Here is a 144179-nt window from a genome sequence, read left to right as displayed (position 1 = left end):
TTTTTGATGTTTCTCTCCCGTGTAAATCATTAATGGCCGAACTATATGGGCTCGGTCCAAATGTGAATTGCAATTTTCTACCATTCACAATTGGGAGTGATTCCTACAAGACAGGAAATATTTGAATATTGATGGAAATACCACATCGTATATGTGTAAATGGAGAAATCTGTCGATTTGTGAGTTTATTCCCTCAGAAAGTGCATCTCAGCGAGATCCATTGAGTGAATCTTACCTGATGACTGAGTGTGTCTTTCTGGTAGATTTTCTGGCATTTCGTCTGTCTATCTCTCTGGTCACAAATAGGTAAAGCAAATAGACAATTCTCATGTGATAAAGAAAAGTTAATCAAGAAAGAGATAGAGGTCAGAATAACGTATATGTAAAGTCTACACAGTGTCATAAATAAAGAATATTGTCATGATCCACTTGTGATACTTTCGAAGCAGGTAGAATTGTCTGGAAGATGCTCGTGACGAGAGAGTCTCAGCAGATAAAAAGGAAAGATAGATCTCGCGCATGATGTGATCACTGCAGAATTTTCAAAGAAAAAAATCTCCTCTGTGACCAAGTGATGATTTCTCAGTTTCGTAATTAATGTCAACCGGAGAGGAAAAAAATATCTCTCTCATTGTTGTATTTAATTGAGAGAAGATGAGATGTGAGCATACTAAGGAAGTGTGGAGGGACGAGGAAGAGAAAACCGGCCAACCTTTACAAATATTTAAAGAAAAAACAACACGCAAAGTATAACGCGACAAAACTGATAAGACATTTTTCTCTCACTTTTTATTGTTATTATTATTAATGGCCGTGTTTTCTAAGTTCACCAGACACGATGTGAAGAGTGTGAGCGAGAAAAAATTATGGACGAATAAGAATTATTGCTATATAGGTGGAGAAGGAGAAAAAAAAACGTGCAAAGTGGGTCGATAATTGACGTAAATTGAACTTTAAGGTGCGCGTTGTATTATATCTCTTTTTCTGCAGCGCTTTATGAAAAAATTCATTGAGAATTCACGATGGAAGCAAGCAGATTGGTTGGAAGGTGTGTGATAGATTAACATTTAATAATCTCCATTGAACAGCGCTTAGAGATCAAACTGATCACGAATTTAAAATTTGACCAAATTTTTTGTCCCAATCGCGCCCATCTCTGATCCATCACAAAGATTTTCATACTCTCCATCGTGTTACATTGATTAAATACCATCTTTTTTCGCAATAATTAATAAGTTCTCTGTTTTAGAGTCAAGACTCTTAATAGTGATGACTAAAAGCACACTGCGAAGTTCTCCATGTCTGGTTAAATGCCTTTACGATGGTGAAAAATTCCACAGGCGATAACGATTGTGAACTGTAGTGACATTTTCCCAAAGAATGGTATTTTCCTCAGAATGACCGTTTCATGGAATTTCATAAAACAAATACATTCTCCGAGTTTATTTTCTTCAGCTAAAAATCTCACAAATCTCTTTATCCAGTAGGAAATAATTTTTGCAGAGATAAAACAATAATTCACTTGATTAATTTCAATGAAATTCACAGTGGTGAGCGAATGAAATAGGCTCATATGATATTGTTTTAGTATTATTAGTTGAAAATTCTCAAGAGGGGCTCGAAAGATCACGATTATCTTCGTATTGCCAGTCAATAGACAATGTTACAAGATCTCCCTTGCTGTTCTCTCAACTCTTCTTGTCTCCTTATTGATCGCTCCCTTTCGCAAAGGTGCACTATTGCGAAGAAGAATGTCGATTCAGTGTTAAATAATTCAAACTCAATTGTTATTAAATGTCACTTTTTTATATAATCGAACTCTCTCATGTACGTATTTTAATATCTAATGATGACATCATGGATTGGTGCTGATGAGGGAAGGGCGCGGAGAAGACAGTGGGAAAAGTGGCGGGATTGTGAGAAAAGTCTGTGCTGAAAAGTGTTCAGTCTTGAAGATGATGATGATGGTGAAAGTGATGCTCTGTGTAGGTTGGACAGAATCGCGCCAAAAATTCCATGCCATTCGAATGGATGAATCTGAAGAGGAGAAACAATAAGTCTTCGTTCAATTATTCTTCCCAATTAGACAATTAAATTGTACGGCAAATGCGGGTTTTTTTTTTCGTCATTGTTTTGGCGTTTCTTTCTCGCCTTCGATCTGTTCACCATCAAGAAAAGGTGGGAGTCAGGTCACTGAGTCACACAATTATCGAATCACGTCTCACATTTCAAATAAAATCCATTTTCTATTTATACTCATCAAGTCTGCTAACGAGCTTTCAATTGCCTCTCTGTCTATCACTGAACAAATCATCTGCTGCTTAATTCTCAAGTTATTCACTCAAAAAGTTATATACGAATGGCGCAAATCTGTCTCTGAACTTACAAACAGACTACAGTATAATCTATCACTATAAATGTGGTCCATTTCAATATCCTTCTCAATCATGTTATTTAAGACAGAGCAAAAACCGACAAAAATTGCACAATTTGAAGCTTATCGTGCGATATCCTCCATTTGTCCTGTTTCATGAAGTGCCTAACAATTTGAAAGGACTTTTGGTGTATTTCTGTGTCACAAATTCCATCTAATCCTCAACATTTTTCACTCAAAGTTGTTAAACATTTCTCCTAAAATGCCATTATGTTAATCTTCGTGATCTTCCTTGTCGGCTCTTTTGACCCAGCTTTTTTATATCAGGATATCACTTTCAAAGACTTTGGGCGCATTTTCTTCAATTGATCCTCGAGAGTAAGTCTTTTTTTGCCCTCCTTGCATACACTTGTATTCAAAGCAATTGGCAAATTGTTTGGGACACATTTCATGTGAGATGGACTTTGTGAAAAGGCCAGTTTCTTGTCACATTGAGTGCATTCTGACCCTTCACATGTCTTTGATTGTTGTCCCAGTGTTTAGGTAAAAGATTACAATTTCTCTCCACTTCACGATCTTCGACGGAGCCGAATTAAATGATGGAAGATACAGAGGAATGACTAATCTTAAAACTTGCAACGTTTGTGTGCTGGTTTGCAGAGAATTTTCCAATTTTTCGCGCGAATTGTGTTGATGAAAAGAATTTGTGAAAGAATAAAACCGCAAGATAAATTGTCGCATTGCTCATCATCATATGCATTTGTATGGGCCAAAGATGAAGAATCATCGAGGATGGAAGTGCTCAAGAAAGACAATTTAATAGAGCTGCTTTGCCATGGTGTGGAGAACACACACAAAATCGTAATATCAACATATGGAAATCTCTAACATTTCGCCATGGTGTCACTGCTTCTCCCTTCATCATCCGAAGGAGTTATTCAACTTTGCTCATCTGACCGCATAATTGTCAACTGCGCGTGCATTTCCATGGGATGAAGATGGCGATGATGATTGCTGTGCCTCCTAATTCATGAAATCACTCCTTCAAATCACTCGCGCCAACACTTGTGGCATGAAAATGGTAACAAAGTTCTTTCGCTGTATAAGAAGAGCAAGAAAAAAAAATAAAGAGACAGAGATTAGGTGAAATAATTGAAGATGAAGACGGAGAAAAAAGAATCTTCTCTTCCGGGTTTGTGGTCTCTTTAATTGAACATGCGATCATTTTGCCGTTTCTCCCGCGTGCCAAGCGTCTCTCTCTCTCTCTCTGTGAGGAAATTGACAATTGAGAAAGTTGTGCACAATTTTTTGGGTGGCATGTTTTTCCCGAAAAGCAGAGCATGTTCTAAAGTGTGACAAACGCACACCTCAACGGAGCCACAAAGTGTCCGGGTATTTTCGCGTGTAATTTGAAAATTAAAGTACCTTTTTTGTGCCTCTTGTCGCCACTCGGTGTGTAGGTGAGTTTCTGAGGATGAATCTTAAAGACGTCGCGTCATTACAGTGCCCACAATCACTTTTACGGTTTGTTAGACGCAAACACAACAGACTTTTCCTCTGTCCCGCGGAGTCGCGTCGAAAAATGCCTCTTCTCCGCCTCTTTTTTCGCCTGTACTTTTCGTCTTATTAGGTGCAATCAAATGGACGAAGTGTGACAACGACATCATCATCATCATAGAAGTTACTTCCCTAATGAGCCTTGTCCACTTAGTCATCAAGCACCCACAGACTCTTCACCGTTGCCTTCCACCTTCGCCACATTCGTGATAATGATTTAACACTCTCACTCACTCAATTCACTGGATCCACTGACTCACGGAAGAGTTGTGTATGAAAGTGCAAAATGCCCATCGGAAATATGGCGACAATTGAAATGTGGCGAAGGGACGGTGTGCAGTCGTTTCATCAGCTTTCACACACACACAATAATTTTATCTGCACTATTGCCAGTGAATGCTCTGCACATACGGGCTCATTTCCGAGTTTCATGAAAACTCTACGACATTATTTTGCAGTATTTGAGTGTTTTGTGAGTTCCAGGAATTTATTTTTCAGTAAATATACTATAAAATCATTCAAAAATCAATTTAAAAAAATAAGGGGTCATTGCAACTTTACAGATTTTGTATTCCAGTTCGTAAAAGCTATGAATTTGGGTTGCAACTTTACACTCTTCATAGCTTATATTGACGATCGTCCGGTGGCGTACAAAGTGACTACCGAGGAATATTATTAATGCAAAGCTAATTAGTTTTCTTAGAAAGTGTCGAAGAATGTCCGGAAACACATAACCTCAATCTGGTGTATTGAGATTTGCACAAAAGGACAGATAAATTCAATCAATTTGTATTAATTAACCAGAAAACATCAAAAAATCGTCTATTTCCTTGGTTTTCACGTAAATTTTCCGGCTTCTGTTGGGAAATAAATTCCCATCTTTCGTAAATGTTATGAATCGTAATCTCACAACGACTTCATAACTTTGACAGCTTATTTAAAAAGCATGAAATTATATTTGCAACGACTCCTAAGTTTGAAACAGGTTTACAATTTTCTTCTCTCTGAGAGAAAAGTATGTTGGACTGGACACAGTGTAATGTTGAAAAATTTATATGTTTTGAAAGACATAGCGAACCAGAGGAAATTCACCTTAACAGAAGATACCATAAATCGAGAAGCTAGAAGTTCAGAGAAGTGTAATAGACAATTCCTCTGGATGGACACGAATTTTGCGGAAACCCTAGTCACGATCGCGGTAGGAGAACACACCATCATCAAGTGCGATTCCCTCTCGGCGAACCTCCAGCGACAACTCCAGAGGATTTATTTCAAATGGAACGGTATGAAATGGGTATGGAATTGCATGCATTGTAAGAAATCTAATAAACAAAATTGCATTTTCGTAAGAAAATTTCTGATTGTTTGATTCTTTTGCACTCTTCAACGGGGATTTATCACAAATTTGTGCTACATTCGACGCTGTGCGCAAAATTACGTTTGACTTTTTTACTCACAGAGCATCTTAATTGAAAGTTTATCTATATAAGTCTGTGTCTTCGTCCAAGTCATGCCTTGTACCGAAGAGAAGAGCAGCAATTCACACTCTGGCAAGAGAAAGATTTCCAGTGGAGAGCAACAACAATTACCCACGAAATGACCCATCCGAGTCTCCCACTATTTGTTACTCCTCGGCCTAATCTCAAGTAGCCATAAAATCGTCTAATAGATCGCCGTTCACGGTGTTTAGCGGTCCCCGCGGGCAATGCGAAAGAAGGAGAAGAACTTATATTCTAAGCATGGAAACTCTAAACGGTGAATTGTTAAACTCGTATTGTAATTTTGTTTTATTTGCGCGAATTGCATTACCGCGTTACAATTATTTCGTGATTCACAAAAACCTCATACACCACTGCCTTTCGCCTTCCCTTTTCCCTTCCAGTTCTGGACTTCCACGTGAGATACGAACAACAGCCCATGGGAGATCGTCTTCACACAATGTCTCTCGATCATTAGCCTAGAAATTGAAAGAAAATTGCTTTAAGTTTTCATACAGCGTCAAATTCTTTAAAACAAAGTGTTCTTTTTAGTAATCTCATTCTATGTAACACACAAAAGTAATACCGAAGGAGAATTTTTCACTTGTCACCCCCGATTTTATTGCGATCAGGAAGAAAAGGAGCGCGAATCGCGTAGAATTTTCCTACAGCGGCGGAGGTGTGAGAAAGACCGAGAGCATGTGGAGAATATTCAGCAAAAGCGCGAAAAAACAAATACCAGAGGAACAACATAATAAAATTGTATTTTCCCTCTCACTGACTAATTTGCATAGAACAAGCGCAACAAATAATGTTTCAAGCGATGTTACCGAACCAAATGGTGTGAGCAGCACTTTAGGAGATGGAGACAAGCCGTGGCGGAAAAATTCAATGATGCAGTGTTTGCTAGTCTCACAAGAAGAAGGGATTCTCAATCGAACAAATGCACAATGCCTTCTAGCTAATATAATAGAATTGATTAAACGAAATTTATGTCTAAAATTGGAGTAAAAGCAATCAATAATCACCCAATGAATATCAACTTAAATTGTCCGCCATTTTTGGTCCATCAATTTCAAGAATTCGCAGAGAAAATACACTCAAGAAAGTTTTGTCTCCATTACAATAACCATGACTTCACGCGAGGCGGTGAGTGTGGAATTTATGGCAAAAGGATGGAGGCAAGAAGATGGGAAAATTGAAAGGAAATCTCACACTACTGCGGTGGATGGATATAAAATGGGAGAAAAGTGCAACTATTTGCACGACTATATTGTTTAGCACCGAGAAAATAAGTCAATTCGCAAAATTTCCAAGTACTTTTTCGCTGATGGAGTATAAAAAAAATATTCATCTTTTGCGGAATTTTCGCAATTCACTACACTGAATTTCCGTGGACGATTTATACTGTGTCTCAAGAAATGATACACGATCGATAAATTCCCTCCCATTTTTCTCTCATTCTCTCTTGCCCTCTCTTTGATCTGCCCAGATCTCCGGAGGATCTTCAATCAAATTCCAACTCTATTAACATAGGCATTGCATCATGGGTTGATATAGAAGGATAATAAAAGACGATGATCAAACAAGCGCACGGAAATCGGAAGTAAAAGATGAAATTTCAGTAGGAAAGTGCAAACAACGACATTTTTCTCCGGTTCAGCTGGAGGATGTCACGGTGAGAAAAATTATGCGAGGAAAAAACAGGACCACATCTAACCCCTTTTTTTTCAACTCATTCAGGACCCAAATGAATGCATTTCGTGACCCTCTCGCCTTTTTCCTTGCGCCTTTTGTTGTTGTCGCCATTATTTTTTCCATTTTACAGAACACTTTCACAGTTTTTTTTTATTTCTTTAAATTCTGAGGGTCCCTCAATGGACGCTTTTTCCGACCACCGCATGAGGGATATGGACGAGCATACATCTGTTTTGCATAGCTTCTGGAATATGATAAGGGTTAAGCGAGGAGGAAAAAAATTATTTATTAAAATGATCACGAATGTGTGGCATTATAGACATAAATTTCCATTCTCCCAATATTAGAGGGTTAATAATTCATAAATCAACAATTTCATCCATTCACGTTTTACCATCAAAGTGGGACACATTTAATCTGTGTGCATCGACAAACTGATATGCGTCGCGAATAAATTTGTAAGAAAGATTCGATGCGAGAAGAGGCCTGACCATCTGTTGCTTGATCCACAATAGAAAGCAGTTCACCTTCTTGTGCTCATCGGAGATCTTTTGTGATCATGAAAGAAAACACCCTCGATGATGCACAGTTATTCAATTTCAGTGAATTCAGTAAGGTCCGACACACAATCGATGGGGTTTATCAAGACGCTGCAAAAGGGGGTGCGCAATGAAAAGGCATGATACATTTTTAAGAAGAAATATTAAGAAATAGTTTAAATATTGGAGATAATTATTGGCGCTTATCAGCACGAGATATCTTCAATGTGTGTCTGCCGAAAGGTCTTCAGCGCCGAAAGTACTTCGGCCAGCGATTGCAATCCCTCCACACTTCACATGGCATCACTTGGGAATCTGAGATTTTATTCATCATCGAAGAATTGAACTAAGGACAATAACAGTTGGATTTTTTCCTTGATAGAGCACGCACAAAAAATGTGATGAAGGAAGCCAGAAAGAAATCATAGGGAGAGAGAGAGAGGTGAACGCAGAACTGGATATAGTAAAAAATACGCGAACCTCTGGGCCACCAGGTAAATCTGCCAGAGAGATGCTTCGAGGGTAGAGAAAAAAATGAAAGAAAATAGACCCCTTCGTATGGAAAAAATTCCTTTGGGGTGGGATTGCCTTGTGTTGCAATGATGGTAAAAAAAAGCTGCGTCTTATCCGGAGATCGTTGGACCCTTCACTCTCCCTCGGCGATTCCCATATGTGGTCCCGACGAAATCTCGCTCAGCGAGTCTGCATGGGTACACTTTTTTATGCTCCATGATATTTTATTTCACATGCAGAAAGTGCCTAACTAGAAAAAGGGGGTATATGAATGATGAGTGAATGGCTCCGGGTCCCTCGCGTGAGTAAAAAAACGCTTCACCGAGATATTAGCGTAGCTGCGAGGACACATGGATTGTTTGAGATTCTCAAGGGGGAAGAAAAAATCCGTGTGTCCTCTCCGAAGTGCCAACCATCAGGGGACAATGGTAAAACACGCATCTTCCTCAATCATCAGTCTCTCATTCAGCGCGCTCTCGTACTTTTTTTCAGTGGCGGTGATCTTGTGGGAACTTCAGGAGATCGCTGAAAAAACTCTCACGACCGAGTCCAGCGTCAACCCCTCAATTCATGATCATCCCTTGTTTTTTTCGCTCTCTCAGTGACCAAAATATGCATTTGTATAAAAAAAACAGCAGCGAGGGTCTATCATTGGCAAAGATTAAGGTAGCGTGAGAATGTGAAAAAAAGAAGACGCTTTGAGAATTATAGCGAGATCCGAGAGATCAAAACAACGGCAAAGAATAAAGGACTCCCAGTTTCTATCTCGATCGAATTAGGGCACAAATCACAGGAGCAACGTGAAATTTGTCAAGGAATCGAATGTGACACGACAGGACGAAGATTGCGGTCGCCCAAAAATGGCTTGCAATGGTGAAGAAAAAAAATAGCCTCCACTAGCCACTAAATTACGTGATTTGTTACAAATTTAGGACTTCCGGGGTGTGATGAGATTACGAGGCTCTCCTTCCTGCAGTTGCCCAGCCAAGCATCCCGCCAAAGATGACCGACAGGCTGAAAAAACAACCTTAAGACGGATGGTGGAACTAATGAAGCTAACGGTACACAGAGTCCTGAATAGCAGTAAAAGAAGCTCCAGAAGGAGAATTGAAAAAATAACATGGTCGAAAAGGGATGCTCGGAGGAAAGTCTGAGGATCTTGCGGGAAGAAAACATGCGATTCAATTTCACGCAACAAAACCACAGACATCTTTTATGCCTTTCACATTGGGCACTTTTTTCATCCAGAAAATCATCTTTCCTGGACCTTTTTCAGGGGGATGAAAAATAAAAGATTCCTCGGACCTCAAGGGGCTCAAGGGTTAATTGGGAATGGCGTTAGTGCGTCTTGAGTGAAGTCCTTTCCGCCGAGACATTCATCGTTGTACATTTCTGTGCATCTTGGACGGAGAGCGCAAGAGGCAAACATTTCCATGCGTGAGTATTTTCACACCTTCTGGGGCTGATGCAAGGAAAAATGCGGCGTGCGTTCCATTTTCACCTTTTGCAATCGTACGCCAGAAAGCCCAGTGCTGAGCACGTGAGAGAGAAATAAATAATAGCCGCTTTGCAATTAATTAATAGTCACTTCCATGTTGCTGATGATGATGGAAATGGATGGAATTCCGTTAGAGCACGAGCCGATCTCCACAATTTCTTCAATCACTGCAGCGCGGCTCCCCGTCATCTCCCGCACAACCTCATCAGTCGCCATAATTCATTCCCATGGGCACTTTGCAACTTATTACGTCATTTGTTGTTAAACTCTCCTTCATATTTGAATGCAAAGTACGCGATGGTGGCTGCTGGAGAGCGTCTATTTGGCTTCCTCAGCGATGCACCCAAGAGAATGTTTGTGGTGTAGAAGAAGTCGTGGAAGGTGGATGTGGAGTCCCAGAGGCGCAACGTGACCAGAGATGCCAACAATTCAATAATAGCACTGACCGCAATGGATTACCAGGTCGATTGGACTTCGCGAGGCGCAGAGGAATCGCCGCGAAAGAGTCGCATTCACTTCAATCGCAATAATCTCACTCAATTGACAAAGCCAAGAGAAGCATTTTGAGGCGAATTGAGGTGTTTCTTGAATTGAATTCAAGTGAAGTTGCAATATAGCGGAGAAAATGTTGAATTTTCACATCCCTTTCATCACCCATTTTGTACATTAAACTAATAATTGTCGGGTGATGGAATTCGCGGGATAGGGGGATGTTAAACACGCCAGATAATTCACCATTTATCCCTCCGTAAAAGTACCACAAACAGACATTTCGTGTTTATTTTTCTCAAAACGGCGGAAAATTACCTTTTCGCGCCGCCAAGTGAATGTTCAACTTATTGAGTTAGAAAGGCATGGAGAGGCAAAAGAAAACCTCAAAGGCTCCCACAATGAGTAATAATGATTCTCAATTGTGGAACAGCAAATGCTGCTCCGCCGAAAAGAGACTCTATGCTTTGGTACCAACGTGTGACTCCCGTATATGGTAGAAAACATCACAGAAACGACCTGAGGGCAATTTACCACAATGCGCCAGAGTAGGATGCAAAGAGCGCGAAGAAGAAAAATTTACAGGTGTTTAAACATTTATTTACTCAATGTTACAAACGAAAAATTCACCGCAGCGGAAGACTATACGATTTTCTCTCCACTATTCTTCAATCTGTTGCCATAGAGAGACAATTGATTTCTCAATTATTTATATTCTTTCTCTCTCACCTTCACTGGTCTACCTTTGAATCATGCTAAGAAACCGACCTCAGGTTCTGCTTTTTACCAAACACACTTTTTTTTGTATTTGTCATTGAGAATAGAAAAGTTTTCTACATTAAAATCAACCGTAAAATTTTTACACTTTCATCCTGACACACAAGAAAACATTCAGGCGAAAATTCTCTCTTGATATGGTAATTTCATAGAGTGTCTTTCAATGATTCTCTGTATAAAAAGGCAATTATAAAAAAGAGGGCATTGAAATCCTGTTGCATGTTAGTGGGAAAAAAGGATATAAAAAATACATCCTCAATACATTCTAACAATAAGTAGCAGGATAGTTGTCCTCATACCCAAACAACTGACAGACCAATTAATTATATTCAAGATTTATACCGCATCTTGATGGCTTGAGCAGCTTTACTTCACATCCTTTTTTGCATCTTCGAGCGAGCAACTGAAGGGATGCGCGAGAGAGAGAGAGAGTTGGAAAAACTGAAGGCTAAAGAACGAATTATAGAGAAAAAAAGAGGACCAAAATGTCCTCAAAACCATTCACAGAATCTCGGTATACCGAGATAAAACTACACAGGATGAAAGAAATGCACCTGGATTGCGTAATGATATGGTTTTTCAGTTGAAATAGGGTTGAAGATTTCTCCTTTTTTCTCCAAAGTGCATTTCACAGGGAGTGCTTTTTTACGACAATCGCTCCTTTTATTCACCCTGGGCTTCTTGCAATATCGAATCCCTACCAAGAAATTCAGTTGAGATTTACTTTCCTCAGAAAACGTCCAAAGAAGACTCGGCAGAAGCGCCCTGAAAGTGCTAATCTAAGGAGTATTTTTAAATTTCACGTACATTTTTGACTATAAAATGATAACATTTCAAATAAAACATCCGTACATTGCAATGGACAAAGAAATTCCTTCAGTGGCAATATTCGAAGGTGTATTTAATCCTTCCACATTCTTCGTCTCTCCCATCTTCGCTCCGCCTTTGCTTTTGAAGCCGCGTGACACGCGACAACTTGCAAGAATTATTGAACAAATATTTTCCTTTTGGATTCTTTATTGTTGTGTTATTTCTTGGCTGCTGGTTGTACGCCCTGAAAAAGAGCCGGGTGGTGTGAGTGTTCACAAAAGAGACCATGAAATTTCATGAAAATTCAATCCGTCACTCTAATTAAAATATCGTCGCAGAAAATTCACCAAAAATTGCCGTATGGGCGAAATTCATTAAAATGTGAGGGCAAATTCGGAAATTCAATTAACCCTCCGTCTCAGCATTCGCCAAGATCGTCAATTGAAATGTAAACGGGTGCATATGGACCACCGGAATTGAATTCTTTTGATCTCCAGGCGAGGACTCATCATCCTTCAACAGGATTACCATTTTTTACAACATCTCCGACGCTCCTTTCGTCTTGAAGAGGTCGCACTGGAGATGAAAAGGTGCGATAATCTTGTAAATTCTACTATGAGCATGCATGAATGTCCAATTTTTGGAGATTCTCCTTTTTATTCCACTTTCCGTCCAGCTGTGATTTGGACCTTTTTCGACCGACAGTTTTCCTGTCCCTCCGTTGTTTGACTATTTGCATACAATTCAGTCGAAATTCTGGTGTATGCAATGAGGGTGATTCAATGTGATTTTTCCTGCTTTTGGCGTCAAAATGTGCATTTCTGCGTTGCATTTTTACCCCCTCGTGGTAACCTCGTGACCTCAGCAACAGTGAAATTTTTTGTCTTCCCAGTCAATGCCAAAATGACCAAACGTGTGTCAATTGTCACCGGAATAATGTTTGCCTGGGGGTGAAATATATTCATATTTCTTGCCCAAAATTGACCCTCTTTCCACGTCCAAAAACTCTGTGCAGCATTTTTGCATAATACGTATACCGAAAAAGTTTTTACCATACAAAAACCATTAGCAGTCACACTGGAAATTAAGAGGACACACTCACACATGAAATCATCGTGATTTCCCCCTCATAATCAATTGAAATTCAATAATATTTCACTGCGATCGACGGAGACAAAAATGTAGGACAGTGGCGAGCTGTGTTGAGAAGCAAAATTGATTTTTCGAATGGTGAAAAGACACACCATTGCCCAAACAATCGACTATGGGACGTAATGTTTGCTATTTTCTGCAAAAATCGATGACATTGCGTCTTTTGCCGATATTCCTGCCAAACAATGCTTCAATGATTTTTCGTTCTTTGTCTTCCTCCATCCTGTCGTCGGGACAATGTAATTTTATTAATGATCCTGGGCCCATCGGACAACCCATGAAGATAATGCACAATTTTCCGTCTTCCATATCGCTCCGAGGAAAAGTCCTGAGCAAATTCCACCCTGATGCCTATCAAAAGCCAACACAACAAGGAAACTCCATGCCAGAAAAAAAATCCATCCTAATCCAAATGTTAAAACCACAGAATAAACACGAGTAAATCGACCATAAACAGGCAGGAAAAAAAGGAGGATTTGTGACCATTTAAATGCAACAATTTCTATTTATTTCTCCACAGCGAATCATGTCAGTCTTTTTCCGGCCCATGAAATTTCAAAATAGGAAAAAGGAACATGCAGAAAAAATGCTGGCAGGATCGAAATATTCTGACAATGAACTCAATGTCCAATTGCATAAAAGAAGGTGTCAATCATAAGTTCTTCATTGTGGACTCGCTTTTCAATGTTATAACTTTCCTCCTCAACATTCACGCACAGTCCATGGCTTTGATTTCGCGATTGCTCATGTGAATTGACCTGCAAAATTTTTGCCTAAAGCCCCCTTAAAAAATCCTCCGTCACTTGGCCGAATTGTAGTCAGACGACGTCAGAAATGCCAAAATGAAAGTTAGTGGATTTTCCCGCTCTAGGATTTAAGAGTGTGAGTCTGATCTTAATTAATTTAAGAAATTTATTCAATTTATTCCTCATACCTTTTATCTTTTATCTAAAAATACTTTTAAGATTAATGTATTGACAAAATTTATCACATTAAGACATTCCCTGATGCATTCGAAACATTCGTATCGATCTAACAGCCACCTCGACTCCCACATCATTTAACTCTACTGGTAATCTTGATCACAATAAATTTATACTCGCTGTATTTGTTGCTTTTTTTCTTACTAATAAAGTGTAGAAAAAAAACTCGCCCGCAATATTTTTTATATCCATTTGAGATATCTTTTGAAGATCTACGCAAAAAGAAGCAGGAGGAAAAACAAGGGACCCGTACATTTTTTCGTGGTGCCCAATTTCAATTTAATCCTTGATCCTGCCTGAGTCTGCAGAGGACAAACAGAAATACAAAGCTCAATTCAATTAAAAAGTGGATAAAAGGAAAAGGGTCCATATTGTCCGAATATCAAATTCTGTGTGAAGATTTTTTCTGCACTCTCACGATGCTGAAATGGTTGAAAAACCATTGGGCTTTTTTATTTATTTCCTCGGGACATGGCTGGTTTTTGCCTTACACCTTGAGAAACTACCCCCGAGAGAGAGTTTATTTGATAGGCCATTAAATAAGAGACGCCTTGCTGGATTTGCCGATTTTTTGTCCGATGATCCTTTTATAAAATATCACGTAATTCTCGGTGATTTTTTTTTTCATCCTTATACAGTTGGTTTTGTGTATTATTTGGGCCTTCGTTGAATCTGAGAGACTTGAAGTGAGGCAAAAATCACCCCTTTTAGAGGGAGGAGAAACTTTTTTATGCCATCACACACACGAAGAGGTCCTAAGCCCTTGCATACTTTCTCAAGGAACCTCTCTCAATAATCTTTATTGAGTCCGAACGTTTCATCTTCGTGTTTCCCATTCAGCTTTCTTGGAGAAGAGAAAAAGAAAAATTGACCTCATTTTTTTCCCACTACTTTTACGTCTCTTCGTATAAATTCTGGGCTTTTGTTTGGGTCACCACCATCCTTTTTTCACCGTAAACTTTGTATGTTGGCCATGATATATACACAAAAGGCGACTCCCTCATGTCTGGAGTTCGCTAGGATCATTTGGATGATCTCACAGCTACTGTGATCAACTGTGTGAAAAGGACGAAATAGAGATAAGTGAAGAATTGATTAAACTTTACCGCAGAATCTCAGAAGCTTTCTGACAAAGTAAATTCTACATTTGACAAAAATTTTTTAAGAAATTTTCGCCCTATTTAACAATATTAAGAAATCTGACTTGATGAATATGGTAAATCAATTTCAATAAGGGTGTGACTTAACCTAAGCTTCCCTCAATAGTTCAACACTCTCGAACCTCTTTATCCCTAAAAAGGGTTTGTGGAGAGCATTGTTGAAAAAAAACGATCAAAAATCTACGTTGTTGCATCAAATTTGAAGATCAAAATCCAGATGGACAATGAATTTTGCTCTCAATTTCAATTCCTATTCATTCTCCTCTTTTTGCTCTTTTCCCCAAATGTAAAAAAGGGAAGATTAAAGGAGTGCTGGTTTCTTCTACAAAGAAATGTGAGAAATCGCCAGTAGAATTTTAGAGACGAAGGAGATTGTTGTGATAATATTAAACGGTTTTTTTTGCCGTCAGGTTCCTTAAACTCCATAAATTATCTGCTCTGGAGTTTGCCATGGATTGAAAGTGTGTTGAGCACCCACAAGACAGGATATTGTGTCTGGACGTCAGAGACACATGGGCTTGTTCGGAGACCCTTATTCCGCCAGACGAGCATTTTTCACTTGGCTCGAGGGTGAAACAGGATGTTTCAGTTTTCAGTATGGATCACGTCTCGGTGGGACTCAGTGCTTCCCTGTCCCACGCACTGGGAGAAGGGACCCAGTGATCTCCCTGATCATGTGTCAAAGGATTTGTTTAGAAGATATTCCGTAAGAGATGAAGAGGGTGACGAGATGTTTCTTCACACATTACACAAAATGCCCTCCTAACGTCTCGCAGCCCTTCGACAACCCACAATTAAACCCCAAAATACTGTATATTTAGAGACCAAGAGAATTTGCTCTAATTTTAGCCACGATCTTCTCTTTCCGACCTCCTCGGTGTGACGAAGATGAAGAATCAACACGACGGGAAATGTGTGAGTCCCTTTTTCCAAGTCAAGTTCACCCAAGAGCATCATTTTTTCCACCCAAAATGTATAAAACTTTAATGTTTGTGCTGGATTTCTCTTCTTTCTCCGCGTACAATTTAGAGAGACATAAAATCTTTATTTTTAACCTTCTGAAAACAGAAAGAATTGCCATCGCGGCCAATGGAGAGAGATCATTAAAACCTTCAACGATGGAGGGGACAGCCTAAAGAAAAAAAATACTAACCTAGGGTGAAGATTTCACTTACACCAAATCCATATTGAGTTAATTATAGATGCCACTCCAGTGACTCTTCTGCCAGCAGAAGCATTACAGAAGCTTTGAGAAAATCTACGTTTTGTGCGTAGTACATTTTGAAAACGAAGGAAGGGAATAAGAAGAATCTAAAAAGACATTCGACTGAATAATCGACATGTAATATAAAGAATGTCTGATTACATTCTTGCAGTTTCTGTCATTTATTCAGAAAATCATATCTGAATTACCAACTGATTTATTTGCTCAGTAAGTCAAAGAAAATTTTCTGAGAGTCCAAAAAAAAGCCACGAAGAAATTCACGTCTCGGTAATTTATTGTCTCCAGACGAAAAGCATAGAAAGATAAGATAAGGGAGAAAGACAGGGTGGAAAATTTTTTCATCTATTCGCCTATTTGAATTAGTTAAAGAATTTGCCAATATCTTTTCACTTGAGCTCGTCTAATTTTAGCCACTTACAAGAGCACGAGAATTTCCAATTTTCCCTCCGAACGCAATAACAGTGAATCAAAATCATCCCATGCAAAGCGCCACAAACCACCCTCAGCTATTGCGATAGCATGGCAAATCAAATGTGGGATTGAGTTAAAAGACCATTCGACACGACATCCAATGGTCAATGCTTTTGCCCTGACTCACGCTCACGAGCATTTTTCCAGGGCGCGGGGCGCGGGAAATGTTTGGCGGGTTTGTTTGGGTGGAAGAAAGGGGGTGTGAGTGTTTCGGCTCTTGGCGTGTTTTCAGCCTCTTCCATGTCACCCCCTCACGAACCACTGCACAAACCACGAGGAGTTTTATCAATAATTTGACAAGTTGAGTTGGATCGATACTCAATTACAACCTTTTAACCTCTTGATTTATAAACCCCGATTGACTACTGACTTTTAGGAATTTTTCCCCAGTAATAGACTCGAGTCGTCCTCCTCAAGCTCTATATCAAAAGAAATTTTTATATGAAAAATATTCAAATCTAATCATTGTCGCGAAATTGTGTTGAGTCTTGAGTTCAAGAAGCGAATTAAATCACAGTCTCGAAGTGTAGAAATGTCCCCACTCTTCGCCATATGTTGTCCAGTGGAAATAAGTCAACCTATAGCGTTCAACTATTTCCCCTCCTCGGTACAATTGAGCTATGAAAGAGGACGGGAAATCTACTACAAGCAAAACCATGTCAACAACTTATCTACCTCTATCCAGGTGGCGCCACGCGGAATCATATAAGAACCACACATGATTAACCGCACGTGATGTATTCTCAATAGCAACCTGAAATATCCCGTTCAAAATCCCGTGAACTCATCGGCAAAATCCCCCCTGAAGAATTGCGCTCTCAAGACAACGTTAATTATGCTCAAGATTTCCGCGGAAATGAGTAAATTTCCCCGCGAGAGAGAGAGACTGGCTGAGAAAAAGACACAACAATAATCTCAAAAAGTCTCATAAATAAACCATGAAACGACAACAGATGCAACAAGTCTCATTTAATTTTCCATGAGAAAATCATTCACTCATTTAATTTCATGAAAAACGTACAGAAGTATTAAAGCATGAGGTGGGTTGAGATTTGTCTTTTCCCTCTGTCAGCCACCCTCACGGTGAAAATTCTCAAGTACCACGTCGGAGTCTCGCGAGTGGAAAGTTCACGAAGAAAGAGAGAAAAATGCCTCAACCCATCGGAAAAGTCTGCGCGCATTTAACACTTAAAAATCTCATTAGCCTCGTCGCGAACTTTTCTCCCGCGTGCCAACATCCATTGAGAAAGCATGAGAAAAGCTCGCGAGGAGAAAGTGGAGCATCGCGCGCGCGAGGGAGTTGAAGAATTTTTCCGCTTCTCTTCCATATTCAGTACTCATCTTCTCAAATAACAACAGGCGAAAAACATACAACGTGCGAAGAATTTTTCATTGGGGACTTTTTTTCGAGTCCTTAAACTTTCACTAATTCTATTTTTGCAGCCAAAGATCATACACAGGGAAGATTCTTATCAAATGAAAAGCGAGAGAAAGTGCTCAGTTTTACACCATGAAAAAGTGTCACTTGTCAAGAAGTTTTATCTGTTTGTTCACCTTGAACTCCATTAGAAATTCCATTACCACCTCAAATCAGGAGAAAGACTTTATTGAGAGAGGTTTTGAATGTTAATGATAAAAGCACAATATATAATGTTTAAGATGTCTGTTTCTGACGTCGTGACTTTGCAAAATGTCAAGAGTTTTAAAATATGACGCTCTTTTCAATCAGTTAAAATAATCAATCTGTTCCCGGGGATAAATTTATTATATTTTCTCTACTGAATTCCAGAAAATTGCCCGAATCAGAAGAAAATTACAGAAAATTAATATCTTTTGAGTAATAGATTATTCCCATCATTCTGTTTGATTTGAGAAATTAATTTGGTTAGTGAAAAGTAGATTTGGTCAGAAGAAAAAACATTTAGGCCAGTAAAAATTGCTTTTTGGGAAAGTTTTCGAAAAATTAATTTTGTCAGAATTTCTGTTGTTTGATCAATAGATTTAAAACGTCAAAATTAAAACATATATCGCATATAAAAATATGATTTTCTTACGTAGAAAAGAAATGTAGAAGTTAATTATTCTGAAAATTTTAGACAAAAAAAAAACAGTTTATCTAAAACAATAATTATTACGTTTTACTAGAACTACTTAAGCAATTTCATTTATTTCACTATCGGAGATTCCACTTGTTTCATTCTTTGAAACATGATAGAAGCTCTTTTAATAAGCGCCACGTGGAAATTGTGGAATCATCTGGCAAGAATGGATGACGTTGTGTGCCAAGGAGTAAAATAATCACTCACCCTCCATCCACGACGCCGTCTTTTTACACCACTTACTCACTTTACACTCATTCTTTTGCTCTCATTCACCCAATAAACGTCTAAATACACCCATAGATGGGTGTATAATGTATACAAAAGAAGTGAGGAAAAGAAAAACAAATTACGAAGAAAGAAAAGTGAAACGTTCTTTAATAATAGCCATAACCTACCGCAAGTCGCGACGAGTAAGTGAATCGCGATTTTTTTAATTAGCATTTCTCTCTCTCACACTCTTTTTCATAGCTCTGAGTGTTTTCTTTTAAACACCCCGGAAGCTTCATCTCTCGCTCTCCTTCTTTTTCCCGCCAGAACGATCAAGTTCTGGGAAAAGAGGGGTGAATGTTTAATGTGATACCACCCACAGACGCTCTTATTTATATACCCAGTATATTTCAAAATTAAATATTGGCTCTCGTAAAAGTTGAAAGAAAGTGGCGTCTGCTGTGGGGTGTGAGTCGGTGCAAAGGGGTGTGTTTTTCAAGGTGAGTCTCTGTTTGTTCTCTTTTTCTTCTACTTAAACTTTTATAACACTTTCCCTAATCCGTTAACCTGAGCGTAATGTGAAAGTAATTCATGTTTCACCCGTCGCCACTCCATTGCTATGCGTTTGGTTAGTCAGACGAGGGTTAATGTGGAATGAAAGCTGAACGCACCCAAATCGCCGATAAGTAGGCAAAACTGAGTTCATTTCATTTGAATCTTCTCAACGGTCAAGTTAGTCCAAATTAGCGAAAATTTGGCAAAGATAGGAAATCGCGCGAGTGTGGGTGAAGGCGACAGTGCCTATACAGTGTGATACGATGGTGAATTGAAGCTCGAAAATGGATGATGTACCTCCATACATAAGAACGAGAAAATGGATGGAAATGGGTGGAGATTCGAAGGACGACTCGCGCTCGTTTTGTGTATCAATCAATAAAGGTCGTTTCACATCCCCTATCTCACTCACTCTTCCCTCCACCATCTCACTCGCTCAATTCACTTGTTCTCATTTCGTCCGTGCCACTCCTGTGTATGTATTTAAATTCAGCGAGTATAGCTAAAACACAAAAGCCCGAGAAGAGAGAGAACCTATTTGGGGAACATATACGAGGGTGAATCTCGAATGATGGCGAGTTTAGAGTTCTATTTTATTAGTGAGATGCAGAATGCTTGACAATTCCTTGGGTGGAAGGGAGTTTGATTTAAACACTACATATAAACACACTGGGAGATTCATTTGCGAATAATGTACTTGGAATATAAATCATTCAATCTCAAGAATTTCTCTTACAAACATTGGTCAATGCTCGTGACAATTAGAGATTTATCTTAAAGCTCACAAACATTTGAATAATTAAGCAGTCTAGAATGGGAAATTAATGTTAAAGCTCTCTGTGAAGCACATAAAAATTTAGTTCATGTTGTAACGCCAGAAAACTCTAGAAGAGAACTTGGAAAGATCCAATAAGACGAGTGACGCAAGAATCTTTCACAGGTCGCTCCTCTTGATTTTCTCTAACTACGGGATTCTCCCTTCGATCCGAATTCTCCCGCAAGACATTGACAAGGGACTTTTCTTATATAGACTATCCCTTCTTGTAGCGTTTATGTGTGACCGGGCAGAGTTTGGTGTGAGGTGGAGAGAATGAATTTTCCTCCCCAAACATATAATATACAAAAACCAAATTGTGAATTTATACACATGGTGGATGGCAGAAAAGGATGGCGAAATATTGTGGGGAGGACAGAGAGATGAAAGTGGGCGAGAGTGAGACAATACTGTGTGAGGGTTGCTTATATCCTAAATGGGGGTGGCCTCAGAGTTAACATAGAAGGATCCTTATGTACAGCACAAAATTCAAATTGAACACAAGAGAGGGTGGCAAACAGTGCGGACACAAAATCTACCCTTGGCAGAGGAAAATCTCTTTTCATTTTCCCTCATTTTTTCGCCTCTTTCACCCACCACCCCTTCAGTAGCCCCATGAATTCTTCAATTTCTACATCTCAAGGAAGCAAAAGAAAAGCTCTTTCGCGTAAAAAAAAAACGCACAAGAGAAATATCGAGTTTTAGCATCATCTTCAGTGAGAAAAAAGAAGAAATGCGAATGGAAATATTGAAGTTTCTTCCACTCTTTTTTCCCACCCAGAATCCCATCTTTAGAATTATGCTCCCCTTCCATCTCCTCTGGACTCGAGAATAAATTTTATTATATCAATTTTATTACTGTCTCTCCTACACACGAGGACGGCGTTTTTTTTTTGATGGAATAGTAAAGGAAAAAGCATAAAGTATTCGCTTAGGGTGAAAACTAAAACGGGGAAATCATAAAATTCGCGCTGTGTTAAACAATTTCATTTCGTCACAGAAGATTCATACAAATGTGATGACATTGAGTGAATTTCATACAGTTGAAAAATTTCATAAACATTACGTATTTCTCTTAATTTAAACATTTCATGGTGATGCACGATAAAAAAATGCGAGTCTCTTATTTGATCAATCCCATCAAATTCTCATGCACCTCTTTGATTATGCACATTCACATGTCACTCTTCTTTAATGCCACCTCATTTATTTTCTCACGCGGAATTGCACAGGGGTTTCCCAGGAACCTGAGGAGGAACAAACAGAAACGGATTTCCTATTGATTCCTCACCTTCTCGAGCAGTTCCATTTGCAAATTGCATGCAAAAGACATCACAGGAGGAATAAATTTGGGGATTAAAAAAGGATAAATGTGCTCAGGTATAGAAATATCTCATAGAGTGGTGAAGGACTTTTGCCAGAAAGGGTGCAGGAAGAGAGAGAGAGAGAGAGATTCAATTTCACTTTCATAGCAAATTCACGGATGCCTGAGAAAATTAAGTGTTGAGAGATGCAGAAATGAAAGAAAAGAGGAAAAAGTATATACAGTAAACATTTTGAAGGAAAACTTTAATAATTTCTCTCACTCCCATTCTGGGCTATTTCAAGTGCTGTCTTATGTACGAAAAGTATACAAAAATATACTTAAACGGCGTTAACCTCCAGCAGAGAAATGATGAAAGTGAAAAGTTGTGTAATTTATTTCTCTTCTTTTAACCTTGTGAGATGCAAAAGTTAAAAAGTTCATTTTTCATTGTGCGCACACACGATTTCTTTCTCTCCCATCAGGACTTCTTTCTTCGCGCCTCGCCTTATTCACTATAAACATTATATACAATGTGAATCGTTCCTTGTGTCTTTTAAGTATCGCACAAGAATCATCTTAACTCGTATTGAAACTTTTCAAACATCCTTCAAAGGCTGATCGTGGCAAATGTTGTGAGACTTACAATAAAATGAAGAATAATTTTAAACACCAAGATCAATCCACCCAGTCTGCAAGCTGGGCGACCCTCAGTATCCCAGGAAAGCATTTTGTGAAAATTCGACAAAAAGTCTTGCATCATGGTGGGTTTTTTCCTCCTCACCAGGGAATGAAAAAATCAGGGTGAAAATAAGAAAAGAAGCAAATTCACTGGGATTGTTGAGAATTCAGCATGTTAGCGTGATTCGCTTAATAGAATTAAATCTTGTTAAAATAACCACGTTTCCCGACGCTGTCGACGAGAATGGGTGGAAAAGGCGCCAATTCACCGTGCAAAATAGAGTTGAGCTTTTGGTGAGAGTGAAAGAAAGCTTCTGCTGATGATGATGATGATGAGGTGAAAGAAAACGTCTTTCGGGATGGAAAAAGCAGCTGAGAAAAACGAGAATCATACAATAAAGAAACACCAACGACCTTTTTAGTATTCAACGCGGAGAGTTGAGAAGCGAACGCCATCCCCCATCCGAAGAAGTTCTTTTCTGGAGCAGAGCAACACCACCCAATTTGCCTTGCACTCCTCGGTGGAGTTTTATAAAATTTTCATCAGCACCACCCTCCGAGATGCCAAACACACACACCACCCAGTGCTGAATGCTCTGTATAAATTTAAAACTCGCGAAAGTCTCTCGGTGTCAAGGTCGTTCGTTGCCAATGTTAATTAGAATCGATTAGACGCGCCGAGCTTCTTATATACCCATCTCGTGAGAGAGAGAGCGAGGAAAACACACAGCAATTTTATATATAAAAGAAAATATTCTTTAAAGAGAGTGAAACTTTTCTCCCAAGCTTTTTTTCTTTCACTTCACTCCACCGACATCTTCTTTAATTTTAACGTAATTCGTTCAACGAGAAAATTAATGGGGTTAAGAGCGCTGTTCGAGGGTGCCAAGATGCCGTAAAAAAATGCCGCACAGCAAATTCACCCAATTTTTCCTTATCACATCTGCATTTTTAACACTTCCTCCAGTTCAAACCCTTCATTATGGTGCACAACCCCTTGACGAATCTGCATCTGGTGACCTAATTCTTCTCAAAGTGACTGAATATGTCATTCGAAATGCGCGACACAATAATTTCTCTATTCATTGATTGGCAACCAATGAATAAAGGATATGAAGGAAATTGAGATCATTACAAATTTGCGAACACCTTTAATCGTCTGATACTCGATATTTGTTGTGGGAACCTTTTTATCCTATCATTCTTACATCAATTAATTCAAAACTAAACGAGCAACGGAAACATATTGATTATATGCATCGAATTGCAATTTATACTCGGTAAATGATTTAAAAAGAGTGCTTGATTTTGCCGTTTGGCCGCCCTTTAAGTTTGAAACAACGTGCAAGGATAAAAATCTCCATTACTCTCGAGTGTTAATTCAATAGTGCGACCTCATGTGGCTCCTCAAGATCACAATCAACCCCCGAAAAATTCTTCAACACACTCTCAACTCTGCGAAGCTCTTAGCATAATTTTCAACATGCCGGAAAAATGGCAGGAGAGCGGCGAAGATTTTTGATTTCGGAGCATCTGTTGGAGAGACACAGGCAAATAAGTATGCGTAGCAATTTAAGAGGAAGTCTTTTTCACAACAGGGAATAATTGGAGTGTGAGTGAAAAACTCTTTTCATTTGCATATTTTTCCTAGCTTCTCTCACTCTTTTCACATGGTGAACAATAAAAATGGTTTCACTGTTATTTAAATTCACATCTGATCATCCCTTCCAACGACATCCCTTCATAAAAATACATTCTCTTCTCTTCCTGTGACGATGTAGAAACGGATCCTTGTTGCGACTCAGGCGATAAATGCAAAAAAGGAATTAATTTCGGAGGTTCACCCCGTTCGTCGAATCGACCCATGGCACAGTTTTGCATCACAGGTAATAGCTGACAGACAAAGTTTCAAATCACTCCAGATTCACAACATGTTCAATGTGAAAAAACGCGGGAAATCGTTGAGATTTCACAGAGATTGTGGTGGAAATTGTCTAGTGAGAGATGTGAGAATCATATTTCAAAATCAATGAAGAGAGAAATTTAAGCCGTGTGGTATCTAAATAACGCATAAATCAGGCAGCAATTTCCTTATTTGCTGAATGATTAAGTCTGTCGGACAACAGGGAAACCCCGTGGATGGTGAGCGTGACCATTCGGAGAGGGTTGCACACTTAGGTCACCTTATTTGAGGGTCAATTGACCAATGTTGTCGGCACACGATGACCTGAGCGCAATGCCCAATGGTCAGTCATTTGTTCGAGCATTTGCAGCCCTTCGGAGAATGGCCAGGGAGTGAGTATTCGCGTGTGTGTGTGTGTTGAAAATCCCAGCAAATATTTTACCCCTCAGATGGAAAATATGGTGGCAGCTTTTTGGATTGAGCCACACATAAACAGACCATTAATCAAATTTCCTCGTCCCTTCGGTCGCGAGAAAATTAATCAAGGATGAGCCCACGGGGGTGTCAATGCTATAAAAATATCTCTCAGCTCCCGCCCCACTGCCACCCTTGGCGTCTCTCAGCTTCGCGCCAAAGTGAAAATTCAATGTGGGAGAAAGCTCGGGCGAGAGACACCTTTTTCGCTCACTCGCGTTTTCGAAAGTGCGGCTATTTCACTGTCCAGCATTTGTCCTTCTCGAAAATTCAATAATTCTCACCATCTTCACTCCCTCGTCGCTTTCAACCTTCGTCGCCCCATCGGAGGAGCCGCTTTCAACCCACGGCAATACTTTGTCGCCTCGCAATTTTGCCTCTTCAACACCCAAGCGTCGGTGTCGCTTCACTCCGCAAGCGTCGTATTGGGAAAAGCGCTCAGGAGCATCTTAATCCGCGATTACGTTAGTCAATTAGAGTGTAACTTCAATTAAAGATGGTCGAAGAACCTTCTCAATTACTCAAATAACACCAAAACTATGATGAGAAATTCTTCTACATAATGAAAATCAATATTCTGATTCTGTCCTAATGCGAAACCATTTATAATTCTTACATTCGCCCTTCCGAAGCTCGCAACTTAAGTATACTCCTAATAGAATCACAATTTCCTTCACGTATGATTTTCTGGGCTCTCGCATGTGCAAAAGGAATTTTAAAAACGACTTTCGTTCGTTTTATTGTTAAATCACACATGGATATTCTGTATTCCGTCCCACTCCTTCCTGCCACCCCCGCAACGTGAGTTAAAAGGAAAAAAAACATCCCCAGGGTGAAGATGAAAAGGAGCAAAATATCCATGCGGAATATTGGGAGAAAACACATTAAATTTTCGCCATGACACTCCCTCTCGCTCTCACCCACTCGAGCACACACGAGAGTCTTCATGTGAGCCGAGGGTTCGGGGTGGATTCTTATGTAATAGCGGGAGAGCAGCAACCCGATGTGTAGGGGTGACCGCAACTTTAGTTGCCCGTAGCAACGCCATAGCAACGACGGTCAGGCTTCGGCTAGCGCTCCGGCACCCCTCCGGATCCGCAACCCTCCGCAGCGCCGGGATTAGGGTGGGGAGGTGGTGGAGTCGACAACTGCCAACCACCAGGCCCCCACCCTCGGCGCGTCTCTCGCCCGAACACACACAAGGTACAAAACACTTGAGTGGCCGGGCGAGGGATGAAGCGAGAGAGTGCGCGCTGGAGGGATAGGCGGCGGGGGACTGGGCAACTCTACAGCACTCCCGTGTGCACTGATGGTTGCTTTCCCTCAAGGGGGTGCTCCACGAGGGGGTGAGCGAGAGATACACCACGCGCGAAAGAACGATTCTCAAATACATCAAATTCCACGAGTGTGTGCTATACGAAGAGAATGGCGCATTTTCCACACCGAACGTGAGGGAAGAGATCAATATATATAGCCCCAGAGAGAGATGCTATAACCTCTCTCTAAAACTCACCATATAGAGACTAACCAGAGGGTGGAGTTTGCTAACCACCATCCGGTCGATATTCAATTTATCCCCTTATTTATCTCTATCATTCACTCCGAAAAAGGCTGTAGTCGAACTTGCAATACTAAACGGGCTTCTGGAATTTGATGATTTTGAGAAAAAGACACTCCATTTTTTCCATTCTTAGTTTATAAATTTTTTATATCTTGCCGGGAGATTTTAGGCTTAAGTCTTAAAAGCAATAAATGAAACATTTCCTTTAAAATCAGATCAACAAACTAACCAAAAACTCTTTGAAATCCGATCATGCTTTTAGAACAGAAAAAAATTTAGTAAATAATAAGACAGCGTTCAATCACTTCTCAACAATATCCATTCGATGTGAGATTTTATGGCGCAAAAATGTGGAAATAATTAAAATATTCAGAGAGAGACATAAAAATGAAGATGAAATGGTGTGATTTTCGAGCAGAGGGTGAAAAATCGTAAACAGAGTTTAAAGCAATTCGCTGTACGTGAATTCGGAACCCTTCCCCATCACTCGGCGGATAACATTGAGGAGAGGATAATAAAATATCTCGGTCTGTAGATTTCTTTTTCGCAACCACTCACACCACTTACGCCGCACCGACTTGTTAAATATTCAACGTGAGTCGTAATTCTTGTGGCAAATTTCGATAAGGCACGTCCTTTAGCTCTCTGTCGTACGTCCTAAAAGGTGGCACAAGGTAGAAATTTATGGACACAATTTGAAGAGAAAAAAAAATCGAATTTTTCACCCAACAGAGTGGCATTCCTCACGAAGGGATGACTCAAAATAAGTTTTGTGCCTTGAGATTTTTTCTCTGTAAAAGCTTCTTGGCGGAATTCAATGAAAGGCACACAAAGGGGAATAACCGCAGAAGCTTTCACATCCGAACGCAAAATGTTTTATACGAAGAATTCTGTTAGGAAAATTGAAAACGAATCACATAATTCATCTACAATCATTTTAAAAAAGAATATATATAGTTTGGGAGTGAAAAACTGGAAGAATTGAAGTCTTCCAGTGTTCAAATAGTGTATTTACATACAATACAACATGCAAAGTGACCAATAAACCACTTACACATAAGTTTCCATCAGATCTGAAGTTCTTAAATCTCCTGGGAACTTTCATTGCACGTTTATTAGCCCCTCGGGAGATTTTTCCTTGAAACATGTGTGTAAAATCGAATGGGTTGGGTTCGGTGTGTTGTGAGGGATGAAAGAGGGCAACCCCATTTTATAGAATTACTTGGTTGTATGTTCATGGAGATAAGAGGCTTCACATCCCCAAAATTTCCCTTCAACCACTCCCCGCGCCCTGCTAGGACTACGCCGAGAATGCTGTCGGTTCGACCTCCCCCCCAACACATCATCATCATCGTGACACTGAAGGCTCAAAGTTTCGCATACGAAAGAAGCTCCACAATTTAGCATGTGTGTGTGGAAAGGATGTGTGTCCTTCCGTTTGTTCATCATCATGGTTCGTGTGTCATCTCCAGAGAACTCCATATAACATCCCTCCAAACGACGACGACGCGAAGAGGATCCACTTTCTGGGGGGGCATGATTGCGAGAGCAGCCAGAAAGAGGGACGATCCACCAGGGTTTTTCGTTTGTTTGAGAAATGTTACATTCGCAATTTCTAACACACAACCAACGACATACAGCGACGACGTGACAGGGCGAGGTCGGGGGTGTGAGGCATTCGAGAGCTCTCACTGTGGGTGGGATTAAAGGATGATGTAACCCCAAAACACAAGAAACAGTGAAAAGCACCCCCATGAAAATTCGGTGCCCGGGCAAAAGCTCCAACTCCTCCGCTCCTTGTCACCCTTCTCGGCTGTCCCGGGCTCTCCCCCAGCCCCTCGACCTCCCACACACACCGAATTCACATTTTCGGTGATTTCACATACGACTTTTCCTCCGCTCTCGCGCCCCGTCCTGCTGCGCGACCCGAACAGCAAACGGCGAGTTGAGGGTGAGAGCGTGGAAAAAGCGCGAGAAAAAAAACTACGTATGGAATTTTCAACACAACCATAGCGATTTTCCCGAAGTGAATGATTTTTCACCCCCACAATGTTGTGTTCTCCTGCGCCCTTGAGCTCTCGCACCCTCAAATCCACTTGCAATGTCAATTAGTGAAATTTTTCCACATCCCACTTCACTTTCTTCGCTTCATTATTGTTATTCAGCGCATTTAATAATCATTGACAGGGTGGAGTAAAAATACCGACAGACTCCAATTTAATTAGCAGCAAAGTGGCGAGAATTTTTCATTCATACTTTCTCATTTGCTCATTGACTGGAGAGAGAGAAAAGAATGACTTGGATTTCAGTGGTGCGTAAATTCAAGTTGTAAAAAAGAACTTGAGAACCTTTCAATAACGGAAAAGGGATGTAAATTGAAGTGAAAACATTTGAAAATTTAGAGAAACAATCAATCCATCTTACGATCAACTCACAATTTATGTGAATATATGAATAATGAAATAGTTTTCGAAATATTTCTTATTTATTTTAACATTTCATATGCAGAAAATTTACTCACTATCTTCCCCGACAGCGCAATATTTCCCAGCAAACTTTTCCCCTACTTAAAAGCATCTTAAAATCTTTGAAATTTTCTCCACACGAGATTTACAATTAATTAGATATTGATGCAAAAGTTTGGCATCGAAACCACAAGGGGTTTTAGTGTAAGCGTCATATAACATTTTCTGAAACTTTCCAGAACTTGCAGAGACAGAAAAAGCTCATATTGTGCACCACTTGCAGTGCATCTATCTGAAAATTCGAGGATGTTTTCTACACCTCTGGTACATTAAACTCCTTAGCGATTATATTGTCCTACAGGCTGACAAAATATTTTATTTCTTGCAAGAAGAAGGATTATGCTTCTACTTCGGAACGTTCATCTGCAGCGAAGACTGTGTGATGTTAGAATTTATCCACCCTCAGGAGAGTTTTCAACCCTATCTCCCCCTCGCTACACTTTACTCTGTAACTGTCTTCTAAGCTTTTCTCTCATAGTTTCCTTAATTAGAATTTTACTCCGTGGGAGCGAACGAGGGGGTTTTCCATGGGTTGCTCGGATGCGGCAAGAAGTATGAGCTCCCGTACATAATATAGAAGGAGACGAGTTTGTACTTATGTATATAGTTTTGCTAAGATCGCAAAAGTAAAGTTTTGCTGTCGAGTTAGTTTCTGGTTGGTTTCTTGTTGTTAGGCAAGCAATGTATGCAGGAACGGGGATGCCAAAGCAGTTTTCCCTCATCATGTGAGTTTGCTTCTCTGGAATATTGTCGTAGCATATATGATATGTAGATATGTGCATGTATAGTTGGCTGTACGAGGTGGAATAGTATTGAATTTCTCTATGGATAGATGTGGAAGATGTACACGCCATGGAGATTGTTAAGGGATTCAAGTAGTCGACGTCTTCCTTCCTCCTTTTGTTCAAGCCACCCAACCGCCCATCTTCTGTGGAGCATATGAAAACATTCTCCACATATGGGAAATTCTCACAGGAGTGAACGAGAGGATGGATCTGGGCGTCGTTTCCCATCCATCGTGAAGACCAGAAATTCGCCAGGAGGAGAGAAACACACATACGCGAAATTTCAATGGAAGCTCCAATCTTCAAATTCCACAATAAAGGAGGATGATGGAGAGAAGAACTTTGTGATGTGGTGGGTGGTAATTTCGCCTTTCTGCGGTTGAGGAAATTCAACTCTCTCTCTGCCGCTCGTCCCGCCTGAGAGACTCAAATCCAGGCAACAGAAGCTTCAAGCTCCCACCACCTCACCCCCGCGCGCCAGTCCGCCTTCAAACATACTCTCCGCCAAAGCCACCCCCACATACCATTCGCTCCATGAGCATAAAACAATATGCTCTTCATTAAACTGTAGCGTCGTGTACATTTTCCATGGCAAACCCAGCCCCGCTCGCATCCCCAAAGCTCCGCACTTCGCAACAAAACTCACCCTCCCCCGGCTTGCCCTCGAAAGCCCAGCGAATTCACAAAGAGAAAATATAACACACACAGCATAGCGACGTGTATGTGATTTTCTCTCATGTTAGTCAAATGTTCTTGTGTGTTTATAATTTTCCACCCATGTCCCCACACGGAAAAGCCCCCTTCATTCACTTACGGGCGGAAAACTTTATCATGGAAAATCCTCTCTGCATTGCTTCCGCTTCAAACCACAAATAATTATCCTGTATGAAAAATATATGAGTACCGCATGAGGGCAAATTAGCTACAATATTTCGCAATATTCACCACCCCCCAAATCACCACATGGAAATCTATTTACGCCACACCAAAGCTCTTTCCCCCGCCGTGGACAAGTCGCTGCACAAGCACGAGATGACGCGGGAAAAAGCAACGAGACTGCCAGAGAGAAAAAAAAGTGATAAAAAAATTTACTTCCTCTACCGGTTCGACAAATAAATTCAATTTCACTAAATCCGGAAGAAAATCAATTCAACATTTCTCAATCCAATATATACCCTTATCTGTTGTGTACATAGAAGACACATTCATGGCGCAAAAGGATAAGATGCGATGCCAGAGTTTATTTCCTCCTAAAATCCTTCCATTTCACCCATGATAGAAAAATTTCCGCTCTCTCTCTCTTGCCTGCAAAATCCCATGGATTTGGTCAAAATCCAACGGTGCTCCAGCCGGAGAGAAAATCCTCCCTCAGCTTCTCTGCTTGGAATGGAAAACTCTCGGTCCATTCGGCGGCCATTTTGTCCAGTCACCACACATACACACGACAAAAGACGAGAAAACCCTCCGCTTAAATCCATTTCTCTCCCCCCACAATCTCACCCTCTCGGTGACTATGTAAAAAGCAACATAAAATTTCATCCCATTGTTGGGCGAGTCTTTTATGTACTCACAAAGTCGAACGATACAGACGAGAGCACAAAAGTAAAGACAGAATTTGTAATAGAATTTTATCACCTGACTTTTAGCAAACAATTATTCGTTTCTTTGCTTTATAAACGAATAAAATTTTAGTTTCTGCCAAATGATTCTGACTCTTCACAATGTAAGCGCACTTATGTGAAAATGCTCAAGTCAAACACAACTACGCATTGAGGCATCCAAGGTCATTAGATACAGTGCAGAATGTTTATATTCTCCTTCTACACAGTGTATATTTAGAACATTTGTGTCACCCTCTCTCCAAAGCGCTCCTTTTGGTCATGTTACACAAAATATAATTTATAAGTCTCCATGTTACGGTCGTCCAATTTCTCCCTCGAGCTTTTTGGCAGGGCAACATTGCAGCCGAGGGTGAGGTGGGAAGATGTCCTGGCACTTCATCCCTTTTCGCCAGACATTTCCACCAATTAAATGTTGGAATTTTCATTGTCCAAGTCATCCAACGCAAATGGAACCTTATTCTACTCAATTTTGCTGAGTGAAAATTCCATGAAAATTTTTGTTCGCCTTTGAGTGGTATTTTCCAGTAAAAAGGGCGCTTTGGCTGACGTTTTTTTTCCTCTCTCTCTCTCGCATGAACGAATTTTTACTGAAATTCGTGCAATTTATCGTAATGCATTCTTTAGCTGATGGAATTGCTTTGGAATAATAAAACACGAAAAATTTTACATCGCGCGCAATTCTCCTGAGTTTGTCCCTTTGTGCGATAGGTGGATGTCCTCTGTCCTTCCCTCAATGAATTCACATACACATTCTCTCGAATCCACCTCTGTGACGGTTTTCACCCCCTCAAATACAATTCCTTGTGCGCCATCCCTCCAAATGCTCTCTAAAAGTATTGATTTATGAGCACACGAGAGAGTCACCGTCTCAGCATGAGGACTTCCACAAGTATAAGACTGCGCCTCAGCCACAGTCACAGCGGCTTGACACATCCATTCTAGGGGATGCTTAGAAACTTAGAACTTAGACTGAGTCCCTGCGGTAAACCAAACTTGTACAGCATGGAGGATACGAGAATGGTTACAGTCTAATGCAATTGACAAGCTCAAGATTTTGAGGGTAGCTCGTGAAACTTTGCCTACGGAAAACGGAGTGAACGCTCCGTGTGTGAGAAGGAGAGGAAAATAAACATCTTAGCGTATTCACCCACCCTTAGATCCACCTATCTATATGCCAAATTTCCTCGCAAAATCGTCGACGAAGGAAAAATCCCAGCTTCGATGGCGAAAAGGATTATTTCGATGCTGTAAAGTAACCCCACTCTGCCATTCGGAAGTGATTTTAATTTAATTTTAATAGTATCAGAATTTCACACATCGAAAAGAGAGCAGAGATCCGCATATAAATCACATCGTGAGTGATGAAAAGTGCACAATTTGGCGAAGAGTTTGAATTAAGTGTTTGATACAGTAGAAAAGAATTCACATAACTTGCAACTTTTCCTGGAATGCATCAAATTATTCTTCTTTTCCTCAGCATTTAGTCTAACCGAGTTCATTTCCCGAAGAGGAGTTCTGGAATGTGATAAACGCGGCACAAAATTACCACTTGATAGTATTCAGTGAATTTCAATAAATGTCATGAAATTCAGTTAAATTCCCTCACATTCACTGTCGCCTTTGTACCCATATTTTCAATTAGCTTTCCCATTGCATTTCCCAATTTTCGCACTGCACAACTGTCGTGAGATGTTGGAAAATGAAACTGATAAAATGGTTGGTTAGGACGACAACATGTGAATAGAATAATTCTTCTTTTGACAAGATCATCTTTTAATTTTACTGATTTTCCATTGATTTCTATGCATGTTGAATATTTATTTGATCATACAATTCATGAAATTCCCTGAGTTTCAACATTTCTTTAAACTATCAGTAGAAAAATAGTCTCTAATATTTGTAGCGCCTTTTCAAATTGTTATGAAAATATCAGGTGATGGTTGAGTGAATTTTTCGAAGAAAAGCATCACACTTTTCCACCCTAATACACAAATATCTTATCAATGTCCCCTACCATTTGCCATTTTCAGCCCCTCCCGTGCGTCGTCCATTTCACGAATGATGCTATGAACCTTCAGCGATATTTCAACCCTCCCTCGCAATGTGCACACATACACACACATGGGAGAAGCCTTGCGAATCCTTAATATTGTATAACGTCAAATGGCGAATGGGGTGGTTGCGAGAAATGTACAAAGTTTGCGTTCAACTGCGAGGGGTTGGCATAAGTTTGATATGGAATCTCCACATATACGGTACACACATGTCAAATGGTTACCAGGTTGCCTGGATGGTTTCTCAGACCACCCGCGCCACCCACATTTCGCCCTTCTGTCACTCTCATTCTTGCCATGGGTGAATTTCTAAAGACGAAGTGAAACCAATTTTCAAGAGAGAGATATCGTCTTTCACATATTACACATTCACAAACACGCGAGATAGAGAGAGAGGAAATGGCTATGGGGATGGGCGCGCGAGAAAATGGAAAATTCTCGCAAATGAACGGTTGGAAGGGGGGGAGGAGGATGAAAATCATGGCCCATTGATTTTCAACACCCCTTGGCTATCGACATTCACGCTCGCGCTCCCACATACGATGTCTTTCATATCTTATTTATCGATGGGAATTTCACCCTTCGCGCACATTCAATAGCATCCACACCCTTTGCTCAATCTGCAGGAGCACGCAAAAAATTCACTCTCTAAACATTGGAAATAACCATACAAGGGCACTCTCTCTGTCTCCATCCCCCAATCCACCACCCCCTTTCTGAGTCATTGACTTAAAATATTTTTCACTCTCACCCCAACTGAGTGAGAAAATTCTTTTCCCATGTCGCAATCTACGCACACCCTATTGGTGAAAATACACTGAACGCATGGAAAATTGGGAGTCAGTGAATTTCATCCCTTCCTCATAGACTTCTTCTGTGTAAATTTCAATAAACTATTGAGTGAAAAGCCATGTCAGAGGTGAAAGATCATCTTACAGCATAACAAAAGGTGAAGAAAAAAGCAGTACAACCCCTTTTGACAAACACATTTCTTCTTCATTCACACATTTGCAGACGCGTCGTCTTCTGACGCCAATAAACATGATATAAACTAGTTTCTTGTCACACTCTTCAATTGCATTGACTTCATAGAAATCCACTTGAATAATTTATTGGGTGAGGAGACTGAAGAGAAGAAGCTGAAGAATTTCCATTTGAATTTCTCTAACCCTCTTTATCCCGTCTTTCTCTGCACTTCTTTTTATTTTCCACATGAGTTACTTTGAGACGCACACAACTCAAATTGATAGGATTTTAAATAATTTTTCAAGTAAAGTCAATAGAAAAATAAACACAAATTAAAGATTTGGCCAGAAGAACTCCATTCTTTCTTATACATATCGCTAATTCGATATGAAACAGACATCCAACCCCTAATGAATACACATTGCAGGCGCTTGTTTAATATCCTCTGATTAATTGCCTCGTGAATTGCAATGGTTTTTCATATAAATATTTAAATATTCAAGAAAACATTTACAGATATGGACCACAATTTTAAACATTTTCTTTAATAGAATTAATATAATTAACAAATGGCTTTTGTCATGAGGTAAATTCAATAAGTTGTAGCAAATGAGGAAAATCTGATTATTCACATTTTATCCCCTTTTTCAGCTTCTTCCCACTCAATTCTTATGCATTTCTCCTGTCACTTCCTGGCAAGCAAGAAACTTTAACCAAAATCGAATTTCTTTGCTTTTTTCCACTTCCTCCCCATATACATACATATATAAAAAGGGAATTGAAAGCTATTTTCGCGGAATCGTGTGAGTGTGATTTTTTGCAATTCCTAGCAAAATTCAGAAGCACTTTTCCGTCTTATCTCTAAGTCCTTCTTTCCACCTTCATCGTTGGAAATTCACCTTCAGCAATGTGAAATACCCGCGCGAGAAGAGATGTGGGCTGATGGCAAGCCCAGGAAAATTCAACTCACCTCAAACCATTCGAGTGAAAATTTACTTCATAGCGATACTTGAAGGTTTTCTCGCCCCTCGCGCTCACCGCCAATATTTGCCGTTTTCAGTTCAACAATCCAAATGGGCGCTGTGAAGGGAAACCCTTTCCCACACCCCGGGAAACCACTCCGCAAGAGATGGACGGGGTGTGGAAAATACGTCGTTGCGATGCCTTCGCACCCTCCTTCGCCTCCCCCACACCAAAACTGTATTCCAGAATGGATGGATGGATCCCATATACATTCTTGATGTTGGTACTTTCCATCCGAGGCAACTTTCCGTCCCACACACCACATATATCCACCCCGCGGAGTGGATAGGGGTAGTAAAAGAATCGAATCAGGCCCTCATCCCTCCGGCGTGACATGGTGAGGGACATGGAATGGAGCTGAAGTATGTATATGTACACATTATATCGATGTGTGTGTGTGTATGTTTGAAAATTGATTTTAAACTTTATCGCAGGACATTTTTTCTTCTTCTCCTTAATACAATTTCTTTCGCTTCTCCGCCACACCAAAGCCACTCTTCGGCGGGAAAAATTCGACGTGAAATTTTATATTCCTCCAGATATGGAAAGTCAACTGAAAACACCAGTGGTGAAGAGGAGAAAAAAAATATGAAAATTTTGCAATAAAATTTCACCTAAAACATATTTGTGAAGTCAAAGAGGGTGGAAACATGCGAGGGAGATGAAGAAAAAACACCAACTCCAGGTATTTTTATGCAAAATAGCGATAATCGAAGTGGAGGGTTTGAGTAAAATGGCATGAAAAGTCTCTTATCAGAAGACCTTCTCTCCTGCGCCCGGGCTTCTTCGCACTATAATGCCCTTGTCGTCCTCATGAGATGAATAAAATTGTCCTACCCGCCCCCCGCGCGCGAATGTGTCAAACATTGAGGGGTGGATTTGCGATGGTGGCGCGGCAAAAAGCAGAAAAGGCATATAAAGTTTTTCATCTTTTTTTGCTCCACTCTCGTGTCACTTTCCACTGGTGGAGGAAAATCACCATGAAGATGAGAAATCCACACAGGCCCAAAAACACAATGGGAGCTGAGAGCAAAAGAGAGGCCATAAAGCCAATCATAATATTTGCATAATTTATGTTTTACTGTTATGTTCAGTGAGACAAGGACATAAATTATGACCGTTAACTCCATTATCTACCCTCCTGAATCTATATTGAGGGCGTGAGCATCACATTCCGAGCGTATTTAGCATTCACAGTAACTAAAGCTCCGGTCCCTCAACCCATCCTCCGTGTCGGGGTCTTGCGCCATCACCAGAAGAGCACCCCTTATACACAATTTACTCCTCACCAGAGTCATTTCGCTCTCTGGGATATAGTGTTTTCGGGGTGGTTTTTCCCTTATATGCCATTTATGTCACATTCACCATTGCGACCCAACTGTGGGGTGGAAAAACGCGCGCGCGTTGGTCATAAACTATTTCGTCCCCCTTTTGCACCATTTCACCCTCGCCAGTTTAAAATGGACGTCACATGGAATTGTGCCGCCACCCCCCCGAGATCGTATTTCGTCCTCTGCCACCCACACCTCAAACATCAAATATTTATCTCGGGTATTTCACCATGGAGAGGATTTCAAGATGGAAAATCCTAGCCTCATCCCATTCGGGGTCTCACCATAGACACCGTGACGATTTCAATGCTCGCAGAAAATGTAGTTTTTCCACGCCATACGGATCTTTAGAAGCGCCTGGCGTAGCGGAAAAAATCCTTATCACTTTTCCTCCAGTGCCGCATATTTGCTGATCCCCATTTTTAGGATTTGTCAATAATAAATGTGTCACGCGGGGGTTGATGTAGAAACGGAAAATCTTCCATATCTCCACCCTCAAACCTGTCAACCATTTTGTCATGTGAATATTTTTTATCTCTCATTGGAAAAGCTATCCAGAGCACACATGATAATAAAAGGATGTATAAAGTATGGAATTGTTTGGGCGGATGTGCTTCACACGCATTGAAGTGACGAAAAAGCGCGCTTCCACAGCAAGTTAAGCACTATAAGAAAATGCGAAAGATGCGGATGGAAAAAGCGCTGGGAGAGAACAAAAAGGCGGATGGCCCTTGGCAAAATTGTGAAGCCTACAAATTTAATATATTTGAAACATATCTCATCTATGGTATACCTTCTAAACTTCATCCGCCAGAACACATGAGCCTGAAAAAGCCAACACTCCCACTGGCAGGAAGGCAAAAAAAAACAGCAAAAGATCTCAGACAAGGAGCTTTTCATGCCAATGACGCGTATAGAAAAATGTGAGATGAGATAGATTTAATATTATATTGGAATGACTTTGACAGTCTCAAGGGTGTTTGAGATGATCATTCACTTCCGGAATGAAGGATATTATATCTGAGTATATTATGCTCTGAATGGTTGATTTGATGTATGACGACGAAGGATAAAATGATATATGAGAAGTGAAATTTATTTGCAATACACAACATATTCCCTTTTATATCTTGGCTCCTCTTTCGTCGAGCTCCATGACACTCCCAACATATTTGCAAAATACAGTCTCATTCCGTGTCAAAAAAAGGGGAGGGAATGAGGAATTTTTTAAGAGTTCATCATCGATAAAAAAAGAAGCCGCACAAGTGCTGTCTTCCGGCAATGGTGAAATAACCCATAAAAGCTCCTTTTTTACGGATTCATCCCATCAAAGTTCCCACCAAAAATTACTATATTTGTCTTTTATCTCGCTCATCCTGTCACACGATCGTAAAAAAGCTCCTCATGCTATTTGCTTAACTCTTTTTTATGGAAGCACAGAAGAAAGTGCAGGATTTCTGGGGCTCTCATATGAGATGAAATCACTTAGAAAAAGCTCCTTGATTGACAACAATTTGTAGTAACACACCACAGTTGCTTGATAACCATAATAAACTTCAGAAAATTTCAGCACACAAAAGGAGAGATGATAAAATCGTAAAATATCTGTCCATATTATCCACATATTTCATGTATAAAATTCATTTGAACAAATCAAATAGCAAATATTTGTAATTGAAAAACACTTCTTTCCCATATTCTGGTTACATTTCGCTATTCCCAACATATGACATGTGACATGAAATGTCGATGTGTGGAAGAATTCGTGAGATTGTCATGACGTTGTGTTGAGAAATAAATTCTTGGGGGCTTTGAAGATGACTGAAATCGATGGGATTCTTTTGGGCATGAAATTATACTTGAAAATTTTCAACATTTTCATTTTCTTAATCCCCAAGAGGATCTCTTTTCGAGCAGAATCTCAATCAATGTGATATGAACCGTGCCTGAAATTTTCAATAACCCCCGAAAAGCTGGTGGGAAAATTTTTCGGATCTCATGGTATACTCGAGAGAAATTTTCCTTCATTATTGCTCTCTTCATCTCCAGTGGTTGATGGAAGATATAAAAAAAAGAAAAACAGAGAGTGAAAATGGAACTTCCTATATTGCTTCCTGTATATCTTTCCGCTTTTGCCTCGAATGTGTTCTGAATCTTCGGGTTGTTAAATTTCCACAAGGAGCACAACTTGCCACTCTTCTCTTTTATTTTCCATCATCGAAAATAACGAAGAAAGAAATTGAAATTGACAAGTATTCTCGTCTTTTTTACGCTTTCCACCTCCGTGAGCCCATGAGGAATCATCCACCATCTCTTTCAATACACCATGACGCCGTGCAGTTTGGGGAGGATGAGATATTGGAGTCCTCAGGGGAAATTCCGAACGAATTTTCACCGGAAATATTCAATTTTCGGGCCCATACACATATCAAAGGTGAAGAGAGAACGCAATGAAACTAGGACCTCGTCTCACAATGAAATTCTGTATCATATTTCACCGTCTTAAGAGAGTGAGAGAGGGAGAGATAAGATCGTGAGTTGGGGGGCAAAAAAAGGCATTGGGAGAAATCTCATTTTCCCTCCGCAGAAGCAACATTCACAGCGAAACATCACATAACTTATTCACATTTGAGAAATATTGAAACTTAACTCGTGCATCAATGAAAATTCCCTCTCATGCTGATTCAATTCCACCTCCTCAGTTCGGAAGAGTCGTTTCAAAGACAAAAGAATGTCCCACACTGCAAGACTCCATAATATTGCGCCATTCATATCACATGTTGATGTGATTAATAAACACCGCGAATGCGGAACATTTTGCAATGCATGCAATTGAGAAAAGGAATTGAGAAATGTGAATCTAAACCACCCATGGATGAGAAAAATCGTCTCAATCGTAAATATCACGACACGTTTTATATCACGCCCCAGCTAAAGTTATTGCTATCAAAGCTCTCCCGCCACGCACAATGTCAGATATAAATATTTTTCTCTTAAATATCACTCACAAGACAATAGGTGAACGTTGACATCTTCACGGTTTGAATAATTTCATATTCACAGGGAATTTTTCATATTTCCCACTTTTTTTCTACCTCCGCACCACCCTTTTTTCTTACCCATAGTGAAAATAGGCCATTTCAGGGGACATTTCTCCTGGTGTGAGAGTGAGGAAAAGGTCTGACAAAAACAATGGTTGACATGCGAAAACGGTTGATTAGAAAATATATTTCATTACTTTATTGAATTGCACCCCTCAACTTGTCTTCCTCCGTTCGACCCCAGCAGTCACTCGATAATGAAATCTTTACCCCTTTCTCAGACACCTCTCGTGCAGTCAAAAGACGCGAGATGAAGGTGAGATTGAGGGCCACAAGCAGAGTTGACAACGACAAAAGGAACGCTGCATGAATTGTTGATTTTGTCGCTCCGATGCTCATAAATTTGTGAGACAATTCCCAATATTTGTTGTTGGACTAAAAATCATAGTCCCCTCGCGTTTTAAGTACGGACAGTAGAGTCAATATTGGCAAATTCTAATTTAAATTATAATTTTTTAATAAATATAGATATATTGAATTGCTGTGATTCTTTTTGAATCACACAGAAAATGCTTCGTGACTGTGAACTATATAATCCCTGAGGTAAAATTGGCTCAAACGAAGCCCTCGAGACAGACTTGATTGTCACCAGAGCAACTCCATACGCATATATAGTTGAGCCTTTTAGAGTTCTAATTACGCGCCTCACCTTGTCTGACATTCTGCTTCACGCCCACCCCCAAAACCGAGGGGAAAATAGTTAAACCCCGGAGAGGAATCGTTACAACAAATGAGTGTCAACCTGGCAGTCCCATTGGGTATTTAGTCCTTTGTCTCCGCGCATTTTCATCTTCTCCGTCCTCCCCATAAAGTCCCAACCCATAGTGCTATGCTTGTTTAATGTTGAATCAAATAATAAACTAAGGAATGAGGAATTATGACAATGGCGAGATGAAATTTCTACTTTTCTTCCAACTTCTACACATTCTCGCGCGTTCATTGAGGTAAACAGAAGAGGCGCGGGAGATGTGGTGGTTGGGAAATATTACAGCGAAACAGCGACATATTTGTCATTTGCCTCCACTTTCTTTATTGTCAACCCTTCAGTCAGAAGCCCATCCCCAACCTCTGAGCCCCGCGCACTGTATAGGGAAACATTAAACAAACCACACATTGAGGCTCACATACTCGTGATATTTTACCTTTTCACCGCACTGTCTTTCACATCTACTCACCCTCCCTCTCCCTCTCTCACCCCCTTGATTATATGGGGACTTTTGTGAAAGGCAGTTGGAAATTATGTCTTCTAATATTTCCCATTTCCATCCAACACAAGAGCCAGAGAAGATGGAAAAAGCATAGAGTCACGAAATGATCTCTTAGTGGGAAAAACAGCACGGGAGTGTCTTATTCCACTCACTCCAGCAATTCAACCCCTTGAAGCAGCCCCCTTATATTGCTCTTTCTTCCCCACTTTTAATATCAAATGACTTTGACATGTCAAATAGGCGCGCGGAAAGCTCGCATATGAGGAAAATTGTTGGCAATTTTCATTACTTTTCCGTGAGAGTAAAACATCACCCACATGAGAGCATCATCTTGCAATGGTTGTCAACACACAGAGAGCAATGAAGGATGAAGATGATCTTTACGGCCTCAAATATATTTTCACAGGAAAAAAAACAACCTTTTCTCTCCTCATGTATGGGAAAATGAGCTCACAACCCTCGCAATTTGGTTGACAATTCAGGTGTCTGTGATACTGTTTGTAGACAACACACAATAATTTCACCTTAATCCAAATAATCTTTTTTGTGGCATGTAGAAAAAATTCCTCAACAATCACTGATAATCTCACTGAAACCACGCCACCCCTTTTTCCTGTACTTAAACACCCCAAAATAGCACAATTCTCATCCCCCCGTTTTCCCTATTTTTGTCTCTTTTTCTCGGGTGAGAAAAAACTGTGCAAATATTTACCTGAATATATATGTATGTATGATTGTGGAACTTCATGAGATTAAACCCTTTTGTGAGTACTTTTCAAGGGGTTGAAGAATTCAATGAAACAAAATCATCCTTCAGTTTGTCTGAATGTGAGGCATTGTTGACGCCGGAAGATTCATTGATCTCTACTCGCACATCGAATGCCACGAAGGCAACACAGAAAAAACGGTCATAATGAGATAGACACTTTCCATTTATTGCGGTATCTCTTAACTTTCCTATTCAATTATACTTATCGGAAGATCTTTTACACCTTTATGGATGAAAAATTTATCCCTTCACAGTCGACATCACATTTACTCAATCTTATGCGCTCTATTTATGTCTATCTTTTCAGGAGAATCAGGCGAGAGAAGACTTAATTCCAAGGTTAAGGATTGAACGAAGGCACTTTTCTAATCGCCGGAAGGAAAAATTTCACTAGTAAATATTCTTATCAAGGAAATAAAATCTCTCAAAGCCTGGCAAAATAAAATTTTGAATATGAAGAAATGTCTTAATGGATATTTTTCGCTGGATCATCAAATAATGTCTCTCGATTGAAAAAGCAACCCCTATTTTCTCCGAGAAATTAGGATGCATCTGAGTTCGATCGCATTCGTTTCTCTCTGCTCCGTTGCTGGGAATGAATATGGAACAGGGGCAGAGAAAAAGTATTTATTCCTATCGGTATGTGTGTGCTCTTCTCCCTTCCTCGCAATCGTCATCTGTGGAAATCTCAGTCGTTAACCCTCATCTACATAAATTCGAATGGAAATTAATATGGAATTCACGGAGAAATGAAAAAAAGTCTGTCAAGGGTGCTACTGTAGCACGCTACTTAATTCACAATTTCAGCTACCTGTAGACATTTAGAATTGAATGTGCATGTGAGGGGATGCGAAAGGGTTGCAAAAATCTATGCGCCTCTAACGAGCTACCACATATGGATTTTTGGGTATGTAAATCAATTCCTATTGTTGTATCTTCACGATAGTAACACACACAAAAAAACATGGGTCCCATTTCTCTACCCGCGTGCAAAAAATGCAGTCGAGACAGGAAAAAAAACGAGAAAAACTATCCACGATCACCCTTTTTGCATAGAAATAAAATTCAATACCCCTCCGGAAATTATTTCACACTCACAAAACTCCTTTCAGCGTGAAGTCGTTGTCTATTTAGCAAATGTTTTCCAATGCAAATGCATTCATCCTTTGGACAGGACGATCTGCGCGGGAAAAATATCAAATGTATCCAAAGTGAAATTTATTGCAATTTATTGAATGCGCATAAAAAATTACCGAGACATTGTGTTGCGGAATAAAAGAGGTTTGGCATAGAAAATAAGGGATAACATCCCTGAATTGATGTTACGCATAAACATGACACCCAGACGCGCAAAAAGCACAGTGCGGCTCAACAACAACAAAAAACCATTGTAAAATATTCTATCACTGTCACTATGATAAATTATTGGGCGAAGTTCGAATTTAAATTGCAAGAAGGGTGATAGAGAGCAAAGAGTTGGTCAATTTTTCAAATTTTTCCGATGCCAGAATAAGCGCAAATGGTTTGTCAGAGTGTAATTTCATCGATGAGCTCATCATTGACGACAAAAGTCATTAATCTTCTTGAGATAGAAGTGATGAATGTCAGAGTCCGTGAAATTGTTAATTAAGTGTCTGAATTAATGATTTTTTAATTCATTTATGCAACTTATTTCCGCATAAAAATCAATTAGGCAGAAATTGACGAAGCTTCTGGGAACTCACAGTGACTTTATTGAAATTCACAAAACAGTTCTCATTCGTCACAAGTATGAAATAAAGTCATAAAACTTCGCTGCAAGTTCACTACTGCAATAAAATATAAATTTCTTCCACAAAGTACGCGATGTTAAGAGGATGGAAACAAAAAGCATCTCTCTAATCAGCTTCCAACTTCAAACCATGACAAATTTCCCAACCTTTCACCTCACATACATGTATATTCGTTAAATTCATTGGGCCAAATGGAAAGTTTTAGCGCACAGAGAGAGAGATGAGGGAGTATGTTGAATGAGAAATTCCATGCATTTTGGAGTTTCTTGCACATTCACCCAACTCGAGATGCGAAGTGTATGATGAATAAAGTAGAGGAGAATAGTTTGTGGACTGACATTTCAACGCGGTATTCGAAACATTATGCGTGAAATGCAAAGCATCGAGAATATTCCATTTTGTGCTCACTCTAAGATAGCGTACACCTTGCCAAAGCCCACCTCCCGCCTTCATTTCATTTGCTCCTGATGATGTGTCTTATAAGGTTAAATGTGAATTCCATCGTCAGCCAAAACCACGAGCTCTCTTCATGTGAGATTTCCTCGGTGCTTTCGCATTCATACACTCCTGTCAGCCACGTCCCTACAAAGAGACCCCAGCGGCAGGGTTGAGAAGGAGCTTTGTTTGATGTACTTCCAAGAACCCAAGCTCAGGTATCGTAGATTTCGAGTGGCGTCACAACTTTGCATGCAATCTTCCTGCAAATGAGCTCCACATTAATTTGTCGAGTCTCTCAAATTCATGCTGAAAACACAGTTTTCCCATATGAAATTTTCGCTCACTCACGAACCCTCAAATCCAAATGAATCTTCTAAAGTTGAGCCAAAAGCTGCTAAGGGGTGGATTTATTATAAAGATGGCGTTTCAATTTCTGATGCACATCCCACCTCACTTTGAAACTACAAATTCATCTCCAACACTCACCCGCTCACACCCTTCGTCGCCAACATAATTTCCAACCACTAAGACTCTGAGGAAAATCCAACCGCCCACCTCCAGCATGTGAGTCTGCTGCAAGTTTATATGGAGGCGAAACTCTTGACAACAATGAGAAATTGCCGAGGTCTCCCCCAACCCCCATGTGCATGCATGAAGAAAGCATATAAGACATAAAACTGAGAGAATGCATAATTTCCTCCATCCTCCGAAAATGAGTCTCAATAGAAAAGCAAGAGGAAAGTTATACTCGGTGTATTAAGAACAACATGCAGAGAAATTTCCACTTCAATAATTGACTCGAGTGGCATTGCATTAGAAATTTTCACGATGTGACTATTCAAATTTACTCTTGCAAGATGATTCTAAAACTTTTCCTTATTTACCTCTGTCACCATGAGCACTGCCTCTGTGTGCACATGAGATTCACACCACCAGCAATGGGATGGCAAATAATATCATTTAAGACGTAAAAATCACTTTTCTCATCCACAATGCTAATTAATACACGGATTTTATCTGAAAATAACAATAAATTTAATTGGTAAGTGATTTTTAAAACTAATTTAAGAAATTCTTTGCAAAAGAGCTTTATAATTATGCAAAAATCATTTGAAATATGAGCTCTGGAAAACTTCTTAAGGCAATGAGTGGTGAAATGCAGCTAATGAAGTGTGCTAAAGTGAGAAAAGATGTTTAGGAGATTGACAAAACAAAGATTAGAACCAGCGAGGTTAAACGCCTTTTCTGCATGGCTCAAATCGTGGGTAATCACAGACGACAAAATTCACCTGCATTTAAATTTTTGGCGGGTGCGCACAGCTCATCTTGTCGAGTGAAAACCCTGAAAACCGGCGAATTTTAGCCGAGTGGTACACAAAAGATCGTTTTTGACCAACAATGAGTGGTCTAAAATCCCCATAATGTCTCATAAAGTAGTAGATAATTTCAAAAGCTATCATTTGAGCCCAATTTGGGGAAAATCCGTGGAAAATTGAGCGAAATATGAGCACATATGTGCGACAAAGTGGGGGAAAATAGACTCCAGGAAGAGAATCTGGAGGTCTAAGTTGCCAAGTAAGGTATCATTGGAAAGCTGATTATCCAAGAAATCTTAAAAGGTTTAAATTTAATAAAAATGCTCCCATAGTGACATATGTGAGAGCTCTTGGAACAGCATGAATTAATTCACTCCTGGAGAAGCTAATAAATAAAAGGCATTCACGCGAAGTGGATCATCGTCATCGAATTCAGTCACTCAGACAAGAGATGTCAAAGAAAAGCCTTTCTGATATGAACAAGTGCACAGGGATTCTGAAATGTGTGAACATATATAGAGAAAGAAATTGATGTACAAGTGTGTGAAAATCTGAAGTAAAAAAGAGGGAATCCTTCCCGAAAATCTGTCGTCATCTCGCATATCCTTAGTCTTGTTTCTCTATAATGGGTATATATATGGGTTTATAATACATTTCATTTTCCCATTTCCCCAGCCTGTTTCCCACTCAGTGAGCACTTCTTTCATTTCATATGTCATCGACTTGGAAGACGAGCTCATGGCACGGAGTATTAGAATAAAGGGAAGACAAAAGAGCATCTGAAAAGATGAAAGAGACGGAGGAGTAAAAGAAATATGAAAAAGTCTTTATCCTTTTCACCGGATACGCATATAAAATTTACATATGCGACCGGGAGATTCTCTCCTTCGCGTATACAATATAAATTCATAAATTCATTTTAAATCCGCTAAGAAAGCTCCCCGTGTATGCAAACGCTTTCCTTTTCTCTTTTCATCACAGAAATTCTAAAGCTTTCTCCGTTTTTGCGCTATAGCAAAGACCGGAGAGATGAGCTTTACAATGTTTATAAAATATTATACAGAAGAGCATAAATATGTATAACTTCTTTTTCCCTTCATCGCACAAAACCACCTTTTCGCTATGGTTTTTCAAGTAGAGAAAATTCTGGGGGAATTTATTCGTAAATTTATTTATGGAACTTTCTCCGAGACACCGCTCATAGCTCCATATATTCAATGCAACTTTTTCGCGAGAGAGGAAAGTTGAATGTAGTTTTGTGGCTTTTTATGTAATAATATTGAATGAAAGTAAAAATTCACTCACATAATACATAAAACAGTTCTTTGGAGTGTGTGAGAATTGCAATTAATCACGCAGGAAGAATTTCAATGTCAACATTAAGAGAACTAATCAATAATTTAGGAATAAATTCATACGTAATGAAAAATTTCAGTCATTCAGACGCAAAAGGAACAATAAAAGAAGTTAATTCTGAATTTTAAACATCGTCCACTGTCTGCTGCGTAATTTTTTATACATATTTTATATTTAAAAAAGGTCCCATTTTACAGAATATTTTCACACTGCATTATCTTTGTTCTTCTTGCATCTTTTGGGAACATTCAATATAAATGATTGTAAATATTTATTAGATTAGTACTTATGCGTGAACAGTCAAAGAACTTTGTGGTCATGGCATTATATTTTATTCTTCAACCCCTTCAACCACTATAATTCATTTCAGGCAAAAACCTTCTTATGGACAAAAACTCTAACTATGCGAAATCCACCTTAATATCAAAGTTGAAGTCGCATTTAAATAATAGAATATTGTTAGTAAAGGCTATTTTCTTGCCTGATAGTGCCAAAAAAACTCAGGATTGTACATGAATCAATAAGAAAATTTGTGGTTTCAATCCTAAACAGATAAATTTGATCCTGTATAATGCCAATGAAATTGAACAAAGACAAGATAAATTCTACTGTTCTTTAAACTAATAGTATAATATTTCCCAATCCCAATCTGATCTAACTGAAAATCACTTTAGGATAGTTCAACTCGGACTTCAACCCACCCACTTGAACCACATTCGTCTCACACCCCTAAAGCCATATTCGCGTATTTCAAATAAAGCTCCATTTTCTCTCATCGCGAATATTCAAGAGCTGCTCTGTGTGTGTTGCTTAGTGGGTGAACTTGCCTGCCGTCCCACCGTTAAGCCATCGCGAGGGAAAATCACTCACACACATGCCCGGACCAAGCATGAGCGCCAGCGAACGACCAACCCTCATCCATGCGAGAGCTCCTAACCAGCTCACCCATTCGTTCACCCTTATCTCAAATATGTGCGTCCCCCTTCGCGGCCCCACACGGTCGCGCGCAAACACACACGGACGCCGCCGTCATGTGTGCTTCCGAGATGTGCGCGCCTCCGAGCAGGAAGGGGTGCTCGGGCGACAGAACCGCTCTCTGTGCAAAAACCACCCCCTCTCGAGCGCTCCCCATCCATCTTCAGCCGCTGCCTCTGTCGCTACGAGCGGCCCCACACACCCTCGTCAATTTCACCCTCATCAACCCCACCCGCCGCGGGTGGCCACCCGCACAACCCATCTCCCCAGCACTTTTCGGGGGTTGTGAAGACTCTGTGTGTGATCCAATCACGTGACACAGGCCGTCGGCCATTTTGTTTTGCTGCCACACACACTCACAGGCCCGGGAAAGCTCATGATGAAAAGTGGGTGGTTTCCCATCGCCAGGGCATGTGTGCGACGAGCGGGGGTGCTGCGGTGCCCACACGTGCGGTGACGAAAAAGAAGATCCATCCACGCACCCCAAGTGATGAAAGTGCGAAAAGTCTCTCCTCTGACTTTTCTTATTGATTAACTCATCGCTTTTATTGACTTTTCACGCCTTCGAATGTCACATTGCCACGGATTCACCCTCATAAGAAATTGATATTGGATTTTCGTGATTGAGAATTCGCACAAAGACCAGAATTTCTAAGGCGAACATCGCATTGGTTGCCGAGATTGCGTATTATATGTGATTCTTGTACAAAAGAAAATTAGAATATTTTTTAATATTCAAAATATTGAGATTCGGATTATAAAATGTTAATCACATTACATATATGATTATAGATATGTTTCAAACGGTGAAAAAGCGACAAAGAGACAATAATTTCATTCAGAATTACCAATCTTAACTAGGAAATAAAGTTATTCTTTTAAAATAAACTGTAGGTACAAAAATCCTATAGTTTATTTATAATACATAGCAAATGCTCTGTTAAATGAATAATGAAATGACGGTTCATTGAATGATTGAAATGAATGCATTATTCCCTTTTATATTTGTTTGTAAACTTCTTTTCTTACTTTCCCCAAAGGATTGGGGGTGATTAATTCATGCATTGATTTCTGATTTGACAAAAGAGGTGAAATAAAACATTAAGAATGAGGTGAAAAGAGAAAAGTCGCAAGCATTTTAGCACGAGTTTATGCTGTGAAAATGTGAGAATTTGCAATAGTTTAGGGGCAAAAGAGCTCAAGAAGAAAAATATAAGAATAACTTTCACCTTCATTTAGTAGAGGGTTCATGGGAAACTTTTTCTTGTCTTTTCACCCTGTCGCCCTTTTTCGTCATCTCTGTCTCTCGCGGAAAAGTCTTCTCACACACATACACTTTCAAAAGCGCATTTTTCCCTTTCATTCTCTCCCCACACTATTTTCACCCCGCATATACACACCATTTTTCACCCCTCTGGGGAGTCTAGCGGAAAATTGAAAGTGGTTCCAACACGGGTGATCATTATGAATTCTAAATACATAAAATTCTGGCGAATATACGGAATAATTTAGATACAGAAGCCAAGTCATATGCAGTTGTGTTGGCAATGCTCAACCATTTTTCAGATGAAGCGTGTGTTGCTCTTTTCCCGGGCATTTTCACTTTCGCACGACTTTGATTCCCATCATCATCGTGTTGAATGTTAATTTAATTGAGTTTTTTTTTCTTCTTCTTCGCCCACCCTTAAAGAGAATCGTCTCGCCATGGAGTTACCCCCAGACCATCTGCAAATATTCCACCCCAGAGGGGGTGGAAGAAACTGCGAAAAAACACATAAAGAACCAGCCCACCTCATCAAAGCACTCCCCGGAAAAGTATCTCGCGGGCGAGAGGAGAAAATTTTTCGCGCGCGCTGAAACAGACCGTCGCATTTATAATTTTCCACCATTTTTCCTATTGTGAAAGACTTTTCACATGGCACGTAATTTAGTCTCGTCACCGCCCACCCTCTCTCCCACCCCCATTCGCCCCTCATTGAGGAATCCACACACCACCCTCGGCGTTGAGTACAAATTTCATTCATAATTAGCGCGCGCTCACAAAGAAAAGTACCGCGTATAGTAGACGAGATGAGGAAAAAGAAGGCAGGAAAAAAGACTTTGTCGGAGGGTGGCAGAAGCAGCTGATTTCTTTTCTCTCTGCTCCTTTTCTTAACTGGTTGTTTGGTGTATGTCTCCTCATTTCCCACTTTGGGGGTGTGAGACGATCGTAAAAAGTTCTTTGACCCACTTTTTCCATCACAATTTTCTCCATTGAAGAGAATTTGTAACACTTGATAATGGGGGTGGTGTTTGTTTCCCCCCCAAACCTCACATTTTTGCCCATTTCGCAAATGTGTTTACTTGTTTTTTTGTTGTGCCAATGAAGAACTTTCGCCAGGTTCTTTCTTTTTCACCATACGGGAAAGTTGAGATCGAAATTAATGAAACAAAACTTATATTCTTCAACATTCAGAAAGCATCAATGAGATTGTTCGAGTGTTCACACCTCATGAGTGGCCCTTCAAGGATTCCCAACTGGTTCGCGATAAGATCGAGAGATCATTTTTAACCCCTGTGGTAAGGGTTGAAATACACATGTGTGCGAGAAGGGACCAGATTGATCACAGATAAGGTTGATGGGTTTATTCGAAAGTCGGAAAAGTGAGCAAGAAAAACCTCTCCACCAAATTATCCACTCGAAAACTTGTCCCGTGCAAACGAAACCAATCTTCACATCATGTCCACTCAACGGTCTAATCCTTTCCCAATCCCACAAACAAGTTTCACCGAAAATCAACCCCCGAAGTTGTTGTGTTAATAGAGAGAATAAGACCACCGAAGATTCAATTAAAATCCCATAAATAATGTAGAAGTAATTTTCATGTTTGTCTTCCATCCGCACAGTGGGTAAGACAAACCCACCCTGATTATCCTCCCTTCGATGCCAATAAATCATCTTGCATAGGCATCACTGAATATTCTAATGCGAAAACATTTATGTGACCACTGACCACCGGAAATAAACCTCCCCTAGAATTCCTTAATGGTCCGAAAAGAGGCACACCTTTTGGTCATAATGCACAAATTGTCGGCCAATCGAACCGGCTATGGGACTCAAATACCTGGAGAGCGTCTCTGGCCGACGGCAAAGAAGGTAAATGCGCGAAATTTCCATAAATTACCCTCAAACAGCTGAAACGTCCAAACCTCCAGTCAATTTTTCCCTCGCTGGGCGCGAGCCAATGATGATTTTGACCAGAGAATTTATGTTAATGTCTTCTTGTCCCTTCGTCCACCCTTTTCTGACCCCTGATCTGACCCTTGTCCAGTTATTTTCAAAACTCGCGGATTCGCTTCCAGGCTTAGGGTGAGCCGGTCTTCTCCTGATGGACTTTTACGATTGAAAATTGCGCCGAGGTCATGCACGTGTTGACAATATGACCCTGTCTTATATGCCATATTTCGCTCAATCATCTCTCAATGCGCCAATTATTGCAGCAAAAGTCAAACTTCTTCTTTTTTTATTTCTTAAAAATCACAAATTTTTGCACTGAATCTTTGGGAATAAAGATTCACTAATCAAACACGAAATTATAGGTAAATTCGCCACGACACCCCAAAAAGAGATTATTGCGCGCGTTACAATTCGGCACTCACGACGACACTTTGCCAGGTAGAAAAACCTCTAATCAAGGCAGAGTTGCAGCAGGAAAAAAGGGTTTGTCCCATGAGATTTTCCCATTTGATATCGACGGGATGACAGAAAAGAGGCAACACAAATTCCTCTCCAACGAATTTCATTTGCATATCACGCGGCAGATGTGATTTTTCTCTACACTTTTTGTACTCTTTCTCATCAATTTCCCTGAAAAACTCAACAAATTTGCATAAAAATATCCGTGATTTCAGTTTCAACATCATATATTGCAATTTTTGTGTTTAGTTGCTTCCTGCAAAACTTTCATAGAAATGCAATAAAAAAATTTTCGTCAGATGCAAAAAATGTCAAATGAAAAAGTGCCAAGGGGCAGATATTGTGGTCGAAAGTGGTGTACAGTTTCACAGGAAGTATGAGGAATTGGAAGTGGTAAAATATTTAGAATATCTGCATTGCAAAAGCTCCTATTTAAAAAAAATCAGGCATTTTCTTAATTAGTTTGCCTGAAGAATGTTTCTTTGCTTGATTATTATTGCGGTTTGTGATTAAAATTGACAAATTTAACCTAATTATCGCTATATTTACTCATTTTCAGATTCATAAGGATTAAAATTAGTCAAAAAGGGTTTTTATACTGGATTTACAACCGCACTATTTGATCAGAAATTTTCTACGCAGAAATTGTTCATGAACAAATCCTGAGACATTGAAATCAGTTTATATACAATCTAAGCATTTGAAGAGCTTAAAAGAGTTGAAAGAGTCTAAAAAGCGATGAAAAATGCATTCAGATGCGTTCAAAAGTGTCTGAAATGTTAAAGATTCTGCAAAGGAATTGTGGAAGTGTCACAAAGTGGTGTACAGATTTAAGGCAGTTTTATCTCCCCCTTGAAGAGTGCATAATAATTAATCACAATTAAATTCTCGACATCGCGTGTCATTCTTTCGCACATTCCATAATAGAAGAAATATTAAGTAAAACTTCAGCAAAGTGATGATAATAAATAAAAATTTTCCGAAAGAACTATCGAATGTGAAGAGTTCTCGTCGGAGTGCCGTCACATATTGCAAGCGAGATGACGATAGGACGAGAGCGAAACGGGTAGAGATGTGAAGAATGCCGAGAACCGGGGAATATTTCATCCAGTGCCACACACATTCGTAGAAATCTCCCTTTTATTTTCCACATATCCTCGACTGGGCGTGGCTCAGATGGATTTTTATTCTCTTCCAGCCAAGAGATCCCTTATGTACACCGACTCGCATTTGTGGAATATGTGTGCCAAGGAGGGGGGAGAGTGTGTGTGACGAAGAGGAGGAAAATTCCCCGCCGCAGCATCCCTTTTTGCCATATCCTTCGCTTTATAATATTCTCTTATAGCATTTTGCTCTCTGCAAACACAAACAACCAACGACCTTTTTGCATCCCCTTGTGTGCGCGGTTTTCGGGGAGGCCAGAAAAAAGGGAGAAATTTCTGCGGTGGCGGCTCAATGGAGATGATTTCCTTCTTCCTCCAGCGGATGGATAAACTTCCACTGCTGCTGCTCCCTTCTTCGCCACCCGCAGAAAACCCATCACTCGATTGGCCAAATATGTTTGGATGGATCAATGTTTGCGACATGCGGCGCATATTCCGAATCATTCCACCCTCTCTCTCTCTCACCCCCTCTTCTAAGCACAGGAATGCTGGGCGAATATGTGAAGAGCATGTATTAGGAATGTTGGAGTATGTGGATAGTTTGCTCCCTTTTGCTCATGACAAAGAGAATCGTGGAAGATTTTTTTGGAAAAATTTCCCAATTCGAGACAGAGAAATTGACTTCAAATCCACACCCTTTTAATCCAAAATGACTTAAGCGCAAACTTCGCAACTGTTTAAAATGGAATTTATAGAATTCCATTGCGAGAGTCCAGCAAATAGCAAAACGCATGTTTCATTGAGATTTTACATGCCATTCCGCCACGAAATTGCCCACGGATTAATTAAATTGAGCAAGGGCGCGTGAAAATTCACTCTCATCTCGCGCAGCGGCGGGAGGAAATAAGAGGAAAAGAATCTGTGTGAAAAGTTGAAAAGAATAAATTACTTCTCGGCAGACAGGGTGGCTTCGGGGGGGGGTGGTGGCAAAGATCTCACCCATCGAGAGTAAGAGTGAAAAGAAATTCGCGTTCATGACCTACAGCAAATTTTAAAATTCACCACCAATATAGCAACATAAACTTCCCGCGACTTTTCCAACAGATTTACACTTTTAACACACTTTTTCATCTCCATCCCCTCAGCATTGCTCTCATTATTAATTTACATTTTCTCGCTGTTTTTCCCTCAGCGCTTTTGTCTCTTTAAGGCGGGCGCGGACGCGCGTCGTCGGTGGGAAAGGAATGGAGCCTTAAAGACACTCTCTTCCACACGCCGGCAGGGCGGGAAATCCTTCTACTCATTAAATTTTCTCCCTCTCTCACACTCTTCGCCGCGCCTTTTTAATTCCCGCCAAACGAAGTCTCGGTTTTTCCTTGTGAATGGAAGCCAGAGGGAAAAGGCACGTTTAGGCATCACGTGGTGAATCACACCGATAATTGTTATCAATTCTCCTTGCATAGCTGATACATTGATAAGTGATTTGTGTAAAAATATAAATAAAAATTCTTTCTGTGGACTCATTAATACTTGTGGACAACGACAGGAACGTTATTCCCTTCGCTTGATGGCTGCCAACCCTGAGACTCCTTCTCCTCCAGCGCCTTCTGCTCCTCTTTCCGCCTGTACTCCTCGTACTCCATGTCGAACTTCGACGTGGTGATGCCCAGGAAGGATGCCAGAGCCTCGCCCACGTATTCGCATCCCGACACGACGGTGTCCTTTGTCTGGCCAGCCTTATGAATCATCCACGTGGGCCAATTCATCTGACTCTGCAGTGGATGGAAAACAGAGAGATAATGAGTCACTCGAGCTTGCACAATCATCAGCCGTCAAGGATTTTACCTCATCGATGGTTGATACTTCCACTTTGTTCTTGTTTTGGTCCACCTCGTCCTCCGTGTCGCTAAACTCCTCAAGGACGCCATCAGAGAAGTGAAGGACTCTCGAGGGTTTCTTTATGCTCAGATTCACATCACTATCGCAACCACTCTTCCGATCCTTCTCACTCTCCCGATTCTCCAGCTCCAAATCCATCGGATGAACCCTCGTCTTTGCGTTATTATTGCTGTTTTCTCACAGAAAATTCACTGAGAAAATCTCCTTGGGAGTTATTTATCGCGCAGCAAAGTGTCAGACGCATTGAGGCGCAGTGCTTCATGTAAAACATGATTCTACGCAGACGAGAGATTCAATGCTGTAGTAGGAAAGATGAGATAAGTCCGCATAGCTCAAATAACTCTCTCGCGATTAATTTCAATAGCTGTGACGCTCAGGATCTCGAATGGCGTTCAGTGATGACAACTTAAATTGTCATGTTTTGTTTACATTTTCAGTGTCCGTGTTTTGCGCGTTTTCTTGTTTGACTCTCCTTTGATCCAGTATTTTATAAGAATTTTCCACCAAAAGCATGCCAAAAGCCATTCTCAAGAGTGTCTATAGCTTTAGCAGTGAAGATCCCGTCAGTACACCATTGAATACAACCTGTTTTCCCTTCGATTTTCGTAAACCTAACCTTAATCTGTCTTCCAGGCTTTTCCAGCTTCCAACCTCCTGAAAAATCTCAAATGGAGAAGTCAGGGAGTTGGCCAGGAAGCTGAGCACGTCACCATTCAATTGGAGAAGCCAACTGTAATCAGTGGAATAGATTTGGGCAACGAAGCATCTTGCTTTCTTGGTGTTTTCGTTGCTAAAAGTGGCCAAGAAATGACTTCGGACAACTACCAAGAACTCCTTTTGACCTCATCCTTTATGACTCCTGTGGAGTGTCGATCGCTGGAGAACATCAACCGAGTGAGGTGCTTCAATAAGGCGTCTCTCGTGGAGGACGTCGCGAATGAGAAGTGGGACTTTGTGAAGATAGTTTGCTCGCAACCGTTCAATGCTCACACGCAGTACGGCTTGTCCTTTATCACGATATACTCGCCTGAGCAGGAAGCGAAGGAGGAAGTCAGGAAGGTAGAGTCTTCAGGAAGTCCTTCAGTTCTTGGTAGATTTGTACTCCGAGAAGAATCGCCGGAAACTGACGACAGAGGATCTCTTTTCAACAAGTGGAAATTATCTCAGGAATCATCAGACGATCAAGCGTCAACGAGTGTAAGCGTATCTCCAGCTGTGGCCATCAGGAAAGCATCAGCCGAACTCTTGCGCGAGAAGAAGGAAGAACGTCCTCCTCCAGTGACTCCAAAGCCTCCAAAGGTGTCTCAGAAGGCGGAAAAACCGCGAAGAAATCGAATAATACACGATTCTGATGACTCTGATGAGGAGGAAACGGCTTCAGTGGCGAAGAAACCCAAAGTAAATAACGAAATCAAGGTGGCAACACCTCAACAGGCTTGTAAAGCAGCAAGTCCTGCCCGAAGAGTCGCTTATCAGCCCTTCGGAAGACTCCTGAACGAAGTCATCTTCACAATAAGTGGCATTCAGAACCCGGAAAGAGCCACTCTGCGCCAGAAGGCGATGGAAATGGGAGCCAGATACAAGTCAGACTGGGACAGAAGCTGCACTCATCTGATCTGCGCCTTCAAGAACACACCCAAATACAACCAAGTTCGCGGTCAAGGCAAAATTGTCCAGAAGAACTGGATCTTGGATTGCTTCGCCAGGAAAACTCGCTTCCCGTGGCGTCGATACGCCCTTGATCGCGATGATAGGAATGAATCTGAGAGTGAAGATGAAGTACACGACGAATCCCGTCGTCCAGCTGACCAGCCTCAAGCTTCCTCCTCCCGAAATCGCATTGAAGACTCCGGATCAGATACAGATGATGAAATTCAGAGAGTTTTAGCCACCAAAGTGCCGCAGAAAGACATTTACGACAGGACAACCGAAGAGGAAGACGAGGGAAAAGTGTGAGTGTATGAGATTTGCAGGAAAATTGAACATAATAAATTGAATATATTGATTAGATGTTGAGATGAATGAATCAAAGGTGCTGTAAGAAACATTTTCGTTTGCGTCTTTTGAGTCGCCTGGAAAATTCACGTGAAATGGATGGTAAGGAACCTCCGCTAACTGGACTTTCAAAGCATTTTAACAGCACTACACTAAATGGCAGGGCAAATGCTGCCAAAGCCACATACTTGGCCATATTCTTGGGCTACATTTACTACAAATTCAACACCAAATGCCCCGAATGCCCGGCAGAATCCGCGGGCGCCAAATTGAGATAACCTTGATAACATCGGTAATGCAGATTTCCCCTCAGATAGTTGCGTAACCTCAATTTTGTGGTTATATATTTGAAGGTAAGATAAGTGGAAGAAAAAATCAATTTTCACACAATTTCCCACTGAAAATCCTCATTTTCTCACAGTCCGAGTGCAAAAACACATCCACAGATATGGCTGGAGGTGAAGATGCTGCTGAAGCTGCAAAGTTGACTGGACTGTCCAAGTATTTCAACTCCGTCACGAATACGGGCAGGGCAAATGTACGTAGGAGGCTCTGGGGGGGCCTTTTGAATCCTTGAGACTCACGAAATTGTTCAAAAATTGCAGGTAGCCAAAGCCACGTATGCGTCAGTCGCCCTCCTGGTGCTGTACTTCACCCTGAAGCCCAAGAAGAAGTAAGAGAACCACGAGGAGAGAGGAGTTTAGTGAAAAATCTACCCTAAATGCTCCCGGAAAATCCCAGCATCATGAATAAATTTGTCTCTTGAGATTTATTGAGTAGTAGAGAGAGAGAGAGAGTCACACTTGAATGTTGAGATCGAGCTTCCGGATAAGATCTTTTGCCTTATTGAGCGTCGCCGCGCCGTGGGCTGTGGGCAAATCCTGCAGGAAGTCATCGATGTTGTCCATGGTGATGTTATGTTCGCTCCCAGAAGCCATCGGGAGGCTTCCCATCGCGTTCACCAGCTTTGAGCGCAGCTTCTCGAGATACGCCAGAAGAACTTTGTTATTGGTCGTCATATCGGTGGTTTCATTGGTGAGCTTATTGATTCCATTTCTCATGTTCTCGACGTGCTTCTCCAGCACCGAGTTTTGCTGCTCGTAGTCCGTGAAGGACTTTCTCAGTGCCCGCAATTCCGCCTCCACTATCTTGTTGTGGTCCAGGAATTCATCGGTGAAGATGGGGATGTCAAAATCTCCGTTCTTGTGCTCGAAATTCTCTGTCGGCGTGGGTTTCTCCACGGATTTGGGCCTCTCTTCGACCACTTGAGTTACTTTGGGCTCTTCTATGGCCATCTTCTTGGCCTGATTCTCGCGATATTCCTGCATTTCACGACTGAATCTGTCCTTGTCCAGGTCCGCCGCATCCAAATAAGGCTTCTTCTGCTCATCCGTGAGGCCTGCCCAGCCCTGAGCCAGTTTACGCGTAATCTCACCGATTGGCACATCTGGAAACTGGCCTCTGATGATTTCCCTGTTCTCGTTCATGTACCTCACATAGCCCGTGATTATGGGCTTGGGCCCATCCTTGGGCAGCTTCTTTCTCTTCCTCCGACGCTTAACAATTGGCGCGGCTGCAGCTGCTGTCTCCCGAGGAGCCTCCTCCTCAGATATGGCCAGAGGATCCTTTTCCTCCGAGTTCATAATATATTTATCGTCCAGAAACGCGAATCAAAACATCCGGCTGTCAAATTCTCTTTCGGACCTTTTCCGGAGCAGACTTTGCGGCTCACAAACTCAGCAACTGTCACCGCGGCGACCGAAGAGGCTGGATTTTTACAAGCTCTCCGCAGAAACGCAAAAAAATCAGAGTCTTCCACTCATTCGCATCGGAATTGCCAAAAAACAGCGTTCAGCGCAATAGAGACAATAGGATAGTGTGAAAATTGTGGTCGTGCAGTGGTGAATTGCTATGCTATTCGATGGTGCAAAAGCAACCCTCGCCTTTTTAGTCTATTTCTGTCTCGCCCGGTGATAAATTCCTAAAATAGCCTCTCTCTCCCACTCCTCGACGTCCATGTCGCTTTGATCATCCAGCCCAAGTCCAGCGCGAGGGAGTGACCAAGAAGGCAGCAGAATTTCTGGGGATTTTCCAAGAGGACTCACGCTGTGAAGGGACAAAGAACGTGAGAGTCAAAATGATCTCACCGAATTCTGTGAAGAACAAGAATGTGATAAATACTGTGCTCAATTTCCTCCCGGACAATCGCCCAATTACGAGTCTCATTGTCGTGGAGAATTGCGAAAAGTAAGGAAATTTGCAGATTTCTGCTCTTGTTTTGCATCAGTTGCACATTGTGTTTGTGGGAAAATTCGGGGGAAATTCCCATGCCGCTGAACCCCATCGCGAGATGTCGTCATTTGACGGTTTTCCCCGTTTTCCCAGATGCCGTGTGAATAGGAATTATCCTAGGAATTATCAAAGGATTCCAATGACACGCGAGCTTGCATGAAAATATGAAAATGTTCGTGGAAAAACTAGGAATACTCCCCGTAATTTGTTTTCGTGATCTTGAAATTGCTTCTTTGGGATCTTTGCCAAGAAAATCTTGACACTTTTTGCGTCAAATGTAAATATTGAAAACCTTTTTATCTTTCGGCATAAACATAACAAACGTAAATAATTCAATGTAAACAATTATCGAAAAAGGAAAGGAAAGTCAGAAAGTCTCGTGAGGATTTCATGCCTATTTGAGTGAATTCTTAAAAATCTTTGTTTTCAGCGCGTTTTCACTTGTTTACTCTTGTTGGCCTGGAAAGGAATGAAGAGAATCCACTTGAGTGTCACTCATTTCGTCACTATGGGAAGCCTCTTGTGCCTCTAATCTCAGATACACGCGCATTGCGTTCGCGAATGAGTCATCGCGCCAGAGAGAGTGACACATTTCTTTTATGCTTTTGCAGATGCCCAAAGCCATTCGCGCCGATTCACCTGACGTACGATCAGGACAGCGATGCGGACTTGTGGCGCGAGACATTTCTCTTCGGCAAACATCCGGGCCGATATCTGTGCATGTCGAAGCAGGACACCAGCACAGACACCATCGTGGAGACGATCTCCGTGATTGGGGTGAACGAGAGGACACCGGATGGCTTCACGAGCATCCTGCAGACGACGGACAATGCCCAGAAGGCGTGGCGAAAGCGGCAGCTAGTGTTCAAGGTGGTGGAGAGGAGGAATGCGTCGAAGGCGGTGACGGATATTATTATTTGCTCCAAGAGCAAGAAAGCGCCGAGCGGATTCCTCATTGCGGGGTAAGAAATTTGCGCCGAAATTGCCCTAGAAACGGTTCTTTTGCTCAATTTTTCACGCATAAAACACTCTTGTTGAACCATCAGCGAAATTAATGGACTGTCGGTGTGCTATAAAGTGGGCCCAGCCTCGCGACCACTGCCGCAATTGCCGGCAGTTGAGAACAAAGACAAGATCCTCCAGCCAATGGAGAATCTCTCGATTTCGCACATTTACGAGAACACGAGCCCCAACGCTCAGTTACCATCGCGACCGGCTCCGAAGCCCCCAACGACACCACAATCGCCCACAAACACCCTCTACGGCACCCTCGGCGGAGCGACTTATGCTGAGATCGAGGGCGTTCCCTTCGTGCTGAACTCCAACTTGCAGCAGAGTGAGGTGCAGCACGTGCCGATCTTCAAGCCCGCCAACGTGTCCAGCGGCATTGACTACGATTTCACGCTCGAGAGGCAAATTCTGTGCACAACCAAGGCAATTTCACTAACGAACAACCCATTCTTCCACTGAGACTGAAAGTTTTAGCGCGATTTTAGCTCTCCCTGCCCTTTTAGGCGCTAAGAGCGTCACAAAATTTGTTATGCCATCATTATACCCATAATCGTCTTAGCATTATATACTTGGGAATTTACATAAGAAAATATGAAATGATAAATAAACTAAATATTTCATCTCAATGCTGTATTTTCTTTCAAGAACACTTTTTGTGTGTGTTTCTTCCGCACTCCATTGACGCTCTGACCCTCATTGAAAATTCCCCAGCAAGTCCAATTGAATAGACAAGCATTTTCCATATCTAGCAATTTCCTTTCTTCCCCGCACTTTCGTCGATCGGATCCTGTCCGCAATAAATCCTTTTTTACCCCTTAAATTGCCGAAATTGCATGCCAGCGCGCCAATCGTTCCGTCCGCAGCCAACTTCACACCAACACCATGTATTTATCGTACTGTCCGTACCGTGGCGTAGCTGTATGAATCGCCATTTTTCTCAGAAATTCCTATTCGCGGTGAAAAAGTGTGAAAAATCAAGTGAAATAATCCCATCCGTCCCCAAAAACCGAGTAAATTGTGTCTCACACAATCACAGTGGAAGAGTGCTCGCGAAAATTGTGAGGTGAGTCACGCAGAAAGTGCAGAAAAGTGCGAATTTTCACCACGTTGCTCTTGCCATCGTGTAAGACGCCAGAGTGCCTTTGTTTTAGACGACATTTTCCCCCGAAAAATCACCCAAAGCGCCCCACCGGGACCCCTCCGGGCACACCCCCGTGGCAGACGGTGCACCGTGCGCCACTGAAGGGTGGATTGGGGTGGCGCTGATCAGCCCACAACATGCACGGGGGCGGAAAATCGTATCAAACATGACGTCTGAGAAAGTTGAAGTCTCATTCGGGAGAAATAAACGTCGCACCGTCGATGGGACTTTCTCGGCGACACACAACGCCTTCCAGAGGGTTTCTGATGGCGCCAATAGTGCCTGGGACTCGCTGTGGCGGAGACAATTGTGGCCCCATATGATAATTCGGTGCTGGAGAAGAACACCGTTGCGGTCAATAAACTCGGCGAATGGCTCAAGTGTCAGTTTCTGGCATGGGCGCCTTGAGCCTCTTCGCGAGTCTTGGGGGCGAAAATTGACCTCCCAACACACACTGATCGCCTTGAGCAGTCTCGCACACCTTCAGTTGCACTAAATTGAGTGCTCTAGTGGCCCCACGGACGCGATTCAGTGACTATTTCCACGGGAAAAGCGCCAGAACGTTATATAATCATTTGTCTGCAATTACCCCTCAATTTCGCGATATTTTCGCCCTCTGCGGCAGCCTCAGGGGCGCCCCATGTGGCATGAATCCACCCCGGGAATATTCTGAGACAGGCAGCAAAAGAGAGAGCGCGAGAACAAGGTGGAAAGTGAGGCACAAAAATTAATTGTGCGAGTTTCATTTTGCTGACTCTTCAACATTTTATTGTAATTTTTCTATACTATTTGCCTTCTCTTCTTCTGGCTTCCTTCTTCTTTTTTTTCGTACCTCCATTTGTACTGCCTCAACAAAAATCACAGTTGCACATTATAAAGCCACAAACACTGCTTTGGCAGTCGATGAAGAGGGACAAAATCTACAGGTTTCATGTGAAATTCCAATGATTTGTGGGGCGTTTTCTCAGTCTGAAGGATCCTCGCACGAGTTCACAGGATGTTGCATCGATAAAGTGCTCTATGAAGTTTCCTACATGTGCAATTTGGCCACAAGAGAGCCCACGAAGTCCCGCGATTAGGGTCAAAGTTCGCTCTCCGTATTGCGTTTTTTTCATCTCCCTGTTTTGATTGTGTTCCCACGGCTAGACAATGACGATTTCTGCAGAAATATGACAAATGGAGACTTTATAAAGTAAATTTCATCCTTCTAGGGCACCTCAATTGATCTTAACCACCAGAAAACATCGGATTTCACCTCAGTCTTCAAACATCCGGACAATTCCAACAGCAGCCGAAGTGCACAAAACCCACGGAATTCTACCCAACGACGAAACACTGAGAGGAATCTCCTCGCCAAGGATTAGATCGAAGTCGGGTGGAAAACGGTGCATTAGCCGCCCTTAGAGTGAGGGAAGAGAGCGTGAAAGCTAAAGAAAAACGACGAAGAAGGTGATTTCAGTCATCGTCTTCGTCGTGAAGCCATCGGTTTTGGAAGAAGAAGCTGCAGAATCATCTGAAGGCTTCCTCTTGCCGCACAGAGCACACCTGAAGAGGATCTACTGGAAGAGAGACAAGAGGATTGTGAGACTAGATAATTGCGCGGAAGGATCAAGTGGACAAGGCGACTGTGCCCAGAGTGCTGAGCGAAAGGAATCTGTGGTGTGTTGAGCGTTCGCCGGAGTGCAAAGTGGGAGTTTTGCTGATGAGGATTCCCTGGCAGCATGAGCACACTGGGGGGAAGTAGGGGGGAGCGCCATGCAAAGCCCAAGTTTACAGCATTAGACATCAACAGTTTATATCGAACGAGTCGTGTAAGTTCCTTCTTTCCTTGTCTAACACATTGTGTTCTGGATACAGACTTGAAAACGTGATTCTAATTTGATTCTGTCTGTCATGATGCTCCGCAGGGTGAATCTCTGGAACCGTCAACACAGAAGAATACAGTACCTCGTAAACATGGTATGCAAAGTTTGGGAAAAGTGCCATCGGCACGTCGGCCTCCCGCCAATTTGCCGTCGCTAAAGGCGGAGACATCGAGTCCAGGTGAGCAGCAGGGCACGTGGGGTGGTTCAGAGGCGTCATCAGGTGGTACTGGTGCAGGAGCGGCGGCACAGGTGAGCACAACAGCGGCGGCGCAGCAGACGCCGGGTCAGCAGCACTTGCAGCAACACCATCACCATCAGCACCAGCAGCAGCAGCAACAGCAGCAGCCGCAGCAGACACCGGGACAGGTTGGCAATTCGGTGCAGCAGCAGCATCAGCTGACAAACACACTTGGTGGCAGCAGCAACAGTGCTCAGGCATCGGGAGCGACAACATGGAGTTCTGTGACAACTGGTGGCCAGGAGGCGACGGGCCATCAGCCGCCGCACTATCAGAGTCCGCAGTTTCAGCACGAGTTCCCCTCCCTGGATGGAAGTACACCGACTGGCGGCAAGGGCAGTCAGCACCATCAGCAGCAGATGACACATCCGATAATGCATCAGCAGAGCGGCGCTGGAGCAGGAAATGTCCCAGATGGTGGAATGAGCTTGAGACCACAGACAGATGCAGCCAGTTGGATGCAGCAACAGCAGCAAGGTGAGTTTCATCTGTTCTTCCTGCGACACTTCTTCAATTAAAATCTCTCACGGACAGGAATGTTGAATCATTACAAATTTCTTTATCGGTCATTTCCAATCGTCTTACGCTCAGTCATTCTCTCATTTAATTCTGATTGCTTGACTGCGGATTAACATGGCTTTGCGCCACACTGACTAGACTAAACGGAAATTGCAGCATTGACGCGAGGGGGGTGGAGAGAAAAAAGAGGATTTACTCTCAAGATCACTTATATTGAGAGGCGAATGCAGTTTTGGTATTACGGCAAGTGAAAATCAAAATTGCATTGCGTGAGAAAATTGGCTGTTTTTTTTTCTTTTATATATTTTAACCATGCGGGATTATCAATGATAAGAAAAGTGATGCAATTAAGAAATCTGGCTCAGAAATATCTCTAAGTCACCTTGAAAATTGGCCACATTATTCGCTCAATTAAGGAGAAGAAGAAAAAAAATCACCCAATTTTACACAGTATTTCGGCCTATTAAATTCTCGGTCTGTGAGGAAAAATCGTGCAATATTCAGAGAATCATTCAATTAAAGCTTCAATGATGGAATTTCGCAATTGATAAACCGTTCTTGATAAAGTGACTAAGAATAGAGTGAGCAAGCAATAAAGAAGGAGGAGAAAAAAATGCAATTAATATCGTCTCTAATAAAATCGATAGACGTGACAAAAATTAGAAAAATATTCTTTAAATATTATTTGTACTTTGGCGGTTTTTATGATATTTTATGCGAAAATGTTTCAAGGTGATAAATTTTCAAGTTTCTACGTCACAACAATTCATTCATAGTTCAATAATAATGAGAGTGACTTCCTATCCATGAATTGTGATTTCCTTGAGCTTTATATCAACAGCAAAAGTGTGTGGCATAAAATCTAAAGTGACGGAGCGAGTTGAATACATTATTTGTTTAAATTCTAAATATCGACTCCCTTTTTATTACAACAAAATAAATAAATAAATATAAGCATGTATTTAAACAGATGCACAAATAGCAACTAAGAAAATTAATAAACGCGGTTAAGTGATTCTCCTCCTCTAGTTGAGTCAATAAATTGAGCTCAGCAGCAGAAGCAGTAAAAATCCACTTTCAAATAAATGTACACATGAGCAAATTTTTCTTTCAATTATTACATTTATTTTGCAATTTAATGTTTGACAAATAGTTTATAATGAATTATGTGAGAAAGAGAGAGAAAGACGAGTTTAATTAAAACATGACTACATATTTTTGGAAAGTGTCTCACGGAATTTGCCAAAAGTTTTCCTTGTTTAGCAAATGTGGCGAAATAACTCTGGCATTGTTTTCTTTCTTTGTCTGTCTGTTGTTCAGGTGGCGCAAACGGCGGCGGTGGAGCTGGACAGCAGAACTCCCAGCAGGGCCCGGGCCTCCATCAGGTGCCGCCGCAGTTTCGTGCACTCATGCCGCCCTTCATGTATCGCTCAGGTGGAAGTGGAGGCGGCGGCGGCGGAGGCGGCCCCGGTGGCGGTGGCTTTGCACCGCCGCCCCTCAATCCAGCCAGACCACGATCGCAACCTGGAGCACAATCTCACTATGACGGTCCACCGGTTCTCACACACCAGCAGGGACCACCGTATCAGGGCGGGCCGCCGGCCGGTCATCGTGGTGGACGCGGTCCACCGCCGCGTGGCCGCCAGGACGACAGGCAGTCATCACTGCCATACATTGAGCCCGAAGTGGCGATGCTGCAGCGTCCGATCATCAAGGAGGAGGAACTTGAGCGCATGGAGGCGATTGCCAAGGATGAAGGCTGGGCGAAGCACGATGAAATAGACTACAATGCTAAGCTGAATTTCTCCGATGATGAGACTGTTGAGGGATCGGAATCGGTGTCGGCCTCCAAGCATGATCATGGGAAGGAGAGAGATCATCAAAATCGACGAGGACAGCAGAAGGCAATGAATGAGGATAATCGCGCTGGTGAGTTTTCTTTTTTTTTTGTATTGAGAAGAGAATTTGTGAAATGTGTGTTTGAGAGTCATAATAGATAAGATAAGAGTTATCGGGAAATGCAATTTGCTTTTCGAAGAGATGAAATGCATCGTTGTTTTTCTCTTCTCATTCCAGTGTGGAATCGCGAACGCGAGAGAATGGAATGTGAGCGCATTGAGAGGGAGAGAAATGAGCGAAATGATCGCGATCGACAGCAGGATCACGGACGTCTGCAGCAGAATGGACATCGTGGTCTGGATGCTGAGACAGTGGAGCGTGTGCAGAGGCGGATGGAGGAGGAGGAGCGTCGTGCGTATGAGAGGAAGCAGGCGGCGGCCAAGAAGTTGCAGGAACTGGAGCAGAAGATGATGAAGAAGAATTCGGCGGAGAAGGAGATGCTGGATGTGTCGGGTGACAGTGGTGGCAGCGATGATCGTCGCTCTGGCATGATTATAAGCTCCGAGGTGAGCAACTTCCGTGCTATGACGCAGATTGGCGATGGACGTTCATTCATGAGTCGCGAGAAGGAGCGCCTTCGCAGCGAGAGAGATGGCGATATGAAGATGACACGCGACTATGGACGCTACGATAAGTACGAGAGGGACATGAATTCGCGGGAGAGAGAGTACAAGGATGGATCGGGCTACCGATCTGGTGGCGATCAGCGTGATCGTGATGGCAATATGTGCTTCTCCAAGCAATTCAGATCGAATTTGCCGCCACGCTTTCAGAATGCTGCCATTCAGCCGCCGCCAGGTGGGCAAATTGCGCCGACAGGACCGAGCGGCGGCGGCGGCGGAGTGGGTGGCGCGGGGCCAGTTTCACGAAACACTGCCACAAATTATTCGTCAAATGATAGCCAGAGTGGCAAGAATATTCCATTTGCCCAGCAGTACGACATCAGATACATTAACAGTCAGAACTATGGGAAATCTTCAGGTCCGACATCGGGTCAGGCGCTGAGGAGAAGTGCTCCGCCACCCCAAATGGGTGTTGGTGAGGAAATGCGTCGGCGTCAGCGTGGTGACTCGGAGGATGATGATCGCTTCAGCAGTGGCAGAGAGTCCATTGGTCGCAATTCAATTGGCACACCACAGCTCGCGCGTAGCATCTCGGATTCTTCCCAGCGGAAGACAAGTGTGTCCAGTGAGGAGCCACAGCGTGTGGAGAGATCCGAGTCGAGGGAGTTCAATCAGCAGCCGCAGAGTGTGACCTCGTGGGCGGATGAGTTGGAGATGGTGGAGGGCAAGAAGATTGCTGAAGTGTGTGGCGGAGGATTAGCCAATAAGATTGACGATGCATGCGAGCAGTCTCAACATTTGGAGGACATCCAGCCCAAGCAGATACTTCAGCGTGTTCCAAAGTCCATAACGCCAGAAATGCCGAAGGAGAAGGACGAGAGTGACAAGGAGAGTGGCAAGAGGATGTCAGAGAGTCCGAAGATTCAGCAGTGGGCAGAAATGGGTGTTGACAGTGACAAGTGTGGGAAGGAAAAGCAGCCCTTGCTGGAGAATATTGCTGAGAAAAAGGATGAAGATGGGGACATGACGAAGAAGGATGAGAAGGAGATAATGGGCGGAGATGATGGAGGGAAGTTGCAGCAGGGCAAGCGTCCGAGCCCAAGAGGTGGTCGTGGTCATGATGATAGAGATCGTGGAGATCGTGGACGCGATCGCAGTGGATACGGTTCATCCAATATGTATCGTGGCAGTGGCGGCGGCGGCGGAGGGAGTAGTTGGAATAGGCGAGGTGGACGCATGGAGCGTTCCGGACGTCAATACGGAGGTGAATATTGGGCTCCGTCAGATGGCGATGATGAGGAAGCTGGGGACGAAGATTACGGTCGACGTGGAAAGGATAGTGGCAGCCGAGGACGCAAGGACAGTGGACGCAGTGCCGGTGGTTCAGGCATGAGGAAGGATGAGGCGTTCACGCCTCGCGGAGAGCCATCTCGCCGTGGTCGCGGTGGAGGTTCGGCGCCGTCATTTAGACGTGGTGTCGGTGGCAGCAATTCTGGAGGCAGTGGAGGTGGTTCAGGTGCTCTGAAGAGAATTGACGGCTATGGACCACCGAGTTCCAAGAGTCCTTTCGGTACATCCGATGAGAAGTCATCGGCGAGTGAGTCAAAGGGACCGTCAGGGAAGAGCATGAGTGCTGATGATCGCACGAAACTCAATCAGATGGCACTGTCGGCTGCGCTGGAGAGGAAGCCCAGCCAAAAGTCACCGCAGCCGCAGAGGAGCAGCAGTGGCACGATGAAACCGCCTGGAAAGCCCAATGATGACACATATGAGAGCGCCTCGGATCTCTCTGATCCGCAGTATGAGAAGAGGAAGCAGATGACAAAGGGGAGCAGTGGCAAGACGGAGAAGAAGGATTCGAGGAGTGGTGGAATTAAGAAGGACACTCAATCATCGAAATCGAGTGAATCTCAGCCGAGCGATGAGGGAAAGAAAGTACTTCCAGGTGGCTTAGTCAGTGGCAAGAAGGACGATGCTGGTGGACAACAGCCGGGTCTGCAGAGGAGCAGCAGTGGATTGAGTGCTTCGAGTCGAAGTGGCAGTAGCAAATACAAGGAGGGCGAGAAGGATCGAGGAGTGGCCTCCAAGGGACTGCAAAAGACATCCGTGGGTGGAATTAAGATGTCTTCATCCGTTACAACTGTCACTTCTGCTGGCTCAACCAGTGCCACGAATGCTCAGTCTGCTGGACGCCGGGATGAGTCGAAGATGTCACAGATGGAGCGTGATCGTCAGTCGTCGCTGCGCCAGAAGCAGCTGCCACCGAGATTGGCGGCCAAGCAGCGTGAGCGTCTGCAGCGACCGGGCGAAGTGAATGGCAGTGCCAGTGGTGGACAGCAGAGCACTGGGAATGCGTGGGAGAAACCACTGCAGCAGGAGGTGAAGGAAGACACTGGCGAGGGAGGTGACAAGTCGGCCACTGCCCAAGGATTGGCACAACAATCGGCAGGAGCACAGAAAACTGATCCCAACAAGGCAATGCTGGATGGATCTACGCCACCGGTCAATACGATCATCTTCGAGAACACAAACTACAAGCAGGTGCCTCAGATGCCCATTAAGCGTCAGGGATCTGCTAATGAGGGCGTTGGGAAGAAGCAGGACGAGTCGGTGTTCAAGGGTGGTCCGCCGACACAGCAAGTTGGTGACATGCTGGATCAGGCGGCGCGTGTGCAGCAGCAACAGCAAGTCCAGACGGAGTCAATCTCTTCAGCACTGTCATCCATGAACTTCAGCAGCAAGAGTGAGTCGGAGTATGAGAAGGACATGAAGCTGGCGTTCACATTTGAATCTGAAATATCTCAATTGACGGATGATAAGAGCACAACAAATCAGAAGAGTCTCAGCTCGAGTCTCTCACTGCCACGATCGATACATAATGTTGCTGCCACACAGCAGAGTAATAGCACGATTTCGCCATCGACGGCGGATTTGAACATGAAGATTGCGTCGGTGAAGAAGGTGTGGGATCCGGCACCATTCCTCACGCCCGTCCTCGAGCAACCATCAGCCGATGATGGTAGCCTGAGCTTCGTCACGTCGTCCCATCAGCAGCATCTGCATCAATACACCCACGGGAATCTCGCCCATGTGCAGCATGCATTGTCACCCGGACCCACGTACTCAAACACTTTCGGACCGGATCCCACCGCCCTGGAGCAGCACTTTGGCAAGAGTCAGGCTGACGGGGTGGTGGAACAGGACTCTGGCTACAGTCCGAGTCCACAGCACGTGGGTGGACAGCATGGGGGGCATCAGAGTGCTGCCAATATGAGTCTGAAGCACGCGGCAGAGAGTCTCGGCAATAGTGGAAATGTGTGCAAAGTCAAACCCACTCAGCAGCAGATGCATCAGTCGGGCTTGGGCTTGTCCCCACCTCCACTGCAGCCCAGTGCTCTCCAGGCGGCGCCACAGACATACTATCAGCCGTCACAATTTGGCGGAATGTCGGCCATTCCCTCGCCACCGGCTGTGCTGTTCAACTCTTCAGCGATGCCCTCGTATGGACCATTCCAGATGGAGCCAGCCAATAGATCCCAATATTCACAGTATCCTGGACACTATGGCACCGCTGGCAATGCACCCTATTCCGCCTATATGCAGACAGCTCCGCCAAATATGCCCACAGCTCCTGCCCCAGACATGTATCAATCACTGACCTCGCAGTTCCGAATGGGTGGCGCTGTCCAGACACCGTTCAATCAGTCCCAGCAGCTAAACAATCCTTCAACTGTGCTGATCTCCTCGTCAACCAACTCCCTCATGTCTGCCTCCGTGAAGCCGTCATCGCAGCAAATTGGCGCCATTGGCAGCAAGACGGGCGGCGTGAATCAGCCACCGTATCAGCAGCAATACATGGGAATGTATCCGCCACAGCAAGGTCCACCCATGCAGAGCAACAGTTACTACAGCAACTCGGCGGGTGGACAAGGAGCGGCGTACTTTGGCGCCCCATCGGCCGGAGCCACACAGAATTATGGTGTTCAGGCCGCAGCGGCGGGAATGTTTGGCAGTCATGGAGCTCCAGCGCCAAGCTCTGCACCGCCACCGCCGCAACAACAAGTGGCCAGTTTCGGATCGCAATTCCTCAATTCGCCTCTCCTGGCCGCCGCCGCCATGAATCAACAATATCGCGCGGGACCAACTCAGATGACAGCTTATATGAATTCCAAGCAGCCACAGAGTCACATGCAAGATCCGGTGAGTGGAATATTTTATACTTTTTCCGTGGGAATTTTTCGAAGGAATCATTTTATCATTCTTAATCCTCAATTCTGATCATCATTCATTCATGGTCACCATTTAGGAATTTTTTAGTAAATCTTTGTGATGATAAATTTGCCAAAAAGTCTTATTCTTTTTGTAGAGTGGACGGCAATTGAAGAGTCCTCTTAATAGTGATGGTGGTTTGGGTGTGAAACGTCCTCCACCCCAATCCAGCCCCATAACTGTAATTATTTTTTTAATACTATCGATTGCTCTAGTATTAGTTCGAAATCTATTTCCACACTAAAATTCCTATAAAATATAAATCTTCTGACTTTCGTGACTTTCTTCAGCACAATGTTATGATGATTGTTGTTAAAGTTGTCTTTCTTTTCTGCATTATTATCAGTGGGAGTTGCAGCATCAGCAGAGTCAGAACTCATCACGTGGCAATGCAAGTAATTTGAGTCGCAGTGGTGGCGGAAGTCAACAGAATCCGGGCGGTCAGCAGGGTCAGCAGGCGCCTCAGGGGCAGCAGGGACAGCAGCAGCCGGGAAGTGGAGGCAATGGCCCATCGCAGAGATACCCAACGCCCATCCAGCGACCCACGAACTATCCCAATCAGTCTCAGTCAGGCGGTGGCGGACAGCAGTCCCGTTCCGCCGGCGGAAGCATGCGTCAACCGCCGACCTCTGGTGGGCCGCCGGGTGGAAATCCCAACAATAAGCATTTCTACGGCGGCAGCGGAGGTGGCGGAGGCGCCAATGCGGGTGGATCGGGCGGCGGAGGAAGTGGCGGCAGCGGTGGAGCAGGAACTAGAGGTTAGTCACTCTTTTCTGACCACACAAACACACACACTCTTGTCCTTCGACATTTACCGTCTTCTGTGCAATTTCATCAAATTTCTTTTCTGTCCACATAATACAAAAAAAAACACTTTTAAAAACTAAGACAAACTTTCTTCAAGATCACATTAAAGTTGTGGCATTTTTGTGTAAATCTAATCATCATTATTAAGAAGTATATTGGAAATTGCTTCAAATATCAGTCAATTTTATCTGTTATCTGGATTATTATTTGATTTAAATCATCATATTTATGTATATAACTTTAACTTTAATCTGAGTAGATAAAAGATGAAAAGAAAAAATTGTTAATAAATTGTGTGAATATTTCTCAAGTGTTGGTGGACTGAAAATATGACCGAGAAATGTTTACATATAAAATTGTACATTTTATGATGAACCACTGAAATTGATTTTTTTTTTACCATTTTAACATACATTTCTGACTCATTTACAAAAAAAAGAGCTTTCACACAATTCCATGCTTTGCAATTTCATTCCTTCTACTTTTTGGTGGGTTTTAACTTCTTTTCTTCAAAACTTTGTTATTAAACACTAAATTGTGAAATTTATGTTCTCGTTTGCAAAATAAAAAGGAAATCATGGTGCTTCCGGACAAGATCAGTCGAATGTCGTCAAACAGATGGAAAGTGGTGTGAGTGTATCACAAGACGGTGGAGGCGTTCACAAGGATGATAAGGATTAAGAGAGAGAGAGAGAGAGAAAGAAAGAGAGAAATTAATTTTATTTCATGCTGAGAGTGACGGTTTTTCTTTTCTAACTTTATTCGAGAGTTGTAAGATTTGTAGCGTGAGATAAGAAAGAAAGAAAAAAATTATATATATATATAAAAGAAAATATTACTGATGAGAGACAGAAGGAAAAAAAAATAAAGGAAATGTTTTACGATGACTGATAAGCAACAATGATGAGAGATGATTGAAGGATGTTTTTGGGACACACTCGTTTGGGAAATACAGAGAATTTTGAAGAATTTAGTAAATATTGATGAAAAGTACAGTGAAAAAAAAATTTAAACAAATAATTAAAGTGAAGAAGAGAAGAAAAATCTTTGTATTATTGTAATACTGCTTTGATATACAGAAAGTGAGAGAGAGAAAAAAAAATAACAAATCTTTGTAGTGGCAATGAAACAATTTTTAACAGTTTTCTTGCAATTCTTTCATAATGAGAAGAAAGAAAGATAGGAAAAAAACAAGAGTTTTACAATAACCAAATGGTGTTTAGTGACTTTGGGGGTGAAGAAGAAGAAGAAGGCATTCATTGAAAATAAAAGTAGACGTCTTTTGTAAACAAAGAATCGCAGAATCCATTCAAATACAGCACAAGTTACATTTAAAAAAAATAAAACTTGTATTTTGCAATGATGACCGATTAATTTCCGACTAAGGAAGCATGTAAACACAAAGTAGAATTACTTGAGATGCAAATATTTCGTTTGTTTCTGTGTGTTTATTTTGAAAAAAAAAGAAGATAAAAGTATATATGAAAGAGTCATTTTTGCATTGATAAACAATCTAAAGTAATTGTTTATCTTACTACTCTTCAAGATTTAATAAACAAGTGTAATTTTTACTAGACGTGCGATTTAAATAATAATAATAAATACAAGTAATTATTTTGATCAACAATATATCATATAGTAAAATGGAGAAGAAGAAGTGAAAAAAAAAGTGAAAAGAGATCACATTTATGAGAAGAAATATTATGTTTAGGAGTAATGTTTCTTAGCGATTTCATACCTTAGGATAAACATTATAAAAAAAAGAAAATAGAAGTCCTTCGATGAGAGTAAAAGAAAAAAAAACTATCAAGATAAATCAAATATTGCTTTTTAGCAGCATTCAAGAGGAAGAAGAGGAAACAAAGAGACAAAATGATGGAGAGTAAAAATGCGATTTTGTGTGACGCTTTTGGATTGGGGAACGGATGGAATTTTTCAAATGAAATCCAAAAGCTAATAAATAACTTAACTTGACTTTTCACCACTTTTCTTTGTGGGGCTATGAAGAAATGAGAAGAAGAAGAAGAAACAGTGAAAACTTAATAAGTTTGTCCAGAAGCTAATTTACATGATGAGTAAAAAAAACACAGTAAAAGATGAAGATGAAGAAGAAGAAACAACTTTTTGCCGCAAAGGAAGATGTTCTCTTAAAGTGAGAACAGAACAATATTTTAAGAAATTCTACAGAAGGGAATTACATTAATTTTCATGAAAAAAAGAAATGCGAGAACAAACAGAGAGTTCTTATTGAAAGAAGATGAAAGAAAAAAAGAGAGATTTTAATGGAGAAATGACAGAAAAAATTGACTTCTATATTAAAAAATAAAAATGTGGGCGAATTCACAAGTAAAGGAGAAAAAGGAAATAAAAATAAATATAATTATTCTTAACTATATCTTTACAATAGAAGTTAAAACGAGAAAAATATTAATAAAAATGCTATATAAAAAAATAAAAACTGAATGGTATTAATCATATTTATAATTAATAAAAAAGGAAAAAAGAGGATAAAAGCAACATGCAGAAATGGTAAAAGAATATCTTTTAATGGATTTTAATTAAAAAGAAAGTAATAGAGAAAAAAAAAGTACGGACGATCGCGATGATAGTGGTGAAAAAATAATCATGAAAACTCTTACATTGTAGTGTTTGAAGAGTGTGGGGAAAAAAGAAGATATGAGAGGAAGCATAAAAGTTGAATATCGAACTAATTTCATATACTTTTGATTTCTCCTAGTTATTATTTAATTAATTAATCTATAAGAATCAATTTCTATAAATGCAAATTTCACTGAACGATATTTGCTAACGAGAGAAAGAGAGAAAGAAAGAGAGAAGAAGAGCGAAGGGTTTATATAGAAGAAACACAAGCAAGTGAGATATAATTATAATCTCTTTGCGATATAATATTTAGATTTTTTTTAATTAGTTCTTTTTGTTTCAGTGGAGATAACGTGAAATATATCTTGACAATTATTTTTTCATTTATTTGTCTTTATTTTCTACTCGTCTGAGTTCAAACAAACAAACAAAAAAAGGGAGAAGAAACTGAAGTGAACAAAAATCATTCATTGTGGGCGCTGTTTTTGGGGTGAGTGACGACGACAAACTGTAATCGAGATTCTTCACTCTCAACCCTCCCCAAAAAACAGGCACTTTGGATGGGGCAGCGAAGTTGGAAAGATGGAACATTAAAAAAAAAATAGACATTCAAATGATATAAATTTAATTCAAAATAATTATTGTAAAACAATAGTAAATTATATAATTATATATAAATTAATAAGAAAGGAAAAAAAAACACACAACAACACAGAAATAATAATAAAATGAAACGTTTGGGATATTCGATATATACAAAAACAAAAAAACCTGTGAATTTTTACTTGAAACATTTTATTTATGTGCTGATTTCGTGTGTGTGTTGGAATTTTTTCCGATTTTTTGTAATTGTTTTCTTCGGGGCCAAAAACGCCAAAAAACTTCATTGAATTGAGTGAGAAGCTCTTAAAAATAAGAGGCTTCGATGAGTGTGTCTCTTCAAAAAGCTCCAGTGAAATCTAGTGGCAAGTGTTGTCTGCAGATTTTCCACTGTGTGTGTTGGAATTCTCGTCGAAATCTCGCGCTCTTGAACCTTTGCTGTTTGCGCACAGATTCAGTATCTGTTGAAGTTTCGCGACGTCGAGACACGGGAAGTGGTGGATTTTTGGTGGCGCTGGGAAAGAGCAAATGTTGAGTGTTGTGCTGAATTTTGAGGTGTAATCAGGTGAGAAGTGGGCTTTGTGAGTGACAAAGCAGACCAGCAAGTGCATAACTCTTAATAGTTTCTTGTGCAATCCATTGTGATTTAGCACTCCTGTGAAATCACTGGGAGTCTGTGTCTTCGTGCAACGTCTGCGCTGACACAGTGAGAAAAACTGTCGCGCGCGAGTGTCATGAAGAAGTGTCTCGATAAGTGCACAATGCATTGATTCATCCCCCTGTTTGTTGTGTGTGAAAGACAAAAAGGCTCTGCAGAGGTCGACAGAGAATTTCCCCGAGACATCAAGAGCGTGCGAGCGAGAGAGAGAAGGATACGTAGAATCACTCGAGCCGGCTCCGTGAGGTGGATCGATAAAAATGGGACGTAGATTGGCGAACAGAATCTGCGAGATTAATTATCCCAGTCGCATTGAGGGATGGCTGGATGTCTGTGGTGAGTAGAAATCCCTCACTTGGGAGATTCATCTCTGAAAATCATACTCAGGTAGACCGCATTTTTACCATCTGTTGGCAAATCCTCCTTGAGTGTTACCTGAAAACATTCACTTTTTCTGAACCTGTTGAGAGATGAGAGCTGCACACGAAGCCTTTGGGTGGGACAGAGAGAGAGAACGAGAGAGCGAGAGAGGCAACTTTTGCTACTAAACATTTCTGCCCTCGGGCTCTAAAATAGAGATTTCTTTCTCACCACACTATATCGGGCCTTCTTTAAACATTTCTCGATCTTCACGTGGTTCAATCGAAGAATAACATTATTTTTTTTTATTCTGCGTTGTGTTTTTGAACTAAATGGAATGCAAATTGTGAAGAAAGAAAGAAAAAACGCGCTTGATAATGCTTCACTTCCATTGGCTTGTATGGAAAATTTACATTGTTGATAATAATAAATATAAATTGCTTAGAAATGGATATTCAGAATGGAATGCGGCAGAATATTCCTAATAAATACGGTATTCCTTTAAAAAGTATTATATTAGTAAAATGCTCATAAATTTCTTAAAGAAGCTTTCTTTGAAGATCAAAGACGACTTGAACGCCTCGAAAATCGGCTTAAGAAATATTTCTACATCACAAATCTAAGCCTGTGTTTTCACTTTTAATAGTATAAATTTTCATTTATCTTGACAATTCTTTACCATCTAGAATATCTTCTTCTAGTATAAATTCCAATTATGTCAGTCTATTTTGCCTCTTGTCTCACAAAAAGTATCTGGAAGAGAACAAATTTTCTCAGTGTCTGAGCGTGAGTAGAAGGAAAAAAAAACTGTGCGTTTAGTTGTGAGAAAAAGTCGAAAAAAAAATTCACTGTCTACCACGTCGCAAAAAAGACAAGGAAGATTGTGCGAGAGAAGAAGAAAAAAACCCTCCGTCAACTACAAATGTAAATTTATTTATATTTAAATATTCACATAGAGGAAAGAAATGTGTTAATCATTGACAAAAACAAGAAGACCGATGAAGGAGACGATGATGAAGGAGGAAATAAGAAGAAACCACAAGACAAACCGACACTCGACTTTGATGACAGAGACACTTTTCTTTCCCACTCTGCGCGCCTTCCTTTTGCCATATCTACCCAAATTATTATTGCTTATCCATGTTATTGACACACAGGGAAGACAATACCGCGTGACGAAGACGCTGAAGTGTTGCATTTTTAAGTTTAATCTGGAAATAAAAGGACGTAATAAGCAAACGCCAAGGCTTGCTTATGAGTCAGCTGGGCGCGCGCACAAATCGAAATCTGACTAATTCATCCACCCCAATTTTATACCAACAATTTCAAATGTTCTTCTACATTTTGAAGACGTCTCGGACTGAACTAGACTTTGATTTTAGACATAAAAACTTTGAAAATATTATTATTGGCATTAACGCCTCTAGCCAATGGTCAAATAAACTTCTGTTGTTTTAAATAGTTGTAGATTTTTGCAAGACCTTCCCAATGAGCCCGAAATTATAAAAATCGGTCACAAATAACTGAAGTTATAACTCATACAAAATCAAGTATTTCAACCGCCAAAACTCCGGTTCTTCAAGTTATGATTTTCAGATAAGAGAAAGGAATTCATGGGACCTTTGCAATAAGCTTTAAATTATCCAAATAGAATGGCCATTTTAATTTTCAAAATTTGGGCCTCTCCATCTAAGGTCTGATTGGACCTTGGTCTTTAATTGATAATTCGTTGGAAAGGTCTTGAGGCCAGTTATAACAGACTAGAATTTGGGCCCAAGTTCTAGCGGCAGTAGAATTTTTGATCTTTGGTATTTAGAGCCGAGCTTCGCCCAATTCTTATTGCGTATAAACAACGCAGTCATCAATCAACTCTGTGTTGTTGACAGAAGCAGAAAAGACACTCGATGAGGACCTGCACGAATCATTTAATTAACACGAATTAAAAATCACTTTAGATATTCGGTTTTTGGGATACCAAACAGAATTAATTCAATTGAGAACAATTTGAGTGACAATTTTCAGTGGGATGCCAAATTTTTCTTCAACGCGGAAAAGAATATCTTCGAATCTTTTTATCCAATGACAATTTTGTCACCCAATGATTGGGTCAATGTCGCATGAATAGCAATGAAATTGTGCCCAAAATCATATTAAATTTTATTGTTCTCGCCCCACAATTCGCCTTGCAATTCGCTGGAACATGAAAACACTGTGAATACATTTTATGTTTCTGCATTTTTGGCTTATTTTCTCTAAAAAAAAACATTGCAGAGATAGAAGAAGTCTTGGACTGAAATCCAATTCAACAGAGTCATTCTTCAATTGATTGTTTAAATTGACCCATTTTTGAAATTTCCTGCACAGTTGGAATTGTTCCAAGACAAGAAGGATTTGAACATCGAACTTCCGTATAAAACAGTCTTTTTCTGGTACTTTTCTGTGACTTGATGCTAATGCAAAACCAACAATTTACTTAACAGCTTCCTCTGGGGTGTGAAAAATTACTAATTTTATGCCTACAACCGATCACGTTTGCATACTTTGAACTTTAGCTCTCTTGTGTCGACAATTGAGGTCAAAATTGTCTCGCACGCGGTGGACAGAAATGGCATAAATTCGTCACATAAAAGTCATTATTTTGGTCAAATTGCTCGTCGCGCGATGGAAAATCGTGGGACTTCGCTAATATATAGGCGAATAATCGAGATAATTAGTCATAATTCTTGATGGAAAAGAGTCTTCAGCGTGCAAATAGTCTTCGAGATCGAGACACACGACATGACCTCGATTTCAGCCACACAAATTGTCTCTTTTTCAATCCCATTTATGGATTTTCAGTTGCACTCTTGTGCGTCGCTATAGAAAACTTGTGTGAGGTGAAATTTTCCCAAAGAGTGCAGATAAACATGATTTTCTTCGAAGGCCTTTTACAAAATATAGAGTCACTCAATTTCTTCCTCCGGCTGTGGTACAATTTCCTATATTTGCTGACTATATGGGGAATTTTTTGTGGTCTTTTACCAATTTTCTTCGGTGCGTGGGTGGAAAATGGATAGACAAATGAACACACGTGAAAATGATGATGGATGAGGTTGAGATTCTGATATGCCGCAAGTATTCTATGGAATTTCGCGATAGAAAATACTGGAAATTGATAAAGAAACAGCTGAAAAGACAAGAAAGCCATTCAGAGGAGGTGAGAAAGAGAACAAGGTGACAGAGAAGAATTAGATGGCAAAACACATCACGAAACAAGGTGTTTTGTGAAAAAACTCTTACTTGTGATCACGTCACTTTTTGCTCTGTCCATTTTCGCCTCGATTTCTTCATGGAATCACGAATATTTTCACTTGTCTTCCTCTTCATGTCAAATCAATAGACACTTTAACACACTTTGCATAGAGTGAAGAAAGCACTTTTGATTCACCAGTTAATTTTCTCGTCCACTCGTCGGAGAGACAAGAAAAAAAGTCCGTGAGAAAATTTCGTATACAAGAATATTTTCTTTTTCACCCAAAAACAATGAATCTTCCTTGGACACTTTTTCTTACCTTGTTCAAAGGCAATGTTCAGTCTCGTGAGACTCACGTGAAGAAATGTTGCGTATACAAAATAGAGTTGAGGAAATTGTCAATTGAAGATTTATGGGAAAAGTTCAGTCCATAATTTCTCCATGGTGTCAATTTTGGCTTTAAATTTGTTCCTTCGAAACATCATTCACACATGCTGAAAAAGGTGTTCTCTTCACACATTGATGAGTGGAAGGATTTTATTTTTAAACCATCGCACACACCCCATAAGAAAAGTCACACGAATCAACTCAATCACTCGTGATAAATTTAATAATAGACAGAAGAGCGAGAGAAACTTGAAAAATGCACGTCTTCAGAGAGTCATTGAACTGATCCGTGACTATATTGTGTGACATATAGCAAAAAGTACTGTAAATTTCCCTTTTATTGATTTACATCCACCCACATTCATTCTCCCTGAATTGAATAATAACGAGAAAATCTTGTCAATGGGACGGAAGTTGACAAATTCCAACACTGTTTGATGGCTCAATTACAGATTTTCTTCTTTTCTCACCACTTAACGGTTAAACTGGCTTCTTTTGCTCATTCTTCGTATGTGAACTTCCTTTCGCATTGAGAATGTCTTGCGTATTGAATTTCACTTACGTAGGAATTTTAATTCTTTGCAGTGGAATTTCCCAATTTTCCAATTCTCCTTGAAAAGCATGCCAACCTTCAAGGTTGGTGGGTTGACGCGGAAACACAGACTTACTCATAGGTTTTGTTGTATTTGGATGGAGATTTCGTGATGACTTCATCTCAATAGTTTTATCAATCACATCATGGAAAAGCGGAGACAATCAATTTAAAAGTTTCAGCACAGTATAATTGCTGAATTCATTCAAATGCAACTCTTGCGATTATACATTTTTTTGTCAATGTAACTCATCTTCGTTATCTAACTAATCACACGCATAATAACTATATATATAATAATGTCGTGATAAAAAATCACCCAGAGTGATTTATTCAAAAATAGATAGGCTGTTGAATGAAAATAACAGTTGTTATGTGAGATTTCATGCTAATAAGCTCGCTAACATCTTCCTTTCGCAACTGCTGTGATCATCTCAACACTCTCCGCAATGCGGAGAAGCGAAGGAAAAAAGTGGGCATTTTCGAGGGAACAGAGTTCTGAGAAGTCAGCACAAAGATCGACAGAGACTCAATTTAATTGAATAATTGTTCATACTTTGACTCTCTGGAAAACGGACAAAATTCTGTGGAAGCAAGTAAATAAATTTTACAGGCTCGCGCGCTCGCTCGCTTAATGCGTATTTTATCATCGAGAAGTGAAATAGTGCGGGTTGTCGGCACAGAAACCGACAGAAATTCAACTGTCCGCTTAATCAGTAAACAAAAAGAGGCATCCGAATATTTATTTGTGTGTTTCTCTCCCATTTTTTTTCCCAATTCCTCCGCCTCCACCGATAACCCATAAATCTGACTCGACGATGCGCCTCTGCTCCAGAAAAATTGAATGATGGTGTGATGGAAGAGGAACATCTTTCCCATTTGAACGAATGTGTGTTGTTGGAGGAAAATTCTAATTTAATTTCTCACAATGTGTCCGCATCTATTCTCGGGATGTCTTAAACAATTTTCTGGTGCGTGTGTGATTGAAATGTGATTGCGAGAAATGATCAGTGGATGAATCAGTGGGAGATGTTGAGTTTTGAGTGAAATTTTCTTCACAACATATAATTCAGGTTTTGGTGCTCAAATGAAGAAAACCCGGTTGAGAAATAACACGCGTCATGATGATTTTTATCTACAAACACCGCACAAAGTCACATCAGATCCTTGGCCAGACGCAGTGAAAGTGCACTAAAAACGACATGTTTTTCTTTTTCGCCTCAATTTCTCAATCAAGTCATAAATTTTCTTCAGATCATTTCGCCATCGACAGCTCGAGATCGAGAGGGTGAAAGTGTGTGAGTTGGGAAGTGAGAATTTTCCTGTTTCTTTACAACTGCAATATAAATTCCGAATGACCTAATTCACCAAGAAAACCGAGGCATGTTCAATGTGTGTCTTATGTGTTCCACATGATGCTTTTGAGAGCACTTTTGGATGAGTTTTCCGGCCTTGCAACAGCAGAGATATCAAAAGTTCTTCTCATATTCAAGAGAAAAATTCAATAAGTGGATATGAAGGGAAATACAATTTTCCATATCTAATTTTCTCGCTTTTTACTTTCTCCAGCCCACACTCTTAATGATAGAAGATTCCATAATGTGCGCCTCAGAGAGAAAAGATTTTTATTCTTCTTTTTTTTCAGTAATATTTCACACACGGAAAACTCATGTGGGATTTTCTCCTGCACGCGCTTCACGAATTATATGTAATTTATCGGTGACTCTTGACACGCACTTTGACTTTCATGGCGATGTGTGGGAAAATTGATGAGATCACTTCTTGCTATTTCACATTTTCGCCGCGAAAATTGATTCCATCACTTGAAATTTCGGTGATTTTCACCACCCACGCACCCGAGAGTGGATTTTGATGACACACTCGAAGAGCAGGAAAATCGATTTTCGCGACTGAAGTCATTAAAAGTGCCATTCATAAGGAAAGGATTCCTCCCGGGATGATTGAGCTCAATGTAGGTCATTGTGTAATTTGGGTCAAGGCAGTTTAAGGTGCACGGCCATGTATTTAAACACCTCGCAGCTTTGAAGATTTTCCCACCATCCCATCAGTGAGTTGAGTGAGGATTACAGATATTAATCCGCTGAAGAAAAGTGGTGCGGAAAAATCAAATCCACACAATGTTCAATAGAAGATTTCCATTGCGTGATCTAATAAATATTTCCCTTCTCTCGCTGTCTTTTCGTCTCGTGTAATATTTTTGGCATAATTGACTTTCTCGTTTCATTATCCGCCCCCTCGTGCGTGTGGCTTTTAACAAGCCATCCACCCCCTGAGCCACACACACACACCTGTGCGAGAAATGCACGAAAGAACTACCAAATTGACCTTTTTCTGCCTCACCTCCAATGGTGGTGGCGTGTGTTGCGAAAAACAGCCAGAGTGAGAGAGTGAGTATTAAATTAATTGAGCGAACCTGATGACAGAGAGAGGCCTAAGAGAAGTGGAGGAAAACTTGTCATTTTCCTCGCCTGTTGTGGAAGGTCAAAGAAGCACCCTTTTATTGCCCTGTCGCCCACAGTGCCAGACAATAAAGTCGCTTTTATCTCAATGGATACGATTGCTAATAAGGTATCTCTGGGGCTGTTTATAAATATAGGGAGAGAGAGAAAATTTTTCACTTTACGACGCCCAGAGTTGCGAAACGATCAGATAGCAGATCGGTTTTATTTTCTTGTTCATTTTCAAGCATTTCAACCATCAAATTTCAACTTAAGGAATGCCTACTCTCGACAATTTTACTGCCTTTTTGGCTTAAAATAAGAGCACTTTTTAATTTATGCAATGAACAGGAATTCCAACATCACATCTCACTACACAGAAATTTATTGATTCGAAAGCATTCGAGGGAATGCTTTAAAAATCCTTGAAGTGAACAGCAAATGCGGCTCATCTAAATTTCTCCATTATTTCCCCACCCGAAAACACTTTGATAAACGCTTTTGTCCCTGAGATTTTCATGGCACTTAATTGCTCATCTCGAGAGAGAGAAAACGCGTCGCGGCTAAGAGTTTATCTCCTAAAGACTCTTCTTATTTGATAATTGAGGAAGCAATTATGATTTCTAGCGCTACTTCTTCGCTAGAGACACAAGACTTTGCCTGAGAAGTGCGCGGCTTTTCGAAGAGGGATTATCGTGAGAGATGAAAAAAGTCAATGTTTAATTCATACCATCATTAGTTTGAGTATGACGAGATGTGATGCAAAGTAGCGTTAAAATAGTCAGAAAAATATTGCTTTCGGAGAATGTTTTTTCATCGATGAGATTTGAAAAGAACACAATATATTTTCACTGTGGCTGTAAAATGGTAAAATGCTGCAAATATTTGTATAATATCATTGAGTGAATTAATTAACTTCACTTGTGCGAGTTTTTGCTATACGTTTTTGCCTGCATTCCAACATCAGAAGGAGATTAAAGCAAAAGAATAATATTCTTCTATTATGAAACAGACACATCAATTTCATTTCATTTGCATTTATGCAATACAAACAATCTTGAATGCGGAATAAGACAATTAATATTAATTTCTGCAAGTTTATTAACAATTGTTGTGGCATTTTTCCTTTCGCCCAGAGAGGTTTTTTTTCACTTTTTCCCGCGTGCATTCGACAAATTCTTCCTGAGGCCGCGCAGTGAGAGAGACATTAATTGGATTTTGTGGCAGACGAAGGCATTTTTCTGCCCATCCAGTATTTTCTTTTCTTCTCTCCCACGTTTCTCGATATTATTTTTTATACTTTTGAGTAGGTCACGGTTAGTTGGAACTTATTTTACATTCATTGTTTGATAATGATGATCAACAACCACAGAGAGAATCTCGCAGTTTTTCACTCCAAACTATTATGTGAAAATGATTCACAGCACAGAAGTTCTCATAGTTTTTCACCCCTTTTTCACATCTGTCTTTTCACTCTTTTGCCTTTTTGCCTTGTCTTTGACCAAAGATTCGCGACGGTCATTGAAATTGTTGACAATTTTAATTTTTCGCAGTTTGTTTCTTCACAAATTGTCTCTCCTTCTTCACCATCGTTGGACACATATCAACACAGAGTGTACAATTCTGTTCGCTTTGGCCACATTTTCTCTGTTTAATTTCCACGGCAGTTCATTCAACTGAAAGACCCCAAAAAGTCTCGATTTTACTTCGTGTCTCAGCATTTTTCAGAAGAATGATGTATTATAGCAAAAAGAGTCTCTCAATTTACACTTTGAGTGTTGCTGTGGAAAAGAAACACGCGGTAGCGATCAAGCAAATGATCCAATTTTTTTTTCGGCGCTGACGAACAGCAAGAGAAGTTTCAAAAATTCCCAACTTATGTTTCATGCCACATTTTAATATCATATATTTATTTATTGGTCCTATATTTGAGCAAATATAGGTGGTCATTTTACGGCTTTTTGCTCTGCATTGTCATTTTATGTGTAATAAAACAGCACTGAAAATAATTGCCGTGCTAAATGTGAAGGAGAAGTTGTTCTTTAACATATTACAAAAGTTCCCAGTGTTCTGTCGTGTCAGATATAAAGCGCTTTACTTAAGCACATAATAATCTCTTTATAAACGAAGATTATTGAAGCATTGTTTTTTTTTACAATAAGTTATCAACAAAGTGTTTCATCAATCATCCGGTATTTACTTATTGAATACGGAAAATTTTGTAAATAGATACTTTACTATCAAGTATTTATAGTGTTTTTAGAGGTCAGACGATCGAGATAAGTTTATCATTGATGAAAATACAAGACAAGAGATAGCATTGTACTATTTTAAGAAGTCTTCTAAAAGGTTTCCATCAACAGACAATCTCATCGGCGTTCCAAGAAATACACAAAACTTTATTTAGTCTGGAAAATACTTGGGAAAATGGCAGTCAATTTAATTTAGAGACGAACTCCCTAGCGTTTTATGTAACTTTACTGCCCTTCCGGCAAACATTTCCTCTAATACGAGTTTCTTCGATTAATAAAAGTTTATTTCCCGTGCTTCAGTTCTCGCATGTTGAAATGTCACACCATGAGGTACTTGCCATTTAAGTCGTTACCAGCGTCTATAATTGAGAAATTACAGACGCAACGCTGCTGATGAAACCTTTCTCGTGAGACGGAGCGAAAGGACTTCGTCTCTGTGGTTATTTTTTCTCCATAAATTATAAGGCGACCGACACAAGTGAGGGTCAGAAGTGAGCTAGCTTTTGAAGATTGCATCCCACGCTGGCTGGGTTGCTATAGAGACGATTTTCACGTTTTGAAATTTTCATCATATTTGCTGGGGTTGGGCGGAACGTGTCAGATAAATCCCCGAGGGTTAGTCCAGGAAAAGCACTAGCATTTGAGTCAGAAAATTGTTACCTTTCGAGCCTTTTTCTTTTCACATCTTTTTTTTTGCCTGTGTTCAGTGGAATTACAGTCAAATCTCACACGAAATCATTGCGAGAGACAGAGAAAAAAAAAGACAGTGAATTTCCTAGAGAAGCGTGAAAGAGGATGAAAATATCGATTAAAGAGAATGAGAGAGCGCAAAAGGACATATCAAGGGATGGAAAATCATTGTGGGGTTTTCCCCTCAACCACTGCAGTCTGAAATTGTGGCAAGAGCAGCATTTTATTGATTTTCCAAGGACCAAACTGAGCACGAGGGATGCTCTATGGGGTAGTCCGAAAAAAGAAGACTAAGGAGGGTGAAATATTGTCAGGTACATGACATCACTGCGGAGTTTATTAATAAATGCACACGAGACAAGAACAGGAAGGAAATGCTATCACATTTTTTCGCCTTCCACACTCTTCCTTTCAAACCAGACTCTGTGCGATGATCAGAAGTGTCAATTAAACAGGTTTTCCATTGAATTAAAGCGTAGCTTTGAGCATAGAAATAGGCTGTATAGAAAGAGATTCTTGCGAAAATGTATTTTCATCCTAATGATGATTAATGAGATAAAATTTCACAAGTATTCAATAGACTCTTGTCACACCTTAAGGCTGAAGAGTTTCACAAATATTTTGTTTTCCTCAAGGTTTTATTAATAACACAGATTCTTTGTTCCTTCTCATTCGTTGATCATGAGATTACAGTGATTGTGTAATGAGGAATTTATTTTTAATTAGCTCATCTTTTGGATGTCGTGTTATTGTTTTCCATCAATCTGCGTGAGTTTTATTTGCAAAATGAGAATATTAATGGACACAGTAAGTGTGTCTGAGCATGAATGACTTTAATTTATCCGTCAACAACAATTCTCACCACCAATAATGATACCGTAAGAAGTGTTATTAAGTACACTATAATAGTGTACGCAGACTTTTAGGCAAGACAAATGCTTCTCTCTCGCGAAGTGCGTAGTCTTGGCCTCACTTTAATCCGCCTGGTGTGTGCTTTTGTGTTATTATTGAGCATTGGTGGCAATCAAAAAATTTCCGTTACAAAAGCACCCGAAAAGCGCGAGAGAGAGAGAAAAAGAGGACCACGATGGAGATGAAAGAAGTGAATTTATGTTGACTCCACGGAGTGATCTTACGTAACAACCCTGTCTTTTTTGTGTGTTAAATGGACATGAAGAAATCTCTCTTCGCTGCGATCTCTTTTGCACTGGTTCACATTTACATATATGTAGACTTTTCTCTCCCTGGAAATTTATGCGACACACAGAGAAGAAATGGAATTAAAATTTACACACTTTGCTTTGGCAACAAAACATATAGAGTAATCCAGAATTGGCATGCACAGACAAATTATCTTTCTATTCATGGAAGGGAATTATTATTCCTCCATAATGACCCAATTTGCCATGCTGATGAATGTGGAACGAATGAAAAATCACAATTTGTCTTGGACTTCCATGAGGGAGTGCCACAAAAATTCCAGTGAAGCAAACACACACGCGGAGTCACTGTCTTTCTCTTCGGGCTGAATTTTAAATAGTCTTTTCATATCACAATCCAAATACCATCGTTATTAGAGCTGGTTATCTATTGCCACATAGTTAAACATCACTTTGGAGTGATCAAATTGCTGTTCTTTTCCCGCGCATTCGAGCCATTCGAGCAGTCCTGAGAGGCAAAATTTTAGCACGTTTCGAGAGTGTGTCGTCATTCTTTGAATTAAAGCTTTCCTGGCAAATTACACTCCAAGAGACCCACACTTATAGGCTGGGTGTTTACATGCCTAAAGAGCTCCAATGTTTGACCTTCAGGTGTTAGTTTAGTGTGAAAATTCAAAGTCATTTTCATGCACACGCATTTTATCACACTGATAAAATTTCACCCAAAAAGTGGTGATAAGAATCTGGGAGAGTCTTGCAAAATAAGAGACACACATTTTTCTTTTGTACAAATAACTTAATTTGTGTCACAGTTTTTTTTTGGTTGTACAAAAGAAAAATTCTTAGAAAGAATCATCGCGATGACTGTTTTGAAGGCAAGGTTAGTGTTCGAGTAATGAACACACAATACAGCATTAAAAGTCACGGAGGGAGGGACAAAGTAGAAGCTCAATAGAGTGTGTATTCTCAAGAATTAAATATATATACAGCAATTGTATTTGACTGTCTTAAGTGATTGCTGCACACAATGATAATTAGCTTGAATTACATCTCAATATTACTTATTGTGACTCAAGACATTACGTCGATTTTTCACACGATACCGGTTTCTCCGTGCCTTTTGCACAACTCCTATATATATATTTGAATATTTCTTCAACTTTTCATATGGAAAATATGACTAAAACACAAGCATATTTTTAAGCTATCGTCGTACGTTTAATTAATTATAATTTCTCTCATATGTCTTTCACAGAAATCGAAGGACAATCAACAGTGGCAAGAAACCTCCCTTGGGGTCCTCTATATTGTGTTCTTCAACAGGATGAGCAAACATTCACGGCGTATTGCAGCGAAGAGCTCTCGGTAAATCATTCATTCTTCCACATCAACAGACTAACTATTTTTACTAACAAAAATCTCCAGCCAGAAAAAAAACACTGACTAAAGTACGAAATTGTCTGTTTCTTAACAAAAACACGCTGCCCAATGTACAATTCAAAAGATATTCCCGGTTACACCAAATCGTGAAAAGAAGGTAAATGTGAGTGTGTGTCTCGACTTTACATCGATTTCTGCTCATGCTTTCCCGGGTTAGGCGAATTCCACCGCTTACCAAACTCCATAGAGAGAAGCTTGTTTGAGGAGCTTTGTCGTTGGTCTCTTAACTTAAGAGACACGCAAGACTGTTTCACCAAAGTAGAGATAAATCTTGAAAGTGTGAATGTCCACAGATTTAATTTAAACATTTAAATACCTCCCACATATTTAATAGAAATGTGTTTAGGTTTTGATGCCAAAAAGTGCGCTGTTGCTTGTTTTAAAACACAAAGAACGCGTGTTCAATGAGAAAATTCCAAACTGTACTCCATATCTTTGAGTATGAGAATCGAAGACATTGCGCTAGAGCAACAGATGGAAAATTCATCGGCGATGAAAGAATAACAAGGCATTTTTAACTAAAAATAAAATGAACATTGTGTTCGGGGATTTTTTGCACGTGCTTTTGTGGGGGGGGGAAAATGTGAAAGACATTTTTCTAAACATCACGCTGACGTCCAATTTCCCGTGTAGAAATTTTCCATTGGGTAAATTCTTGCACTTATGATGTAGGATATGTTTATTTTTTCTAAATATCTGTTCAATCTCCACCTATTTTTACTAACCCTCTTTCTATTGTTAGTTCGAGTGTTGTAATTCGCCTGAATTTTCCATGCTCTATATTTGATGCTGTACAATGTCCAGAAACTCAGTAAATCTTTATCTCTATATAGCTGACTGATAGCATATTTGCGGAGCTTCCACGTGTTCGGTTGGATCACCAGAAGCGGTCAACTTGCAAGAGTCAATGGCAGGGACCTCCCACAGTAGAAGAGGAGCCAGAGGATGGCGTGGGAGATATCAACTTCTGTGGCCAGATGATCGACTTGAACACCACACTGGATGGAAATTTAGGTGAGTTCAAGAGCAAGAAAGAGAGTGGAAATAAAAAAAAACGTGATAGATAACAACTCAATATACGAAAGTATCAGATTTGACTACATACTTTTGCATTGTATTGAATTTTATTTAATTTTCGTGTTTGCCTTTCGTCTAAAAATACCCCAAAATGCATACAAATAGAATAGCATATTTGAATAATTGATGGATTATAGTGGATTGCGACAGTGCATTCTAATCGTTCATCTACCGTTGGTGAGATACCACATTGTTGCCTTCACACCAACTCTGGAAAAATTTTCCACACTTTGGCTGTGAGTGTGTGAGTGATCTGGAAAAAACGCTGAATTGCCGCCAGAACGGTGTGAGTGCAGTGGAGTGAGTGTGAGGGGGAGTCGTGGGAGGTTTGGTGGGGTATGTTCAGTTTGATTCTGACGCATCGTCAGAAGCATGGAAGTGTATATAATGCTAATTTGATATGGAGAGAGAGATGTATGGAAAAAAATGCCGAGCGCAGAAGTGAGACGGACAACAGCTCTTTCCCTCACACTCACGATGTAATTTTCTTTCTCGTGTCAGCGAAAATAAGCAGATCGCGCGCGCCAATGTTTCAGTCGATGTCAGTTAGTCGCGTATTCAAGACCGTTTTTCCAATCCGAAGAAGAAGAAGTGCCTTTTTACACGAAAACGCAACAGAATCACTGTTTCTGTTATCTTTTTTTTTTCTCGCTGAAGAGAGTGAATAAATAGTAGAAATTACACCTATTTCATTGCTTCTTGCGGTGAAATTTACATATTTTACTGCGGTGATTATTATTTGACTTTGTGTCAAGCAACGGTGATCGAGAGGTTCAATTTGTGTATTTGCAAGACATTCTTCTTGCTCAGGAAAAAAAAAAGTCTCGCACACTTTGCAGTGCTCGTGAAAATATTTCGTCGTCAATTAAATATGATATAGAAGAGTGTGCCAATGAGCAAAACTGCAAAAAGAGTTGTCTTTTGATGATTTTGATCATAACCAATTGATCTTGAGTGTGCGATCACAAGTGATCTTCATGGTGATCTTTCTCAATTGAAATGAAGAAATTATTTGTCAAGCTGCCGCCGCCCTAAATACAAATTCAACGGGCTCATTGTGAACACAGATGAAGAGGCGACATATTTATTCAATATCGAGAGAATTCCAAAGCGAAGAGAAAAAAAGAATACTCAACTGTCTACTTGCGAGATTTACCCAATCAATTCCACGGGGAAATCAAACATGAGTCACAGAAACTCAAACTTCCTACACGTTATCAAAAAATTAGCTCTTAATGACTGCTCACTTTTTTTTTTCTTCTCGTAACGTCTCAAGTAGACAAAGACGATTGTCGCTCCTAACCTTGACATATTGGATAAATTCAGAGACATTGAATTTCTTTGAGATAGTTTGAGAAGAAGAAAATTTCCCTCTTCACTCTGGGCGCTCAGCGGCGAGACAAATGGTTGGCTCAATTAAAAATAAACGCGACGATTGAAGAAAGTATTTTTAGTTTTGAAGCCATGAAAATTTACACCAAAACATTTTCCTTCCTTCAATTCTTCTTCATTTTCACAATCTTCTCCCTCTCGATCATCCACCAATTGTCTCTTATATCACATTTCAAACCATCCGACAGTGAAATATTTTTTGTTCATTGTACAAATATGCGAATGTATGAAGCCAAAAAAGAAATATTTACAAAAGTATGAATAAGAAAAAATACTTTTATTCGTGGAATTAATGAGGAAATTGCTGGTGTGTCTGAAATATAGCACGTTCGAGAGAGAAATATTTAGACAATAACTGAAGAAATAATTTCGCTGGAGTGATATTTTTTCGTGTGTGTGCAAAACGGAACTCATTGAACCAAAAATCGATCCTCTCTCTATACGCAAATGTATAGAACTGTGTGATTCGATTTGAAATCAAAGATTCCAGTGTGTGAACTGAATATCATGAATATCAGGGAGAGTTGCCCCAAAGTGTTTTGCAGACATTCTCACTGCGAGAAATATTGAGTTGTGCACAGTGAAGTGTATCTCTAGTGTGGTTTTGTGACAATATGAACACTTGAGGAATCACATAAGTTGCTATATTATTCACCAAGTCAGATTTGATCTGGAGAGATCAAATAACAGTTTATCAGTTTAAAACAAATTGAGGAACAGACGCAAGAAAGAAAAAAAAAGAAGATGAATTGTGCTACACAAATGCATGAGCCAGAGGATCAACGTGATCATGTTGTCGAGAAGGAAAAAGATCGAAGAACTTCTCACCGACTGACGTCATGTTTACGAGGGGAACGTGACGAGGCAGACGGTAAATGGCTTTCTTGATTTGTCGTATTCACATAAATATATATCTTCCGGTTCCGTGTCTTGATATTTGTCGAAAATCAGGGAGGATCGTTATAAATTCTCCAATGCACTCACTCGTGATATCACTTTTTTCCTCATGTTAGGCATTTTTCCCATTCGCACACGAGTTCACCAGGTATTGGAGAAGTATAGCTGGGAGATTGCAAAAGATGGTAAAAATTCACTGAAATGTAGAGCAAAACCGTTTGAAACTTCTTGCAAACAGGAAACCAAGTGTTGATTTCCATTAGACGAGGCACCATTTAATAAATTAAAAATTCAAAATGCTATTCAGAAGCAACAAATCTGTGTAGGAGAGCCTGATGGGCATGCGTGTGTGTGTGTGTGTGAGCAAGTGGGAAAAATTGCAAAATTCTACGGCATAAATGAATTGGCAGAGTTGTGTGTGGAAAAGCGCAAGAATGGCCGAGGAACGGAAAAAAGAGAGATCGTGGTGGAGAAAAAAGAGAAAAATCCAAAATACAATCTCCTCACAGTCTATATGTTGGTCAATTGATGGTTAAATTGAGGAGATGAAATTCTTATTAGAGTGTGTTTTCACGGTTCCAATTCAATGAAAGTAAAATCAGGTGTGTACGCTGTAAAAATTCACCCAAGGCGGAGTGAGAAATGAAAGAAAATCTCTATATAAACAAAATGGAAAGAGTTTCTCTCAATATTTTCGCACCAATTTTCCATTTCTTCTACGCGCATTTTTTTTTGCATAATTTTTCCTCATCTCCACCTCTGCGCCTCCGTGCATTGTGGTCATGTACAACACAAAGATTACATCTCAATCAGGGGGAGAGTGAATTTAATGAAGAGTAACAAATGATACAAATTTCTATATCATGAAAACATGTGGGTGTCTTATAGGTCACAAGTGTTTATCCATCTAATTTAGCCTTCTCACAAGTCAAGAAAATTGTTGAATGCTATGAGAAAAGCCTTCAGACTAATTCCATTTTGGTGTCTTGTATTAAGATCAGACACACTGGCTCAGAGGGAGGAATTCGTGGTGTGTCTTTACGATCCACCTACTCGATGGTGTGCATTTTATGAGAGACAATCACAAGACCAATTTCAATTTCTCTCTTCTCTCCTTCTCTCTTCGGCTTAAATGTCTCCTCTAAACCACGCATTCAAATATTACATCCAAGTGCTTAATATGGCTGAGGAATGGAGAATAAAGCAATCTAGTAATTCTTTTGTCCAATTAATTATTTCACCATAATAGTAATGAATTTTATTATAAATCTAATCCAGAAACCTTGAAAACCATGTGAAGATAAATTTTATGACCTTCATCCAGTTTCTTCTGCTAGAAAAAAAAGAATTCAGGCACAACAGCAGAAAACTGGAGATAAATTTATACATAACTGAGTTACAAATAAGATCACTGAATTTTTTTCAAATTTTTCTACCTGAAATAATACACGAAAAATAGATAAATCAACAACCAAAAATTGGGTGAATAACTGTATCACGCAAAAATATTGTCGTAATTTTTGATTAAGTCGCTTCATGTACAGTAACGGAAATGGGAATGAAATTCCTCTTTAAATGTCCAATAAACAGAAAAGAGTGTAAAAGTTTTTACTTCAAATACAAAATAGACAATAGGTTAATGGAGACAATTATATTCCTATCTTAATTATATTTCGCTATCGCGTCTCTTCTTTAATTGTCATTTATCCTTCTAAGAATTAGGAAGGTTAAATAGTTACACATGAAGTATAAATACATTGTCAATCAGAAAAGAATTAGAGAAATTCATTTAAATTCACGTACATTTCCAATATGCATAAATATTTTACACTGACTTGTAACCTAAAAGATATTATTCAACATTTAAAATACTTCAAAATACATTAAAATTTTTATTCAAAAATATTTGTAAAACTATACAGAATTGAAGAGATACTTAAGCACTTATAAAATTGAGTAAATTGTAGTGAATAGTATAAAAAAAATTACACAACCAATAAAATTAATTTTGTGCGTGAAATTCTCAGCAAGAATTGGACAACACTTGATAAATTCAAAACATTTTCAATTATACGAAAACGGTATGAAATAAATCAATCCAATGTTTCATTGGAGCACAAATATTGTTAAAAACATCAATCTTTATTACAAAAGTTATAGGAACAGAGTTCACAAGTCGCATCCTTGTAGACAATTGAGCCGTGATCAAAGGATTTATCCTGCTTCACTCGAATGTCACACTCTTCATCCGTTGAACATCTTCTCATTGCGATCTTTTCACCATTATTTTCTCCTTTAATTGTCGCACAGCGAAGACGAAGTGTGCTGAAATCTCTGAAAACACTGACACAATCTTCAAATTGACCATTTTCGGGATGATCAATGCATTCGGCATCTTCAGTAGAATCGCATCTGTAGCACTTCAGAGTATCACCTTAGAATGCAGAATAGTTAAAATTATATCTCTCCTTTTACACTAAATTAATTAGTGTTTAAAAATACCCATTTGATAGAATAATGCAGACACGGAAAAAATAAATATTGCCGTTGCTATTAAATATTTCTTATCACAAAACATTTTCACCACTTAATTGATCTTCTTGAGGAGAGAAAAGACGAAGGATGAGTAATTGAAGAACAATCGGCACGAGTTCTGTCTTCTTTCACGTACGTTTCTGCACTAGAATTCCGAGTTTTTCCGGCTTGGAGGCCAACCTATTGATAAATGACCGGTGAAAACGATGTGAAATCCATTTAAAGGCTACTCGAAGCCTTTAAGTTACAAATGTAGAAACATGAGAGAATTTCTCACTTCAACTAAATCTAAGTCATCAACCCTTGCGCTTTAAATGGAAAATGATGCGCATAATATAATTCAAATTCAAATTCAGCAGACTTTTATCCGTTAATACCGTTGCTGAGTATTTTGATAGTATGAGATTAGATTGACATAACATTAAATTTCAAATAATGCTCTACTATTTCATTCACCGATCTGTGCTAAGTGGAGTGAGTATAACTAAATAATTTATTTTAATGAAACCATTTGCAAAACGCCATAGCAACTTGACCACATGTATGTCGTAATGTCTTTTCGTGTAAGAGAGAGAGAATGCAGGGCTGACTTCCACTGAGGATGGGTGATAAATTTCAAGGGAAAACTAGTGAATTAAAGCCGTAGATTAAAGAGAAATACATCAAAACACACCTCAATATTTCAACACTGTCGCACTGAATCTGTTGAAAAATATGCAAATCCGTTCATAGTGAGGAGGTTTTTCGATTGTGTCTCCTGAGAATGGTTTTGGCGGGACTCTGATGCAAATATCGCTAAATTGCTCGTTTGTGTTCATTTTTTTTTCAAAACGAAGTGAAATTTGCATTTACACAAATCATACAAAGAGAGAGAGGGCAAAAACACTTTGTCGCATCCAACACGCTCTTTTGCAATTCCACCATCAATTTTCTCTGGCTGCCTTTGTTGGGCTTCAACACCGCACATTTCCCGACTCTTATTTAGGCTTTTTGGCTATCAAATTAAAAGCATTGCACAGGCATTTATGGAGGCAATACACTTTACTCGTCCGTGTCGCTGCAAGAGAAGTGACGCGGAGAGAAGAGTGGTTTGGAAAAAAAGGGAGAAAGTGATGGGAAAAGATTCTTCTATTGTATTCTCATCGGAATTATTTCATATGTGGTTTTTGTGTTACTTTGGATGCCACAGTTCTTATGTAAAATATATAAATTATATTTTTTACCTCACCTCATTTTATATTACGACAGGGGAAAAGAATTAGCAGAAATTTCTCTGATCGTGTGTGGAATTTATTTGAGAAAAGTCTGCAAACACTTTAAGTCCATAAAAATTGTCGGATATGAAATGAGAGAAGAAAATATTGTGGAGATCGTAAATCTTTGCAATGCATAAAAGGAGTTTTTAATCTGAAATTTCTTTCTCTGTTGAAAGAAAAAAAAAACATCATGTGAATTTCCTCATTTTTCACTGTAATTGTTCTGCATTTGTTTGCCATGCAAATGGCATTTCTTTCCATTCTAATTGTAATTGAGTTTTAAGTTGTTTTTTCTATATGTGCAGCGTATTTCTCATGTGTTTCACTTGACTCTTGTGGTGATTTTCACGAACTTCCTGGGGGGGAAAAACAAATCATTTATGAAGGAAATCTACAGAGCCTCATTCAGCGCATTCCGACTAACAAGCGCGAGGATCCTCAATGAAAAACATCGAGCGCACAAAATACTGCAAAAATAAGTCGCTCAGCTCATTTACAACGGCGTGTTTTCGAACATCAAACAGAAATAGGCGCATTTATAAATAATCTCGCGCGTTTAAAAGTGTTTTTCATTAACATGATCATGTTTTCTTACTTTTATAGCTTAGAGGCAAAACAGAAATTGCACCCAATATACTTTATCACACAATGTTATTTTGCTAGACTTGGAGGAGTTGTAAAGTGTTGAAAGAGAGAGAGAGAGAAAAACTTTCATAAGGAAGAAGGTCTTAATTAATTTTCGTGTGGTTTATTGAACCTCGCGATAACATTCGCTTTCTCACAAGAAATATACTTTTTCCGCCAAACTGCCCTCTTTTTCTTTGCCACACGGCGTGAAAATGATGATTTTTTGCCAACACTTTATCAAACTTTTGTCCTCGAACAATTTGAAACTTCCACATGTGGAGTTTTTTCTCTTATTATTTTTCATCGCCGTTGACAGAAATTCTGCGCCAACTTGTCTAAAAATACAATTATGACTCATTAGAATTATTCGGATTCTGAAACATCTCTGAGACATATCGGTGTGTTGCAAATTTCCATGTGGAGCTAGAAGTTTGAAATTTTCCACCAATCTTCCCTCATTAATAAGTAATTACAATGCCAAGTTTGAAGACATCCGGCCTAATCCTTAATCACTTTATGATGTCAAAACCGAATCGAAGCAGAAAACAAGCCGAGATTTTAAATAACGCCTTCTGGCGTTATTTAAAATAACCACACTGATTATTTGTCCGGTACATTTGATTTGGGTTCTTAAAGTGTTTTAAATGAATCTGAGGTGTCTTCAGGGTAATTGTCCTGTTGATTTTCATTTTTTATCTGGACTTTATACGTGTTCGATATCAAAATTTGATGAAGTGAATATCAAGTTAAAAGATGTGAATAATAGGATCGTATGGAGATTTTTCAACTGCGCAAAAATGGCATTTAATCAGAGAAATATCCAGAAGGGCCTCTTATTCCAGCAAGAGAGTTTGAAGCGAGATTGACCGCGTAAAAAGGTCGATTTCGCTTATCAAGTGTCGTTTATGGCGAATTCCGTCATATCTGCTTCTAAGATCCATTAAGAATCGTTTAACTAATCTTTAACTATCCCTTTGGTCCTTTTTAATGCCGCGAGAAACAAATTCCAGGAGTGAAACAAGTTTGCAAATGATTTTCACAATAGTTTTTGTGTTGGGAAGTTGATTTTGGATAATTTCTTATATCGATGACTTTCATTGTGAGGTTTCTTTGGCACTTGCAAACAATGCTCAGTCACCATCAATAAAACGCATGTACTTCTTATCAGGAAGAACACAGAGTCAGTGCTAAATTGGCGTGTAATTAATTACAAATGCAATCAACGTCGATTTTTCAGCTCAAAAAATCTCTCCTTGTTGTTTTATTTGAATTTGTTACTCGATTGAGTGAGAACTAATTCGATAGCAATTTCCTCATGTTTATTGAATTTGCAAAACTATTATGTTCGGAGGGGAAAAAAAGTACACAATAAATTAATTCATTTCTCCCTTCTCTTCCAGGTGAGTGTAAATCGAGAACTCTGCCTCGAATTCACATTGATCACTGCACACATGAAGGTACTAAAATTGGAAACATTATATATGCATTACTACATATTTGAATATCCAATGATTTCTGTCTTTTGAACAAGATATGAAGACTTACGAGCACACTTTGTCGTGTTAGAAAGCCAGTGGAGAGGAAATAACAATTTGAAATTAATGTGTAATTGCAGAATTTGTAATTACAAATTTACATTGATATTAATTACTAGATAAGCACCACCAATTTTCCGTATATGTTAAGCTTGAAGAATCTGGGTTTAGTAAATTTTGCATGGTTTAAAAGAACTGCATTAATGGCTGTTTCTCAGTGAACAATTCCACGTTTTTGCAATCATTGAAGAGACTTGAGATGATAAATCATTCAGTTCGGCGTAAGGAATATAATTTTCGCACGCCTTATGTCATCCTTCCGCTTAGTGTTGAGATCAAAAGGTAGATAAAATTAAATAATGATACATATGTAGATGTATATTTTAGACATTTGCAAAATTATTTTCTTCGAATTATTGAATTTAAAGCGCGCAATTTCTTTTACTGTTGTTTTGTCTCCTTTCACTGTCAGAAATTGTAATTTTATAATTGCATGTTTAAATGTTTTAAATTGCAATTTGTAGCATTTTTTACTGATTTCAATCAATAACTTCACACCATTCAGAGTCTCTTGAATTTTACGATTTAATTTGAGATTCCTGAGACTCAAAAGCGATCACATTTTAAAGATTTTTTTGATAAATTTACATACATATTACTTTGTGATAAATAGCATTTTCACACAACATGTTTTCACTTATGATTTCATTGATCTAATTTCTCCGTGACCAACTTAATTCAAATTTAATTAAAATAATAGTAGAAAATATATGAAATTACACTCTCTTTGCATTTCAAACCATTTTAACACTATTTGATAACCGGCGGGACGATTAATTTCACTGAATAATTTGATGCGCCGAAAAAAATTAATACACAAACCTAAAAGTGTATTTAAAGTGTTTTTTTCCCTTTCAAACGTGGAAAAGTAAATTAAATTAAGTAAATAATTTCGCTTCTCTGAACATAAATAGAAATTTGGTCAAAATATCTGTGCAAAATAGGAAATCTTTGGTTTCGAAAATAAAAATCTTCACTATTTGTGCTCAGATTTGAGACAGATTTAAGGTGTTGATAACAATTAACACGCTGTATTTCTCACTTTTCACCCTCACACGTTTTGTATCTGTGTCATTGTGTTTGGTCTTGGTCAGAAGAGTATAGAGTTTTTCAAAGTTGTTCCACTTACAATGAGGGAAACACTGAGTCACTTGAACAATTGAATGAAAACCTCAATTTTTTCATGTGTGATATTCACTGGTTGTATTAATTTTCAAGGATACTTTTTCACGCTCTTCTCACTGTTTCAATTACAGTAAAAACACTCTGTGTTTCATGCTAAAGTACTCAATTAGAAACATTTTCCACATCAACCACTGTGAAGAAGTTGATTCAACTGAATATTTTTCACTAACATTTATTCCCCTTGAATTTTTTGATAACAATAATGGGAGTGACATTGACGTTTTTCCCTTTTTACAATAGTTACAAATTTAAATGGTAATTCTTTTATGCAGAAAAATATTTGTCTCCACGTTGAAGAATGTCCTCTGGATTTGATTGCTATCAATGCCAAAGCTTTTACCATCTTATTTCCTTGTGCAACTATTCAAGCTCATTTATCATTTGACAATATTATTAATAGGGTGACTTAATGAGTAAAAAGGAAATCAGGTTACACAATTCTCACAATTTATTGTTAATTCAAATGTACGGCGAGCGAATGAGAAGAATCATCTTGAGCAATACCATTAATCGCACGTCTCTTTGCGTTCATTCAAATACACTTCAGCATACTTTTAATTATATTGCGGATCTCATTGAGCGATAAATGTAGTCCAGAGGCAGATTTGCAAAATATTATACCGTCTAATTAATAATCCGCGACAATCGTCTCTCTAAATTCATATTAGTCCATACTTTATTACCACTAATTGAGTATTAAGCATTCAAATTGATGTTTTTAGAGCCAACATAGGCTTCTATTGAATTTCTCACATGAATTACATTTGAGATTATAATCGTAAAAATTGCTGCTAATGAGAAACTCAATTGATTAGAATTTCGGTGGGAAAATGAGTCATTCTCTTAAATGTAATCATTAAGTGAGAAAAATGGTGTGAGTTTTCAGAAGAATTGCTAATCTTTCAAAGTATATCAAAGATGTACATTATATAAAACTCAAAATTAAATCAAATATTAATTCGTGCTGATTGATAAGACATATTTTCACCACTTGTCTCAACATATTGTTCAATTGAATGTAACATTAGTCATTTTTGTCAGAATTCATGGAAAAATGTGGAGAAACAAAGCGACATCAAATAAATATTTTGACTTATTTAGATTAAACTTGTTTCCTGAACGCAACACGTGATTATATGAAATATGAAATGACAATTTGATTGCAGTGCCAAAGTAAATATTAGCCATTTATAACAATGTGAGGATTCTCAAGAGTTATCTTGAGAGTATTTCGTAAAGTAATTCGATTTGTGTTTGCTGGTGAAGTCATGATTATGAATTGTACTTGCATAATTTGTGCAACAATGTTTTTTTTTTACATAAGAATAATTTTCTTATATTGAAAAAATCTTCAAGTGAAAAGTGCGAATGAAAATTGCTGAGAAACCATGTGTTTATTCTTCTGCAAAATATGGGAATATCGCATGCATAATTCTGCCAACGGAGTGAAGAGAAAAATTTGACGATCCCCATTATATTACCTGTATATATAATATGCTACAATTTTGTCGTAACTTTGTGACTGCGGTGCGAACACACTCATAGACACATCATAGGAATTTTTAACTGGGTGGTTAATGCTCTTTTTCTCCACCTAACAGTTGATTGCATAATTATCTTGCGTTTCTCAAATGCCAGAGCACGTTTTTCATGGGCTTTGAACGGTGCGCGGCCGACTTATCTTGAGGGAAAAATCACAAACATGTGTAAAAGTCACATCTTTGTTCTGGAAATTCATGCCAAATTATTTAATTGGAAGTGACCAAGTTTGAGTTTCTGCCTCTTGACCAGATAATTAGTCATGAAAATTCATATTTCGCCACTTTACCCCACTTTACGTTCCCCGATAACCGCGTGTAAATCTTGCAAAAGTGCCGATTCTTATCCACTTTCAAATTGATGAGGAAAAATAAATAAAAAAAACTGAATTTAGAAAGCATCCACGAGTGCACCCAATTCCACCCTGCATTTGCCAGTCCCGTAATGTCTATTTTAAATATCATATGTTCCATTCTGCATCCAATTCTTTATCATAATTTGATGTCTGTTGAATCTCAAATGCATCATATGCATCGCTGCTGTATTTACATGCGATGAATGAGCCTCTCTAGTTTCAAGATCGTGTGGAATCTGCCCGACTCTATGATTTATTTTCAATCGTCATTAACACAATAATCTCATGACTCTCTCATTTCATCTTTATGTTCACACAAACACACACAAACACATGGGCAGAGCAGTATGAGACTTTAGAGAAAGGTTGATGAATATGTCGGCGGATCTGCAGCAACTGTGCCATCATTAGAATAGGGGGAGGTGTGCACTCTTGGTGGTGGAGCTCGTATTTTTTCTTCCACAATTCCTTATCTGCAGATCACACTTTTCATCTCTCGTCTGATCCGCAGATGAGGTAAAAGAAAGAAAGAAAGAAAGAAAAAGAGTAACACTCAAGTGGTGCTTCTGTGCAATGAGCTTTTCTAATTATAAATGTTCTCGCCATGCTCCAATTCGCCGTGACAAGAAATTTTACAACATAAATATTTAAATCGCAGAAAAAATCAACTGTGTACACAAGAAGTCTTAACAACGCACACTTTAGGTGATGAGACGCAGCCACTCAATGCGATGATTTATTTCTATCTCGCACATTTCGAAGGAAAAAGGCAAGATAAAAAAAGCGAATTCGCTGGAGGGTTAATTGATATTTGCTCACGTGCTATGCGTGATCATTTCTCAATTGAAGCGATCACGAATGGCAATGAATAATGGCCGAAATGTAGGCAAATCTCGCAATGATGATTGTGATCTTCAACAGTGGCTCTTCTTTCGTTTTCGTCATCAGAGTATCGCGCATTGACGATCGCACAAAATTCTCAATTTTTATGATTCGAAATGACTTCGCGCAAGCAGAATACAAAGGATGGAATTCTCCTCCGCAATTGCTTCCATCACTCCGCGTCTCTCTCTCTCTCTTTGACTTCATTTCATTCCAGCAAAAACCATCTCTTCATGATGAAGAATGGAAACAGTGCTAAGCAGATGTTTTTGTATCAGACACACAGTAAAAACAGTAGTTGAAATATTCTCTGGACTAGTAAATTGGATAACGCGGCGACTGAGAGAATGATAAATAAAAAAAAAACCATTGCGATAGCAATAGGTGGAGAAAGAGAGAAATTTAACTATGGTATTAGTTTAGATGTGAAAAAAAAACACCAACATAACAGGAAGTTGCGTTTTGTATGCGTTCGTGTAATAATTTTAAATAATGTTGGATGGAAAAATTATTGGATTTACTGTAGTTCTGTTTGTGCGCTTCTTCTTTAACATTTTTCTCTTTTTTACGAAATATACCACAAGACAAATTGGGAAGCGAATCAACGGCAATTTTCTATTTCCGGTCAGTGTTAATGACACACGAAGAACCTGGCCAGAAGAAAATGACCGTCGTGGCTCAAAAAATTATCCCCGAGAAATTCCATCGAAGCCACGCGATTCCCTCCAGCTGCCGAAGTCCTCACTCAATGTCTATCTGGGTTTCTGGAGCTCCGCGAGCACAGAGAGGAACTTCTGTCAACATTGCGTGCTTATCGCAGTGATGAGGTTTTTCCAGAGCAGAAAACAGCGATAAACACTAAGCGAGCTGATAAAGCGCCTATGATAAATGAGAGGTGTTAGCGAAAACACCTTTTGCGTTAAATATTACCAAGGGGTGGACATTATGATCGGAAGTGGTGTACAGCTTTAACGAAGTGTTAGGAATTGGAAGTGGTGAAATATTTTAAATATTTACACTCCAAAAACATCTGTTGCAACAAATTTACGCAATCTCTAAGTTATTTTGCTTAGAAAAATCAATTTTATTACTTTTCTAGGTTATGTGATTGATTTAAGACAAATTTTGACTAACAAGAGTCCCTGAAAATCATCAAATTTGTATTTAATCAGGGAATTTTTTCCTTTTTCTCGGCAAAGTGCATTTTGGCATTTGTGTTCACACCAAAAAAAACTTCAGATTAGCTAAATTTTAGAAGTAGAAACCAGCTTTAAGGTAAACTTAACCTCAAAAATGTCATTTCAAACTAAATAAATATTTCTTTGATGAGGGTTTTGTCGTGGTTTGTGCATTGTAGTGTCACATTCCACTTTGTTATAGTAGAAAAATTGTGATATTCACTAAGTTTACTCATTTTGAGGTTTGAAAAGATTAAAATCAAGATTAAATTAGTTTTTTTATCTAGTCTAAGTCTAAGAAGCGATGAAAAATGCATTGAAAGACGTTCCGAAGTGTCTGAAGTGTTAAAGATTCTGCACAGAAAATGTGAAAGTGTCAGGAAGTGGTGTACAGATTTAAGCCATATTGTCTCTCCCTTGAATATTGCAATAATAGAGGAATAGAATGTGTTCAAGCGACATTCTAAGTGATTTATTAAAATATTCTCCATAGGAATTGAGTGACATGAAAACTGTTGATTCCAAGTAGAATGCAAAATAGATTGGCAACAAATACCTTTCAATTAACGCAAATTATCTCTTTACCGATAAGAAGCAATCGCTTTATCGGTGGCCAAACATTGTTTGGTCTCAACAATGACCTTTGCTGAGTCTACAATAGCTACTGATCAGACTGAGCATGACAGTTTGCTGGGAAAGAGACTGAGCATTCGCAGAAGCATTGCGGTGCATGCCATGGCATGGGAAGCACCCTGTCGAGGTCGCCCATTCCTGAGAGAGACTGCGGCAGCCCGCGAAGCATAGGGAACAAAAACAGCAGTGGAGAACAAGAAATGTGTCTCTACGTGTCTTTTTCCCACACGTGACAGCGTCATTAGGCAAGTGAGAGGGAAAATGAGTCAAAATTGAGACGATCGTGCAAAGCTGAAGCCGATTGTACAATACAGTCGCATATGCGGGACTTTTCCGTGTGTTTGCTTGTCGTATTTCTTCTTCGATTTCGTGCTCAAGAGAAGCAAGAGTGAGCGAGTCGAGTGGTGGAATCGATGAGGGAGACAGAGTCACAGAGAAGCATTCAGTTGAAGAGACTTTGGGACGTAAAATCAGTCGAATTGAAAATGTTTTAGCTGACACGAGACGTCGATCGTGTTGAATAATATTTGTGTCTTCTTCTCAAATTAAATGTTGTGCTAAATAGTTTGTACTGACGTGGCGTGCGTGAAGGAAGTAGGAAAAAATAGAGTTTGGTGTGAATTATGAATTGGACCTAATTTGGAGTGTTTTTTGTTAGGGAAATTTTTGAATAGAAGTGAATTTGTATGACTCGAACTCGAAGCTTGAATTTTTTTTGACACGCTCAATTGAGTTCTGTGCGCAGTGAAAAAAGCTGCATTTTGTGTATTTTTTCGGATCAATTTAAATGCTATTTGTGTCTTCCGTGTGACTCAAAGTTATTACTAAATATTCTCTACACTGTGGATTCTCACATTCCTTGCATATTTCACCAAGTGATGCACGTCTGTGAAGAACAGTTCGCCAGTGTGATTCGATAAGGAGGGGAAAGACAGCGTTCTCTGAGCTTCTCTGTTTACCCATTTTTTGGAAACTGTGGCCAAACAACAAATCGGCCAGATAGTGTGGCTGGGAGAAGGCATTGCGATAAGGAGCGGAGCCGGGAAGGAATGCCAGCAGGTTTCTGCACTCCGGCATGATTCATCACTCGACGCCGGACTCCTCGGAGACACTCGGCGAGGGCACGAAGCGTCGATCGACGTTCTATGTGCCCCTCGCGGGTGCCGAAGACACCTCCAGTGTCCTCGAGCATAGCATCAGCGGCCTGGATTGGAGTCTGAGCGACTCAATGTCCTCCACAGACGTCCTGTCCGCCTCACCGTCGCGCAACAGCCCCACATCCACGCGCTACAAGCGCTACGGAGTCGTGCTGAATCGGATGAACACCGAGGAGGGCGATGAGAGGACGGAGAGTCCCCTGTCCTCGCTCTCCAACATCCCCGTGAGCTGCGCTGTGAGCTCGCAAGTGAAGGAGAAGTCGAAAACCTTGCCACAAAATCTATTACAGGCAGCGACATTTCCGCCGAAGAACTCTTTTCTGCTCAAGTCGACGCCCAAAATCTCCCTCAATTACTCATCTGGAAACGATTCGTCGCCATCGATAAAGCCGGACAAGAAGTCATCCTCGATGAGCTTCATACGACGCGCTCACTCAACCAAGTTGTCGCGCAGCAATTCACTCCTCCGCAGTCTCACACATCGCTCGGACTCGTCCAGCAGCACAACGCGTGAGGATCACGTGAAAGTCCTGGACATTGAGACACTGCAGAAGATCCTGCGAGCAGACAATGTGGAGGAAGCCGTGAGGGAGATGTTTCTCACGCAAGAAACACCCGCCAAGATTCCCCTTGATGACGAAGCTGTTCACTCTGGTAATTCTCCGAATGAGAGACTTTTGAACACTCAAGAGATTTCCCCCGCGTTGAAGACGATCATGAGTGTGATTACACTCTTTTCCGGCACTCAAAACTCACACTCAAATTGGACGGCACAATAATAATAAAAAAAAGTAATAATTGTGCTTGCTTTTCTCAGATTGTTGGCCCAAAACTAAATTGCGGAGTCAAAAAGTCATAATTGTTCAGCGGTGAAATGTATCACGGGCTTTTAAATGCAATTATCGTCAATTAATCAAGCGTAATTATTAAATTTGTTAAATCTGTCTTCACGATTGCAATTTCGGTTTTGGGAACTATATTGAGCAATAGATTACATCATCTGTTATTTCAATGTTTTTTCTGCGTTTGGCAAACATCTATTTATAAATGATTGACTATAATTTTAGTGAAGTTTGGCGATTCGTTGTTTGTCATCTGATCCTTTCTAGAGTTTACAAAATGCGTATTTTGTATAAAATTATTTCATATTATGAAAATATTGTGATTAATTCAAGAGGATTTTCCCTCGCTTCTTACTTAATAGCATGCATCATTGATCGAACTGTATATAATAATGTGCCTAAAGGTTCGTGCCAAGGGGGAGATAATACAATCAGAAGTGGTGTACAGCTCAGCAGAAGTACTTAAGAAGTGAAAGTATTCAAAAGCTTACAATATTCCTTTCCTGACTATTTATTTTACTGGAAAATTACCCCAATTCTTTGGATTTCCTTTGATTTTCACGCAAAATCAATAATAAAAGTCTTTTTCTAGGTTATAAAACGAATCACTGACAGATATAATAAATGATTCGCGGAGAGATTGCTGGTCGTTGTCAGAATTAAGCATTTACATGCAATAAAAAGTACTTTTCTGAACCTTTAATGCCAAGAAATATTGCAAATTGTATTTAAATCAAACATAACCTCAAAAATTGTCATTTAAACTTGGAAGATGTTCTTTTAGAAAAACTTTTTGGACAATTTTGACTCTGAATCAGCAGTTTTGAGTTGATTGGAAAATCATAACCAAATCATTTTGTGATCTAGAATGCTTTTTAAATGGAATTTTTGACGATTTCCTGGTTATATTTTGAGGTTATGGTGGGAAAAGATGTCCAAAAATGTGTTTTTTAATCGATTCTTACAGAAAATTATTATAATTTGTAAACTATTGTACAAATAGTATAAGAACTTCCAATTCTTGAAGTGTTTCGAAGTGGTGTACAGATTTAAGGCATGTTAACTCCTCCTTGGCACGTGCGTTCACTCGTTTCATATCATTACAGAACAAAATACCTTATTATAAATCTTCAATTACCGAGTACGTAATAAATTCAGTTTAAACGCAAAATCCAGCAGATCAAATTTATTTTAGTGATATTAAACTTTTTATGTTATTCTACGCATTACACCTAATAATTCAGAAGATTTTGTATGTTGATTTGAACTTCTCATACTCACGTAAAGTGACTTTATCTCATATTTTCTCTCTCAATAATCATAAAATGGGAGATAAGTAATCGTGAATGGGGAATCTTGGGCATTACTTTTCAATTACAAACGCCTTATCTTGCACACAAAGTGGGAGGCGTAATTCCGCATGAAGCCAACAGTGGGAGAAAACACGCTGAGATGCGCGAATTAACATCAATTTCGAGGTATCAGACAGAGGCCCTGAGAATTGATGAGACTCACGTCGAAGGTCAGGCGGCGAGGTGTGTTCTCTCTGCGCTGTGAATATGAGTACTTGTCAGCCCTCCAGGTGCAACTAGTAATTTCGGGGGAAATTCACAACATCGGGGCAGTTGATGAATATTTAATCGAGGGTCTTGGGCGATAACGCGATCGTTGGAGGTGAATTTGAGAAGAGAGGAGCAAAAAAGATAGTGAATTGGATTGGAATTCTCTGAATTCCTCCAGCTGCTTGTCATTGAGATGATGTTTTATTTTTCATTGTAGTCTTATTCTCTACACTCTCTGAGGAGTGTATACAAATGAGCGCGGCAGAAAGAGAGAGAGACAAACTAAAAGAAATCCTCAAGGTATCCCTCTTTCGATCTGTACCTGATCTTTAATTATATTTCTGCTGCTGTTGGCGCGAGTAGCCAACAAAGCTATTTTTGATCATTTGCTCTCTTTCTCGCCTCGACTCTTTGTCCCTTTGGCATAAGGGAAGAAGACGTGAAAAAAAACATAGGCCAAGAAGGTGAGGAGAAAAAATACTCAGAGGAACGAGAGAGAGAGAGAAATTCGTGGTTCTCTTGTATTTCCTCCGACGCTTCGCTATACCTTTCTCAATTACCTTAACACTTTCTCACTCTCGCCATCATGATCGGCAATCTGCTGTTTTGTGCCGATTGATTGGAGAAACAGAGACAGACCGATCGAAGCCCAACAGTCGCGAGAGTTTTGTATGAAATTGACTGGAATTCCAGTCACACATTCTTCACCACAGAAGCACACGTGCGAGAGTGAGAAGAGCGACCAAACCTGATCGCGAGCCTTAATAGCTTCGGTAATTTTTATGTATTTCCATCTCATGCTTTCTGCCACGATTGAAATGTACGTTTACTATATTATATAAGAAATATATGCATTGGCGGTGAGAGACGGAAGAGTTGATGGCACAAAAACTAGGAGGGATTAACATTTTTATAGATCTTTTTTATATATTGAACTCATCTAACATCGCGCTGTGTCTTCCCTCTTTACAGATACGTCGTATGAGAAAGCCTGTCGACGGGGATCAGCTCCAGCTACACCGATTCTTAATCAGAAACAACCTGAAGCACCGACATCAAGATTTACAAATTTCTTCTCAAAAAGGTAAAAGACACAATCTCTCACCGCTTCTCGCTTTGCCCTTCTTCTTCTTCTACCCCCCCAATTGAGAGACAATCAAAGTTACACCTTAAATGTATGTTTAATTAATTCGAAGAATCTCTTCAGTTGAACTCATTGTGAATCCGAAGCGAAAGTTTTTGTTGAACACATTCCATTTCCTCATTGATGACTCATAAATCATCGACACTCAATATTCATTAGTGTGAATTATGAAATCATCCCAACGAACGATCGCATTAATTGGCATCTGACGAGAGTGTTTACCTTTCAGATCCTTCAGAGCGAATCCGCTGAAACGTACAAAGTCCGTGACGAAGCTGGAGCGCGCCAAGAGGGGCCCAGGTGGTCTCAGAGGATCGCGATCGCACGAGAGCCTGCTCTCCAGTCACGCTGTGATGTCGACTATTGACCTCTCCTGCACAGGAGCCGTCGGAGTGGCCCCTGTTCATCAGTCGGGTGAGTTGTGTGACCACGAAATTCTTACCTGCCTATCTTATCAGGGCGTGTTATATTATTAGGGAGTTGTCCTGATAAAAGAGACGCTTTTTTTCTTTCTTTGGTTCTTTCTCTCTCGATTCAATTCTCTGAATTTCTCTATTTCACCGCCTCCAAAAACTATTCACAGAATTCTCAGAAAGTCTCTTCTCGTGCTGATGGCCCAGAAAATTTAATTTATTCCGATTGCATGCCTTGGAATGTATCCTGAATACTTCTTTTTATAGAATATTTCCCGAGAATTTATCACCGAAATTCAAATAGTCTCTATAAATAAATTCTATCAATTTCTGTTTATAACAACGCTATTTTTATTACATTATGGAAATGCATAATAAAGTCATTCAAATTTTCCTCACAATTGGAGAGATTTTGATATAATTAATGCTATATGGTAAAAAAAGACCTTTTTTATACACTTACACTTTATTTCGTAATAAATTGTGAAACACTTTTTCTTAGATCCTATTTTACAAAGAAAGTAACAATACATGTTGCTTAATACATTGTTTCTTCCCTGTTACAGAATGCATATTGTCTAATCATCTAAAACTCTCTAATGAACAGAGAATAATATATTTATTTTCTCATAAAAATTGAAGCATTGATCTCACGTCAGGGAAGTCAAAAAATAATAACCTTTTTTTGTGTAACATGAATGTTCTCTGATTTCTCACAAATCAACTCTGATTTGAAAGTTGAAATACCTGCCAATCACAAAATCAAGTGTTAAGGATGTTTTTCACGGGTTTAACGCAACTAAAAAAACGTCCGGAAGTCCAGATGTTTTGGCACTTAACGATTTCCTGTGAAGTACAACGAAGAAGGAGATTGAAAAAGAATTGAGAGATGTCAAAAAAAACTAGTCCAGAGCCACAAAAAACGCCACTATCCTCGCTAATGCATGACCAAATGGAGGAGTCACGAATGCTCTCTAATTTCCTATTCACGATCTGTCCTTTTTCTTCCAGTGCTCGGACGAAGACACTGCTTCCAGGTGCGCGGAGGACCGCGTGGCGAGCGGTACTACAGCTGCAGCAGTCGTCAGGAGAGGGATCTCTGGATCTACAGCTTGCGCAAGTCAATTGCGCCCAATGCTGACCACACACGGCGCACAGACAACTCGCTGAAGATGTGGGTGTATGAAGCCAAAGGTCTGCCACCAAAGAAGAAGTACTTCTGCGAGATCAACCTGGACAAGACGCTGTACGGGCGCACATCGGTGAAGCTCAAGGGGGATCTCCTCTTCTGGGGCGAATACTTTGACTTTCCCGACATTCCCGACATCAATCTCATCACGGTGAATGTGTTCCGCGAGGGTGAGCGCAAGAAGAAGCGCGACAAGCACACTTACGTCGGCTGCGTGAAGATTCCCATTCACGAGATCACGGCGAGGATGTTCTGTGAGGATTGGTATCCCATAATCTCGGAGAAAGTGGACAGCTTTGGACGGAATTCGGTGAAGGATGGCTTTCCCACGCTGAGAATAAAGTGCCGCTTCCAAAGCATCGATATTCTGCCACTGGAGATCTACGGGGAGTTTCTGACTTATCTCAAGGAGCATTACAAGAAGGTGTGCGAGATTCTGGAGCCTGTGATTGGTGTGAAGGCGAAAGAAGACATTGGACAAGCGCTTGTTCTTCTCATGCACTCACAAGGCATGGCGGGAGCTTTTCTCACGGATGTCGTGGCGCTGGATCTGCTCCGTGTGGGCGATCAGAGGCTCACATTCAGGGGAAACTCACTGGCCACAAAGAGCATGGAGGCCTTCCTTAAACTCACCGGCGAGCAATATCTGCAGGACACTCTCTCGACGCCCATCGCGGAAATCATCTCCAGCGACAGAGATTGCGAAGTTGATCCCTCGAAGGCCACCGGAAGTCTCTCCCGACAGCAACAGGCGCTGAGAAATGCCGTGAAGGTTGCCTGGAGCAGCATCGCTGAATCCCACAAGTGAGTAATTGAGATAAATTGAGAAAAGCAGCAGATCTTAAGCTTCTCATTCTTGCAGACACTTCCCACCTCAACTCCGTGAGTGCTTCGCCACGTTCCGGGAGCGCCTCGAAATGCTAAATCGCGAGGATATGGCAGACAACTTGATAAGTGCTTCTATCTTCTTGCGCTTCCTTTGTCCGGCAATTCTCTCTCCGAGTCTCTTCAACATCACCAATGAACTGCCATCGGCAAGAGCGACAAGGAATCTCACCTTGGTGGCAAAGACACTACAGACTCTGGCCAATTTTACACGATTCCAGGCCAAGGAGGGATTCATGGAGTTTCTCAATGACTTCCTGGAGCAAGAGGCGTCACGAATGAAGGAATTTCTGCATCTCATCTCAGCCCGAACGGATCAACCTCTGCCAGAGACAATCCTCGACTGGACGGGATATATTGATCAAGGAAAGCAACTGTCGATTCTCTGCACTCTCCTGTCTGAGAGCATTTCCAAATTGTCCACGACGCGACAGCAGGAACTCCATCAGCTGATTGCGATCCTTGAGAAGGTCGCGAAGGCGAAAGAAGTCACAGCATTCGCACAGCCCGGTGGCAATCAGGAAAATCTCGCCAATGCACAGAATGTGCAGAAGACAAATGATAGAGGAGTTATTCGTGGTGTTCTGACGCCCAATTCTCTGGAGAAGAACATCTTCCGGTACAATGATCCAACCTGTTCGCCGTTCCTCAATGCTCAGCGTCAGAACAATGGTCTTCAGCACTCCCAGTCGACATCCAGCATCTCTTCAGCGCCCGTGCTGCATCAGAGCGTAGTCATTCCCACTTCTATCCAACACCAAATCGCCAACTCGACGGATCGTCTCCATCAGCCGCAGCAGACGAGCTCGCCAGTGCGACCAAACAAGGCTCCGCCCGCGCCAACAGCTTTCTACTATGCGCCCAAAGTGATTGGCAGCCAGCAGAAGGATACCAAAGACTTCATTAGCAGCAGTTTCAGGGCCAACACTTTGCCCAGGAACAACATAATCATCACCACAAATGGGAATCACCAGAATGTAAGTAGAAAAAGCTTTTCCAACTACTATGATGAGTTTATATTACGAAAAAAATGCTTTACAGAGAGTGTAATCTTAGTTATGAGGAGTATTTAAGACTAGAGTTTTGTAAAGTGATCTGTGTTGGCAGAAAAAAAGGATCGCATAAAGTAGTGCATAAATAATGAGAAATTAATTATTTTCTTATGATAAATTTAAAGAGAAAGAATAATAGTTTAATTTTGTATTTAATTCCTTTTATCTAAAAAATAATTTGTTTTTTTTCTTTAATGTTTGATTAAATCAAAAAAATGATCCTTCTGCATTTTGATCACTTTGCAAAAATCTCCAATCAAGAAGAACAATTTGTTGATTTTAAGTACATTCGTACTTGATGCTCTCGCGCTCTTTCTCTCTCTCTCTCGCCCATTCACGGAGGGCAAGAGTTGCACTTTCACTTGCCACTATTGCACAAGTCTGTGTTGCATTCAGTGCAGGATTGACGATCATTCTTGGCCACGTATTTGCAATCGCCCAGGACGGCACATCTTCTCACGACAATCAGACGGTTGCTGTCTGCAAAGTAGATGTGAAAGAAAAATGTGAATTTTTGGTAGGAAAGAAAATATTTACGATTGCTGGTTGGAAATGCTAAGTGAGAGAATATCGTGAATATTTTCTCACATTGTGCGTCTGGCACAGGAGCCAGAGAAAAGAGATAATTTGTTTATTTTTCACTCGGAAGGTAGGCTATTTCTGTCACAATTTCCGCTAAAGCGTCTCAGAAAATTGCTGCAGCGCAATTAAAGTCCCAAACGAACTGCAAAAAGAGTGTGTCCTCTCACGCAGATCCTCTACTTACCTGACAGTGAAACAATGCGGACACACCGAAGGGTGATGGGATTGATGCCTTGAATAAAGTCCGTACAAGTGAGAACCTTTGTGGTGTTCCTCTCCTCAATGCAGTCATCGTCATAGTGCGAACTGCACATGTAGCACTGTAATCCTTATTTTTTGTTTCCCGGGGGAGGGGCGGCAGTTTTGCAAAAAGACACAGCCAAATTCCACCATAGAAAGAGAATAGAAAAGAGAGAGACACGGGAATATTTCAGCAAACATAATTTCACACATAGTAAATGAGGGCAGGAAATGAAAAATTACCACTTGCTAGAGCCACTGATAGACACAAAGTCACTATAAAGGGTAGTAATCGCATTATTTTCACTATGATTTCGCTATTTGCCCTTTATTCTACTCTCTAGTTCTACTTCCTCCCTCTGGACTCACTTCGGATACCTTCCAATCGTGTTACAGGAGAGAACTCGAATGAGAGAAGAGTCAATGAGATAATTCCCGCGCAAAGGGGAGCCAAAGAGCGGCCGAAGGGGCGATTAACTACACAAATTCTGTGTGCTATTTTCCACACAAATTATCACTCATTTTCCAACTAACATTGCTTATGGTTTAGTGTTTATTTTGATAATGAATTTAAATGGTATTTCTTCACAATGTTCACCCAAATGAAACTGTCTGGAGTGTAACTTTCGCTCTGCACTTCCTAATTAATGTCCAATGACGAGTGGCGGAGGGAAATGACAGAGAGCGGAAGGAGTGTGTTGGGGATTTGAGTGAATCGTCAGCCCTTTTGGCGTCACAAGCGCGACTATGAGCTGTGAGAAACGCTTTTGGAGTGCGCGCGCGGCAAAGCACGAAGATCCACAGCGAATTTCTATGAGGTCAGCGACGGAAATACTGTCGTCTTATTTTATTTAATAATGATGATATATTGACGTCCGACCCATTTGTATTTTTAGCTGGACTCCCCCTCGTCAATCTATTTTTCCACCCATGGCAGATGAATCTGCTTCAGAATACACTCCACACTTCATGTCCCATTCACGAGTGGCTGCTCCAGGGTGTTAGACTGTGGTGAATTACCTCTGGTCAATTGATTTTGCAACCCTCACGAGACTCGTGACACCCTCAGAGGCAAAGCCAGTGTCCTGGATAATTGCCACATGATTCAATCAGGTGGTCAGAGTGGTTTAAAAGTGTCCTTGCGGTGACCGAATTACACAAAAATGTGTGGCACACATGGGAGAAAAAGAGGCCACAATTGCCACCAATCTTACAGAATTAAACACAAGAGATTTGATAACCCAAATGAGGCGTATTTTCCTATCGAACAAAAAATCCGCTTGATCAAACACAGTGCAGAAACATCAGTGGGTCAGATAAGAAAGGTTTCATCTGAGATTTGACTAGGATTTTCTGGTAATAAACCCAGTTTTGCACCAAAAATCGCATTAAATTTTCTCTGCTTTTAATTGACAGGATAATTGATTCAGCTCTCAGTTGGTGAAGTTCAAGTGAGGATCTGAACAATAGCATAAAATAATATTTATCTAATTAGTCAATATTTGAAAATTTCAAGATCATTTAAAGTCACGGAAATTTTCCATATCGCATTTCTAGCTATAAAGTGCAATTTTTCATAAATTAACACATTTGTGACAAACAAGTAAATTCCTTGGAACTATTCAAATGGTTCATGAATATTTAGAGAAGCTTCTCATGCCGGATTTCTTAAGGTGTCAAGGATTCGATTTGAATAAAACCAGAAAGGTTTTTTAGCGTTTTTTCTTGAAGGATTAATAAAACAATTGATATTGTCAAGATTTTATTCAACACCTTTTTGCTTCTGTTACGTCTTTATTTGTTGAGGAAAACGTTATGTTGAGAACTTGTTTTATTTATCGTTACAAAAATCACCGACACACTCGTCGCAAGTGGCGTCCGGGAAAATCGCGGCGCCCCATTCGAAGGATTTGTCAGGCCTGAGTTGGAAATTGCACTCGTTCCGTGTTGAGCATCGTCTCACTGCAATCTTCTCATTTCCTTTCACTCCCTTGATTGTCATGCAACGGAAGTCGAAGGAACTCAGATCAGCAATGACCAGACCACAATCCATGATCCTCTGACCAGCGACACTCTCGAAACATCCTGGATCGTCCTCAGAGTTGCACGTGTAGCACTTGAGGGTGGAAATGTTACCTTCAAGAAGCAGAAGAAGAAAAGAAAAACCATGATTCACTGCACAAAACACGCACAAGTTCCAATAGAAGACGCATTTTACCCTGTCCCTGAGTTAGTATTGACACAGAAACGCCGATAAAGACCGTCACAATGAGTTTAGTCAGCATTGTAGGTTGCAGAAGAGATCTTTAGTGGGAAAAGGCCGATGAAAGAATGACCACAAGTGACTTCTCCGTCTGCCAATTTATAACCTTTAGAGCACAAACTTACTTGTTTTCGATGTCAGAGTTCTTCATCGCGATAGCTTGTTAATTAGACAAAACGACAGAAAAAAGCAACAAATGCAAAACTTGATTAACTTCTCTTATCGCTCACGGAGAAACGAGTTGTGATAAAGTAAACGATTGACTCATTCGCGAACAGACATATTATCAGTAAATTCGAAAATACGACATGAGACGAACATTTGAAATGCCAACGATTTGTTGGTGAGATTTTTTTTGCTGTATTTATAAGAAATTTTCGAATTCTCTAAGAAGAACGTTGACTTTCTTGCAAGCTTATTCAATTCTTATTACATAAATCATCCGCACAAAGTTCACAATCAGTTTTATCGTCTTTAATTTGGAAATTGCACTCGTCATCTGTCGCGCAATCTCTCATGGCGAATCTCTCATCCCCATTCATCCCCTTGATTGTCACACATCTCAATCGCGATGCTGGAAGATCTGCAGTGACTCCGCCGCACTCCGCAAAGGAAACATTGTCGGGCTTATCAAAGCAACTGGAATTCTCAGTTGATATGCATGTGTAGCACTTTAGTGTGTCGCCTTTGACGAATCACCGAAAATAAAACAGAAACATAATTTCATCTCTTTTTTTTACTGAGACACTACAAATAATCCTTATCTGAAGCAATTTACCGTGAACCAAAAGTGACACAGAGCTACAGATTATAATGGCCACAAAGATCTTTGTGAGCATTTTTCTCGCGAGTTTTTTTTTGTGTTCAAGCATAAAAGATCAATTAAGAATGACTGAAGTTAACTCTTGATTGGCTAATTTATACCCAAGTTTATGCTTGACATCGGATTTCGGGATTTTAGATGTATTATCAAGTGTTCTTTTTTAATGTGTTAAGGTTACAATATTTAAATTAGGTTGACAACTGAGTTTAATATAAATATTTAAAACTGAATTAATTTCCCATTGTCTGTTTTTTTTTATACTTTCTTTATTATTTTCGTTGATTTTTGATAAAAAATTCTTGTCAATACAAGAATTTCATTCAATTATCTTCAATCTTTATTACAAAAGTTATAGGAACAGAGTTCACAAGTCGCATCCTTGTAGACAATTGAGCCGTGATCAAAGGATTTATCCTGCTTCACTCGAATGTCACACTCTTCATCCGTTGAACATCTTCTCATTGCGAACTTTTCACCATTATTTTCTCCCTTAATTGTCGCACAGCGAAGACGAAGTGTGCTGAAATCTCTGAAAACACTGACACAATCTTCTTGTTGACTGTTTTCGGGATGATCAATGCAATCGGCGTTTACTGAAGAATCACAATTGTAGCACTGCAAACTATCACCTTTGCGCACAAGAAAATACATGAATTATTTAGAGTATTGTAAACTCTCAAAATCATGCTCACCTAATTGATAATATACAAGAGACATTGAGAAAATAAATATGAACACTGCCACGGAAGACTGAATGATCATTTTCACAGAGAAAAGAGATCTCTTTGGGCGAAGAGTTGAAGGACTACTGAACAAAATTGTATTTCCTCGTTCTAATTTCGTTAGATTTTTGGTGGAAAATGAATATTCAATAGATATTACAGAGTATTTTTTGCAAAACTTCATTTTTATTGACTGTATAATTAATTCTTTGACATTCTTAGACCTTTTGCAAGTCCTTAAAATGATTATTGGTAAATTCACGAGTATACAAAAGCTTCTACTCTGTGCAAAAATCACCGGAACAAGTGGAACAATGTGCGTCCGGGAATATTTCTCCTCCCCAATCGAAGGAATTGTTATTTCCCAATTGCACTTCACATTCACCCTCAACGCCACATCGTCTCAGAGCTACATTCTGTCCCGCTTTTGTGGCTGTGATGGTCAAACAGCGGAAACTCTCGTCGCCAACATTCATTATCCTGCACATGAACGCCCTCTGATCCTCAGGATGGTCGAAACAGCCTGGATCCTCGTCGGAATTGCAGGTGTAGCACATTAAGCCTTCGCACAGAGCAAAGAACATTCTATAGAACATCAAAAGACTAGAGATTATTTCGGTTTTATCTTACCATCTGTCGCAACGAGGAGGATTGTTAAGAGAAACAGGGAAATGAGAACCTTTTTAGCCATTGTCTGTCCGTGAACTGACGCAGAATGAAACGTAATTTACCCTCAAATGTCTCAATCGTAATCAGCGAACTTTAGCAAGGTGAAGAGCAAGAGCAATTGGGAGAAAGATAGCTAATTATCAATAACTACAGCCAGCGGAGATTCCTCTCTGTCTTTTACAACACTTATTACACCCTAAACATACCTGATTAGTCTTTATCAGCTAGTAAAATGCCATCTTATCGTATGATTGACCAATTCTCTGGTTTTTCCGTCTTCCAGGCGCCAAAAGCTGAGGACACGAACTCGAATTTCATCCAAATTGGTGTTGACACGTCAAATGCCTTTGTGCGAAAGAGTCCAACGCCTCTCATGAAGCCCACGCCGAACAAGAATCGATCCAGTACCACAATTGTGGGTCAGAACAGGAGCATTGTGAACTTGGGATTGCCCGAGGGTGTCATTACCAACACCAACTTCAACATGCCAATGAATCTTGAGGACCTGGATGATCTTCTGAACTACGCCGATGAGCAGGCGAGCAAGACAACTCCTGTCGCCGCTGCCAAGGAGACTCTCACGGCCAAGGGCAGCAACGCTTCCATTGGGCAGATCTCCAACGTGTGCAGCAGTGGATATCAGAGTATCGCCACGCAGAGTCAGAGCTCATCGCCTGTGGAGAATCACCACGCGTCGGATTCCAAGGCGCCAAAGCGTCCGCCACCGACAAAGTATCAGTTTGGCGGCACGAAGGACACCGTGAATGCCGTGTCGAATGCTCAGGCTTTGGCTTTCAAGAATCCAATGTATCACATACAGAATCACACCCACAATTCGCAGTCGTCGCAGAAGAGCTCCTCCTTGACGCCGTCGAGCAGCGAGGAGCGCCTGGACTACGCCAATGTGAACGGGAACAGCGCAGTGACTGTCATTGGGGAGATCAGGGGTGAGAGTGAGCTCTCGATGGTGGCGGCGGATCTCTTGCCCGCTCCCACTCGCTTGAGTGCCCATCGCCTGCCGCGCACAAATCCACTCATTCAGTACAAACGTGACGAGCAAATCACAAATTTGGGAGCCGCTTCCAGTCGATATCAGAGACGCTTGAGCGTGGAATCGGCCCGGACGCTGTCGGACAGCTCCACAGACACCGAGGGATACAATCTGGAGGGCAAGAGGCGCCGATCGGGCAGATCAGTGGAGCAGTGCGAGCGAGAGATTCAGAGGCTTCAGGCCTCGGTGGATTCGCTGAGGAGTAAACTCGAAGAGTCAGACTTGAGAGACTCCAACGATGATCTTCTCTCCATGTCGCATCACAGTGATAGTAAAATGAGGAGCATCATCAGCAGGTGAGTTCTGAGTGGAGGAATTTGAAGCATCATTTGTCAGTCTTGACAGACCACTTCTCTGCATTCCCAGGTTAATCGCGATGGAGGAGGAACTGCGGAGAGAGCAGTTGAAGATGTCTCTTGCCCTGTCGCACAAGCAGCGCGTGATTGAAGCGCAGGGCCAGCAAATTGCCGCCTTGGATGCGGCCAACAATCGGCTTCTCAGTGCCCTGTCGAGTCTCCGTCAGCGGTATGAGAATCAGCAATCTGGAGCCAATGGCGGACCGGATGATCCATCTGCCGGGAATGCCAGTGGACAGAATGGACAAACCTCCACGACCTGCTGAACATCCTAAAAAAGAAGAAACTTTTAAGTGTATAAAGTTAAATTATGTGTAGCTTTTATTTCCAATCCTTTCTCTTTTCCCTTATCAAATTTGTTGTATTTTAGGATTTTATAGATATGTCAGCTATTTTAGTGATTAGAAATGCATAGAATTGTAAGATTGACTAAGCACTAGAGCACAAATAGTAGCTGCAAAGAGAGTATTAATGATGGTTTATCATTGAATGTTAAGTGCAGAAATTTTATTTCGCTAATTTATTGGAAACACCAAAGAACACACACAATTTATTGGTAAAGAAACTCTTCAATATGTGGGCACAATAAAAACAAATATATACTACAATACAAAAAAGAGCGCATTTTTCAAAGAGAAACCATTCAACGTTCGAGAGATTCGGAGTGTCTCGGCTAAAAGCTCTCAACTTGAAGCAAAAATTGTTTTTATGGTTAATGGAAAAGGTAAGTTTTTAGGAAGTGTTTTGACATTCTAACAATTTACGAGAAGAAATGCAAGGTTTGCTAGTCAAAGGATCAACGGAGAGCCAAATGTCTCCTCTTCAAGTGGAATTTAATGAATATTCTGGCGCACCTGTTGCCAAGCATGAAGGACTTTGGACTTTTGAAGCATTGAATAGAAATACCGGCTAATTTTGCATTCTTCCTTTGATCAGCTCAAGCAATCTTTTATCACCACATGTTATTGAGTATTTTGTTTGCTAAGCTCCTGGTGGAAAAATGATGTGCAGAAGCTCTCAAATTTACTGCACATCGCGTGAGAAAGTCAAATGACGCCCCCTAGAATGTTCCCAACTATCTTCCTCTCGCGGCAGCTTGACTTTAATCACAGTAGAGAGCTCGCTAAGCTCTTGACTTTGCATTTCTCCAAAAAAGTTTGCGCTGAGGCAAGCACATCGCCAATAAGGGGGAAAGTTCATTGGTTGCTCGCGGACGCACGGCGCAAACTCGCGGGCAAAACCACGGCGATGTTCTCGCGATGGGGAAGGAAAGGGTGTGAGTGTGTGCGCAAATCTATGATTTCTCCTCTCACCGTCGACTGTGTGAATGACTTTCCTGCCAAAAGCGCAACCACACAGCCGCACCAACACCACGACGCACTCTGCGCGTGCTACACTCACGCTGCAGTTGTACGATTCGGGCTCTGCGCCTGTGTACGATAGGCAACACACGCGGACTGGCGGTCATTCACCTCCTCACAATATTGTCACTCACGTCGTCTCGCTCACGCCAGTGGCCAGCTGGGGATTGGCCGTCTCTGTTGCTCAAGTCGCACAGCAAACACAACAAGCGGCTCTTTCAATGCCCAGAAGAGAATCTCACTAGTTTGCCTCAAACGCTGCTTCAAATGATTTCGCCGGGTTTGCTGCGCGATTCAATACCACGAAAAATGCCATTTTCCTGTCGCAAAGGCCACTTCATCCCCGAGAAAATCAGCCTCCAAGTTTCGCACTCTGCCCCCTATCGAGCCCCCTAGGATACCGCATCGCTCGAACTCTCACTTGACTAAGGAAAAAAAAGGTGTTTTGCAAGTGCACAAAACCACGGAGAGACATTGTGAAAAAGAGACGCGTGAAATTCCAAGGATTTACCGGAATTCCCAAGAAAAACACCCTCCGGAGTTACTCAAGAGGCACACTTTTGCCATTTCCCCCCCAAATGCATGTTCACCAAGTGGATTTTCGTGAAAGCAATAGTGACTAAAATGTGTACGAGAGTGAGGCCTTAAAGGTGTGATTCTACAAAAGATTATTCATCAGTGTTGTGCGTGGAAAAAGTATAAGAGAAATTGTTCTGGAAATTAATTTTTAATCATATTGTGAGTGTTTTTCTTCTCTTCCCACTGAACACACAACAAAGTCATCCAGGAAATATTTCAGTGGAATAGAGTAGAAAGAGAGGAATTCCCTTTTCGTGCTTTTGGAGACTTTCCGGCAGTGGTCTCCAAGCGGACTTACACCCTCACCCACATCATCTCAATCAGTCCCTCCAGCAGCGGATTCCCCGTGTCAATTGAGGAATTACACAACATTTTCCGCAATTAATTGTGGGTGCAGAGAGAGAGAGATTAGTGGGAAATTATTCATTGAATTTCCATAAAATGCTAAATGCGACAGTGCGATCTGTCCATTGGTGTTCAATTTAAATTGATCACCACCACATTTGCCGCACATTTGGATATATGTGAGGCTGATAGAGAGAGAAAAAAAAGAGCGTAGAAAAATTCGAGAAAAAAGCGCGTTGCCACTTCAATTCTTTCAACTTCTCGCACGTCTTTTTTCTCTTCTTCTCCTTCTTTCATCCACATCAGACACCAATTTACACACCACACAGAAAATCATCTTTTACAAATGGTCCCGTTAGAAGAAGTTGACTCGCGATGGCAAGAAAGTGGAGAGGGAGAGAGAGAGAGAGAGACGTGGAGAAAAAAGTGGGAGGCGATGGGCAATCACACGCACTTCATAGACAACGTTCTCGGTCATTCCCTCTCTCTCTCTCTCTCTCGCGCGCGCTCTCTTTCGCCACATCTTCCCATCCCATTGATAGCCTCCAATGAGTCCAAGCGATCGGCAGATTGAGATTGTTGGCAGAGGAACGGGTTCTTTAAATCCCCCCCGAGAAACCCCAATAATCCACTTATGAAAATCTCCCAACGCTGGACTTCCTTCTTTCTGCGGAGGAAATCGCGCGCGTCCCGCAGAAGTCTCCAGAGCGCCGCGGTGACGAGGGGAAATTCTTTGGAGAGAAACACCCTCGGAGGGGAATTTATTTTGATTTGCATCGACCGGGGTCAAAGACCGACCTTTCATGTTTCGTTCTTTCATTTCATTTAAGAACATCGGGAAGAATTTTTCTAGCCACTGTTTTTTTTTCGTCCATCCACGAGGGGAATTGACATGCGAGGAAAACACAGAAATACATCACTTCCTCAATTTCAGGCATCCTTAATTGTCCTTCAACAGTAATTTGCAGAAACTTTCGATATTCGCAATTTTCCACTTAGGCAAATATTTTCGGTTCTTTTCTTCCTCTGTAGAATTTCCAGGAAACGCACACAATTTCTAAGGAATGACGTGGGAAAATTGATTCTTTTTCTTTTGAGACAAATGAAATTGCAAAAGAAAATCAAAGAAAAGTGTTATCCTGACTGATAAAAAAAATCAATAAACAAGAGCAAAAGAGAACGGAATTTTTGTGAAGTGTTTCGAGAAACCCGAAAGAAGTGATAGTTTTTACGATTCTGCTAATTTTGACAGATAAAAAAGGAAATAGCAGAAGTGAAAATTTCTAAAACACCGTAAAATGGCCGACGACAATGGTTAGACAAGACGAATTTTCGTAAGTAGCAATTTTACTCTATATTTATTGTGTCTCTATTTGTTGCCCTTTTGGCGGCAAACAGTTCATTTCATGCCCTTGAAATTATTATTGAGCAAAACATCAGCCAAGAACACGATGAAGAGAAAAAAAAACACGTCTGCTGAAAACGGAAGAGCTTAGAAACTTTCATTTCTAACTGTTACGTTCGTAAAGAAGTGAAATATATATTGGAGTGAAAGAGAAAATTTATGAATTGAAAAGTAAAAATATTGTGCACAATAAATAGCAAAGCATTTCCACCATTGATGGGGTGATCAAAGGGGGGAAAATCACAGCCCCATTTTCAACAAATCTGGATATCTTTGTGCCTTGACAGAGATCTTCGGGAAACTCTAGAGACGCACCCACGTAAGGTCGCTCTCTCTCGCATTTGGGGAAAGAAAAGAGACTTGAGAGACACCGATTTTTGTGTCACTTCCGTGGATGACGTCGTTTTTTCTCCTTCTTTTTCTGTACTTTTTGATCATCAGAGCATTGGCCTCGTGTGACCCCTTCGAGAGAGCGCCTTTTGCGTTCTTACTGTGACTCCTCTTTTTCGAATAAGAAGCAAACCAAGACAATAACGCTATGTTGTGATGAAAAATGTGAAGAATCTAAGAGCGCGATCATGACATTCTCCCTCGCCAAGTGTCACCAATTGACCTTAGCAGCACAACTCGAGGTCATCACAGGTATTTCACGCTGTTCGCAGAGACTCGAGATGAATCACTGGCGATTCTCCTCGAAAAAATAGTGAAAAATATCAAGCTTTAGTCACTCTATAATCAGCTTATGTGGAAAGGAAAAGTTTGATGTATGATTTTATCATTGAAAAAATAGATTGAATCAGATGATTTTTTCGCTGAGCAGCAAAATAACGCGCACAGCAAAGGTGAAAGAACTCGGAGAAAAAATGACAACACATTGTGAAATGTTACCGATAACAGAATCGAGGTTGAATGTCTTCAAGTTTAATCGTTTTTCAAGGGTTAAAATAGACGTACAGCAAAGATTTATCACTTATTTCATATGTATTTTATTGTATTCTACTTAAATACACTCCATCCAGAAGAAGATTTCTTCAAAAACCACCGACAAAACAATGGAGAGAAAGTGGCAAAGGACATTGTTGAGAGTTTCAAGGAAACCCTCTTTCGAAACATGTTTTCAACCTCACATTCCCTCGTATCCTTGACGGAGGGTTGAGCATGCCTATGGAGAAGGGATCTCACCTTATTCTCTCTCTTTCTCTAATATCTGAACGAGTGTTTGATTCAGTGACAGCTGCTCAACGCACTGCGACAAATTTTCTCTGATATCACCGAAATATTTCTTGGGACGTTCCCCTTTCCACGATAAGATTGCATATCTCACTGCCTATATACCCTGGGCCGTTCAAAGGCTCTCTCCTCTCTGTCGATGCAGGGTGAGAAGGAATTGGCCCTTTTCCTTCTAACTCTGCACATGAAAAGCATTGAACTTTTGGTGGCAATTTTTCGGATGGAAAATCATTTTATTCGGGGGAAAAATGCGTGTTTTGTGTACTCTAAGCATATCACTTGCCTGTTTCGCCGTCTTTTCTTCACCTCTTCTGTGCGTGTATGAGGTGAGGATACAGCTACGCATGTGTGTACGCGATGACACACAAACAGGCACGCACTTTTGCCCGAATTTTTTACTCTGGGCGCGCGGAACACACCGAAAAAGACCCGCCACAGTGTGGTCTTTTTTGGGTGTGTTGGAGAGGAGGAGGTGGCGGGAAAAAAGTGATACAAGAGGGCGCAAGTGTGTGTGCTTCAGAGCAATGACCCCAAACAGGCAGCCTGGCCGTGGCTTTTAAATATCTTCCAACGCCCTTGTCCTCTGTGCGCGTATTCGCACCATCTCGCTCCCGCCGCCGCGCCCGCCGATGACCCCGTCTCCCTCGCGCGCGGGGGCGAGTGCAGAGTGCGCGAGGATTGCATATGGGTGCGACATTGAAATTCGACGGCATTGAACCCGCGCCACCCGCCGGAATCTCGAGCAGGGGTTGCTGAACGCACACCCAAAACAGATTCTTTCGTATATTTTTTTTTCTTCTTCTTCTTCTCCTCATCGACTCCGCATCACTTCAGTCCTTCTTCTGGCCACAAAATCAATTCCACGAAAATATCACCTCGCAATCAGTCAGCCGCCGATAAGATGAATGAGCGTAGAATGAAAATATTCCAGCAACGAATGCGTGCATTTTGAGCTTCACCTTGTGCGTTTTAATCACCTCTCCAACTTGGAGACACATTTAATCTTATCAACTTTAAAAATAAATTTATAAGAGAAACAGTGGAGAAAAGACAATATCAACAGAAAATATTTCTCTTGAGAGATTACGTTACTCCCTTCTCTGCTTTCTTTGAATCTTTTGTTCAATTCACATTGAAGCGCTGCGGCTTTATTTTTAGAAGCCAATATATAATACTCCCGTTAAGCATCTTTATGCTGATAAACACGCAAAAATCAAATTATTCCAAGGGACGCAATAATTGATAGCTCAACTTCCTTATCCACCCTCTTTATTGATTTCTCAAACACGTCTTTCACCTTTACACAATTATATTTGTGGTAATATCAAACCAAATCCTTTTCAATTAATGCCATTTATCATCCTAATAAAGAAAATGTACAAATTCATAATTCATTACATGGATATTAAGTTTATTTTCAATTGATTTTGAAAAGCGTGTCTCAAACATTACTATATAAATGTATGTCAGGAGAAGAAAAAGAATTCTTAAATAGAAATTCTTACCAAGGGGCAGATAATATAGTCAGAAGTGGTGTACAACCGAGCAGAAATACTTAAGAAATGGAAGTGGAAGCAATATTCCTTTCCTGAGTGCTTTTAGTGGAAAATTATCCCAATTCTTTGAGTTTCTTTTCATTCTTTTCACTGGAAGCAATCACAATACTTCTTTTCTAGGTTATTTAACGAATCAAGGACAGATGTAATGAAAAATTCACAGTTTAGCACATCAATTCTCGGGCACAAGTCGGATCGATCGTTAGTTTGAATTGCTTTTCTGATCCTTTGATACCAAAAAACCTAGAAAAAACCCTGCAAATTGTGTAAAAATTGAACAAAACCTCAAAATATTGATTTGAGCTTGGAAAACGTTTCATTCAAAAAACTTTCTGGACTTTATAGCCTAAGAAACAGCAATTTTGAGATGATTCTGTGATCAAGAAAGCTTTCAAAAAGAGTCCTTCAAGATCTTTGGGTAATATTTCTAGGTTAGAGTTGGAAAATTACGCACAAAAAGCAGTTTTAAGTAGATTTTTACAGGAATATCGGATGGAAATTGAAGAGATTCATTATAATTTAGGATTTTATGTTGGAAAAGGACTACAAATTTCAACTTCTAGAAGTGTTTAGAAATTGGTGTACGGATTTAAGGCATAACATTCGCCTTGTCTCAACACTTCAGTGACGAATCTCCGGGAAACCGAATAAAAAGTCAATTTCGTCAATCATACATATTCAGGAGCAATGCCCATTTCAGCTATATCAAGAAGTATTTTTAGAGTCTTTGACACAGATTTCATGCAAAGGAATTCTTCGCATATTGTCAAAATCATTATGCAAGTGACAATCAAGATCTTTTTTTTCTATCTGACTCTCCACAACGCGAGTGAGAAAGACAGATTTTCCCATTTCTCTGTGGCTTTCATTCATGACGCATTTCAATTGCAAATATCCGAATAAGTTGTCAAGTCTCCGTTTTTTTTCTATCTTTTCTATCATTTTGCGACGGAAAAAGTTAAATATTCATAAAATATGTGTAATAGAAAAATTACGCAACTTCTCTCTTGAGGTAAAATTTCATTATTTGACGCCTTCTCATGACTCGCCTTTTCTTTTTTTCTTACTCGCAATGTCTCCGACTGTGCATTTGAGTGAGAAAGTGGTAATTCAACTTTTCTTCCTCCTTCTCGTTCATTTTCATTTTTTTCTCTTGCAATTGGCCAATGCACAGACTTCCTTTTGGACGGAAGAAATACCACCGAGAGAAATGCTCCAGTGATTTTTCAGAGTGAGAAAGACTCACTAGAAGATCATGGAGGAAGTCTTTATGAAATAGTAAGACTTCTCTGTCGACTTTCTCTTCAATCAATTTCCTCACGATTGTTAGCAATTTCACTTAATGTCTCAACACAACTGTAGACCCGAAAGTGACTCACAAGACGAACAGCAGCACACATTGACGGGACAATTGAGCAACACAACTCCAACATTGCGATTATTTCGGCAATTTTGCCCAAAATTTCTGCCCGATTCTCTGATCCTGCAATATTTTGAGTCATCCGAGAACTCTCGTTCAGATGGCGAAGGAGCCACAAACACACACACACGCCAAGTGCTCGTCTCTCTTCTTTTTTCGGCCACAAGACGCTGTGTGTTGGTGTGTGCGATTTTTACAGTCAAATTTTGTGAGAGAGAACGCTGATGTTTTGTCAGGGTGAACGGCCGACCTACACGCATCGAGGGGGCCACAGCAACAGCGAAAAAGGCCCACGGCATCAATGCCCAAACGTTGCGCCACTCGCAGCCAAAATTCAATGCCCGATAGAAGAACTTCGTGCACCCTGGCTATCGGGCATTTTCGCAAGATCCCACCCACCCTCCGCCGCCCACGCGCCGCCGTTATTTTGTCGCACTCGCAAAGTCAAGGTTTTGCCAAAAATACACGCAAAAAAGAGAGAAAAAAAGACACAATTGCGTGACGCGCCATTGGAGCCGCGCTCTAGGGTGATAAAACGCGCTTTTTTCTCAGGCTCGACCGCGAGAGGAGAAACAATCAAGTATAGAATCGCGAAAAAGTCTCTCAAACATCATTGCGGCAAGAGTCACACGTCTCTCTTATTGATGAACACACCGATAAGATTAGATAATTGTGAATTTTATTCAATTTCACTTTTATCGACTGATTGCTGAGAATGACAAACTTTATTTATGTAATTCAAGCGATTTGTGCAAGTGGCTCAATTTACTGTATTTGCTCAACTCAAATATCAAAGTGTCTTCTTATGCAACTCAATAATAATGAGGTAGAATCAGTGACAGTTTTATGAATTAATCATAATATTGGAGAAATGCAATACTTTGCAGTGCAAAGTGAAGTATGTGTTTTTTTTTCATTTAATAATTCGACGAGTGAATTGAAAACTATGGAAAGTTCAAAATCGTAATTTTGTAGGGTGAAAAGTTGAAAATTTAGCTTTAATATCGATTTGAAATGTGTTCAATTTACCTAAAACACCTCAAAACACCTTTTAATCGTCCGTAAAAATCTAATATTGCTATGTAAAAATTATTTTCTGAATTTGTCAATTAATATTATCAGTATTGATTGCAATTTTTGACTAAAATATGGCAAAAATTATAGAAAGAACTGAAATTATATGCTTACAAAGGTGATTTTGAATTGTCTTCAAGTGCATTTTATCTAAACAAGTCCTAAAAATCATCTTTTGATACTTCACTTGATTTTTTCTTCAAAGTTTTCAAGTCAAAGAATTGAAAAATAATAATACAAAATCTAAAAATATTTTAGAAAAATCAAGAATTATTATATTTATCTAAGAGGCGTTTTATGTGATTGACTACAGTTTGAGACAAATTTCTATGGACTTTTCACAGTTTACGTCGCAAAACATGATCATTTTTTACATTAGCATTTTCTGGATCAAGAAATTTTCTTATTATTGCCACACAAAATACATCAAAATTATTTTAAATCAATTTTAAATTCAATGTTTCAAGCTTTACATAAACCTGTAATCATTGAATTTGTAGTAATGTTCCTAGAAATATTTTGAGTCGTCAAGCAAAATGCATTATCGCAGTCTCAAAGGATGATTTCGCAGAATATTCCTTGAATTCCTCGAAGGAAGTTCCGTAATTAGTGAATTGCACAAAAGCAGCAGAAGCAATCCAATTTCCTCAGCTCATGCGAGTGTTTATCTCAGCTCTTATACTCTATTAAATTAAGATTTTTTTCTCGCTATTATTCATCCAACACGATAATCTCCGCGTCGCGTTCATTTGCAAACTCGGGGACATGAAACAATGCAGTAATCGAACCCTCAGAGTTTTTCCACTCCTCTCCAGCCTCCTTTCGCCATCGACCGCAAAACATTGTCCACTTTCTGTTTGCAGATCCGCCAATGAGGCTCTGCAGCGAAGCGCGGTCGTGGAAAATAAATAGGTGGTGTTTGAGTGTAGGGAAAAAGTGCATAATGCAAAAGTGTGCAGAATTAGCAGTGAGGCAGGTCGGAGTTTCAACATCAAAATTCTCTATGTGAACTCTCTCTCTCGACTGCCGCCTTTTTCCGCTCTCCATCTCACTCTGGCACTGTGGAAAAAAGCGTGAGCGCAAGTGGAAGGACACGCTGAGATAAAGAGAGGACAAAATAACTTCCCTATTGAAATTTTGCCATCCATTTTTGCGTCATTGCCATTTGGTGGTTTGTGTGGGACTCTCTCTCTTCTCTCCAGGATTCTGCTCACTTGGAACAACTCTCCCTCTCTATTGATCTGAAAGTACTATATGTGCCTGCAGTGAATGAGACAGGGGAAAATCAGCTGCAATCCTCCCGTTTGAGTCGTTGCTCCCTTTCTCGCCCGTGCACTCCTTGCCGGATTTTTCCCAATTTTCCACGGAAATATGGCTAAAATGGTGGACCTGCTGACTAATGAGTCACTCTGGGGGAAGATGGGAAGTGTTCGCACACTCTCGGCATTGATTAATTGTCAATGGGGACGTGAATGGAAGGTGTGGGTGAGCGAGAGGGAAATACACACAATAGTACTCCGCATTCAACCCCCGAATAACAAATCATATGCGAGCTATGTACATTCGAGAAGATCGATATTAAATATGTGTGTGGGGTTGGTGACCTCACCTCAGGGTCGCCACAGGTCGTTTACCCCTTTTTTTTTGTTCCGCTCAATACAAATACCACAAGAATCTATATCAACGAATTTTCACTCGCCCAACAGCGAAGGGCTGATGATTTTCCTCTATTTTTTCCTCTCTCTCCCTTAAGCGGAAGACGCGCGCGTGAAAACATCCATCAAGCAGACTTGACGTCTGTTGGCGAAAAATATGACTAGACAGAAAAATGTGTATAGAAAATCCACTCTTTTTCGGCAATTCAGATTGACAGAGGACAAGAGCCCACAAAATTGATGGGCAGCAACTGAGAACAATGTGAGTTGGAGTTGGAAAATAGAAAAAAAAAGATTAGGCAAAATATTGTGAAATTATTTCCTCAATTAGTGCAACATTGTTGGGCTTTGAGAAGAAGAGAGGGAATGAAAAATGCAAGGAAACTCCATTTTGCCACCAACAGAAAAGGCTACATATCGACATTTCTTCTTTCACTTTCTCTTCCCGGAAGACATTTTCTCTTCATACAGAGAGAGCATCAACATAATATCCAACAATCGCCAAATACACATGCACATCATCTTCAGCAAATTCAACACACCCAAACGTCACAAACACATGCACACACCATTGGCTTAAGAGTGTGCGGAGGTTAAAACACATATTCACAATTTCGATGTTTCTCTCCCACCACAATTCTATGTTTTCCACACACACACTCGTGCAGCATTAAAGCTTCGCGCTTCTCTCCGCCGACACTCAGAGAGGGAAAGAGAACTTCTCCGCGGCCGAAGAAAAGAGGAGTGAGCTTTCCGTGTCGAGGACTTGAAAGCTCGAGGAAAATGCAAAGACTTCTGCTGATCATTTAACAAGATTATGGAATAAGTCATAAAGATTTTCCGCCACCATTTGTGGGTTTCCCGAGGATTGTATTGTTGTCCTGTGGACACGATAAAAGCCCAAGGGAAAGTTGTTCATTAGCAACGTGAGCGGTTTTTTCCGTGAAATGAAATAAAGCAGAGCTGTCTTTTTTAAAGGTCGAGACATTCCAATCGAAATTCACACTTGACTTTATACCCAAAATATTGCTGATTCCGCCGATATACATTTTGCATAAATTTTTGCTCGGTCAAGCGTCACTGAAGAAAGTCAGTTTTCGCCAGTTGCCAACAATGCTTGGAAAAATACTCCAATGAGGGGGCGTAGAAAAAAGTGCAGAAAGAATTCATTTGAAAAATAATATAAAAATGTAAAGCAATTTTCTCACCATGACCCGGAAAAAGCCTGAGTGCATTCACCCCATAACAATGGCGTCACGACGAGGGATTCTATGACGCGCGCGGAAAAACGAAAAGGATATTGAATGCATCTCGATTCCTCCTTTCGCCACACTATCTTACTCACTCTCGCGGGGATTTTTCAAGAGCCTGATCAATTCGATTCTGCGAGTCTCCTTGGCTTCTGTCGGCAGTGGAAAGAAGAAGAACACACTGGAGTTTCCAGGACTGAATGCAGATGCAGGGTGAAATCAACTAGTTTGCTTGGGCTAAAAGTGCTCCACCAAATGTCAGCTGCAAAATCCAAGGCAGAGCGGAAAAAGGACGCAAAAAGGGTGGCAAAGAGTGAGGGAGGGAAAAAGAGGCACAGGGAAAATGCGTTGAATTTGTGTCAATCTATTGAATTATCGGATTTTTGCATTTCCCTTGGGTGTTGTGTGAGCGCGCAAATGCTCCAATTCGCGGTCATTGCTACTTTGTGCACACAGAACTCGCGCGCGCCACCGAGTGAGGCGTGGGCCGAGGGGGTGGCAGCGCCAATGAAAAGGTTTTCTCATTCTCTCCTTCATTTTTTCGTGCATTCATTTTCATGTGCACCGCGCGCTTTTCTGGGCCACAGATGGCAGATGCATCGATGCAACGTGTCACGAGGGATTTTTTTCAGTAACATTTCAGGGACACACAAAAAAAACATGCTGAGACAGATGTTAATGTCTTTGGGGAAAAAGAAACAACAGACGATGGATAATATCAAATGACCTCCAATTAGGACTTTATAGATGATTTCTGCACAATTTTTTTTTCATATTAAAATGTTGCGTAAATTTCAACGCTCTCAGAACAGCTTTTCTTAGCATTTCTCCCCAATATTTCACTCAAGGCGTTTGACAAAAAAAACCAAGACACTCGTCAAATCACGAAAAATCACCTCTATTGCGGTCACTTTGGCGGAAAACATCTGTTTTCAAAATAAATATTCCGCACTATGGAAAGTGGGTTGAATATGTACGTTTTTCCTTAATACAGCCAATGTGGCATCGTTAATTTTTGCGTACAGCAATATTTTCCTATCATTTTCTCAGAGTGTGTGGATTTTTCTAACAGTGCACACGCGATGAAATTAGATGATGAGGAAAGAAATATATTTTCTTCTCACACGAACGCAGAGAGAGAGAGATAGAGAGAGTGCTGGGATTGCGTAAAAAGTGACAGCGAGAGAGTGAAAATAATGGTTTTTCTCGTATGTGGTGAGATATATTTTATATAATACAACATAGTTGTGTAGAATAAGTAAAAAAAAAGAGGAAAAAAACGAGCGAAAATGAATGCTGCGGTGATGCAATTTTAACCGCTTGGGACGTTTTCTTCACCGAGAACTTCAAAAAACTCCTTTCACTCTGCGTTACATAAAATCTCAATCGAAACACCGCACGCTGAAATTATATAAAAAAAAAGCTCTCTTAACGACTCTTTTTTACCATTACTCTCTCCAGAGTGGATTTTATTTCTTGGATCATGAGAAATTGGAAGACGCATGTTTGCTTTGAATTTCAGAAGACTCGCAAGTTATCATCGAGGAAGAAAAACTAGAATTGATTACAGTACTTTTTTTCCTATTTACTTTTCGGACTAGCTCAAGTGAGAGAGACCTTATGCAACAGAGCATAGAATGCATCTGCAATAGGTCACTCTTGTTCAACATAATAAACATTCTGTGAATTTGTATCCATAGCCATATTGCAAGTTGTGGAGGAAGGAAATGAACATGAAATTAATGTTTATGCCTCTGTCAATTTAGCCACTTTCACCTCACGACCGCGACTCGGATCGTGAACAGCTCTATGGAAAGAGAGTCAAAGAAGTGGAAGAGTGTGAAGAGGACTATGCGGAAAAAACCATTTCTAACATGTAACGTAATAACTTTCGCTATTGTTTCCTCTTGGCTTTTTCTCACTCTCACTCCACTTCACATAGATAAAAATCCAATAGAGTGAAGCAAAAACCGGTCGAGTGTTATGTAAAATCCATTCCCAAGAGTCTCTGCATAAGCGAGTGCAAGAGAGGGTGTTTATCGGGGAAATCGACGGGAGATTTGCACAAGAAAATTGTGTCTCCACGCATTTCTTCGCAGAGAGTTTGACGAGAAGGGAAGGAAAAAACATCGACAAAGTGCAGAACTTCTCAGTCGCACTCTGATGGGAAAAACATCGAGAACGTGCGTAGACGACGCTGGGATCGTCATTGGACACTCTGCCATCGTGAGGTTGCCAATAAATGTGTGTTTCTCAGCGAAAAAAAAGCTCAAACGGCAATGACAGTGTATGCGAGTGCGCTAAGTAGGTCAAATCATTCCGGACAATGGCCTTTTGCGTGATCGCGCGCCGCGCCGCCAATCCATAAATACACTCTCAATATACTTCTCTCTCCGCTTATTTTGCGCTCATACTGGCTCGTTTCGGTGTGTGTTGCATTAAATAATGCTAAATGCAACACACATGACCACATTTTGTCTCATTCTCGCCACTCAAAGGCAACACATGGACACGAGAGAGCATGAAAAGTGGAATAAAATGCTACGGCAACTGCAGATACTAACTTATATTTTAAAAATAGGTTAACCCTTTTCGAAACAAGCGCGCGACTCTTCCTGTCAATATGGCGCGTTGGAAAAATGCTCGGCCATCTTCCAAAACCATCAAATGCAACCTTATGTATTTTCCAATCTCAAAAATAGCCTCACGTAAGCCACCAAAACGTGGGATTTTCTTACAGTATATGAAGTTGAAACGCCAACAGACCTAATGAGAGAAGATGGAAAATTCGTGACCCTCGTGAAATGGAGAGATATTGCATAATTTGAAGCATTTTTTCTCTCCATTTTTCCCATAGAGCCACAACTCTCAACACTATCGCGCTCAAAATGGCGACACCGCAGTCATAATGGCGGTCTTGACTCTTGACTGTGTTGCTGCCATTTGATTGCTTTTTAACACACAAAAATTATTTCGTCACCATCTCTGACAATTCCACAGTGGAATTCACACAATAAATAAATTTAATGAATGCCGAGAGCATCACGAGACAGACTTTTTACCAACTTATCCACCTACGATGCACAGACAAACATGGAAGCATAACTTGAGCGAGAAAATTCAGTTGTACTGCGGAGGCACATGGTGTTTATTGATGTGCATGTTGCACATAGTTGACTGTATTTGAGGAACACAAGTGGAAAAGTTTATGACCAAAAACAGAATAAGACCAAAATGCAGAGAAATATCGACGCGATCGCGAAGACTTACACTCTTCATTTCCTTCTCACTTTTTATTACACTTTTGCCATCAGTCGAGCAGAATATGTTTATTAATACGAATCGAATTATCTGTCTTTTTTTCGTGTTTTTGACCTTTAATTTCGCCTCAAAGTGATCACGTAATCAGCGACAGTGTTTAGGATCAAAGAGACGGAGAAAGGAAAGACGAATAAAAATCACTATTCAAGTGAAAGTAAGTTATTACGATTGCTAATGCTGAAACATATACACACATTTATAATACACTTATTCCGCAATTATATTTATAGATTAATAGAGTTATAAGACACTGGATAATGTTAATTTTGTGGGTAAATTTATTGATTCCGATGAGAGACAGGCTAAATTTACACCAACTTTGCTGGAGGCGAAACTCTATTGAATATTATTAAGGGTTTCTGACCTTTCACCTACTTTTCCTCTGCACAATTTCCCACTCACGATTTTTCGTCCTTTTGCCAAGCCAACCGAGAAATAGGGGTAGCGTCGATAAATCAATACAGAAGCGGTTTTAGCCACTTCAATGCAACGCCAATATATGCTTCGACAATTTAATGTTTCACTGTGTGCAACTTCAATCATGAGTCTCAGGTTCAATTCTGGGTGTTGATAACACAAACTTACCATTACACCGTTTTGTCTGCAGAATATTAACTATTCTTTTCCAATGATAAGAAATGACAGCTCAAGTTAGTTCAAGATTATATCAATAGACTGGCGAGAATGTGTTTTAATTTCGAAAAAGTGTGTCTCTGTCTATTCGTGGCACAAAAGTCTACAAAAGAGCGTGAATCACTCACGAGTCAACCCTCAGAATGTCACCATTGGTGGCAATATATTTACAAAATGCGGAAGTGCCTGAAAATGTGGCACAGGTTAAACAATAAACCATTAAAATTTTTTTCAATTAAACGCCTGTTGGAAAATAAAGTGTGAAATGGATTGAAGCGCGCAAAATGAGGAATTGTGTCCCTCAAACTGAACACAGAAAAAGGAGAGAGAAAATACTCTGGTGTGTAGCTGAAAAAGAAGTTAGTGGAAAGCATAAAATTGAATGGTAACTGTTGTAAATAGAATAATAGGTTCTGTGGCGAACTTAAGCCTAAACTTTTATACACTTCCGACTTGGAATTCTTCTCAGTTCATTGTTCCAACTTCTCTAAATCCATCCACAAAGTCACCTGTGTTTGATATTGATTACGATGAAACTAACGATGCTATTTCAACACTTTTCCATGCAATTCTTTGTCATGTTCTCTCATTTCACACGCACTTCATTGCAGAAAGTTTTTTTTTATTTATTTCGTCTATTTATGCGCGACACAAAATGTAGAGCACACAAATAAAGTAATGGAGTGCAGTGAAATTATTCATAGGTTTATGTGAATATTCCATTAAAGCATGTGCTTCCTTCCAATTTAGCGGCACAATTTCATTTCCGTGCATTTTGTCTCCAGCACTCTTTCTCTCTCTCTCTCTACAAAAAGCCACACTTTTCACCCTCGCACCAATTTTCGTCGCATTTTTTTTTTTTCGCTGTTATCATGTCAACGGAATCTATTTTAAATAGCAACAGAAAAAAGTACCGTCAGCACACAAATAGTTTGCTCTATTTAACATATTTTCTTCTTTTTCTGCAATTTTCACCATTATTTGTATAATTTCCACCAACTCATGACTCTTTAACTCGTCATAAACTCAGGCCGAACTAACTTTACTGCACGTAAATCTACACTGACTTACACATTTGCAGGGACAAGCAATAAAATAACCTTTTTCTCTGCATTTTAATTGCAACTAACAAGGCCAAAAAGACGCCACAAACACGATGTTCGTGATTTAGCAAATTTGTCTTGACTTATATGGAGAAAATATCGCTTTTGAGGAATGTTAACTTTCAGACACATAAAAGTTAAACACTCCAATTGAACAAGGAAAAACAGCAGTTAAAATACTTACTAAAACAGTGTTAGTGAGTTTTGAGTAATCTCACATTACAGAAATTTGCCGAAATTATTAAAATTCAAGTAAATAACTAGTAAATTCGTGATAAAACGATCTTACAGGAAATGTTTTTCATGTTAACACTCAAAAATTCGATCCAGAGTCACAGATTGATGCATATTTGCAAGTTAATCTTCAGCTTCCGACCAATTAATCGTTTTTCCTCTGGAGAATATTTGAAAATAACACATAAAACATACAAGTGGTGAATTTCTTAATACATGGGGTGAATTTGATAACACAATCACCATTTTATGACTAACATCTGTGACTCAGAAGAGCAAAAAGCTGTTTTAAAATTATATAATATATTCTTAATGTTCTTTTCATAAAAAAAACTGTTTAAAAAATGTTAACTGCAATTTTTCCCGTGTTCTTGAATATTTGTCTGCGACTGTAATACAAGTGGTGGAAAAATGCTGCAACTTTCACTTGCCATATTTAAATATAGTGCCAATGTGAATTTATTCTAACACATCTTGTTCTCCTCATTTAATTTTTTTTCCCCATTTTTTCACTTAATTTTCTCCGAACGCTCATTTCCATGCCAATGCGACGACGTACGCCGCATTCCCTCTCCGCCTCACCAATTGTTCCCTTATTTCCTCATCTCTCTGATACGCCAAAGCCCATGGCGAGGAAAGAGAAATGCTATGCTGTGTGGAGTTTTAGAAATAGAAAATACATCAAATGCTTTTTACACAAACAAAGCGGCGGGTTCAACGTCTGACCTATTTTTCATTTTTCTCGTAAAAGCGCGTGCCTGTGTGGGTCTCACAAACTGATTCTCTCTTCCTCCTATACTGAAAAAGAAGGCAACACAGAATGGAAAAAAACGAGACGCACACATTTGCTTCTGGCTTCTGATTCTTTCGACTTCGGGAACAGGCGCGTAAAACGGGAATCGTTGTAACTTTATATTTGTAACTTTGGGCTTTTTTATTTTTAGACAAATTTCATTCTTCTTTTTACTATTTTTTTTTCATTATACAAAAACCATTTCTGAATTTCCGTATTTGAGTTGCGCAAATCGATTTTGCAGGAAGAGACAGAGAGAGAGAGAGAGAGTTGAAAAGAGGAAAATTAACAGATAACAGATTTGATTTTATCACGAATAATCAGAAGAAAAATTATATCCTGTTTCTGTGGTGTGAAAAAAAAATATCAAAGAAAGTCAAAGTCGACGCCATCAAGCTTATGCATAGCTTCAAAGTTCAATAAATGAACTTAACTCGCATTTTCGCCACTTTTCCATCCATTTTCTTAGCCGATGAGGGACTTGGAAGAACATATATGGAAAAAATATGATGTCCATGCAATTTATTTTTTAATTTCTCAATTTGTTTTTGACATTGGCGCTTGAAATATCTGTAAATTGCGCAATGCTGCTGTTTTTGCACTCTGGTTGTTTCCAAATTTTTTTTTCCACTCTTGGCCGCTATGGCGAAACGGTTTTCCACGATCGCCAATATGTGAAAGAAGCGCCGCAACAGTGTTTTGTGCGACAGTGTGCGAACTGAAAAGTCAGTAAAATTCATGTTATGTACATTGCTGATAAGGTAATGCTTTCGGGTGGATAACTTGCCGGGTGACTCAAATCTCGGCCCACTGTTGCGTCACACGCACACCACAGTGTTGTGTTGCCCAAGATGGTTCGCTATGCGACAGAAGGAAAAGAAGAAGCCGGAAAACCTGGGAAAAGTCGTGAGATTTTAACTTCAAAGTCATCATATAGGCGGGAAGCGCGCGCGATCATGCATTTCGCAATTGGCAGACATTTCATGTTGATGTGAAATGAAACACCTCATTATTGAATAAAATTTTTCTCTCCTCGTCTTGTTTGGCTTGAAACTAAAGTGCACAAACTGCACATTACATTATTTTCTATTAAAGAAGTGAAGTTGAGAGAGAGAGAGAGACATTGCCTCAATCTAAACCAATGTGTCTCTCTTACGTAATGTGAACGATGTGAAATTTTCAATTAAAAAGAAGCCTCCCCTCTCACCGCGACGTCCCCGCCGCCGCCGCCATCGAGTGATCGAAATCCAGCCATAGAAAGAGGTGAAAGAGAAAGAAAAATTATTAGACGGCGAGCTGAAAAAGTCTTTTACAAAATATAAGCTTCCTATCTGAGTCTCACTCCATCGAACGCGCCACGCTATGCCGCCTTTCGCTCTCTGCAGATGTGAAATCTCTTTCTCTCTCACCTCATGGCGCGGCTATTGCAACACTCTCACCTTCTCTCGCGATCCTTTCCATCACGCCAATAATTCCTACTACAACGCCACAGCCTCATGTACACACATTACGTAAAAGTAACATTAACCTCACTCTCCTGTGCACCTCTCTCGCGAAGGTGTTCGCCGTAAGAGACTTTTCAAACATTTCAAAATGCGCGCCTCCCTCCACACCTCAAATCACTGTCTAATACCATGAAACGCTTTGCTAAATCATAGGGTGACTGACCGCCATTGATTTTGGCTCTATCCAGTATTATCCAACAGCCGTGTGAGGCCTTTTCGTAATGATCTTGTGTGAAATCACGAATCAGAGATGCCATGCCAACCGTGCGATCAATGAACATTCCTGCCCGGCTACTTCGAAGCCCTTATCCGTGCGCCTTTATCCCGGGCATATCGAGAGAACCACAAGAGATCCTGAGACTGGATGAGATTAATGAAAATATCTGTTGCATCACCCAAAGTGTGGATGATCATTGAAAATCAAACAATGCCCTAATTCAATTTGGGATAATATGGGTAATAAGCAATTATTCACAGAGTGAGAGGCAGACTTGAAATTTGAATACAAAGCCACCCTGTGCATTTGGCAAAAGAAATGTATTGTAAACCTTTCCAATGTTACTTCACTTTCTCATCTAAGATCTGTCTGTCTCTCTTTCACTCTCAACGCCTTCCCTATTGTTTCACGTACAGTTGGCAAAAGGCGAAAAATTTTTGTATACATTCGAAGTTTGGAATAATAAATAAGAAATGAAGAGAAAAAAAACGAAACAAGTATTAACAGAGGAGAAGAAGAAGAAAAAAAATGGTGAGTTGAGCGTTGAAATTTCCGCGCTCTCGCTGTTGTGCAACAAATGACTGCTGCTGGTTTTGTTGATTTGCCAACAACTCGCAAGTACATATTGAACGCTAAGAGATACCAACACACACACTCATGGCAAAAGAGAAAGCGGTTTTGGCCATGATCCTGTGACTTGACTGTATATTTGAGAGTTGCTTGTGCTGCACAATTGTGAGATGATCGCGCACATTTTTGATATTACCTCCTCTTTCTTGCATCAATCAAGATCTCTCCCACCACCCAATCACCCCGCTGGGGTCTTTCCTATGTCATGCTCTCTCTCACATCTTTTGCATAATCCTCGGAAGTGGGCAAAAATAGATCACACACGGCGCGCACAGTGGAAAAAGTTCATTAACTGATGGTGAAAAATGATTATTGCACCATCGCGCACGAAAGTGATCTCGATGGTTATTTTTGTGAGTCCATTTCCCAAACTTGATCTTTCCGGGGATCTGGTGTGTGAGTGCGCGGGGGCTCCGACCGCGATTAATGGGCCTCACACTCCAATGACAATGGCCCCCATGAAATTGGCATTTGACGCACCTTCCCAGACACCGAAACGATACGATCTCAGCGGAGAGTGAAAGTGATCGATGATCGCACGGGAGTGATCTTTAGACCTCCGAAAAGAGTGAAAGTGTTTTTTCACACATCACCTTTGTCTGACTTGTCTGCCCCTTTCGAAAAACCCTGCGCATAAACCAAACCATTCTGTGATCTTCAAGCGAAAGATTAAATTCCACTTGGATTCATCAAGATGTTTTCCCGCTCACATGCGTATCGTGCGTTTTCGGGAAAGTCAAGGGGATCATAATATGGCTAAAATCTGTACACCACTTCCTGACACTTCTTAAACTCTTCTAGAATTAAAAATAACACTAAAAATTGATATTATTCAAACTTAAACCACATTTTTGTGGTTATGTTTTTTCTTTCGTCCAATTTGAACATCTTTTTCATGAGCCAGAAACCAAAATTGCGATCTTTATTGTAAATGAATGCCAAAATCTGCCAATAAGTAAGATTAATCCCACTTTGATCGTAAGTTTTGATGTCTTTGACGGTTATTTTCTGACGAAATCTTGCTTTAATTACTCACATAACCTAGAAAATTACTTTGATGACTTTATTTTGAGTAAAAATGTAAAGAAATTCAAGCTTTTATGCAAAAAATGTATTAATTGAAATATTGAAACACTTCTTAAGTACTTCTGCTGAGCTGTACACGACTTCTGACTATAATATCGTCCCTTTGGGTAAAATAAAAAGTGATAATCAAAACAGATTTTGCAATGAGTGACTTTTAAATTCGAGCAGCTGCTCGAAGAGTGACTGCAGAAGAACTCTGTTTTAAACCACTAAAAACCACTCCCATCCGTCAAGAAAAACACCTCTGAACAAATTTCCTGGAGAAAAGTGAATGAAATTATAAAATTCCCCGAAACATTCCCCTGAATATTTCACAAGTCTCTCATATCAGCTCCCGATTCTCAATGGCACGTCCTGTTTCTCACCCAACTGGGGCGGGAGGCCGTTTTTGGGGCCAGAGGGCGCGGTAGGAGGGGCGGAAAAATCGATACGTGCGACTCCCAGCATGAGTGTATGTTTCCCGGAATCCTTCAACTCACGTTGCCACGGTGTCGGCGGGCGGCCAGGTCTTTGACCCAACTTGGAACTAGGTTAGTTGGTACCAAGCTCCATCATTCTGTGTGCGCGACAGTATTTTCATCGCATATACACACACACACACACGCGGCCGAGCAACCATACGAAAGCGCACACTGCAAAGCTCATTAAAGCCACAAGAGAGAAAATGGCTATCGCAATTTAATTTCTTCTTTTTCTGTTCTTCACCCAATAACTTAGTCTCACATATTTAATTAATGACTCAAGGATCAAATATGTTCGATATACAGCCCAGGAATTTGCCATTTTACCCACTTTTTCAGCTTCATGCTGGACAAAATAAGACTTGAGGGAGAAATTAAAGAGATTATTATTGTTGCAAGTTAAGGAAATTTGTTTAAAAAGTATTTTTTAAGCAACTAAAGATATTCCGACAATTTCCATGCTTATCTATTTGATTTTTTCCTGTGAACTCTGGCTTAACTTTGAGCTCCTTAGCTTGAGACATAATCTCTACAGCTTAAGCCAAAGTTCTGCAGTGAAAATTGAGTATTTTTGCAAAGTAGCGAAAGTAAGCCTTCCGTCAAATATAATATAAATCCGTCATATTCAATTTCACTTTCATTTTGGTCATCTGAACAAAATTAAAACATTCCATTCTTCCTTTATGAGCCATTTTGTATTAGTTTTAATTAATTTCAGTGCAATTGAATAAAAATATGTCTGTTTAACGGTTCATTTCCGAGTTTAAAAAATCTGAAATATATTTACAAATTCCATTTTTCTTTTCTCAATTATTGTTAGGAAATTTAATAATAATAAAAAGAGACTAAAAGCCGCCCCCACAAGTGGAAATACTTTGCTTTTCGCACTTTTTTCCCCCGTCAAGTCAGTGTTTGGTAAACTTCATGCAAATGGATTTCAATTCGTCACTTTTACTTTTAACGACAATTCACGCGACTGTGAATTCTCATAGTGGAAACTTTCACATCATTAATACAATCTTCACACATCTCTCGACATTTTGTTAACTATTCCCTCCCATTTTATCGCTCGACTCGTCGGCTTTTGCCCATGCTTTTTTTCCCGTAACGTGTATACTTAAGGAGGCGTCACACAGAGGAGAAACAGTTGTATGGCACTGTGATGCATTTTTCCTGCTCCCATCTTACATAATCATCAACACAGGGCATTTGAGAGAGTTCTCCACTCAAGCCTCAAAATCACGTTTCTCCCCTCACGAGCTTTCACACATTTTGCACTTTTGTACAACGGATTGTCTCGTGGCGTTTGGAAAAGCAGGAAGTAACGGTTTAACGGACATACGGAAGTTCAATAAAATGTTGATTTGGCTTGAAGAAAAAACAGCTATATTCCTCATATACAATTTTGCCAGCAAACTTGAAGGCACAAACACATTCTATAGGTTATTATCATGGTCAACAAGTGATGGCCTCGATTTTTATGCTTTTTATTTTGTCTTTTCTTTTATTTTCTCTCCACCGAAGCCTTACTGTGCTCACCATAAACTTCACACAATCCACTCAGATTGGAAGCATTCTTGACGAGAAGATGTGGTGAAGAGGCTCAAATGACTCGAAATATATGCGTAGAAGTGAAGATAACGCCTGGTACCAGGCGCCTCCACTGCAGAACTTTGGAAAGTTTTTCTCCACAGCGATCATTTACTCTTCAGTGGATTTTTTTCTTTCCAGTGAGAAGATGGCAAATGCCACTGAGGGATGGGATCATGGGAGAATATGTGAAAATCCCTGACTCTTTGAAGGTCTTACGGTGCATAATATGTGTAGAGAGAGAGTGAAAAGCAGCGCTTGAAGCAAAGGAGCTTCGATCGTAGGTAGATTTATAGTCATTAGAATTTTCATTTCCTCATTCCGTGTCATGTTAACGGTTTCACAGTTGAAGTGAATACCGTGCAACTCTAACATTATGCTCTCCTATATAAAAAAAAATTCACCTTCTCTCTTCCGTATAGAGCGCGTCTCGCTCATTCGTGCATGTTTTGCAATGTGAGAAACTCGTGTGTATGTTCAAGTCTAGCTTCGTCTTCGCTGCAATTCGTGGGAGGGCGACGGGGGGAGGTCAGGAGATCTCTGTCTCACTGTGTTAGTTGTATTAATAGAAAACTCTAATGGCACGATCACAAACTCCATCGTCATCAGCATGAAACGTGATGGTGATTACGAAAGCTCAATTCGCATTTCTTCGTCTCTTATTTGAACTTTCGCTTTCAAAGTCTCGATCGTTTGTTACGCTATTGTTTTTTTTTCTTACACACAACTTCTTCTTGTTTCTCACACTTTTTGCCCAATATTCGTCTTCTTCATCTTCTCCGAGTGTTTTGCCACCACAGGAGCGCCAATGATGATGAGCCAAGCGAGGTGATCACAAGATCGCGATCGCAAAAATTTCTTTCATGTCACTCTCGTTGACTTTGTTGTCTCTTTACGTAATGTATTGGACTGTTTCTTCCGCCTCTCTGAACTTTCTTTCTTCCATCATTTATTACTTTATTATTCACATCACACAGGCAAAGGCAAAAAAGGCAGCCTCACAGACGTGAAACTTTTACTTTCAATCTCAACTCGATCTCGATTTTATTTTCACGATGCGGAAAACACAGACTCCATGACTTTTTCACGTAGATTCTCCTCTGTTCATCCGAGATTTCATTCTTGTGACTTTCTCAGGGCAAAGCATGAACTCTTTTCTTACTCTGCCAAAGCTGAGGAGCTAGGCGATTGTGCGCTCCAAAGGAGGACCTCCTTGGGCCTTTCCCAGCACTGCCAATAGCTGCCCTCTCGTTCTCTCGTGACTGCAATTGATGTGCACACATGGTGGGTGACGCGGGGAGTCAAGGGAGCATTTTAGCATTCAGTTTTGTGTGTAGAAATCGTTTCTGGGTCAGCTCGAAACGAACAGAAAACGACAGAGCCGATGACTCGGATTGAGCAGAAGGCAAGCGGAGAGTTCACAAGTAAATTCTCCACGTTGAAAAAGCGCTCTTGCTTTTGCCTCCCCAGTTGTGCTGGGGTTGGGAAATTCCCGAGGAAAAGTCAACCAAATTTATGCTGTGTCATAAATTTACCAGACAAAAATGCACTTTTGTGCGTGGCGCGCGTCTTTCAATTTGAACATTCGCACTTGACGATGAAATTTGACGAAGAATCCTCCTTGTGTGGAAAATCCTATTCATAGGTCAGCTCTCATTTTTTTCTCTTCAATGGGAAAATCAAACAAATTCACCAGCGGATTTTTCTTCTTCTTCTTCTTCTTCTCTCTCCAAATCCCACTCCTCTCGCCGCCTCTCAGTCACTCTCACTGCACAACAGTGCAAAATTGAACGACTATTTCATTTGCACTCACTGAAATTCCTCCACAATCGTCTCTCCCCCTATTAATTCAGCGCCACATTGTGTGTGCGAGAGTAAGAGAGATGGAGCTCCGCCGTGTGCGCGCCAAACGCCGACTTTTCGTTTTCATTCGGCCCTCCGGTTGGAAGACATTCAGTCGGTAACCTACTTTGTTCCGATTCGCACTTGTGTGTTAACGAAAAATCATCACAACTTTGCCTCCTCAAAAATAAGTCGTTAAACCGACACGGTGAAATTCTAACTTGCGAAGTGCCCGGGCGCACTTCCTTCACGTGTGATTAAAAGAAGAAGAAGAGAAAAAAAAGGAATCAGGATTACCACCGCAAGTGGATTAAGTAAAATAAAAAAAAAATCAGTGATTTATGGGGAAACATTTCAGTGAATTTATGATTTGGAAGTTTTACTGTGCATTCCCTCGAACGCACTCTGAGCAATCATCCCGCGCTTCAGCTCCAACACACATCATGAAGGAGGTCAAAGTGCTCTTCACGCGACTCCGTTCACGTCACTCCTTATCCCTTTAGTGTTTGGTGGCGGCGCAGTCAACAGGACTCAGTGCAGTTGCAATTCAATCCCCTGGAGTGTTCCTCCAGTGAACTGAAAAGGTGTTTTTAGCCAGAAATCATCCCTGTTAAATCATGTTAATATTTCTGTGACGCTTTCCACCACATTTACTGCAAAAAAGACAAAGTGAAACTGCAAAGAGACAATCCAGGAAGGGAAAAACATGTGAAGCTAGGAAATTAGGCACATGTTGGATGTGTGAAATATTTTTTGGGTGGCAATTTTTAAATTAGACGCAGTTTTACCATTGAACTTTACATTGAAAAGTCATTAAGAAGTGTGAGAGAGTGAGAAACACAACCACCTTGAAATTCGGGAAATTCATTATGCAGAAAGCCAGCACGAGTTGTACACGCAAAATACACACCAAAATGGATATAAACTGATTCTTCAAAGTCGTGAAACTTTTACAACTAGCAGATCCACTGCCCTGGGCAGCAAAATATCACACACAATCTGAGGCATCTCTCTTCCTCGCGATCCCCACAAGTGAAGCGCAAGAGAGACGAGAAGAAGCGGGAGAGTAAGACTGAGAGAGATAATGTGCATGTGAAAGTGATTTTGAGTGATCACAAAAGACTGAAGACGTGGACACTGAGACGATATGAAAGGGCAATTCACGAATTTACACATCGCATTTCGCCATCCTGAGCAAGACACACACCGCGGATTATTGATGCAGGGCGAGGAGATCAGCACAGTGATTAGATCGGCGCTGTGTCACTAGAGCCGCTGCGCGCGAAGGAGGAAGAGACCGAGAATGTCAATGAGAAATCACTTCAGTGAAACAATCTCCGAATTTCCGCATGGGGATTTGCAACATTGACCTCCACGACCAAAGAACTCGCCATTTTGCCTGGCTTAGTGTTTTCACACATGACACACGCACAGGAGTGGAATCAAGATGCTACGCGAGAGAAATGCTAAGGAAATGGCAAGTGGATTAATCATCAAGTGATATTGAAGAGACAA

The 144179-nt window shown here is 40.3% G+C and overlaps 9 protein-coding genes across 17 annotated transcripts; 5 read left to right on the top strand and 4 right to left on the bottom strand.

Moving 5' to 3' along the window:
* Window positions 1-53759: 53759 nt before the first annotated feature.
* LOC132263747 (uncharacterized) lies at window positions 53760-54522 on the bottom strand. The gene is made up of 2 exons (XM_059763688.1): window positions 54190-54522; window positions 53760-54116 (listed from the first exon to the last, which is right to left on the bottom strand). Exons 1-2 carry the CDS (start codon window positions 54379-54381, stop codon window positions 53868-53870), a joined length of 441 nt encoding a protein of 146 aa, XP_059619671.1. The 5' UTR covers window positions 54382-54522; the 3' UTR covers window positions 53760-53867.
* Window positions 54523-54714: 192 nt separating this feature from the next.
* LOC132263705 (DNA repair protein XRCC1) lies at window positions 54715-56270 on the top strand. Its single transcript, XM_059763621.1, has 2 exons — window positions 54715-54805; window positions 54877-56270. Exons 1-2 carry the CDS (start codon window positions 54755-54757, stop codon window positions 56197-56199), a joined length of 1374 nt encoding a protein of 457 aa, XP_059619604.1. The 5' UTR covers window positions 54715-54754; the 3' UTR covers window positions 56200-56270.
* A 219-nt stretch (window positions 56271-56489) lies between these two features.
* Window positions 56490-57006, top strand: LOC132263730 (ATP synthase membrane subunit K, mitochondrial). The gene is made up of 3 exons (XM_059763665.1): window positions 56490-56591; window positions 56660-56776; window positions 56844-57006. The coding sequence occupies exons 2-3, from the start codon at window positions 56687-56689 to the stop codon at window positions 56913-56915; spliced, it is 162 nt and encodes a 53-aa protein (XP_059619648.1). The 5' UTR covers window positions 56490-56591; window positions 56660-56686; the 3' UTR covers window positions 56916-57006.
* On the bottom strand, window positions 56989-58236 carry LOC132263720 (high mobility group protein 20A). The gene has a single exon (XM_059763655.1). It carries the CDS (start codon window positions 57879-57881, stop codon window positions 57036-57038), a length of 846 nt encoding a protein of 281 aa, XP_059619638.1. The 5' UTR covers window positions 57882-58236; the 3' UTR covers window positions 56989-57035.
* Window positions 58236-60154, top strand: LOC132263726 (multivesicular body subunit 12B). Its single transcript, XM_059763660.1, has 3 exons — window positions 58236-58485; window positions 59142-59492; window positions 59577-60154. Exons 1-3 carry the CDS (start codon window positions 58376-58378, stop codon window positions 59998-60000), a joined length of 885 nt encoding a protein of 294 aa, XP_059619643.1. The 5' UTR covers window positions 58236-58375; the 3' UTR covers window positions 60001-60154.
* A 272-nt stretch (window positions 60155-60426) lies between these two features.
* Window positions 60427-73100, top strand: LOC132263846 (protein PRRC2A). The gene is made up of 8 exons (XM_059763840.1): window positions 60427-60604; window positions 61894-62493; window positions 62590-63262; window positions 64625-65233; window positions 65381-69966; window positions 70133-70216; window positions 70382-70793; window positions 71414-73100. The coding sequence occupies exons 2-8, from the start codon at window positions 62404-62406 to the stop codon at window positions 71521-71523; spliced, it is 6564 nt and encodes a 2187-aa protein (XP_059619823.1). The 5' UTR covers window positions 60427-60604; window positions 61894-62403; the 3' UTR covers window positions 71524-73100.
* Window positions 73101-73229: 129 nt separating this feature from the next.
* On the top strand, window positions 73230-117983 carry LOC132263708 (ras GTPase-activating protein raskol). Of its 8 annotated transcripts, none has more exons than XM_059763626.1 (10): window positions 73230-75037; window positions 87089-87198; window positions 87338-87370; window positions 88107-88287; window positions 106958-107069; window positions 107359-107543; window positions 108554-109535; window positions 109594-110593; window positions 116251-117314; window positions 117385-117983. In XM_059763626.1, the coding sequence occupies exons 1-10, from the start codon at window positions 74962-74964 to the stop codon at window positions 117638-117640; spliced, it is 3999 nt and encodes a 1332-aa protein (XP_059619609.1). In that variant the 5' UTR covers window positions 73230-74961; the 3' UTR covers window positions 117641-117983. The 8 variants fall into 8 exon arrangements, with proteins under 8 accessions (XP_059619609.1, XP_059619608.1, XP_059619610.1 ...); XM_059763625.1 differs by having other exon boundaries at window positions 117364-117983; XM_059763627.1 differs by lacking the exon at window positions 87338-87370 and having other exon boundaries at window positions 117364-117983.
* On the bottom strand, window positions 110617-111934 carry LOC132263729 (uncharacterized). 2 transcript variants are annotated; one of them, XM_059763664.1, is made up of 3 exons: window positions 111734-111934; window positions 111435-111570; window positions 110617-111148 (listed from the first exon to the last, which is right to left on the bottom strand). In XM_059763664.1, exons 2-3 carry the CDS (start codon window positions 111562-111564, stop codon window positions 111027-111029), a joined length of 252 nt encoding a protein of 83 aa, XP_059619647.1. In that variant the 5' UTR covers window positions 111565-111570; window positions 111734-111934; the 3' UTR covers window positions 110617-111026. The 2 variants fall into 2 exon arrangements, with proteins under 2 accessions (XP_059619647.1, XP_059619646.1); XM_059763663.1 differs by having other exon boundaries at window positions 111435-111578; window positions 111734-111933.
* Window positions 113240-114004, bottom strand: LOC132263727 (uncharacterized). Its single transcript, XM_059763661.1, has 3 exons — window positions 113879-114004; window positions 113709-113794; window positions 113240-113626 (listed from the first exon to the last, which is right to left on the bottom strand). Exons 1-3 carry the CDS (start codon window positions 113902-113904, stop codon window positions 113322-113324), a joined length of 417 nt encoding a protein of 138 aa, XP_059619644.1. The 5' UTR covers window positions 113905-114004; the 3' UTR covers window positions 113240-113321.
* Window positions 117984-144179: the final 26196 nt, after the last annotated feature.

Source organism: Phlebotomus argentipes, unplaced genomic scaffold, assembly GCF_947086385.1.
Source record: "Phlebotomus argentipes unplaced genomic scaffold, Phlebotomus argentipes genome assembly contig_39, whole genome shotgun sequence".
In the NCBI taxonomy this organism is placed as follows: domain Eukaryota; kingdom Metazoa; phylum Arthropoda; class Insecta; order Diptera; family Psychodidae; genus Phlebotomus; species Phlebotomus argentipes.
This window is presented reverse-complemented; position numbering and strand designations above follow the sequence as displayed.

Excerpts from the sequence above, each read along its gene's own strand:
- LOC132263705 (XM_059763621.1), top strand. The coding sequence starts at position 54,755 with ATGCCAAAAGCCATTCTCAAGAGTGTCTATAGCTTTAGCAGTGAAGAT. Across the intron at positions 54,806-54,876 it reads GCTTTAGCAGTGAAGATCCC|GCTTTTCCAGCTTCCAACCT; the intron begins GTCAGTACACCA and ends TCTGTCTTCCAG.
- LOC132263708 (XM_059763625.1), top strand. The coding sequence starts at position 74,962 with ATGGGACGTAGATTGGCGAACAGAATCTGCGAGATTAATTATCCCAGT. Across the intron at positions 88,288-106,957 it reads CACACTGGATGGAAATTTAG|ATACGTCGTATGAGAAAGCC; the intron begins GTGAGTTCAAGA and ends CCCTCTTTACAG. Across the intron at positions 110,594-116,250 it reads CAAATGGGAATCACCAGAAT|GCGCCAAAAGCTGAGGACAC; the intron begins GTAAGTAGAAAA and ends TCCGTCTTCCAG.
- LOC132263727 (XM_059763661.1), bottom strand. The coding sequence starts at position 113,904 with ATGAAGAACTCTGACATCGAAAACAA. Across the intron at positions 113,795-113,878 it reads AACTCTGACATCGAAAACAA|ATCTCTTCTGCAACCTACAA; the intron begins GTAAGTTTGTGC and ends TTCCCACTAAAG. Across the intron at positions 113,627-113,708 it reads AATACTAACTCAGGGACAGG|GTAACATTTCCACCCTCAAG; the intron begins GTAAAATGCGTC and ends TGCTTCTTGAAG.
- LOC132263720 (XM_059763655.1), bottom strand. The coding sequence starts at position 57,881 with ATGAACTCGGAGGAAAAGGATCCTCTGGCCATATCTGAGGAGGAGGCT.
- LOC132263747 (XM_059763688.1), bottom strand. The coding sequence starts at position 54,381 with ATGGATTTGGAGCTGGAGAATCGGGAGAGTGAGAAGGATCGGAAGAGT. Across the intron at positions 54,117-54,189 it reads AAGTATCAACCATCGATGAG|AGTCAGATGAATTGGCCCAC; the intron begins GTAAAATCCTTG and ends CATCCACTGCAG.
- LOC132263726 (XM_059763660.1), top strand. The coding sequence starts at position 58,376 with ATGATCTCACCGAATTCTGTGAAGAACAAGAATGTGATAAATACTGTG. Across the intron at positions 58,486-59,141 it reads GTCGTGGAGAATTGCGAAAA|ATGCCCAAAGCCATTCGCGC; the intron begins GTAAGGAAATTT and ends ATGCTTTTGCAG. Across the intron at positions 59,493-59,576 it reads AGCGGATTCCTCATTGCGGG|CGAAATTAATGGACTGTCGG; the intron begins GTAAGAAATTTG and ends TTGAACCATCAG.
- LOC132263729 (XM_059763663.1), bottom strand. The coding sequence starts at position 111,788 with ATGCGATTACTACCCTTTATAGTGACTTTGTGTCTATCAGTGGCTCTA. Across the intron at positions 111,579-111,733 it reads ATCAGTGGCTCTAGCAAGTG|GATTACAGTGCTACATGTGC; the intron begins GTAATTTTTCAT and ends ACAAAAAATAAG. Across the intron at positions 111,149-111,434 it reads CCGCATTGTTTCACTGTCAG|ACAGCAACCGTCTGATTGTC; the intron begins GTAAGTAGAGGA and ends TCTACTTTGCAG.
- LOC132263846 (XM_059763840.1), top strand. The coding sequence starts at position 62,404 with ATGAGCACACTGGGGGGAAGTAGGGGGGAGCGCCATGCAAAGCCCAAG. Across the intron at positions 63,263-64,624 it reads GATGCAGCAACAGCAGCAAG|GTGGCGCAAACGGCGGCGGT; the intron begins GTGAGTTTCATC and ends TCTGTTGTTCAG. Across the intron at positions 69,967-70,132 it reads AGAGTCACATGCAAGATCCG|AGTGGACGGCAATTGAAGAG; the intron begins GTGAGTGGAATA and ends TTCTTTTTGTAG.
- LOC132263730 (XM_059763665.1), top strand. The coding sequence starts at position 56,687 with ATGGCTGGAGGTGAAGATGCTGCTGAAGCTGCAAAGTTGACTGGACTG. Across the intron at positions 56,777-56,843 it reads CGAATACGGGCAGGGCAAAT|GTAGCCAAAGCCACGTATGC; the intron begins GTACGTAGGAGG and ends CAAAAATTGCAG.